Source organism: Chroicocephalus ridibundus, chromosome 3 (assembly GCF_963924245.1).
Source record: "Chroicocephalus ridibundus chromosome 3, bChrRid1.1, whole genome shotgun sequence".
Taxonomy (NCBI): Eukaryota; Metazoa; Chordata; class Aves; order Charadriiformes; family Laridae; genus Chroicocephalus; species Chroicocephalus ridibundus.
This window is the reverse complement of record NC_086286.1, coordinates 64,481,125-64,623,881: the sequence shown is the minus strand read 5'-3', so window position 1 is coordinate 64,623,881 and position 142,757 is coordinate 64,481,125. Positions and strand designations below refer to the sequence as shown.

Genomic DNA, 142,757 nt, shown 5'->3' with positions numbered 1-142,757 from the left:
TAAACACAAGGGAAGTGAGATTCATTTGTGCTATTCGTCTGACAGAGAACAAATAATATTTGCTTCAAAATGTGACATCAAAATGCCTTGAGAAGCAAATATTATTTATATACATGTAATACAATTACATAGCATAACTATGAGCCAAACAAGAAGATGGTTATACTTAATTTTCTTAACTATGTTTTTAAATCTAAGCTTCTCCAACACATCAGAGATGCTTGGACAAAATTTCCTCGAGGAAAAATTTAAAAGGGTAAGACTTATCCCAGAAGTTTGGGATTCATAATTACAATTAACTATGCAGATTAAAAATTCATGAAAATTCATAAAACTTAGGTGTTAGATGAAGGAGAAAACTGGCATATCATTTGTTATCAAACCATATGGTCTGTTTAAAAGCATAAATTAATGTGATGTTCTCATAGTACTTCCCTGGTAGATATTTGTCTACTATTTGAAATCAGCATACAGGTTGACGTTCTACACCATGACAGAAATTCCTGCTAGGCTATTAGGTCAGTAGGTGAGGCCATTAGCAGTGCTCTATGGGAAGCTCCGTTGGGAGTCTGATCGTTGTTCTGTGTTGCAATTTCAAACAGCAGGAAATCAAATTATTTAGGATCAAAAGACTCATGGCTGCAGTGCCAGTGAAATTATTAATAAAGTTTGATCAGTTACGAATTTGAACCTCATTTGGATTTCAGAGCTGGCATTGTATCTTGGAACCAGAAAAGAATTCTTAAAAAGCTGGTTATATGTAAATTCGACCCTAAAAATACACTTCGCCATTTGCAGGAACCAATAAAGTGCTCCTATACTTGACTTCAAAATATAGTATAAATTCAGTGTAGTTGTGAAGATTATCAGATTGAAATGATCCAATGTGCACCTTAAACACAGTTTTTCAGCTAAGAACCTGGGATGTGGGCTAGCAAAATTACAGGTTTATCCCTGAAAATGCTTGTAAACAGGATTTTTGCATTAAATGATTATTACCTGTCATTAATCCAGTGATAAAGAAAGTGTTCTTATGGTTTTTAGCAAACTGTGAACTTCTGTGAACGATGCTTGCACAGCCAGCAGGAGGTTTTGATGTTTCACTAAAAAAAAAAATAATTTAATGTAATGACTTTTGCCATGACAAGATTTCATATATTAAGTAAATGCATTCTGACAAATGTCAATCCACAGTTCCATTTCAATAAGATTTCCTTTGGGAAAAGATTTGATGTACTTCTGTCATGAGTCATTATAAATGCTTGAGCTTTAGGAAGGAAATTTATATGAAACTAATAAATAAAGATATTACACCTAGAGCTGTATTTGATGTGGATGTGAACAGTAATTCTGTGTTAGTGTAACTGTCATCTCTGCTACCATTATTTGACATCTTTATGCAAAGCCAGTATTTTTGGTTTTCTGAAAAAGTCCCCAAAATGTCAGTACGTGTACGTATAAGTGTAGAGGGAAAAGGAGAAGGGAAGCTGATTTTTTTTTTTTCATGACGCATACCAGAGGACAGAAGGACTGGATGATTCAGCTGTTACCACACTGTCTGGAGATCAGGAGATGTACTGCTGTTTCCTTGCTACAAGAGATTTTTTGATACCAGGAATCTGAGAAAGAAATTAGTCTTCATGTTCCTCTCTCTCAAATATTCAGCTGTTGTAGCAAGAAGCACCATAAAACACATTGAATACAATCAGCTATTTCAGCTGATTCAGATATATATATCAGCTCTATATATTATATATATTTCTTTTTCACTTTGTAAACTGTCTCCAAACACTTTAATGTTCACAGATTACATAGTATGCATAGTACACGTAACACAGGAATGTCCAAAGACATTACTGCACATCCTCTTTACTTCACATCCTCTTGTGCAGGAAAGCATCACCCCAGCTCAAAATAAGCCCCCTGCTAATTCTGACTTTGTGCATATTTAGGGAGGTTTTGAGTTCAGTCTTACAGTTTTCAAGTAACTACTCTCAGACACGTGGTTAGGGTCACCTCATAGTTCTTTTTACAGTGTGTGCTGTATCACTAACGTTACGGGCCCCCTCTTTTAGCCTGTACTTGATACAGCATCTTTCTGTCATTCCATACAGAAGTTTACTCTTGGCTTAGGTGTAGGGCAAGTAATTTTGGTGATTTACATCAAGATTTTAAGTAGTCCTTCTCTTTTGTGTTCAACTGCAGTAAAGATTTACATGCTTAATTTAGGAAGAAGCGTAGTGGATAACAAGAAGGGTGTGATGCCCTGAGGCCATTTCTGAAATAAGTCCCCTCTCCTGGACAGACACAGGGGAGTAACGATATAAGTGAATCATTCCATTTACCTCAGTGGAAGTGCTCATTCAAGTGCCAAGACTGTCAGCAGTCACAGCGTTTGTATTTGTAGTCTCTCTTGTTCTGAGGCTGGTCTGTCGTGTTTGCTATTACGTTAAAAGAAATGCTTATGTTTTGTTAGGTTACTTTTTCAACTCACTGAGAGAGAGAAAAAAGAGAAAGTGGGGGGTTTTGTTGTTCTCTTTTGGTTGTGGTTTGGGCTTTTTTGGTCATTATAGGAAAAGTAAAGCTAACAGCCCATACAATTAACATTTTAAAAGATGACTTTACAGGAAAATTCTTGGAACGTTTTCCAGAGCATCACTATGCTTTTCATTTTGGTAAAATAATTTTCTCCCTTGAAACAACTGCTGACTTAAGACAGAAAGAGTGGCCAAGTAAGACTAATGATTGGACCAAAAGTGATGGAGATGCTTTGGATATGGAGTTCGTAAGAGAATAGAGTGCTATTTTCCTGGTTGATTGGCTTGCCTCCAACAATATAGTTGTTGTTCTGACTATCTCTTAACAACTGAATATTGCTTACTCACCTCAGATTTCTATAACAGCATTGACTTGCTCTGGTTTTTAATTTCTTACTGCAGCCAAAGACCATGTCTTGTTCTAGGAAAAAGGTATCTTACTTTTTCTGTGGTGTTACAAAGTCCGCAGGGATAAGGAATGCAGTAGATCCTCTACCACTTGAAATCTTTAAATCATGCGAAGACGTATTTTTAAAGACCTGTTTTAGCCTGGGCTGAAGTGGCTTTACAACTTCATGTTGAGTCGTAACCCTACTGTGGGTTGCATCATACGGCACACCCATGTGGAGCAGTGACTCACAGCAGGTCAATGGTACAGATACGTGATGGGGCTGGGCTAAGGCAAGACACATACGCACACTCCTGGTTGAATCACAGCACTGTAGTTTCCGTCCAGCTTTGGAGACGGGAAGGAGAATCTCGGGCATTTGCACAGGTATAAGTTGCTGAAGTTAAAGCAAAGGGGCTGGACACAGGCACATGTGGCAGGAACTCATGTCTCTACTAAATCAACAAGTCAAACAAAAATGTGTTGAAAGAACAAAGTAAGACCCAGACTATGTAAGAAGACAGATAAGATGATCTCTTCTATCAGTGAAATATGCAAATCACGGTGTCAGTTCCCCAGTTTTTAGCTGGTGAGGGTATCAACAGAAAACTGCATATATGCACGTGTGGTGCATGTGTCTGCCTATCCACAAGCACATATAATGCAACAAAAATTCAAGAAAACAGTATTGTGCAAAACAAGAACAGCATGGGTTATCAAGAAATACTGGTAAAGTGAGAATATTTAGTTAATATATGCTGGAAAACAGAAAAAGATGGCCATTACTGAGCAAATGACCTTTTAACCTTCTCCTACATTTTTCAGGCTTGGTCTATGCTTCTATGCATCTGTCTCAGGAGAAACATGTTACAACAGATACGTTTACAACATGTTTACTGTAAATGTTAAATACTTTTACAAAACTAATTTCTCATGAGGTAAGAAGACAGGCTCCATTCGGAATCAATAAACAGCTTGAAACGTAGGAGGAGATGATGGTCAACTTTCATGAGGGAGAGAGGTTACTAGTATGCTCTGAGTACCATCTCCGTTTGGACTTGTGTTGTTCAAAGCTGTCATTGATGACATGGGAAAAGACGTGACAAAGTTTGTGTGATCCTGTTTCAAATCACCCAGTAAAACAGCTGATGGTGCTGAAAAATGCAAAGTAATGTTCTGGGGGAAAATAATCCTAATTATCTATAACAACAATTAATTACTACCACTTTGGAAACACTTTTTGAAACCAGTGTGGATAGTGCTCAATGCTCTTCAAAAAGGCAAGTAAAATGTTGAGAATTATTAGAGTGAGAACAAAACAGAAAACATCACAATGTCATTTTATGTACTATATCCATATGCTGAATAATGCTAACAGTTCTACTCATTCAATCCCAAAACAGAACGTGGAATTATTTGAAAAATTATAAAGAACAACAAGAAGGATCAGCAACATGGAAAGGCATTCATTTTACATGAGATTACATAAAACTAGGGCTCTTCAGCTTGAAAATAAGATGAGCTATAGGCATGAACATGATGGAGAAGGGAGAAGATGGAAAATTACTTGCTCCAATGAGTGCCAGGAGACAGGAGAGAAGCCAGGGGATCAACTGATAGTTTTCATTGATTATACTGTTTTCCAAATGCCTGCGGTTCGTCACTGCTAGAGGCAAAATGTTGGGTTAAAGTGATTGCTTGATCAGATCCAGTACGTCTACTGTGGTGTTTTCAAGCTATGTTTTTTAAACCTTGCGTAATTCCTGTGTTTGTCTGCCTTCATGTAAAACTGTGCATCGGGTGAAACAGTAACAGTACAGTGAGATGCCAAGGAAGGTCAACTTACAATAGTCTGTTTTAAGGCAGAATCTCATGACTTTTGGGGAGCACTCTTAGTAAATGCAGAAAAGAGAATATGAATTGTGAGTCTGGTGATGATCATAACGAGTGATATGAAATATGTATGAGCAATATTTCCATGTCTGTCCTCTGTGCTTGTAAAAGACTGCTTTGCACTTCTTTTTTTTTTTTTTTTTTAAAGTATCATTCTGTGGAAGCAGAATGACTGAAACTCACCATCTCCATAATTTTCACATTTCCTGCTCTCTGCTGCTGCACCTGTAAGGATATAATCGGTCACTTAGTCCCGATGCTGCCCAGCTCATTTTCGTACTTTGGCAGCATCACTGTTCCCTTAATTGTCATGGTAACAGATGGGTTTGAGTACTGATTTACCTAGAATTACTTTATATTACATGACAGGGAAGGCCCATGAAAGAAACAGTAATGAAAGCATACCACATTTCGATAATCTCCCCATGTGTTCCTAGGGACCAACACTTGAGTATGTGACACTTTCGTTTCAAAAGACAGAATTTTAAAAAAATAAATTGTACTTCCTCCAAAAAAAAGGGGCTAAAAGAAAATGATAAGGAATTACAAATTTATGTTCATCTTTCTCAGATGTATAGTTCATCTACTTATAAATTAGGGGCTATGATTCAAAACAGACTTAGAACAGAAATTCTAACATAGATTTCATAATAATACCTTTGGTCTGAACTATTACTTGATCAAACATAAATTATCCATAATAACAATCACATTATGCAGAGCAAAGGCCTACATTATTTGTGCAAATGTAATGGTGTTCTGATGATTAAGAAATCTAGAGATTGTGAGTTATGCAAATGAAGGCATATTATTAACAAAAAAAAAAACAGAAAAAAAAGCACTGTTATTCTATACTGCTAAATAACTGGAATATTTGCCATATTTGCTACCATACTAATTAGATTCTCTTTTAAAAAGTTTATCTCAAATTTTCCTTAAAAGTCTATCCTTTTTGCTGTAGTATTTAGCATTGTGCTGGCCAACAAAATGACGATCTTAGGAAAAGCAGTATGCCTTAATACGAGCACATATGCCATCACGTGCACAGAGCATCAATACTCTTCACATACTACATTTTTCTGAGAATTCTCCACTGTCTCTTGATTCAGTTTAAACAGATTCAAATTTCATTAATTTCATTATCGATTTAGGAATGTAGCCCTTTCAATCTTAACTTGTTTTCCTAACTATCAGGGTTTGCTTTTTTCAAAAGAGCACCTCTTACTGATGTTCAATGCAGCCAATCTGTTCGGGAAAATGTTTTGCTACGCTATCACCTGCTGAATACATAGCTCCTTGAGCAGAAGGCAGCATGGGGTTTTTTTGACTAACCAAAGATTCTGTTACTGATAAACAGTGATTATTCTAAGGAAAAGTTAATCTTTTAATAAAAACACCAACATCAGAAAAATCCCTCGGAAAAGGAAAGGGCTTGAACTCTAGTTCTACGTCCCTGCAGTGATAAAAATGTGATCTTCTTGGCATCATTTCCACTGTGCAAATCGATTTATCTAGCTGCAGGTTCTGCCAAACGAGCCCTAGCAGAGCTTGCTGTAGTGGTTTCAGGTGCCGCTAGCTATTTATTCATCCTTACACCAGGGATGGGAGGCTGTAGTAAGGGACCAGACCTAACTGGCGCAGCTCACAGTCTGAGAAAGTATCTCGGTCTCACCTTCAGAAGCTAACAGATGAGAATGTGAATGGCGAGGGCTGGAAATAGCTTCTCATACCAGCTCTGTTTCAGGGGCAGTCATGCCTGACAAGGAGGTGGGAGAGACAGCCGGGAACGGCAATGCCTTGAGCTCTGCTGGTGAGAATTTTCCGGAGATGTTTGGTGTGAGTCTTGTCCCTGACGAGCGGGTTGGCGGCAGACTCATTGCTCTGTAGGAGTTAATGCAGCTCTTGGGTTTAGTGCCTGTGTCCTTGAGAGAAGACGTAAACATTTCAGTGAGGTGAAGAGGAAGTAAGAGAGACAAGAGCAGTAACGAATACCGAGATACAAGACGGAAGAAATTAAATTGCCTACTCTCCATGGTGCAGAGTGCAAGGACGTGGCGCTGAATGAAAAATTAGATAAACCACGACGTGAATTTATTGAAGGTAAATAACACAGCTCGTTCGCTTTCTCTAGAAAGAGAACCGTCTTTCTAGGAGAAAACAAATGTGAGGGGCATCAGAAAAGAACGTGGCACAGTTGTAGAGAGGTGGGGATCGGTCTCCCAAGTAACAGGCGATAGGACAAGAGGAAATGGCCTCAAGTTGTGCCAGGGGAGGTTTAGACTGGATATTAGGAAAAAGTTCTTCACCGAACGGGTTATCAAGCACTGGAACAGGTTGCCCAGGGAAGTGGTTCAATCGCCATCCCTGGAGGTATTTAAAAGGTGGGTAGATGTGGTTTAGTGGTGTTTTTTGTCAGGTTAATGGTTGGACTCAATGATCTGAAAGGTCCCTTCCAGCCTAACAATTCTATGATTCTGTAGTGTCCCTCGGGGGAAGCGGGTGGAAATGAAGGGTACGAGGCATGGTACAGTGACAGAAAGCGACTGAAGCAACACAGCATATTACGTTGAGAGCAGACCCACTGGAAAGGAGGCCGTTCGGGAAGGGCTGGCCTTGGCAGGCGTTTTACCGAACACACTCACGGAGAAAACGAGGTGAAAGCTGTAGATGGCACCAAGCCAGGAGTCACTGATGTGGAAAGGAGCGAGGCCCTCCCCAGGGAGGGGGGAGAACGGCACAGCCCTTCAACTGGGAATGCAGGGCCAGCGCTCGGCCTGCGAGGGGCCGAGGGAGGGCCGGGCTCGGTGCCCGAGGCGGGGTGCCCGCCGGCCCTGGCACACCACGGGGAGAGGACCCCCGGCGGGGCAGCGCCGCTCCCGCCGCGGAAGCAACGGCAGAACCCAAAATGGCCGCAGCGGGGCGGCGGGGAGCGCCGGGGCCGAGCCGGGGCGGGGCAAGGTCCCGGCGGAGGGCGGGTAACCGCCGCCCGCCCCTCGCCTGGCCCCTGTGCTGCCTCAGGCGGCTCCCGCCGGCGGCGGCCCCTCGCGGCGAGAGCGGCGGCGGCAGCGGGTGAGTGGCGGCGGCGGGGAGCGGGCCGGGGGGAGCCGGGCTTTCCTCCGCTCCGGGGAGAGAGAGGCGCTGCCCGGGCAGCGGGCGGCGGCTGCCTGTCGGCCGGGCCCGTTTCCCGGCGCGCAGGCGGCGGGGGGAGCCTCGGCCCCGCCGGGCCCCGGCAGAGCCCGGGGAGGCGTTGCGGGGGGAGCTCGGTGTGAGGAGGACCGCGCTCTGCCTCCGACGGCGGCTCCGCCGGGGAGCCATCTATCGCGGGGGGACTGCGGGATCCGCAGCGGCAGGGGTCGGTGCGGTTGGTTTGGAAGATGTGACGGTGCTCAGCAGCCGTGAGGTGGATTTCCAGCAGATAAAGTTTCGTTTTCCTGCCGCGTACTGAAAAATTACGCCGGCTTCCAGCAGTGTGTTGGCATCAGAAATAGCTGGCGTGTCGAGTATATGACAATATAAAGTAAATATTTAAGTACGCTTAAAATACCTGGAATCCCTTCTTCCTCAGTCCTTACACAGCCGTGGTTCTCTGATCTCAAAAGTGTTGCATAATAATGAATTATTTTTCAAAAACTTCTAAATGTTGCTGCTTAAATTGGCAGTGCATGTGTACGAGGGAAAATAATTTTAAATTAACGTGAATTTAAAGTAAAAAAGCCTTCAAACTTAAAAGAGCATCTTTAAAGAGAAGCTAATAATGCTATTGTAATGAGCAATATTAAAATTGGCAGCTTGACAAATTAATAATGATAGCATAAGCTTTTCGGTAGATGGGTCATCTTTTCCTCTGTGACTTGTAACAATATATTTAGCGCTCAGTTAAACAAAATCTAAAAGTTTGTAGCAAGCATCCGAGGCAATTAACGCTCCGCGGCCCTGCTGCCATGCCCTTTTTAGGCAGCTTTTTCGAGCTGGGACCGCCTCACCACATCCTCTTGTGGGTATTACACACATATATGTTAGCCCGTTAACATCCGCTCTTTGAGCCTGGATTGATGCCACGCGTTAGGGGTGAAACTCTGGTTTGGATGGGCTTTGCCTGAAGCCCATGCTTGATACTAAGCTTGCTCACTATTGCGTGTCAAAAAGACAGATTTTTGCAAGTGAATTCGGGATCTGAAAATGAGACTCTGTTACCAAGGGTTTTTTTGCCTCTTTTTTTGCCTCTTCCCTCATGAGGGGTCAGGAGGTAGAACTATGTCACTCTTACCTATGTGAACTGAGGAAAAAAAAAAAAATGAGGGGAAGATTTTCCCTTAGGAAGAGTTCATGATGCATTCAGATACTGTTTTTTTGAACTCTACTTACTTACCAGGTCTGTGCAGAAATCCTGGTTTCTTGAGCGATAGAGAGGGTCTCGGTGCTCACTGAGTGCTCAGCCCCAGGAGCTCTCTCTACAGCTTCTGCTCCAGGCTGCGTCGTTAGCACCTGCGGAAGCTGTATTTGTTGTGTTGCTTTGCTTTGTCTGTGAGGCCCAGTTTCTTGTGACTACTTGGATGCCAGTTTTTGCCTAAGGAGTTCCTCATCTAAAGGTTTCATTGTGTCGATGCTGTTTTGCCTGGCATAGATCCCAAAACTCCCTTCAGGTGCCTGCAGTTGTTAACCTGGATGCTCTGTAGCGCGATATTTTTTTGTGTGATTGTGGTGCTGCCATTTCCAAAGTTGCGTATGGCTAAAGTGTTGCAAGGCATTGCTGTGCATTGGTGAAAATTGCTGTGTTTCACAGCAAAGAGGTTCACAGGGTAAGTTTGTCAGTGTAGTAGTTCTTTGGGGTCACTACGAATGGAAATAAATGTTGGCCTTCTTGGGGTGCTTGCATACTTCATCTCTGGTTCAGTTCCGCTGTCAGTAGCAGGCGTGTGGTAGCTGCTGTCCTTTCAGGCACCGTGTGCCCAGACCTGCTGTAACCAGCTGCATGTCTGTAGTATCTTGCCAGGATAAGCGGAAAGCTGTGGTGTGGCTTAAAAAGCCAAATTACCATATATCCCGGAGAGGAATTCAAAGGAATATGTTCCATTTTTATTGAGGGCATTGATAAAAAGTTGCAAAACCCCTAAAGACCTGTGATGTTACCAGGATGCTCTGATTCTGTGGCAGTCTGAGCTCATTCTTTAAAACAAACAAACCCCCCTGCCCTGCCCTTCACACATTTTTCATATTTTGAGATTACATTCTAAACACAAATATAAGGAGATACTTAGGTTGTAGTTTCTGTTCACTTACTCTCAAATGTGAAGGTGTGGAGGCTCTTTATCCGTTCAGGACTGAAATTTTAGATTATCCTGTAGCCGTGTGTCTCCAGGCTACTGGGATTTGCCAAGTGCTGTGACATTCCTGGTGAACTGTGAACAGCCCAGGACAGTGCAAAGGATTTACGGGTCTCCTAATAACTTTGTCAAAATTTATTTTACTTTTTAGACCACAATGAACGTGGAACATGAAATTAGCCTCTTAGTTGAGGAGATTCGGCGCTTGGGAACCAAAAGTAAGTATTGTAATATCTCCTACCATACAGATGTAGTCATGTTATACATACATGTATGTGTATGACATACATGTCATAGATACAGTCATGTTATATGAACCTATGAACGTGGCAAATTTAATTAAAGAGGCTCAGGTAACCTGAAAACTTGCATATAGCCTTAATGTTGGACTGTATGCTACTCCCTGCATCCCATCCTTTAAAGTAGTTCTGTTACGAAGTTAAAGCCTCTGCAGCACAGAGGATGTAGGCCTGAAATCCTGCTCCCATTAAAATCAACTGCAAAATTACCTTTTTCTTTAGACTTTCAATGCTTCCTACAGCCATCAAAGAAGAAAGTTTCATCTGTTCCTTCCACTTCCTTCCTTGGTAACTTCTGAACTTCAGAATTCATATACTTCAATTCTATTCATCATAGTATTATTTGGAAGGAATTGATCTGTATGCCTAAAACTAGCCCAGGAGTTACAGGTGTAGTTCCAACCTTCCTTGAACTTGCTTAGAAGGTAGCCTTTTCTCTGAAGATTGTTAAAACTCCTCTTTCTTTACAAATATTTATGCAATTTGTGGATGTGCTACCTGCTCGTATATTTTGGTTCCAATGCAATTTAGTTCAGTTCAGTTGATTTTTCAAAGCCTAAGCCGAATGCCTTTGTCTTGCATTTGTATGACTACATCTGCCTTTTAGGAATAACCTAGATAACCTTAACATGTATCTTAAAATTCTTGCTTTGTGTGAGAAATGAATTCACATTCCACCTTTTGCAATGTGAACTTTAAATATTAATAAGTAAAAGAAAAAAAAATAATTTTTAACATTTTAATGATTTAAAACTAATTTCCTCCTTATGCTTTGAAGAGGTTCAGTAGCCTATGCTGGTCATAGGTTTCACAAAGTCATCAGTAAAAATAAACATAGCAGATATTTGGTCCTTGATATGAGTCTCTGGAAAAAAGGGAAAGTCATACCAGGCAGGAATTTTGCCTGGTGTTTATCATAGGCATTCGTAATACGTTCCCCAGTAAGTTGGGACACACCATGGGGTTTACTTTCAGTGGTCTCGCTGCTTGTTACTTTGTTTCCCATTGATCTCCTAACTGAAAGAAAATCTGCATGTGTTTCCATGTTATATCTTTGATTTAGATGCTGATGGCCAAGTGAGCGTGAAATTTGGTGTGCTCTTTGCTGACGAAAAGTGTGCCAACCTCTTTGAAGCCCTAGTGGGAACTCTTAAGGCTGCAAAACGACGGAAAATTGTCACTTATCAAGGGGAGCTACTTTTACAAGGTGTTCATGACAACGTTGATATCATGCTGCTGCAGGACTGATGGCAGTGTTTCAGCTATGCATTAATAGAATTGTTTGAGACAGTGACTTGCAACATCCTCTGAATAAGGCTGATCATTCTAAGGTGTCTTGGTGTATTTTCTATATCTTTATAGTCAAAAGGAAACTGTCCTATTTTGGAAAACATTCCCTTTTGTAATTCTTCATGAAATGGTACTGTATGTGAGTAAGGTGAAAGATGCCAGATCTTTTTTTTTTTTTTTTTAAAAAAATCTCAGGTAATGCTCTCAAATGCCTGGTGGTTATTTTCAACATATGAAGAAGGGGACCGGTAATTTAACGTTTACAAATCAAAGTGTGCCATGAAAGTATAAAATAAAAGCACATACTCAAATTTATATAATTCTTATTTCTGTTGTTTCTCTTTTTATTTGCAATCTGAAATGAAAGTAAACTGAATTCCTGTAAAGAACATAGTTAAGTAACTGTACAGACAGCATGACAATGAGGTGGAAATAATTTTGCAGCATGATTCAGCTGACGAACGACTGTTCTTTGGAGTGACCAGATTGCGCACAAAAAGCCACGAATGGTAGATGTACCTCATTCATCTCTGGCAGTGTAATACTCTTTCATTTTTCGGTCTTCTAGATTTTTGAAGGAAGTGGGCAAGGAGCTACTTGAATGCTTTCATGCAGAGTTAACTAGAACATGGTATAGTAGCTTCAGGTTGTGATTATTTTCCTCACAGAAATCATACTTTCTCTACATCACTCCAGGCAGAATGTGGGGGGGAAAAAAAGCCCTTTTGATTGTTTTCTAGCTTGCTGCTAATTCTTCTTAGCGGATGAAAATGCTTCCTCCAGTAGGGAGAAAGAGTTGCTGCATGAGGAAAGTGGGAGTGGGTAAGCAAACTGCTTACTGCTCTGTGCCTCCACTCTGCAGCTGCAGCTCTTGAAGTTGCAGGATGGGTGAATTTCCCTGCACTGAGCAGCCTTTTACAAGTGCAAAATGCTTGAAAAGTGTCTCCTTATTTCCCGATACAGGAAATGCATGCATGGTTATGGAATCTCCACAAAGCTGTGTAATTCCAGCTGCTGCCCCTTTCATCTTTGTTTGCTCTACTTCGCGCAACAGGAAAACAGCTTAAATCCTGTGTGCAAACAGATCCGGGCTGCCTCTGCCTGTGCTGGCCCCAGAATCTGGAGAGCAGGGAAGTGATACGCAGAGAAACTTGAGCTGTCTGGGTCCAAGCCAGCAAGAGCGGAGAAGCAGGGTAGGGGCTCGGCAGAGCTTACTGGCTCCGGTGCACTGTCGCTCCAGTGCTGCTGTTCTGCTTCCAGCCCTGAGCTGACAAGTGCCTGCACCCCTGTGCTCCACAGGTGGAGAGGAGAGGGACTGAGACCCAGGCCTTCTGCGTTAGGGGTGAGACCAGACAGCTCTGCGTTACCAGATAACCACAGTTGTTTTTAACTCTGCCTCTATTTTGGTGAAAGCCTGAGTCATTGTCTGGGTTCACAGGACAGCCTGAGTATGCTGACGGATACCGAGCGCTTTGTGATTGTCTGAGATGCTGATTTTGGTACGGGAGGGCACCAGCCTGCCCCAGCTAGGGTATAGTTCTCTGTGCCTGTTCATGACAGCCCTTTAAGGACTGAAGGGGCCTCAATTTTGTAAATCTAGTCAAAAAACAAAAACAAACCCAAAAAACCACCAGTAAATTTAAGGCTCAGTGCTGAGTTGGAGCAGAGACACGACTGCGAAGAGACCTTTAAGTCTCTCTCATTTTGGATTTATCCTCTTAACCATGCTAATAAATGTATGCAGAGCTTCTGGGAACACCATGTAGAAGGAGACAGAGAAACTTGGCACTAAAACAAATCCGTAACAACCAGAGGCGAGTGTGACTCTGTACTGCCCAGAGGAGTTGAGATTCGTTTTCCCTGTTGTTTCTGGAAGCAGAAGAGGAACAACATGAACAAGGATGTATATCTAAGAACCTGCCCTTAGTGCAATGCTTAATGTGTCTGTTGGCCCCAGAGTTGTGTAGGCTTCTTCACTTCAGGTTATATGCAAGCACTGTTGGCTTAATTTCAAATTTATTTTTTTTTCAAAGAAAATTGAATACTAACATTGCTTCACACGCCTGGGACCACGCCTCTGTGAAGGAAATAATTTCTACAACCAAGGCCTGGACAGAAGGCGTAGTTCCTGGAGCACTTGACACGATAATAGAAAAGCCAACTATGGGGAAGGCATTTTACCTATTTTTGGAAACCGTAGGACAATCAGAACTCCCATGTGATGTGTTCATGAACTCGCCAGCCATGGGTCTGAAGGAAGTTTGTAGGTCAGCCAGGAGCACCAGTGATTCCAGAATAGCAAGTCATTCTCCTGACTGCTGGGAAGTAGGAAGATACAGAGGTCCTTGACAACAGCATAAAAGAGTTGTCAGTAGGGCGGTTATCTGCCTATGGTAATGCTGGGAAATTAGTGAAAGAGCAGCTTAGCTAATTCAGTCTCCATCTACGTAAGAGCATGGTGGAACCTCGAAGAGAGGTTAGATGGGCTCCAGGCAAATCTAGCTGGTACAATTTAAGATGTCACCACTGTATGTCTTCAGCAGGAGTAACTTCAGGTGCAGTAACTGATGGAGTGGAGCGTACATACTCACTTCACCTCAGCTGTTTCTATGCAAAATCCAGTGACTGGAGAGAAACATGCTTTTCAAAGCGGTCTTGACTAAGCGGTGAATGCACTGAGGTGCAGGTTTGAGTAACCTCTGGCGAGGAGTGATAATGTCTTAAACTTCACAGCTATTTCTCTTATGAGCGTAGGTTTTTGCTGGGAACGTGAGCAAAGGAAGGGTTGAAACGTATGTGATATTATCTTTTCCATGCCCCTCTCATGTTGGAATGATTTTTGAAAGCACATGTTGTGTTTTGCTTATTTCTTATCTCCCCTCCAAAGCTTTGCTGGAGGTGTTCTTTCCGCTTCAAGAGATTTCTCTCAGTGACAGCAATGTCACTTTTGCCATTCATATCTGTGTAAAGTTGGTTATCTTTACTTGGTTTCTTCCTCACAAAAAAAAAACCACTTTAAGGAAAAAACAAGAGTAAGAGGAGCAGGAAGTTCTTACATGCTGAAAATGGATTATGTTGCTACTGATACTTAGCAGTTTTATTTAAAAATAGGTGGATGTTTCAGAAATAGGCTGAGATTGTCTTCTACTCCAGCAGCACAAAGTGACTATTAAGCGTGTTTAGACAGTTGCAGAGCCTTTGCTAAGACGACACAGCGTGAACCAGTGAATGCCACAGGACTGGCCTTGTGGCTCCATATCAAAACACTAACCATTAACAATATCTTGGTGTCACCTCTGCCTCCTATAAAAGAACAGTCCTAAAGGATTGGTGTACACCCTGCAGCATAATGCATGTTCAGTGTTGCCTGGAATTCCTCTGTCTGGTGGAAATCTGACATTGCCTGGAATTCCTCTGTATGATGGGAATCGTGGTTTCAAGGACTTTAAAAAAAGGAAAAAAACCAAACATGCATTTCTTTTGGAAGCTGGCAAAGTCAATAATTTTGCAAAACTCATGTTCTTGTTCACGTCCTTCTCAAGCGAATATGGGGTGTTTGCTCTGTAATGGATCTTTTTTTTTCTGATATGTAAGAAAGCGATTCAGTTCAAAGTCAGCCACAAAGGGTAGGACTAGATATGAACAAAGCAATTTGAAGGAAAATGAACACCTAGACCAAAAAATATGTTTCAGTGTTCTGACAGCTATTTGGAGCAGATGATTTGTCTGGGTTGAAGAATATGAGTTTGATGACCCAGTGACATATTTAAGCCTGAATACCTGTCAGGACGAAAGTCAGTATGACACGCTTTGTTTTACAGCCCAAAAGATGATGATATATGCCAAAGTACCCTGGTTTGGTTTTTTTTTTCTGCTTCCCTACAGACCAGTCAATTTTTACTTTGAAAACTGTCCATTAAGCTTATGATAAAGACCCAAACTGCCCCCTTCGGTGCATTTGTTACGTACCAGAGAAAAAGACAAGGACAAAAGAACCGCTTAGTGCTCTCCAAAACATGCAGACAGGATTCAAGTCAAGACTTAATGTTACAGGTGACACTAAAAATATACAGTCTGCCTTTGCTCAAAGTTCCAGCACCCATAACAACTTAGATCTAAGGATTTGATTTTCAAGGCAAGATGTCTTTAGCATTTTGATCTGAAATGGCATTCTCAAAGAAAATCTGTAGCAGGTTGAAGAGTTGCTCCAGTGCAATGATTTCAAGAAATCTGCATGGTCAATATTTCTAGGTACTCCTTTTTTAAAAAAAAAAAAAGTTGAATGGGTTTGTTAAGGATAAGTTTGTTACAGATAAGGATTGACAACATTTCTAGAAAGCCAGTCTATTTAAGACCTAGTTACATAAACTGCTTAATGTGAAATGGTTCTAATAAAGTTTTCCTGAGGGTGGCAGTTCAGTTTAGTTCTGCCACTCTGAGTAGAGCTTTAGCCACAGACGCACTGTAGATGCATATTTAAGCAGCTGAAGCAAGTCTCCTGGCAGGTATTTTGAATAACGCAGCAGAAGAAGCATTATCTTGTGGTGTAGCCTAGATGTCATCGCAAATTATGCTTATCTCCGCCAGAGCACCTGAGTGGCTCGGGGAGGTTAAATACCAGGCTGGTACCTGGGGAGGGAGTAGTGCGATCTACAAACACGCTCCAGAGTCTTGTCAGATCAGATCCAGATCAAACTTCCTGTCGGAGAAATGCTTGGAGTCAGACCTGGGCATCTCCGAGTACAGCATTTTCACAAATATAGCAGCATTTTGTCCATGACTTTGCTCCTTTTTGGAGGTCATTCCAGCACAACCATTGCAAGCTGAGTGACACTAAGAGTCTTACTGCCACCTTGCCACCCTTAAAGCTGTTTTCCAGGGAGGACAATATGTACCATGTATTTGTATATGCATATTATGTGTATGTATTTGTACAACGTGTACTCAAAACCTGACTATTTTTTCCCAGTGGGGAAACACTCAGTAAATTATAATTATGTTTGAATGGGAATATAGTGAGCTGCATTTTCTGGTCTTCGCTAAGTCTGCTAAATGCCACAGGAGATCACGTTAGAATAGCTGCGAGTTTGTATCTTGCAGAATTAGGTCTTTTGTCAAGCTTTGGTTGTAGAAGACATATTTTATTGACAGGTCTTTATTAGTCTGGAGGCCTTGGTCTCCCTCTGTAGCTAATGGTCTAAAAAGCTTCCTTTATAAAGTTTTATTTTGGAGCACAGTATTATTTTCCTGGAAATCTGCTTTCAGTTTTCTTAGGGGAAAAAAAAAGGCATAAAGACAACAGCAGTTGAAGACACTCACCACCATTCAGCAGGAGTTCAACGCTATGAGGCAGCTGACACAGAAGTCAAGATCCAAAGATGGAAATGATTGCATTACAGGTACCTTCGGTGGCATTCGAGTACCTAAATTCAAGTATGTGATTCATAACATCTGCAAGGTACTTGAGTAGCTCCAAGTCCACAGGCATCTAAGGGTTGACTGGAAAACTTTGCTGGGAATGTAAAATTGTGTGAGCGTCCATGTACCCACCTTGTCTACGCTGAACACCAAAGTCTCTGTCCCAGCCTTATGTCCACAGGGGATCAGCACACACTGACGCCTGAACTCCCCCAGGATCCGTGCTGGGAAGCATGGACACTGAGTAGTCCTCAGCCCTATACAAAAATGTCTGTAATTTTCTTCTTAGAGTCTGCTAAGAGGCTTTTGGTTATCTTGGCTGGATTCTGGCTGGAAGGGGGGTGAGAGCACCTGCAGTGGGTGAGGGCAGGTTGCTGCTGGGCCCTGTGTCCTCACCCCCTGCGTGGCACCTGGTGCGCTGGAAAACAGGTCAGCAGATGAAAAGAAATCACTGTGTAAAAAACCTGTGCCTCGGGCTCCTCGGGATGCTGGTCTCGGCTTTGGTGTTAGCAACACCGATGCTGAAGGGTTTGCTCAGGGCCGGGAGCGGGATTCCCTAACCCGGGTCTGTGTCCTGTAAAACGAGGCACGGTCTGTCTGCTTACATTTCTATTGTATTTTACACTCAAGCAAGCCCAGCCAGGTGGCCCAAGAGCGGGGAACTGCCGTGGTGGGACTTCTCAGAATTGTTTTCTTCTCTATAAACACGTTTGGCAGTTGATAGAATCATAGGATATCTCAAGTGGGAAGGCACCCGTAACTTCGTAGCACCAGCTTGGTTCCCTCTCAAATACCTTGCGCAGTGAGAAAAAGAGCTCCCAATCATGCTTGGGACCCCACTCAGAGATGTGCGCCCTAGAAAGGGTCTTGACAGCTTTGTTGATGTTACGCATCGTTTGATGTGTACGCATCGTTTGATGACGATCACATCTCTTAAAAAGCATAACAACATGCAGCCCAGAAAACGAAGGGTTAAAAAAAATAGCAATGCCCCGATCCCACTGTCATCATTAAGCTTAGGCCTGTACCCAACAAGCTTCCCTTAACGTTTTTAAAGCAGCCGAAGGGCTTTGCGCTGGGATGTCGAAGCCAGACCTCGCCCCGGTCGGTCTGCGGCCCCGGCGCTGGCAGGATGCGGCTGTGGGTGGCAGCCGGGGGGGGCGCGGGGGGAAACACGCCTGGGGCTTCTGCGGAAGGGAAAAACGAAAGGCACGCACTTCGACAGAAGCAAGAGGAAGTCAACAGTACAAACAGTCTGAAGTAAATGATACTGTGAATTTTTGGGTGGTTTTTTGTTTTGTTTTGGTTTTTTTTTTTGCGATCCAGACTGCTAGTGATCATACAAACGCATAGTTTAAATTGCTGTGTTGATGATCTCCATTTTAAAACAAAAAAGAAACGTCACCCAAACTGTCGAGAAAAATCCCGACTTGAGCCGTACCTTGCAAGCTGCGTGTGTTGCTGTCAAGCCTTATGACTTTGAGAAACAAAACTAATCATCTTTGCATTATTAGTTATAGATGATGGCAATAATCCTGGCCAGTTAATGATGCCTTGAGGGTAAAATGCAGACAGTTGGCGTTTTATCTATTTATAATCATTTTTAAAATGGCAGTGCCATCCCTTCACTCCCACTCTCCCTCTCCCACACACACTCGACGTTTTATGAGTCAGGCTGCAAAAATATCGAGAGGCTGGTCTAAAGAGGAGGTTTTGGAAAGTTCTTTGGCAAAGAATGCTCGAGGTGCTTTTTCTTTGCCTCCCTCTTTTTCTGGCTGTGAATGGATCATATTTCCAAGCCACTGTCTACAGGTTTTTATTAAATCTAAAATCTGAGGGTATTCTATGGTGAAGGTGACACCACAAAAGAGATAATTTTTTTTGCATCAAATTTCTAAGAATGTTACCGCGTTTCACAGGACCTTTATTTTTGCAAATGTTTAGGAGTCGACGGGGCTGTTCACACATGATCAATCCACGTGTACGGCCACGGCTACAAAAGCAAGGGGGCAATCAGTGTAAAAATCACAGGTCTCATCACTGCAGTCAGTATTCATGGTCGTTCCCGTCCCCAACACCGGTAGCCCAGGCTGAGATGCCTGGGTGAGCCTGAGGTCCCACGGTTGCAGGATGGGGCTCCACTCCGGGACCATTGCTGTGTCCCATCTGGGAAACTCCTGCCCAGCTCCTCCTTGCTCACTGGTCTGCAGTGGGAGAGGTGGGCATGCTGCCTCCCTCACCTCCCACAGCTCTGAGATGTGGCTTTCGGGGTGACTGTCCAAAAGGGTGTCTATCTCTGCCGTCGTTGGAGAAAGCGAAGAGTGAGTTTGTGTCTCTGTAACAACAGCAGTCCATTTTACAGCTGTCTATTTTTTTGTTTTAGCTTGTATCTCTAGGGTAAACATTTAAATTAAACAGAATTACATCCCTCCTTGCTCTATTCCACCCCCTAAAGCCCAAGCAGCATAACTCTACCTGTTGTATTGCAAAATATGTCCATCTTTCTGTAACAGGTAGACAAAATAACCCTTTGAGAGGTCTTAGCCCATAAATCCTAGAAAAGGCTCTTGTAAAGGCATCTGATCACAGAGTCCATCCCTGTGACTTTCTAGGTAGCATCAGGGCTTTTTGGTGGAAGCTCTCCAGAGTGAGTATTGTTCCTTTGAATTTGTCCATGCGTGCTATACACCACTAACTTAGTCCTGACTGGAACATCTGCTTTACTGATGTTATGGCACAAATGATAGTATTGATAAACTTACATTTAGTAGCTTTCCAAATATTTTTTTCTTGTCTGAGTTTGTTTCCCACAAATACAGCAAAAAAAACTTTTAAAAAAAATCCATTTAAGATGTTGTTTTGCACCAGGGGTAGTGGTGAGATGAGAGAGAGAGAGAGAGATGGTGCAGGGCTCTTTCTGGATCTCAGTAGGAAAGGCCCAACAACAAATAGATTAATAAAAAAGCCATTTAAATAAGATAGAATAAAGAGGGGAACATAGTGAGTAATTCTAAGGTCCCTTCAGACACTAGGCACCCTGTATTTGCACAGCATCAGACAGGACCCAGATGGATTTCCCCATGGTAGATCCCCCCAAGGAGAGGTTCTTCCTTTTTGGTCCTTCGAGCTATTAAATAATTTCCTTACAAGAAAACAACACTATTCCTAAAGGTCGTTTGCAGGAGAACTTCTCACTGCACTTTCAGATAAAGGCAGGGCCAAGTGGGTGGCACAATCCCTGGTACCAAGCGGGAGCCGCCTGCAGGCCCCTCTGCTCTAACGAGATGGAGTTTGTCCGGTGGCCACAGGATGTGTTAACCCAACGCAGGCTGATGGCCACGCTGGACCTGCAGGCACAGCCTCCGACTCCTCGATGCAGAGCGGTCTCCTGGTCAGGGTGGCTACACAGATGCTTTCAAGTCTTTAGCTGATTCCTTCCAACAAGCTGCTGAGCTACTCCTTGGCTCACCTCTGAAATGAAGTCATTTAACATACCGGTGGTAATGGGAAGAAAAATTGGGGAAGTACTTTCTGCTGTTGTTTTCGAGTAGAGTAACTGATCTTTCCGAAAACTTGGGTGTTTCTTGTGTTGAAGTGGAGCTTAAAAACTGTCCCAGGGGGAGTTTTGCCAAATGCAAATTTTCTATTATGGAAGAACTATATCATATCACATTGAGTCAAGATATTAGTAGGTACCTAATCCTACTGAGTGTCGTGTCCTGTTTCTGTGCCTTCCTATTCTTCCAAAGACTTGGTCTTTTCTGCATTTTCACGGCTGCCAGACACTGTAATGTTGGCCCATGAGCTGCACGCTTCTTTTCCGCCCTGCCGCGTCTAAACTGTAGCTTCACTGTCCGTGAAGCAGACTGAGGGAACTGTGGTTACGGTCAGGGAGGAAGCCTGTAGCAGCAGCACGGGCATGACTTCAGTTTTATTTTGTAATATTCACTTGCTTTATTCCAAAAGACATGCTCTCTCTTGCAGCCTCCTGCCTTTGCTCTTTGCAGAAGTTTCATTTCCTACACAGTGGAGCAAATGAAGCAAGGAGCCTCATTACTTCCCGATCTTGCTTCTTTTTCTTATCGCTGTTCTCACCACATGACAAGATCTCTGTGAAAAAAAAAAAAAAAAAAAAAAAAAAGACAACCATTTAATTAAAGGTTATCTCTTATTACACTTACACAAGGAACTGAATTAAGGCTGCATGGAAGGTGTTATTTCTACTTCTAGAGTGTTTAACCTCAGTCTAAAGCATATTATGTAAGTGCTGTATGTAAGAGCATATATACACATCGATAAGCATATCTCCATATCGATAAGCATATATACTTACAAGTCCTCCACGAGGAAGACGGATAAGCAGAGTCTCACTATGGATCCATGTGTGAGTTGTTCCTGGTAGGAGACTCCGTCCTCCCCCTTCCGAAGGGCTCGGTCTCGGTTATTTTGGCAGGATCTTGCGGGTGCAAATGCAGCTGGCAGAAGGAGCGCAGCAACCTGAAAAACGCTGTTTGTCATCGAAGCTTGAATGGAGCTCCATGGAAGGCAGGCAGAGTGCTTGTCACCACTCCCCTTCAGACTTGCTTGCTACGAGGAAGAGGTAGCAACTGAGCTCCTCCAAAAAAGGTCAGATGTCTTTGGCAATAGCAAATATTAATCAAGCTAAATACGTAACTCCTCACAACCTGCACATACAAATCCAGCTTGCTCTCTCATACCATCCTCACTGCTGAAGTAAGTCATGGCAAAAGGCAGGGAAACTTCTTCAGAAGAAGAATGATTTCGGTATGCTTAGAAATTTCGTAAACCTGGAAATGTGTTTCATTCTTTTCTCTGTGGATATATGACTTTTAGAAAGAAGTGTAATGTTTAAATGCATCCCATCTGATCTGGTGTCACTAATTGTATCTTATTGAGCATCACCAATTGACAGCTGTTTGTTCCTAAATCCTTCTTAGAGCTTTCCTTTCTTAAGATTTCCTATTAGCGCAGTACTAGGTCTCAGACAGTGCAAGTCCAGCATAAATAATACATAAACTGGATACAAACTGTGTTTTCCCTGCAGTCCTCAAGACTGCCTGTGAGCAAGGTTAGAGGACAAGATGGTGAAGACGATAAAGTTTTCCTACTCTCCAGCTGACATTGCTTGTAGGAATAAAGCTGCTGCTCTTCCATTCTTTTTCCACTTCCATTTTATGTAACTTGCACAATTTCGTGAGTGCCCTTCATCTTGCCATCTTTTTCTGCCTTGCAATCTCGTGGAAGCAAGAACGTTTTCTCTCCGCCTTCTTTCTCCTCGCAGAACAAAGCATTCGTTCGCCGTGGCTTTGCACCTCACAAAGATGGCAAAATGATGTACAATTATTACTAGATCAGAAAAGGCGGTTTATGCTCAGTTTGAACAACAGGTGATTACGCCAAGTGCAAACTGCTGTACAATTAGGCCCAGTGTTTCTAAATATATGCAGAGCTAGAAAGGGTAAGTTTTACTGGAAGTTTTCCAGCAGAAAGTATTTGATCTTGCAGCTCGTACTTTGATGTTTGTTGAATATGTCTCAATCAGAGCTGTAGGATTGGGCTCAGCACACTCAAAGCAGTTTTAATCCTTCAAGATCACGTCTTTTTTCCATTTCCAAACCCGATGGTTTCAAATCATCACATTCCACCGCAGCTGAAGTGATTTATATGTCTTACCAGTGCTGCAAACTGCAGTCTTCTAACCTGGAACTCTCCCCTCAAGGTATTAATGTTCCCCAATGATTTCAAATCACTTCGCACACTGTAAAAAGGGCTATGTGATTAACATCCTTAAAAAATCCTTATGTTTGGCAAAGACTTACATTCAAATCCTAGGCATGTAGAAAGCCAGGCTGATAAAAACCACAAGATGTATTATTTTGTACATTCGAATGTGGAAGGCATTTCCCTAGCTTTTTGCTCTATCATTTGGCTAGACGTGTCAGAGTCTGTAAAACTACTCTCTGCATCTTAACTTCAGCAAGTTCTAGTAAAAAGGCCAAGAAAACTGGTGGGATTTTTTTTTGGCATAAAATACAAACTCTGCCGCTATTATATTATGCTTACCTACACTGTGTACTGTCTCTGTTTCTCACTACCTTTTTTCTCTCCTTTTTCTTCTCCATGGGCTGTACAGAATTGCCTGTTCAGCACGGGGTATTGTTTATATAGCCCGGGGGGTGGGTCAGAGACCATACAATGCAGATCCAAAGCTGCATTCAGGGATTAGAGTAAATCCGCTGGATTTCTCCCTCCTCCTCCCTTTCTATGATCTGGTAAAATGGGGGGGCATAGAGTAAGAGCATGTGAGGTTGGATCAGTGGGTGTTGGTGTGTCGGTTGGAAGCAGATGGACCTTCCAGATTTGTTGCCAATGGATACGGAGGTATTTGCACAGGTTGGGTAAGAATTTCCAGTGTGGAAATTCTCCTGTTTTCCCTTTTTTTTTTTTCTTTTTTTTTTCTTTTTTTTTTTTTTCAATGCAGAACAGAGTGTCCTTTTACCTTCTAGAAAGAAAAGGGCAGGTCTTATCGCCTTCCCTAACCAGCTGCAAGCACCAAATCTGTCCCTTCTACCCTTGCACATGTAAACACCACCTTCACTCCTGCTGGGTCTGTTTGGAGACGGACTTCTCCAGCCAGGTTCAAATCCTTCCCTCTCCCTCATACTCCTTTTACTCTACCACATTTTTGTTTTCACACACAGACAGAGTCCCTGCTGGTGTATGTAACCTCAGAACTATGGTGAGCTCTAATTGATGCTGCTGGGCCAGCGACTTCAGCCTCTGAACCCTTCTTTCCTTTTCTCCCAGCATCTTAAGACAATGCCCTCCTTCAGGCTATTCTCTTGAATTTGGATCATCAGAGTTTTGCCACTGGGCTGGTAATGTTCACAGAGACCTTCTCCTTGATATTAGCCCTCCCGAATGCAAGTGCCCAAATCTGCGTGTTTGCCTTCTCCCATCAAACTGGGGCTAAATTCTGCTCTCAGCACATCGCTGCCGCATCACTGCAGTCAGTCGTCTTTAAGGCTGTAACAGAAGGACAATATCAGCTACGTACAATCCTTGCGGTTCAAAGAGCAAAGCTTTTTGATAAAAGGATCCCTTCTTGAGTACATGGCTAGGGGATTTCGGCAGCAGCCCTGAGAGCGAACAAGCCGAACCACGTAGTTCTTTTGTAGCACAGAAAATCACTGATGTGCTAGTGGGGTAAATCAACTGTCAGCTCCCCCTGAGAACTAAATTTGCCCAAGCATCTTGTTTTCTCTGCTAAGTTTGATGTTGGGGTTTTAAAAATTATTTATTTCTTTATTACAGTTTCTTTCTTTGTTCTGCTGTGAGAGGAAAAGGGCTGGAAGCGGAACAATACCCGTGTGCTTAATTCAAGACAGGCGGTCTCGTGGGCCTATGAGCGGTGAGTCTATAGGATGAACTGAGTTATAGCAACAGGAGCAAGAAGTTTGCATTGAGAAAGACCGAGTCAGCTATGGGACCTGTGAAGCATCTGCTGTGACGCCTCCGAGTTTGAGGAAAGTCCAGGCTATTTGGTTTATTTTTCCTGAGAAGCTTTTAATCTGCACCTGTGTTTGTATGTGCACATAGGAAATGTTGAAAATTAAATTGAAATGAAACAATAGCTGGTCTTCAAAGCTTGCCGCTGTTATTTTTTGTGCCCGCTATTTTGCTACTATAGAAGCAACCAGAAGCCCCTAGGCCTATCATATGGGGCTCCTCTAGACCCCAATTCCCCTCAACAAACAAAGAACAGGTTATAAGAAGCCAAAAATTAGAAAGTACAACATGATCCTGGCAAAGAGCAGTGTCCTGCTGCCCCAGAGGACATCCCGACAGGTTGGCTGCTACCTTCCCCTGCTCCAGAGGATCTGGCTCGAGTCTGACTCCACGGAAGATCAGTTTTGTTGCCCGAGCGAAGCAGGATGAAAGCTAGCACGCTGGAGAGTTTGGAGACCTGTTTCCTGGTCCTGGCACTGGCCCCAGCTCTTTCTGTGACAGCTTGGTGACTCGTTTTTCCTGTATGTAAGATGAGGGTAGTACTATTGACTTACTTGGCAAGGTGAAATGATGATTAATGGGTCTTTGTTTTTACAGTCTGATGTACAGTGTGTGATTAGTTGCAATGTGTGCTCACATCCCCCCAGGCAGGCCGTCTTCGGGCTGCTCTCGGCGGCGTGAGCGTGAACCCCAGCAGAAGCAGCCGCTCTCAACTCTTCCTGAACCAGGGAGGGAGGTGCCTGGACTTTCCCCTCCTCAGTCCCACACAAAGGTGGTTGTTTGTCTTTTACCTGAAGGCTTAGTACAGATGTGGGTGTTTTGAAGTCACCTTGTTAACCATTGCCCAGATTCTGGGCCAGCCCTGTGCACGGGTGATGAAGATCCAGTGGACGCGAACTGGCAGCTGTAGGTGGCAAATTGCATTACAAGTTGTCCAGGAATATCATGCTTGTCCTTCAGTGAGGGCAATGCCTCCCATGAAGACAAATTTCAATCTAATTGTAAAAATATTCTTTGAAAATAATGAAACATAATACAAAAAGATTGCGATGACAACAATATAAATCAGCACAGCAGTTAATGAGAAAACCCTACAGGCCATTCATGCGTACACTCCCATTAACTGGTCTTCACTCTGTAACTTCATTTTTTTTCCTGTTTCACTGCAAAGGATTTACAAGTCTGGACATTAAATCTATTTGACATTTGTAACAGAGTAGTGAACAACACTGCAATCTAAATCTAAACTCAATACCTGACAGAAGTACTTTTGCTCATTAAAGATGAGGGAACTTATTAAAAAAAGCTCAGGTCTTCCAAGAAACCTCAGCTACTCTCAGTGTTTCCAAAGACTGAACATCACCTTCACTCTCTCCGCTCTTTTAATCATGTGCCTGGGGCTATCCTCCATAAAAACAGTATGGATTTGCTAGAATTGATAGAGCTCAGGGCATCCATACAAGTTCCAATGCCAGCTTCTCTTTTTTGTAGTGCTGAGGTCTATACTACAGAAAAGAGTGAAAGGAGCCTTAATGATCTACCCCAGAGCCTACAGCATCACCTGGAGTGCTGTGTCCAGCGCTGGAGCCCTCAGCACAGGAAAGAATAAGGACCTGTTGGAGGAGGTCCGGAGGACGGCCACAAAAATGATGAGAGGGCTGGAGCACCTCTGCTGTGAGAACAGGCTGAGAGAGTTGGGGTTGTTCAGCCTGGAGAAGAGAGGGCTCCGGGGAGACCTCATTGTGGCCTTTCAGTACTTAAAAGGGGACCTACAGGAAAGATGGGGAGGGACTTTTTAGCAGGGCCTGTTGTGGTAGGGCAATGGGTAATGGCTTTAAACTAAAAGAGGGAAGATTTAGACTAGGTATCAGTAAGAAATTCTTTACTTTGAGGGTGATGAAAACCTGGAACAGGTTTCCCACAGAGGTAGTAGATGCCCCATCCCTGAAAACATTCAAGATCAGTTTGGATGGGGCTCTGAGGAACTTGATCTAGTTGAAAATGTCCCGGCTCATTGCAGGGGAGGTTGGACTAGATGACCTTTAAAGGTCCCTTCCAACCCAAACTATTCTGTGATTCTATGATTCTATAAATTAGGTAATGAAAAAGACCTCTCCATTTTTCCTCCTTCCTGACTGGTAGCAGATTTTTTGCTGCTGGAAATTATGTATATACTACAATTTCATTATTACCATTTATACTGAGTTCATGCATGTTTCCTGGTGTGAGAGTGCGTGATACATGATCCACTTTTCCTTTGGGAGTTGAAAAAAAGACTTCTACTTACAGCAAGAGAGACCTTTCAGCCTGTGACAGGAATGGCAAGGAGGCTGAGTCTGGTAACGATGGCTGTGCCAAGTGGAGATGTTGCTTGCATGTGTGTACATTGTGTTATTTATTGTGTTATTATGTTATTTATCACCTTTACCCATCCCCATCCTACTCGCATCATCCTGACTATTTCTTGTGGCAGAAGTGTACTGAATTATTACCTACTGGAATTTGATCCTGAAAGATCTCCAATATCTCAGATGTTCCAAACAGCAGCCAGACCCAGGGTAACAACTGCCCTCGCATTAATGGTATTTTTCTGTGGAGAAGAAAGTACATTGGGGGTTCTCTTTTCTTCTTCTTTTTGAGCTTTCAGATTGCACTGAGAGCTTTTTTTCATCTTTCCTCTGAAATTATCAGAGGCAGACTCTCCAAATTCGATGCTGTGCCCAGCAGCGGCCGTCCTGAGAGACCTTAAGGTGCAACATCTGCTGCCTGGACAAGCAGCCCAGGAGGACCTGCGAACCCAAGAGGGGTTACGGTGTAAGTGCAGGGAAGATGGTGCTGGGAAAATCTCCTGGGATCTTGCTGAGCCGAGTGCTGCTGTCTGGACATGCCAGACCCCCTTCTGAGAAGCTGTCTCCAGCTTGCTGGTTTCTACCCTGCACAAGGAAGCAAGATTTTGTACATTATTTGTAAACAAGTGGAGCTGTGTCACCCACCTCTCTCATCATTAGTTTCTCTTTCTAACAGAAAATGACTACAGAACGTTGAATTTTGGCTAAGCATTAGGGTTAAAATACCAAAAGAAGAGGAACAGTAATTTAAACACACAAGGCATGTCTGGTTCTCTTCAGGCATCCTGCAAGACTAACTTTCTTTTCCTCCTTACTCCCCACCTGAGCCACCCATTGTCTATAATGCAGGATTCACTTGGGAATGTAATTTCTTCTGGAAGCCATCCTTCCTTGGTATTTCTGATTATGTTTTTTCCCTTGGAATTTCCCATTTGTGGGAAATATAAATAATTTCTGAGTTTGACATGATCTGGGCCAAGACTGAATTTAAAAAAAAAGAAAAGTAATTGTCCATGAACTGGGAATACGGCCTTTTCAGACAGCTTTATCTAACTAGAATACTCCTGAATTAATGCATGCATTTTTGTATAATTTCAGGATAGCATTCTGAAGCTCTTGGAAGTTGCTTTGTAAATGCATACTGCTGGTGATTCTTCAGTGTAAGGCTTGACTTCGTCCATGGATTTCAAGGCATTTTACAAAGGACAGCCATATCATGGTGCTTATTCTAATGAATGGGACATTTTAAACTAAAGAGAAAGGATGATTTGCTCAACATCACTCTGTACGCATGTGGAATGGCTGGGAAGAGAAGGCAGATATCCTGGAAGGAAAGTCAATATTCACAAAAACCAGCCAGCAGTTCCCATCTCTGTATCTCAGCATGAACTACCAGTTTAATTGGCTATATGTACATGATTTTGAGTCACTAATACAGGGTATATTGGAATTGAAGCTATTTCTGAGTGACCTCTCTCAAAGTTTCATTTATTTGGAGGTTTTATTACTGTATTTACAGCATCCCATTTGTCTTGTTTTGTTGGCCTCTAGAAGAACAGAATGTGCTATTCTGCAGGTCAGCAGATAAAACTGGAAAAATATGAAATAACTAAGCCACCTTTGGCATCTACCGACTCACGTTAGATTAGTAGAGAGAAAGGTCAAAGTACTGGCAAATTCCTGCTCTCAGCTGGAGGGAAGTGAGCAGAAATCTCAGAAGTACATTCTTCAGTGGGGAATTTTGACTGATAATATAATAGACTGAGCTGGGAGAAGAAAGAGGGGAAGAAAAAGCTCCATTGATGCAAGTTAAATGTAACTGCCATAGCTATAAGACAGTCAGTTTTGCCTCCATTTAATATTGATGAAAAAGCATTTGGAAGTAAAGCAATTAGTTGAAAAATTAATTTAAAAACAATTAGTTGGAAGAGATCTGTGAATGACATCATCGAGGCTAAGAAAAGACTTTCTGAATTTAATTTCTCTTTTTTTTTTCATTGTTTTCATACAGCTGCAAATTATATCTCCCCCTCTGTTACAAAACATCTTGTTCAAAGCAACTCTTAAAAACCTCACAGATAATGTTTTGGTGAACAGCAGAACTTGAAACCAGAACCAGAATTTCCCTGAAAGCACAGATAGTCTTATTTGCTTTTTAAATGGGAAACTATGAATTTCATGCTCCTGAAAGCAAATGACTAGGGCTTGGATCCTCACTCTGGGCTTCAAAGGCCTCATGACATCTATAAGCAAATTTTCTGTTCTTTCCTGGGCCACCAATTGATTATGAACTCCTTAACAGCAGCACCCTCTCCTCTCCTCTCCTCTCCTCTCCTCTCCTCTCCTCTCCTCTCCTCTCCTCTCCTCTCCTCTCCTCTCCTCTCCTCTCCTCTCCTCTCCTCTCCTCTCCTCTCCTCTCCTCTCCTCTCCTCTCCTCTCCTCTCCTCTCCTCTCCTCTCCTCTCCTCTCCTCTCCTCTCCTCTCCTCTCCTCTCCTCTCCTCTCCTCTCCTCTCCTCTCCTCTCCTCTCCTCTCCTCTCCTCTCCTCTCCTCTCCTCTCCTCTCCTCTCCTCTCCTCTCCTCTCCTCTCCTCTCCTCTCCTCTCCCCTCCTCTCCTCTCCCCTCCCCTCCCCTCCCCTCCCCTCCCCTCCCCTCCTCTCCTCTCCTCTCCTCTCCTCTCCTCTCCTCTCCTCTCCTCTCCTCTCCTCTCCTCTCCTCTCCTCTCCTCTCCTCTCCTCTCCTCTCCTCTCCTCTCCTCTCCTCTCCTCCTTTTGGGGTCCAAAAGGCCAGGAGCAGCATTGTCCTAGGACCCCTAAGCTGCCTGGTGCAGACCGACTCCTGCGGTCACAAGCAGACCCCAGCAGGGAGCCTGTTCGCTCCCTCCTGGCTCCGGGGTCTTTGTAGGGCTGAGGTGTACTGCAGGCACCCACCCAATTTCTTATCAGGCTCTGGACTCATGACTGCTGTCACTGGCGGCTTATGTCACGATTTGACCCACGTGCTGGAACACAGAATTTGGTGGACGCCGATAGCAGGGTAGCGATTCCCTACCTTGGTGTTATCCGTACCTCAAAAGCTCACGCAGACCTATAAGCTATTCCATGACAGATTTAAAGCCTGGAATATGCTTTCCCATAAAATATACTTACCCCTCACTATACTTGCGCACGCTTTCAGAATGATCAGTCTGGATGAGCTCTTAAAATAAAATTGAACTCGCAGCAGCAGCAGCAGCAGCAGCCGTAAGAGGGTTGTCATCAGCAGGACCCAGGCTCGGGGCATGCTGAGGGGAACAGCTGGTGCAGAGACATGAATAGCCAGCCATTGTCCTTGCACCTGGCCGGTACCGGCTCCCGCAGCCGGAGATGATAAACAGGGCGACCGCCGAGACGACTGTGGTGTATTTTTCTGGAGAGGCATAAATTAAATGATAATTGTGGCAGAAGTGTGCGATGTGTAAGAATTATGTATAAAAGGAGATGTGATGAACATGATCTTACCCCCAGCCACGAATGAAGGCTTTTTAGCTCTCTTGTCTCAGGGACAGAAAGACATATGGGGGGGTATCCTTTCATAAAATAGAAAAACGAGGAATAGCCAGATCAGGGAATGCAAATGAGCCTCCCGGCACACTGGATGAGGCTCTAATCCTCATTATTCTTTGTGGACGCAGTGGTGATTTTGATTGTTGCTTTTGTTAGCTAAACGCAACCGAGACATGACTCGTACGCGAGGCCCATCTGTTTGTAAGAGGGAGGATGGTGGGAGAAACGCGAGCGCTGAGCTCAGCCCGCCCTGCTGCTTACAGCGGAGGCCAGGCGCGATTACCACAAACACCGGCGATGTCTTCAGACCTGGAATACAGAATAACTGACCCTTATCACCACGCAGGGCTGTATCTTGTGACTGGGAAGGAACAGGTAAGCTGTGGCCGCAACCGCCCTGGTCCCAGTACTGGGAAATAAGTTCTGGGGTGGTGGGAACGGGTTTCAGCACAAGCTGAAAGTCATGCTCATGCTTTGCTGGAGTCAGGGCCTTCACCTTTGGTTGTCAGCGCTCAAACTCACTTGAGCATGAAGGACCGCACACACCACCACGTTCCTTAATTTCACCTACGGCCCTGCAGTGCTTTGCAGTTTCCCTACCACTGACGTCTAGAGGAATCTTTCCATTCAAATGAGTAATAGCAATTAGTAATAGCAGAACCCATCTCCTGAGACCTCATTATAAATCCCCAAACCCAGGTGTTTACACACAGTTAGCGATAGCGGGAGACCAATCCCCTGCCCGCCGCTCCCCTCAATGCAGGAGACAGATCCCAGGGATGGCAAACGCTTCCCCACTGGATGTTTGGAAACTCCATCCATTTTTTCAAAAGTAAACACCACGAAAGTGATAGGAAGGCTTCTCCATCCCTTCTCCTTCAACAACTGTTGCTATACCACCTTCCTACAGACGCCGAGAAAACTTGCTCATGTGTCGCTTGGGGCCTTCGTAAAAAAGCAGCATCCATTATTCAAAGAATGAGTAACAGCTCACAGATTACATGTTGTGCTTCCTTTTTTTTTTTTTTTTTGTTGAGAAATGCCTGGAAGAAATGCTAGCAACTTCTTTGCAGTAAACACTCATGGAGAAGTGGAAAAATTTCCTGATTGTGGATAATTTTGTGCTTTGCAACTTCCCACAAAACGGATATTTTCACAGATGCATGATATTCCCTTGGAAAACCTGTGCACTGCCTGTCATCTCAGCAATAACTGTGTGAAATTGATGTCATTTCCCTTAACTTCATCACCTACCCACTTCTGAATAGCAGCAGTGAAGGTAACAAATGCCACCGATTTTCCCTCAGGAGCTGCAAAAGCTTCGAATGTGCTGCTCTGGAACCGAAGCTCCCAGGACTTGAAAAATATTCGGGGCTTTGCAAGAGCCTGCATTCAGAGTTGCCACAAATCATTTCTGAGCTGAGGCGCTCACATTTTCTGATTAAATGATTTTTCCCTGGCAAACTTCACTGACCAACTGTGACGAGAACAGCCTGCTTGCCATTATTCCACGTTAAAGGCAGAGAAACATGGCTCGTGAAACCTAGATTTTATTGGCTTAAGAATTGGAAGGACTCGTCTAATGCTACTTTGGAAAAATTTATAAGTGGCTTGTAGGACCGAAACTACTTGGAGAGAGTGGGCTGAAGGACCAAGGTCACTTCATCTCTTGTTTTCTGAGTTTCAGCCAAAGGCATTGAGGGGAGGGGAGCAGCAGCGCGGATGTTCCCAGGCACTCAGCTCGGGGCTTTAGTAACAGGAGGCGAAAAACCACTGCGGCACCGGTGGAAACCACAGATGGGGACCGCAGAGGGAGAGGACGAGGGACTCACCTCTCTTCTGAGATGGTATTTTTGAAAGATGACTAGCTGGAGGCCAGAGGTGAGTTTTTAGTCATCTTAAGTAGCTGGGTGAGCAGCAACCTGTTATCTGGAGAGGTGACAGTGATAACTAGCAATAAAATAAACCGAAGTAGTCTATTTTGTCTCCCACAAAGGATGTTTTATTTTTATTTCTTGATTATGGGTAGTTCTATTTGATCAGCGTGAAATTGGAGTTGAATGAACATTTTAAAGTTGTGCAGGAGAACTGCAGAGGTCTGAGTTTTCACTGTTTTAATCTAACTCTTTCTTTTTCACGCTATGCTTCCCTAAAGGTACCTAAATAGAAAGTTTATAATACAGGATATTTGTATTAAAAGTTTCAGACAGGAAGGTCCCAAAATGATTCACCACCCATTGGTGGTGCCCATTAGCTCTTTCTCATGCTTTTTGACAGCCATGGAGTGGAACATGGCTCGCCCGCTTTCTCTGTCAGCAATTTAAGTAAAATGGCACTATTTTATCTACTCCCACGTCTTGTCAATTGTGTCTCTTTTCAGAGTATGACCCTGATTTCAAGTGCCTGGTCTGTATCCATTGAGAAAGTCTTGTTTGCTCCTACACCATCATACTGATTAGATGCAGTCATTTATTTCTGTTATTGATGCTTTCAGCTCATTTTTTAACCTCAAAGGAGATTACACCAAGAGTGAAATACTGGCCAATACCCGTAAAACCAAAATACATTGCTTAGGGGAATTTCTCTTCGCTGTAGCAAACAGCCTTGGTACATTTTCTCAAAGTCTCTTGATCCTTCCTATGTGCATCTCTTTTGAAGTATACAAATGTGATGCTGTTCATGCTACTACAGCTGGGTCTTGAGGTGCCTTTTATGTTCTAAATCAAAATTCAGTGAGATTGTGAGTTTCTGTGACTCAGTGAGTTTATGAACATCTGCAAATCAAGTAAGCTACGAACAGCTTTCTGGGACCGTTGCTAGCCCTTTGTATAGGGAAAGATAAAATATCAAAAAGTACGAACAAATAAGAGTAAAAGGCTGTGGAAGGTGGCTTGTTTTGCTAACGTCTTCCTTTTTTATTTATTAAATGAGGAGATCATATCTATTCTGGTAAAGGAACTCCTGAGAAGGTATGATAAATGGAAAAGACCCAGGTGTGAACAGAAATCCAGTTAAGTTTTTCAAAGTTTGTGTGAATAATGCAACTACTTACCTGGCGTTTAAAATAACTCATTTCAGAGTGAAATGGTCACAACTGCTCTGTGCATAATGTCTAGGAAGAAAAAGAGGTGCTTATTTTTGAGTTATGAAAAACAAAGTTTCTGTAAAGCATTGGACTGTGGGGAGAGAAATTGCAGTACCGGTTGGCACTCGTCAGAAGGACGCATCTCCAGGACAAGCCCTGGCTGACAACGTGGACCTGAGCAGAGCCACCACGTCTCCATGGGATGGGGAACGGGAGGAGCCTTTGTGGAGAGGCTGGTGGAGATCCCTCACGTGGAGGGATCCTCATGACTCCACAAACAGCCACAGGTCTAAATAGGAAAGTGCACGTACCAGGGGACTGTGGCAGTCTCGTTCCTCTGCCAGATCAGGCAAGGGAAATTAGGCAGCATACATGATAGCATCAAGACAGAGGAGATGAGTTTCCCTGTCTAAAACTAGTATGTACCTTGAGCCTTCTCCTGCCCGACATGCCTGCTTCTACTCACTGCTCTGCTGAAAACTTGTCCTAGGTCGCAAACCTGGCTCATGGCTGGCTCAGAGCCGTGGGAATCCCTGAATCACCTAGACAAAGGCTGCTGTCTGTGCTACTCCCTTTCTGATGCCATAGGGGGTTTTTTGGTGCTGACCACAAACACACCCTCATCATACCACTTCAGAGAGGACATTATTACCTGGGACCCCCCTTTTGGTCCTCCTGCTGCTACTCACAACCCTTCTGCTCTTTGTTAACTGGCATGGGTCTTTGTTTCAGTAAGTTTTGCCACAAATCTGTCCTCAGAGACATTAACAAGAGGCCTTCCCTTTGGCTATGCATTTAGTAATGGTGCTTTGTACCCATAGACGTCGTGGCACTACGTCACTAAGTAGATCTGAGTAAGAAAAGCCCCAGAGGCAGACATCTCCAGCAGGTACTTGCCACACTTGGGGAAGAAATTTCCACCCCCAGAACACTATGGCAGATCTCCCTGACTCCTGAAACTGCCAAGAATTACTTGATCGCTGCATGTATTTCTACAATTTCACCCCAAGAAGGTCTCACCTACCCATTGCACAACCCTCGCAGAGCGTAAAGGCTGACTGGACATCACCAAGGTTTGACCTTGCAAACCAGGAAGCTCAAATTTTGCAAAACCGATGTTTGAGGCGTTACACTGTTGTACCCAGGCACGGCACTTTAGTTACTCCTCCAGCTCCTCTGATGCAAGGTAAGTAGCTGCTTTCTTGGTTCAAACTGGACCGTTGAGTCCAACACTCCACACCTACTCTGGACAAGAGGATCAGGCCCCTATTTCACATCCCTGGGCTTTTCACTGTTTCATAGGAACATGAAGACTTCAGAAGGTTTCCCTGGAGGTCTGACCCCCTGTTACTGCAGACAAGTATGTTTAAGAGCCTGTGAACATGATAATGCAAAGGATTCTTTTTTTTTTGTCTCAGAAACCTAAAGAACTAGGGGTGAAATCTGCTGTTGCCAAAACAAATGGAAATTCTGCAACTGAGATGGCCAGTATCAGGATTTGCCCAAACTTGTGGCCTCAGAAATTGGCCACACTTTCTCTGTTCCTCTGGTTTCTCATCAGAAATGCAATTTAGATGCTTCAAAGCTTTGAACTGAAGTAGGCAGGACATTTGCCAACAGGAATGCAAGAAACTGAAAAGCACATCATTTCAGAAGCTTTCCACCAACACAAGAAACTGCTTTAGTATCTCTCTAAAATGTTGATGTCTGCAGGCAAAGAAACGAGGCCATGTGGCTCAAAACTTCTTGTGATAGCTGCTTCAAAGAGTATTTGAAAATGCAGTGGCTCATTTTCTTAGAAAACTAAGGCATTGCCTACAAGTTCAAGATGATCCAGGACGTACATCCACTTTCTAAGAGAAAGAAATTTGGAAACTGTTCCAGGCAAACAGTTTGGCCAGCCTCTGTAGATAAATTGTAACTTACAAAATGTAGCACCTTCCCATCAGACAGACCTCACTCATTACAGGTTTTGGCCTGCCCACTTTGACTCGACCTCTAGAGCCCAGGCAGCTCATGTTAACTCTTGTCCTCCCAGGCTGGATCAGTCACAGACCACTAACCATAACTGCTCTGTGAAGGTGCATTCTTGCACGCCTCTGAACTCCTTCCGTAAGGAAATGATGGAAACCTAATCTGTGGGATCTGTGTCAGAAGGAAAAAAAATTAATTTATGTGCAAGGAAAAGCTTGCCAGGCTCAGAATAACTGCTCAGCCTGGGAGTTGGAGTGCCATTCTTAGGACAGGTTTTATTTTTTACTCTCAAGTTGGATAAACTGGCAGGCACCAACGTGAGCACACCGGCAGGTGACACTTCGAAGCGAGGAGCTGCTGCTGGTCGGAAAGGCAAAGGCATGTCGCCAGGGCCGCTGTTTTGCAACTGACTGGCAGCATCTCGCCTCCCTGGGTGTGGGAATCCCGTGAATATTTGTTACCAATTTTCTGCTGTGCCTCCCACCGAGCCCGGACTCCTGCAGCCCCTGAAGCTGCTGCCCTTCCGCATCGCCTCTGTCAAGGCGCGGCGGCTTCCAGCTCTGCTCCAGGGGTGGGCAGCCGTTTGAGGGTCTTCATCTCACCTGCATCCTAAAGGTTCACCCCCGCTGCCCCTCGCCCACGGAGCTACCCCCGCCAGCATCTACATGAGATGAAAAATCTCAAGTCAGGGCTGTAACGTCGTAGGACTTTTTGCTCCTTAACCCGCCCCACTCCCAAACACGAGACTGCATTATGTTGATATTCCGCCCCCCCCAACCCCCCGGCTTTATTCCTGCACCTTCAGGTGACATTTTCCAGATGTTCCCGGCTGTTTGGACATTCACACCGCCTGGGGATGCCGAGGCGGGAGCCCAGCCCGGACGGCAGGGGCCGGGGCTCCGGCGAGAAGCGCCCACCGAGACCCCCGGCACCCTCCGGGCAGGGCCCCGAGCTGCTGCCGCCCCCCAACCCCCGCTCTCCTACCCCCGGGGCCGCGGTAGGGCCCACGGCGGCAGCTTCCCGGCGCGGCCGCCCGCCCCGCCCCGACTGCGGGGAGTGGGGGGGCGCCTCCGGCTCCGGTTCCCGCTCCGGTTCCCGGCGGCGAGGCGCTCCCTGAACCCCCCGCCCAGGGATGCGCCACCGCCCTCCCGCCCCAGTGCCACCGGCGGCGGCCCCCCGCCCCGTGCCGGCGGGAGCGGGGCTCCCCCCCTCCCGATAAGCCCCTCCCGCTCCCCCCCCGCCTGGCTCAGCCCCAGCCCCGGCCCCCCCCACAAGGCGCTCCGCTTCCCGCTGCCGCCCGCGCCTGCTCCGGGAGGAAGCGGGGCGGCGGCGGCCGCCCGAGCGGGACACGCCTTTCGCCCTCCCCGGCCCGGCCCCCCCCCGCCCGGGCCCCGCCGCCCACCGCGGGCGCGGCGCAGCGCAGCGCGGCCGCCGCGGCCCCGCCATGAGCCGGAGGTAGCGGCGGCGGCGCCTTCCGCAGCCGCCGCCGCCCGCCCGCCCTCCCGCCCCGCCGCGGCGGCGGCGGCCGGGCCCGCGATGCCGAACCAGAAGGGCGGCAAGGGCAAGAAGAACAAGCGCGCCAACAGCAGCGGCGACGAGCAGGAGAACGGGGCGGCGGCGGGCGGCGGAGCCGCGGCGGCGGCGGGCGGAGGCGCCGGGGCTGGCGGCGGATCCGGAGCGGCGGCGGGCGGCGGCGGCGGCGGCGGGGCGGGCGGCGGAGCGGGCGGCGCGGCGGCGGCGGGCGGCGCGGCCCCCGGGGACGTCAAGAGCGGTGAGCGGCGGGGCCGGGCCCCGCGGCCTCCCGCCGTGGCGCAGGCGGCGGCCCGGGGGGGCGTGTGGGCGGCGCGGGGGGGGCCCGGCGGGAGGGGATGTGCGGGCGGGAGCCCGGGGGCGGCGGCGGGGCCGGGGGAGGAGCCGGGCGGGCCCCGGCCGAAGGGGGGGTGCAGGGGGGCGAACCCCGCGGGGCGCCGCCCGGGGCCCTGCGGGGCCGCTGCCGCCGGCGGCATCTCCCCGTAACGCGCGGCGGGGCCGGGCGATGCTCGACGGGGTGTCCCCGCCCGGTGACCCGCCGGAGGGCGGGGGGCTCAGCGGCGGCGGTGCTGACAGCGGCTGCCGGGGCGGGGGCGGGGGGGTCCGCCCGGGAGCGGGGCAGGAGCGCATCCCCGGCGGCGGGCGGGAGGTGCGTTTGCCCGGCGGCTCCGGCCGCATCCCGGCTCGTTCGGTGCCGCGTTGAAAAACCCCGACTTTTATTTCAGCACGATTAAAAATGGAGTCCTACTTTTCGGTCCGTTTTATTTGTCGTTTTACAGCAGTTGGGTTTGTCAGGGGAACGCGCTCCCTTCTCATCGACCATTTTATGCCGCCTTTGGTTGGTGGGTTGGTTTTTTTTGGTTCCCAGCAGTTCTTGGTAAGGTGTCTCCTTGCAGAAACTTGCGCGGTTCTCCGCGTTCGGAGATAGTCTTGCTGCAAAATGTTATTTCATGCTAAAACTAAAGGTGGGCTAGGATTTTATTACACTTTTTGCTAAGCCAAAAATCCCCACGTCTTAGGTCTGCTGCCAGATCTACAAACTGCGGCGCAGACTCTTTACTCCTGACTTTTTTCCCCTCCCAAGTTGGACTGCAGCTTTTTACTCTCCGTGCTTTGGAAAAAGTGGGAGGGTGGCTACAACTGCTTTTATGCTTGGTGGCAGTAGTTTTGCCTGGAGGCTGTTAGCCAAAGGTAGTTCCAAGAATCTTACTCCGGTTTTCAAGATGTCCGATTCCCGTGAATTATTTAATGGAAACTTTTCCTTAGAAATATTAGCTATTAATTGCGAATCACTTCAGCTCACAAGGTTCTTGCCAGCCTGCTTTTATAAGAGTATTACTTACTCCAGAGAATCATGGAGAATGCTTAGAATTTCCTTTTTGGCTTTGGGGTTGGTTCATTGCCTTTTTGTGACTGTTCTAAGTGAGTGCGGAAGGGGGGGAAAAAAAAAGAAAGAGTAGCAGGAGTTAGAGAATTTCTAGAGCATTTTTATCATGACTTCAGTCCGGTGATGTAATACGTGCAACATCCACTTTGCAGGTGGTGTCTCACACATGGCACTCTTGGCTTTTACTTAGTTTTTAAGGCGGGGAGAAACAGTGTTTCCAAATATTTTTTTTCTCAAGCAGAAGTGAAAGCAGAGGTGCCTTCCCGGTGTGGCTGTTTTGCATGGGGATAACGAAGCCTTGTTCCTTGTGCAGGTGCCATGGAAGGTGATGCTGGTGAGCACCGGCGGCGGTGCGGCTTGCTCGCTGGGCAGGTTGTCACTCTTCTTGAGCTGTAAGAGTGTGTGTCCCAGGTGCCGTATGTATGTGTCCTTCCCCTCTGCTGGCCAGCTTCCTCAGGAGCTGAGGCTGCCTTCCCGAGAGCTAACCTGAGATGCTCCTTTATTCTCTTTCTCTCCCTGCTTCTGTGTGATTTCAGTGGTCAGAAACATCCTCACCTCTTCTGTCAAATCCCCTTCCCCTCCCTTATCTCCCCCCCCACACCCCCAAAAGAGGTACAACATTGGCTTCGGCATTTGCTGTAGGTGCCTGGTCAGCACACCTGATCTTTGCCGTGACAGGATCATTGTGTCTCGTCACATCTTTCATTTCAGATCATCATAAAAGCTGGAGGGGCAGATGTGGTTGCTAGCTTTATTTTACATTGACTACAGCCCATCAGGTAATCCTGAGCCGGAAGTGTCATAAATTGTATTCTCACTGATAAGTCCAAAGCTCTCAACGGTTTTGGTTCAGGAGATGAAAGGAGAAACTGCTCCTGTCATGCTGCAGAGCTGGGAATCCGGCTCTCATGTGCAAGGAAAAGATTAGATGATGATAATGGATTCCCCCAAGTATCATCAAAACCGGTGAATCTGAAATGATTCTACGTAGTATGGCCAGGGCCTTGGAGGCAAGTATCCCATTACTGGACTCAAGACGTTTGTAAGAGGCCCTGCACTTACGGTTACTTGATCACTAAGCAGTTTATAGAGGATGCGGCCCGCTGCAGTGGGTTGTGAGGTTAATAGGGTTCTGCTGTACACAGGCAACTCTCGATTATTCATGGGAGATTATCTGGGTTGCGGATTAAGCATGCTGGGCGCAGGGAAGGTCTTCGTTGCGCTGCTTTTGGACCGCGCGGCTGCATGCTGTGACTCGTGCTGCCCAGGCTCGCCGGTCCTACGGGTCCCTCGTCCCTGGGCTCGCTCTTCTCTCCTGCCTCGTCACCGTATGTTGTTCTAGAGTAATTCACATGTGTCTGGTATTACCGCCTTCCTACTCTTATCTTTCCCCTGGAAAAGTGGTAGATGATCATAATAACATAACCTGTTTTCTTTCATTAATGTGACAAGGCAGAAGTATGCAGAGATGAAAGCAGCAGATGGAATAACTGCAAAATTAAGATTGTCTGTGCAAACCTTGGCTTTGCATCGTGTTGTTGGTATGACAGTCTAATTACACAGTCCCATCCGGACCCCACTTCACTTGGGGAAGGGGTAGCGGTTCCGATATTTTTTTTGAAGTCTTCACAGTTCATTTTGTGGTCCATGTATTGTTTCTGCCCCCCATCCACATGCCATAATAAAACAGAATTTTTAATTTCCTCTGGGCTTCTCTGTGCAGCTCTGACTAGCGATGCTGTGTCATACGGACCTGCCGTTATAGCACCCCTTCACAGGGGGAAGATGTTGTTGCCTTTTACATTTTGACAAATTTAGCTTCAGTCCCTGCACAATTTTCCCTTAAAGTGTCAGTCAATTTTCGGCATGATGTTTGAGAAATGTAGGCTGGTTTTTTTTCCCCCGCCCCAAGAGGGCATCCGCTTATACTTTTTTTTTTTTTGGTGGTGTTTTAATTTTTGCATGCAGAGCTCAAGCTGCGATGGAAGGGTTCTAGGCTCCCACGTGGGAGTCGGGAAGGTGGAGACCGTAACCACTGAGCAGATGTGATGGCTTTTCTCCGTCTTGCACTGTAACTTTTCGGCAGGTATTGGGATGGTGCCCACAAGGAGGATTCATGTTCTGTAGATGGGCCTTCCTTTCCTACCTCTTCCATCAGACGAAGCAGGAATTCTGTATGTGATAGGTTAATCGTTCTTGACTAAAACACATCCATTTTCTGCATTGAATGAGGCACACGTCATGGGTGGGGGGGATGGACTAATTTAACACTATTGCAGGGCACAGGGAAATGGAAGTGTCGCAGAAAGCCTCATTTCTTCGATTGCCTGTCTTCAGAGCGGTTGAATGATATTCCTCATCAATTCTTAGTTTTCTAGCTAATTTTCTGGGTTATTTTTCTTAACCAAAGTGGGAAATCTGAGCCTGTCATCATGTAAAATTATACCAGCAGCTCCATGGGATTGTGCACTTACCCTGCTGACTCCAGCCTTGTGGATTACCTGCGTTCCCAATGGCAATAGTTGGTTACCTTCATCTGCAGGCATAAACGAGTGTGAGGGGGCAAGACATTTTGTGGATGCTTTGGCCTGAGCAGCAGAAGAGGAAAATCCATAGGGTTTACTTCAGATCTGAGGGCTCTGAGTGGCACATTCCTTCTCTGCTTCTGCCTCGCTGAGCCTCAGTGCTTTTACACCGTCAGCTCCAGCTGTTTTATCCCATTATCCTATAAACATCTTGCTCTGTTCTCCACATACTGTTGTTTCTGACCCTACATTTCTTTCTTCCATCCATTTTCTTTGCCTTGTTTCCATTCTTGGTCTCATTGTCTGGTAGACCTGAGTCCTCTTCCTGCTCTTGATGGTCACTATCTTAGCATCTTGCTGCTTCATCCCCTTGTCCTTGTGACTCTGGTCTCTCCAATGTTGGTGCTAGGAGAAGATGAGAAAAAAGGAGAAGCTGGTTCTCCTTATCTGTGCTTTTCCCCTTTAACATGGGGTTCATTGTAATCAGGTAAATTAAACTCAGAAAATATGGCATGGCTGTCTCTAAATCACTGTCTTACGGTGTATTGGCCACCTGTTTTAAGCCCATACTTTTTCCCCTCCAGCATAGGTGAGCCCCTAAACTGTGAAAGTGGGAGAGCTGGTGAGTTGGTGGGTTGTCAGGTGGAGTAGCCAGAGGTCAGATTTGTACAGGATCCCTGGGCATGAGATCCTTCAGGGGGAAAAAAAAGGCAGTGGGGAAGCTGGTGGAGGTGGTTGCAGTAGGTCTCACTGGAGCATGGTTTCCCAGGGGTGGAGTTCCTGCCGTGTTGTGCCGCTGAGGGGTTGTGCAAGCAGTGCCCGCCGCGCTCGCCGGAATCCGAACTTGTCTGTAGTCACCTGGGTTTAAAACGGCCAGCTGTGCTTCTGCTCGCTCTTCACCTGGGTTTCACAAATTTGCGAGACTGATTTACTTACAAATAAAAATGCTAATCTAGGACAAGTGTATGAAGAAGAAAATCAGTCAGTGCGACAGTGACTAATGTATTGAAAGCTGTGACTGGCCAACAGTTAAGATTTACCCCCCTCCCCCAAAAAAATTTATATCCTGGAGGTGGGGTAGTGAAAGAGGGCCAGAAAATTTGTCAGTGCAATATTTAATTTAAAAATGTATTTTTAGAGCATGAATTGCTGTAGTATTTGAGCATGGATTAATATTTGCTGTCAAATGTTCCCTGCTGCATATAACATCCAGTTCCAGTTTGGCACTCTAGTGATGTTCAGTATTGGCACCTTCTTATTACTTAGCTTGAGGGAGTCCCATTGATATCAGTGAGACCACCTGGAAAATTAAGTTTCTATTCTGTTGCAGTGACTACAAAATTTAATACCTATTAATTTTCTAAAGGTAAACCATTTTGCTTCATAATTCCATTGAGTTCTTCTAACTGCAGAAATCAACTGGATGCAAATTACACTATCTCTATCAATGCAAATCGGGTTCGAAAGGACTTTCATGTTAGTCTTAGGATTTTTAAAACTATGCAATTACATGTTCTTGTAGCAAATGCAGTTCATGTTCCGCAAATCTTTGCGAACGGAATCGTGTCTATGGTATTACTGAATAAAATAAATACTGTCCTTTCATGCAAGCAAGTACACACCCATTTAATTTTTTTTCAACAGTTATTTGCTATCAGAATGGTTATCGGTGCCCTGACGGCATTCTGTGTTCATGTGATTAGTCATTCGCTCAAGTGTAGCGCTTGCATGAGTAAGGGTTAGGCTTGATGTTTGTTAGCTTTCATATGAGGAACTACAGTTTTTGAACTCGTTGCTTTGCTTTGCCTGTACTCGTCTCGTATCTTCCTCCCAGTGATCTAACAAGTAGTGACAAAACGATTTCTAGTCCTTGGAGACGTTTGTAAGTTTTCTTCAGCCTCGCTTACAGCCTTGCATATTGAGACATCCTTTGATATTAAAGTACCGTGGTGACTGGCAGACGTCCGTCCTTCTCTGCTTTTCTTCCCGCAGCCTCTGCGAGGGGAAAAAAATAGAGGTAAACCTTGCATCCAGCTGAGGGCAAAATACTCCAGCTAATCATCAAGGTGTCTAAATTACAACAGCATTAGTAGGGCATGGGCTTTCTTTAAACAGTTTTGATAGAAATTCAAATAATTTCAAAGGGGCCTCTTGAAGCAGTAATCTAGTCACTGGAGAGGGTAATTCTGTTTTGAAAGCTTGTGGGATTTTGAGTGGAGCACTGGCATTTCCCGGTAGACTTCAGTGACATTTATCTTGAGAGCATTCACTTTAACCTTTATCTCTTTCTCTCTATCTCTCCTGCAATGGTAGAGTCTATCAGTCCTCCGTCCAGGGCTTGAGAGGGATATTGCTGTTGTTCCTCTCTTGGATGCCTGCTGGGAGAGGAGGTGGCTTCAGTCAGAGCCTGGCTTTGGAGTGTGCCTGGCACTCCCCGTCTCCCCTTCTGTGCTACTGATACCCATTTTGGGAGCAGGGTACAGTCGAGGTCTCTGTGTGTTGCACAGATGCCAAGGGTGGCACACGGGCAGGGCTGGGAGCCAGCACAGCATCGTCAGGGAGATGTCTATTGCAACCCACAACTCCACACGCAGGAGCTGCTGTCTTGCAGAGATGCTGGGCGCTGCAGCCAGGGTGACCGCGTCTCCCGTTTCCCACTGAGATTCTACCAGCTTCTTTAGCCTCCAGCGTGGGAAATAAAAATACTGTCTGTCATATCGAAACTTGGGAAGGATAGACCAATGACAGAAACATCCCTAGACTTGACACTCAAAGAAGTGCTGATACCACTTGACGCAACCTTTTCTGCTTTTTCTCTTCCCTTCTTGTGCTTTTGGGCTGGGTCTGGTGGCTAGCTGGCTCTGAATCTGGGCAAGTCCAGCCTGGGGTGTTTACGTCTGTGCTTGGTGTTAGGGCATCTACTGCTTGCCACAGTTATCTCTTTATTCCCAGCATGAGTTGGAATCTGCCCCGAAAACCCCTGCTAAGGCAGATGGGTGCATTAGAGTCTCCTTTAGTTATTAGGATGTCTGTTTCTTGAAGCACCAGGGCTAGTTTTCTATAACATTTCAAGGTATTAAAAGCTATTGGAAGGCTACAGTGAGAGAATTTAATGGTGGAAACGCTTTTCTCTGAGGATGATTCATGCACGGACAAAGCAACAGACAATGTTCAGAACACGTTAATGCCCACCAGTCTGGAGACAGTCACTAATCTCTGCCTTCACCATGACAGAGGTCACCAGAAGAATCCACCCTACTCTGAGGAGTGACAGGAGTCTTCCTGGCCCGGGCATGCTTGCTTGTGGCACGGAGGACCAATCGTCGACGTGTGACACCCGGTTAAGACAACTCAGAATTCACAGGGGAGTATCAGGAGTGCATTGGCATTAGTTGTCCTGATGCTGATACAAGTAGAAGCTCAGGCCTATTCTCTTTGGTATGGTGAACTGGTGATATTTTCAGTCGGATTGAGGGTATTAACAGCACAAGCCGGGGCAAGATTTCTCCTATGCAGAGAGGGTCTGTGCATCCTAAGCAAAAGCCAGAGCTGGTGATTGAGTTGTTCTCTGTGTTTGGGTGACAGCTACTAAATGGAAAGAAGCTGGCTAAGTTTATTAGATGATAACTGAACAGGTTATGGTGACTTCTACAAGACTGTGTGCATTCTCATGATGGGTTTCGGTGGTGTAGGCAGTTGGTCCATCCTGGAGCGCACACGGCTGTGTAAGCAAGCCACAAAGCTGTTGTGCACGTGTAAGTGCCTGTCCTCCTTAGTTTGTACAGTTTTGCTCTTGGCTTTCTGACTTACTTTGGTGAGGTGATGGCTGAGCTGGGAGTGGGTGGTTGAATATGGGCCACAGGTAACTGACTTTGTATCATGTGCTAATTGCTGATTTTGTGAACAAGCACTGTCTCTGACTGTGCTGTAAGTTAGAAGGTGTTAACATGGCAGGTATGAGTTAAGCCTTCATGATTTCTGTGGCATCTTCCTGCTGCTGTGTAGTTGCTAGGCCTTTCTTGCTTTTGTGGGGTATTTTTTGTGAACAGACACCCTTGGAGGCCAAATGTGAAGTCAGCGTAAGTGAAGTGCATGGAGACAGTTCTAGCATCTACTGAGCCCTCCAGGAGTACCAACATCTGAGTTAGCAGGTGAAGTATAGTTTAGTAGCTACAAATTACCTGAAATCTTCTCTAGGGGAAGATGATCACTTCATGTGACTACTCACATAATAGAGCTGGTGACATCTTGCACATGGGGTAAGCGTGCCAAGGAGAGCCAGGCTGCTTACAGCTTTGTTTGCAAGTCCCTTCTGGGCGTAAACACTGACTGCAGCTACTTGGTTCCTGGGGGTGGGATTGAGCTCCAGATGGGCATGTTAAGTGTCAATATGTAGGTGCTTGCGTGTGGAAAGCTACCAGCCAGACTTCCCTTGCGGTGGGGGTTGTCTGGAGTCAGTGCCTCTCCGTGGGTGATTGAGGTGGGTCTGTGCTGGGTGTCACGCCAGCCTGAGCTCTGTCTATTGATCACTGAAGACGGACTGCCAGTGTTGGCTTCTCTTTCCAAGAATATAAGAGGGAGTCTTCGTGACACAGAAGAAAGCCTGTGTTTTAGGCGGCTTTCCAGGTGCTGCTGTCTTGTTTTTTCCCCTCCCTCCTGGAGAATGACTGGAAACTTTGATCTTGATCAGGCTGTAAAGATTGCTTAAGAAGTTTTGGAAAGACATCAGTCACCATCAGTGAGTGTTATCAATCTAAGCCATAAGACGAGCTGTTTTGAAAGGCTTCTCTTACTGTTTGTCGGCTGTTATTTTTTGTAGTTGCTGCACTGAAGATCCAAGCCTGCCTTTTGGATCCACTTGTGAAACATTTTTCCCATTGCATTCTTCCTGCTGCATTCAGGCTCTTAGGAAGGTGTCTGATCATTTCTGCATTGCCGTATTATTTGTACTGTTTAACCAGTTAACCGTATGGCAATACCATTTTATCACATCTTGGTAATCCTTTGAATATTAGATTGTATTGCAAGGTTCACTAAAGCAAACACATTGGACAATTAATACAAGTTTTCTGTTCAGTCAGTTTTGTTGTTGTGGTGGTGGTTTATTTTCTACAGCTGCATTACAGTATTAGGACAATAATATTGTATGGCTCCAATTAAAATAAAGCTATGCTGATGGCAGAGGAAATTCAGAAGATTCATGCAGATGGTTGGTAGGGAGTAGCCTTCCACAGAAATGACTCAGCTCTGGTTCAAGCTGGCAGAGTGAACAATTCCTAGCTCTGTAGGGTTCTGAAGAGAACACTGTTCATGGGAAAGCGGTGGTAGAGGTTAAAGTGTTTGATTTGCAGAGTATGTGTCCCACATGTACCCTTCTGGCCTAGGTAGTGTGCTGGCAAGTGAAGTGTCCTTGGCGTAGACGATGAGATGCTAGAGTAACAGTAGACCAAAAGCAAACCATAGTAAGTGTCTTGCAGCCCAGCCAGTGCCAAGACCTTACCTTTTTTTTTTTTTTTTTTAGATAATTTCTTTTTCCAGATCCTTTGCAAGCTACTGTCACCTGACAGTTGTTTCGAGATGACAGTAGGGCTGCCTCTCCCACCAGCCGCCGCGCTTCTCCCTCCTCTGCCCCCAGCCTCACGTGTTTAACACCTCCCTTGAGCTTTACCAGCCATCGCCAGTCTCTGCCCTGAGCTAAAACCTGCGCTGACGAGTACAGGAAATAATTATCTGTTTCTGTCCACTGACTGAAAAACTGTAGTGCTTAACACAATGGATAATGTGGGAACGTGGCGGGGGAAGAGTGAATTTTGCTTTAGGCGTCCACATTGATGACTTGGAAACAAATGAGAGCAGTCACGAAACTGAAGCCATGGAGTCACTGCAATTGGCTTGCTGGGTGCATCTTTGGTTTTATGATGGGTGTGTAAACAGAAGTAAACAACATTCTCCTCCATTTACTTCACCAGAGGGAAGTTCCGCAGGCAGCCGTTGTTCTACCGCTTTCATTTGGGTCATAAAATGGGAAGGGTGGTCTTCATATATCCTCTTTATTTTTTAATAAAAAGTAGAAACCAGTTAATGTGGTGTTTTGGTTTTTTTGTTGTTGTTGAAGGAGATTTATCTCAACTGTCTTGTTTTTATTACTGGCTTTTATAAACCTGAACTGAGAAACTGAGAAAAAGCCAAACACCCAAACCAGCTTCTTTGCAGTTTCTGTCATGTTCTTATTTTTGAAAGAAAAGTTAATTTTATGGTAGTTCTGTCAAACATAAAACATAACCTTGTTTAAACAATAAGCTATCTTTGCTCAAATGTACAGTTGTTTGGAATATTGTGTGTTATTTCTGTTTTTGAGGACATTTATGTGCTGCCTCTTGCAACTAATTTCAGAATTACTGCTCAAAATCACTACAGTGGAATATGAGAAAACATTTATTTTTTTATGTGGAAACATAGCTTGTTGAAAGAAGCAGCGTGCAATTGTAGTTGCAACTTGGCAGCCTGTCTTGTTACAGCCGTGCACTTGTGTCTAAATGTCAAAGCCGTTCTGCTACACAGAACTGCATGCTGTCTTGTTTTGTTCTCTTAGGCTGTGAAAACCATCTTGAAACTGAGAGGTAAAATAGAGATACTTTTATGGTCATTTAGGCATTCTTTCAGAAGGGCCTGCTGGGAGAATGGATGCTGCTCTGATACCTGGTAATCTTTCATAGAATCATAGAACGGTTCGGGCTGGAAGGGACCTTGAAGATCATCCCGTTCCAACCCCCCTGCCATGGGCAGGGACACCTCCCACTAGACCAGGCTGCTCAAAGCCCCATCCGGCCTGGCCTTGAACACCTCCAGGGACGGGGCATCCACAGCTTCTCTGGGCAACCTGTGCCAGAGTCTCACCACCCTTACAATAAAGAATTTCTTCCTGATATCTAATCTAAATCTACCCTCCTTTAGTTTAAAACCATTACCCCTCGTCCTATCACTACACTCCCTGATAAAGAGTCCCTCCCCATCTCTCCTGTAGCCCCCTTTAGGTACTGGAAGGATGCTACGAGGTCTCCTCGGAGCCTTCTCTTCTCCAGGCTGAACAACCCCAACTCTCCCAGCCTGCCTTCGTAAGAGAGGTGCTCCAGCCCTCTGATCGTCTTTGTGGCCCTCCTCTGGACTCGCTCCAGCAGGTCCACGTTCTTCTTATATTGGGGGCCCCAGAGCTGGATGCAGTACTCCAGGTTGAGTCTCCTGAGAGCAGGGTACAGTTCGTTTTTTCTGAAGCTCAATGTCATAATTTTGGAAACCAGAAATGTGTTGAGCTATTAGCTACTTGGAAGCAAATTATATTTAGGTGACAAAACAACTTGGGGCTGCAAGTGTGGATGGGCAGTTTGGCCATTTGAATTTCTATTTACTTCCCTTTATTGTCTCTTTTGACAGTAATTGTTGTACTGTTATCATAAAACATTTAGACAATGATTCCAGCTCTGGCTTTTTGAAGAATAATCTCACAATGCATTTCTAATTAATGGGAAATAGAAGGGCTTGATAACAAGAATTTTTAAAGTTTTGTAATTCTGTAGTAAGTGCTTTGCCTCCTTTATAAAATGATGATTAAATAACCCAGAGCACTTTCAAGGGTGTGAATTGATGGGAAGAGCTCTTCACATTTGCTAATGTGGCTCCCATACTAAGTGATGTGAATGTTGTCTCGCTCCTAAGGCATATCTGTTGCTGTGAACTGGGAGAGTTGCACAAAAAATTGCTTTGTTTTCTGTTTCTCATTTATTCTTTATGTAGGAACATGTGGCGTGATTATGTTTGGCAGGAGACATGAATCTGCAAGGGATGTTCAGTCCTGCACAGTCTGTTTTGTACAGATAGACCTGCTGGAATTTGAAATATTAGGCAGAACCAAATGTTGGCTTGACATTTCTATACGCTTTTCGCGTAGTGGAGTCTTCTGCTTTCTTAAATACCGGGATACTACATAAGTGGTAGAACTTTCTACTGAGATGCCTTTCATTTGCCATGGTGGGCTCTTCAGTTTCTATTGTGGAAATACTGCAGTGGTTGTATCAAGGCCTTCTCCAGAACAGCAGACTCTGTAATAACAAACCTGTATCAGTGAAAGCAGGTGCTTTGACCGGCATGGCATTAACCTTGCATGGCAACATGGCAGAGAGACCTGTTGGTTTTCTAGAGTCTTTCCTATGCTACTACAGTGACAGCAGTGAAGTGTCAGGTGAGTCCCCGGGAGAGGTGAGTAGGGACCATCTTCTCCCCTTGGCAATGACGTTTTCCAAAGACATCTCAGTGCCGCTGAGCGTATTAAAACAATTCAGTAGAGTCTTTTGCGTGGGGGAAGGCTCTTGTTCACTCCGTTGCTTTCTTCCAGCTGCTCTAGACCTGCTTTTGCTCTGGTGGTTGTGTGACCAGCCAATTCACACTGAGTAGATAAAAGATCAGATAAGGGAACATCTGAAAACTGTAGTCATCTAGTCAACTTAAATGTTGAAAAAGACATGGCTGTCCAAAACTTGAAACTTTTTTGCTCATAGTTATGCTGTGTGGGAGGTTCTTCAGGTAATCTGGCATCTGTAATTTCTCAAGGAGAAGCTGGAGAAGATCTCATTCCACAGTCCTTCCATTGACCAACGAGGGAAAAGGGGAAAAATCTGTTGAAAGTCACCTTTACAATAACCTCTAGACACCCAGCACATGATGATAATCAAATAATGGTGGACACGTTCTGTGGAATACACAGGCTGTGGTGAATTTTTTCTTTATTCAGCCACTTATTTTATTAATTTCATTTTCTGCCCACATAATGAAGAAGCTGTAAACTTCTCAGGGGGCTAGAGATCACATGCTTTTGCATCCAAACCCAAAAACGTGTTCAAAGGCTAATCAAGGGAACACGTTTCTTTTATAGTCAGTTAACTATGCCAGTATGGGTGAACAAGTGTAAAGTCTTTATTCTAAAGCGGAGATCTCTAGACTTGCCTGTATAGTAACTTTCTCGGCTGTCAGCTATAATTATACCTGTGACTGATAGAACATTTACACTCTGAAACACAGGGGGAGCATAAGTGGATTTTTGGCATGTTCCTTTCTTCCTGCCTCCTGGCAGTGGTGGAAAGGAATATGTACCAAAATAGATGAATACAGGAAATGCATACGTGAGAAGTGTTCATATTGGTAACTCTGGTATCTTGCTGCACATCTGACTTCTGATGATATGCCTTTGGCGGTTTCAGCGTAACTAGCTTCTCCGACATAAATTGCATAAGGATGCTATAATTGCGAACTATACTTTCAGACCCTAAATATGATGAAAGGATGACTGACGATGAAGAAAAACTTTGCAGAGATGCTTGGTGTGGCATAGCGTGCCTTGAATCCAAGCCTGGGAGAATGGGTGGGAGAACTCTCTGAACCGGTAAAGTGACAGATTTTGTTTCAGAGCAGATAAGTGGTCATTCACTTTTGCTCTTGGCCAGTGACATTATACTCAATAGCACACAGTAAAAAACGTGGAGAAAAATTATTCATTGGTAACCAATAAAATTCATGCTTCTCAAAGGCATCTCAAAACCTGCATGTTCTTAGTGGGCTTTTCAGAGACCTGAGACAGCTAGTAAGAATATAGGTGTCAGATGGATAAAAGGAAATTCCAAAGATTGCCTAGGGAAAGCCTCTCTTCTCTCTGTTCTCTCCAATTTGGTAATTTGTTTTTAATGACTGAAGAAATTAAATATGCTTTTTTTGCTTTAAGAGAATGTTTTTGGGAATGTGCTTTGCTTGCAGTTTATAGGCCAGTTCCTGAAGGAAAGGTGTTGCAGAAAATTCTCCTTGTAACTGTGCTGCTTCTGGCATTAGAAACGGAGGCTGAGAAATGAGGTGGAGGATGTGGCATCTTCCAGGGAATTGCTTGGGAAAATTTTCTCGTGCTCTTTGTGCCCATTTTCTCGTGCTCTGGGTAAATAGCTCTTAAGAGCTACCATTATCTTGAATTTATTGAAGGTAACCTTGAAGACTTTGTTTGTTTGCTTGTTTATAGCCTCTTAAGAAAAACTTGTTGGGAAGGGGCAAAACCACTAGCGTGGCAGAGATCTGTTGTCGTAAAGCACCTGGTTTGTGTGTTGCTGCTGTAGGACAGGTGAGGATGTGTGTCTATTACCGAGAGTCTGAGTAAAAGCAGACGTAGCAGTGTAAAACCTATTATCCCGCTGCAAATTACACCGTATTATTTGTGCTAGCAGTGACAAGAACGAAATTAAAAGCAGTGCAACCGAGTGGCGGTTTTCCCCCTGCTTATCAGATAGAAATTTGAAGCCCCAAGGAAAAAAAGAAAAACCTGGATCACGGCAGCCTCTCTCCACAAGGCTGGGTCTACCTGTTCTGCACGTCCTGGAGCTCTGGCTGAGACTGGGGAACTGCAGGGAGCCGTTTGCTCTGTGTCGCCTGGCGGGGAGACAGCACTTGACCATGGAAGAGGCTTGCTTGTATTTGAATGCGGCAATACAGAGGTTAAAAGGCAGCCTGCCAGCCCTGTTGGAGCAGCGATTTTTGGTGAAGTGGAGGAAGTAGGAAGTCAGAAATACAGAGGAGAAATATTTGTAATACTTGAGTAGGCATCTCAAAACTTCATAATTAGAAACTCTTAAGATCCAATAGAAGCTCCAACTGAAAATTTCCTGTCCTCTCTGTGCCTCCCAGCTGCAACTGAGCAGCCAGAAATGGGAGTTGTGTGTAGTCCGTGGTACTTTGGTGAGGGAGGGGAAAACGTCAATGCAGAACATTTTTGTGTAGAAGCTGACATTGTTGCAGGGAAAGAATTGAAATAAACTGTTCTTTACTCAAGGGTATAGCAAAGGCTGCTACTTGGCTGATAAAAGACACGTGGCATTTGGCTTTCTTAACCTGTCTGTGGTGCCGAATTGAGCTGTCCTGGAGGTCAGTGATGGTGGTTGATGGTGGTGTGGTCTACGTTTGCCTGAGCAATGTAACGAAGACAGTCTTTTCTGTACTAGAAGCATAAGCTGTTTGTCTTGCTTTTCAAAGTCCTCTGCTCCTCCTTCTCTCCCTAGCTGTTGTCTCTTGCTCAGTCCCAAAGAAAAGATCAATTCCTGCCTCTCCCTGTGATTGCAGAGCCAGGCTGTATTGCCAGCTTGTTTTTCAAACAAACATCTCTGTGTGTTCTCCCCATGTTGCCTCTCAGGCTTCAAAGCAACCCCACAGAAACATCCACAAAGCTTTCTCCTTACTTTTTAAGGCCTTGCAACGGTATCCGCAAACCCTTGAGGAGGGCTAATGCTTCTGAGGTGCTTTGGCTTTGAATATTAAACAAACGGCAATGTCATTTTGTTTCTTTATTCCCCCGTTTCCATATCTCCTTTCACGTACTTAACTTTTTTTTGGCAAAGGCTGCTTTTTGCCCTGACCCAGAGCTAGTGCTTGTGGGCCCTTTGATAGCACCGATCATGAGTAAGAGCTCACATGCGTATTTGGCACAGTGTTTAAAGAATTATTGCAATAAGCGGCCCATTAAGTTATTGATGTATCTGTTTTATCTTCCACAGAAGCCCCTTGTGCTACTCCACTGATCTGTAGCTTTGGAAGGCCAGTGGACCTGGAGAAGGATGACTACCAGAAGGTTATATGCAACAACGAGCATTGTCCGTACAGCACTTGGATGCACCTTCAGTGCTTCTACGAGTGGGAAAGCAGCATTCTCGTCCAGTTCAATTGCATTGGCAGAGCCAGGAGCTGGAACGAAAAGCAGTGTCGCCAAAACATGTGGACAAAGAAGGGATATGACCTGGCTTTTCGCTTTTGCTCTTGTCGGTGTGGGCAGGGTCATTTAAAGAAGGACACTGACTGGTACCAGGTGAAGCGAATGCAGGATGATAAGAAGAAGAAATCAGTGTTGGAGAAGAGCACGGGAAGATCCATGGCAGAGTCGGCAGAGGAGGCCAAAAAGGGCAGGCCGGCCAACAAGCCGCAGAAAGGCTTGAGTAATGACCTCCAGCGAAGGCACTCGATGGACAGGCAGAACTCCCAGGAGAAGGGCGTCATGGGTGGCAGCTACAGCGTTCGTTCGCCTTGTGTCTCTCCCGGCCAGTCCCCACCCACCGGGTACTCTATTCTTGCCCCCACGCATTTCAGTGGCCCTCGTTCCTCGCGATACTTAGGAGAGTTTCTGAAGAACGCCATTCACCTGGAGCCCCATAAGAAGAACATGGCCGGTGGGGGCATGTTCAGGAACGCGCATTTTGATTACGGGGCAGCCAGCTTGCAAGCACATAGATCAGGACACTTCGATGCCCCTGTGCAGTTTTTGCGAAGGCTCGATCTATCCGAGCTGCTTACTCACATCCCCAGGCATAAATTGAATACTTTCCATGTGCGGATGGAAGACGATGCCCAGGTGGGCCAAGGGGAGGACCTTCGGAAGTTCATCCTTGCTGCTCTTAGTGCCAGCCACAGGAACGTTGTAAACTGTGCGCTATGCCACAGGGCGCTGCCAGTGTTTGAACAGTTTCCGCTGGTGGACGGGACCCTGTTCCTTAGCCCATCGAGACACGATGAGATTGAATATGATGTTCCCTGTCACCTTCAAGGTACAGGTTGTCTGTCAGTCATGCTAGGTTTCATTAAATGATGGAACTGCCTTCTGTGCCCTTTCCCCTCCCCCCTCCCCATTATAGATTTTCATCCCAATTCTGCGTTTTTAAGCAGTACTGCAAAGCTTGAAGTCACATCCAAATTAATCACATGGATCAAATTGAAACACTTAGAAGGAATTACAAAATGCAAGCGTCGTGTAGAAAGATCCATGCCTTGTGTTTGGGCTTACAACTAAGAGATTTCTCATCGGGTTTCTAGGTACACCATGGGAAGGTTTTCCAGCCAATCGGTTTTGCAGCGTGAGCATGCTGATTTATCTGTTGTGAGCTTTACTCCCAAGTAACACATCAACCTTTTAAACAACCTTTTAAATTTAAGCATGCTGTGCTGCAGCATAGGTGAAAGTTATGTTTGTACCTGCAGTGAGGTGAGGTGTCTCTCATCTGCTTTCAGAGTAGAGAATATCAGTTTTGTTTTACAGCAAACTATTTTTATGTGGAAAGGACTATAGTCTGGCCTGTGTTAACACCAGCCCGGAGAGGTTGGACGTAGTAAAAGTAAGCTCTTCATATGGTGGGTTGAAGCAGCAATGGTGCAGTGAGGGTTTTAGATTTATTTCCAAACTCCCGCCGGTTTGGACTGCATCCTGATCATGTCCCAGCTCCGAGCTGAGTTGAGACCAAGGCACGTATTACATTTCTCCTAGAGAAACAAGTGGATGTGTCCTGAGATGAGTTTCAGCTCTTCCCAAAAGCTGTGCCCCAAACTAAACGATCAGGGTGGTACATGGCAAAACATGCCTGTCCTGCAGCCTGCTGGCAGCCAGCATGGCCAAAACAAGTCAGAGAAAGTATTCGTAGTTTGGTGTTCAAAAACATAGACTTATACGTTGAAAAGTGTGCTGGGAAGGCACTAACGAGAGGTATTTTAACATTTAAGTTTCTCTCCTTTGTATAAAATTCTTTATATCCCATGCATGGTCATAGTACGTGTTATGTAACATTCCTTTGCTCAACAAACTGTATTTATTTTTTTTTCTTTCCTTAAATCACTGTGCACTAAGTCACTAAGCTGTATTCGTGCTAACATTATCGTTTCTGTCTTGCCTAATGTACTTTAAGGAGAAAAAGCGGTAGGCAAATACGCAAGCTAAGAAAGCTCCAGGATAAACAGAACATAAGTCTGTGAGATAACAACGCTTGTTTGCTTTGGTGGAGGCACGCACAATGTGCTTGTGGTTTTACCAGTACTAATAGCTGGTTTAGTAATAGTGAAACTCATCGCTTCTTAACGTTTGCCACTAAGAGTGAAACTCTGCGAAATTTTTTTTTTTTTTAATTAATTGCTCCTTACCCATTGTATGATACATCTGAAAAACTTGCTCGGACGAGATGCTGTGAATAACTAATTGCTAATATTTTTACCTCCTTTTCCTGGGTAAAATGGTTTCTTATCAGAAGTGCTCTTTGAAATGAAATTAAGCTTGGCAAGGCGCTGTTCCAGGGTGTTATTTTCTCTTCAGTACAGAAAATCAGTTCTTTTATTTCAGGCATGTTTAAGATACCAGGTACCTCATTTCCTATATAAGAAGGATCCTGAAAATTAAGCGGTGGGGGAATGCAGTATTTTAATGTGCGGGAACAGTGCAGAACTTCACATGGGGAAAATTGTTTTGTCTTCCTGCACAACACAAAACTTCTGTGCGTGCAATTACTTGAACGTCTCCAATCTCGAGTTTGCGCTTTAGTCTCATCACATCACATTTTCTAGAGCCGAACACGCCAATGTGAAATAACTCAATTTTTTACTGGCTCATACTAGCAAGTTTATTTTGTATATATATTTTAAGAAGAGTCTGTTTGGTTTTTTTCTTCTCATTTTTCTAAAATAGTTGGCTTAAAAACCAAAATAAGTTAAAACCCAGACCACTAATTTTGAAAGCGTCTGGTATGGACTAATCATAATTTGTTAATATTTTATTCTCTTTTATCTAGAAGAGGTACGAGATATGTGTGTTCATTAAATTACAGGTTGTGATGTGTTCAGTACTTTGTTGCTAAAGAGCACAAATTGCAATCCGAAATAAACACGTATCATACGCAGTCCTGTTTTGTAGTTGATCTGTAGCTGCATTACTTCTTAGCTTTGTCTTATATAGCAGTGCAAAATACAGTATATTACAGAGTTAGTACTCTCTGTCAGCCCACTTCCAATAGCCAACTATTAAACTACAGATCGATTAAATCACTACAAATCGGACATAATCTAGATGCCAGATGTTTGTAATTTGTGTAGGGCTTTTTGTTTTGTGTGAAATTGGCATCCTGGATTTTGCATTGGTGAGTTTTGTCACATTTGTGTACAGAAAATATTTCGTTTTCAAGTCTGAGCCGCTTGATTTTTATGGAAGTCAATGTAACTCAGGTTTTGAAAGTCATTGTGCATATGGAGCCTAAGGTCACAATAGAGCTCAATAGATTTGTAGTCCTGAACGGCGCGTTAAAGTCGGTGTATGTGTAATGTATAATGTTTTTAAATATACTTTCTGTTAATGAACGGTCAGGAAAAAGTACATAAAAGAAAATTGCTCTTCTGGCTGTTGTTTTTTTCCATGAGGATTATTAGGTCCTTAGTTCCTTCTTTGCTGGAAGATTTTGGCAAGTTGTTAAATGGATCTGTACCCAGCTTGTTAATAAGCTTCAACACTTCTCCACTTCTTCTGTCAGGTGGGGATGAAGCTAGGGCACAATCCTGGTTTTGGAAACGCTGCAGCTGATCATATGGCTTAACCTGGCATCTGTTCATGGAGCTTCCGCAACTCCTTTTATAAAATGTTTTGCTAAGGTCTACCAGCAAATGGAGGATGGGAGGGTGGGCAGGGTGGTGACTAATTCCTGAGTTTTGCATCCATGGAAAGTAGCTTCGGTCAAGCCCTGTGTATTTCCCATAGAGAAACATTTTTTAGTTTATCATTTACCCTTCTTTAAAAAAAAAAGTTTTTAATAAGGTGTGATTTGTATCACTAAAGGGCAGATAACACATTGCAGGAAATGTCTGTTGCAATCTTCTGTTCTAGTCTCCTTAAGAAGTGTCTTTCCTGTCCACAGGAAGGCTTATGCACCTCTATGCTGTTTGTGTAGACTGCTTAGAAGGGGTTCACAAAATTATCTGCATTAAGTGCAAGTCCCGATGGGATGGAAGCTGGCATCAGCTGGGAACTATGTATACCTACGATATTCTGGCAGCATCTCCCTGTTGTCAGGTTAGTACCGTACGTAAATAAGACTCATAAGGTGAAATTTCAACTGGTGATAAATAAAGCCAAGGTTTGTGTATCTCTTCTCCCTTCCCTTCTTCCATCCTTCTTTTCCAGCCTGTACCTGTGAGTGCAACACGAGAAAGCTGACTGAGTCCCTGTCCTTTTGTTCTAACTCATGAGACACGACAGCCTGTAGCTAGACAGAAGCCAGTGCTGTGGTCAGTGGTTAATCCTTAAGTTTTCAAATAAAGCCCCTTTAAGTGCATCCACAATTAAATCTGATGCTTGGGATGATCCCTAGCATGTATCTTTGGCATCAGGTATAATTCCAGTAGTATTTTAATAATAATTGCCCAGTTTTAGCAGACATTATATGTATTCAAGGTTCTTTTAGTTGCTTGAATCGTGTTTTGTCATAAGATAATTGTGTATCAGCCAAGGGAACGGAAAGGTCTGAAGAGGTTTTGTGCTTGGAGATTACCCAGCTCTCCGTCATCTTTGCTGCGACTGACGCTGGTGATGGTACTCCAACACAGCCTGAAGCAGCTTCGTTTTCATTAAATGCTCACCTAATCCATACCTTGGGTGCGAAAGATCCAAGGCCTGGGGTTACTCCAGAGCAGACACGTGCCTGAGGCAGCAGAATCGCCAGCATCCAAGAGAGTATTCCGTGTGATGGGCAGAGCACTTTTGTTGTGCAGGTAGGGGTAGACAGCCATGGAAGAAGCATTGGTCTGGGAATGGCTCAGTGGTCCACTAGGGATGCTCCGGAGTGGGCTGTTGCCTTGGGACAGGCAGGTGGTGGTAGTGGGTTAGGACAGGAGCCCCGCAGAGATGCGCTTGTTCAAAGCATGGTCGCTTCATGTTAATGTGCGTGCTTAAGAGCAATCTAAAATACAGCTTTGTCGGTATGCGAAATGCCATTTCATTTTAAATTTAACATGCTTACCAAAATTTTTTGCTCAAAAGACAAGTGGCATTGCTGCTACTGCTTAAAATGACATTGGTAACAATTATAACTAAAGACACAGATAGTACCTCCAAATTTAGTGCCTCTTGAGATTGTAATTGTTTTTTTTTAAAATAGGGATTTTTAAAGAAAAAATACTGATTCACACTTGCTAGTTTTGTAAAAGCCAGCAAATTTAAATCTGAATTGCTTCTGTTGAATGTACAAGACAAGAATTAAGGTCTCACTATACAAGAGCCTTAATTATATGATTAATGGACAGTGTGACAGTACATGGTAAGTAATAGAACTATGAAATCATTAGCTGCAGTGACTGTGATTGCCAGATAATGCGCATTATTGTTTCACCGTGATTGTTACAGATGATTCTGTGCATACAGAGGAATGACATTTAAATATGGTATATAATTTAACTCTGAATTGCCTTGCTAATTTCTATTTTGAATAATTTCATACCTTATTTCAAAATATTTAATGATACATGACAAATGTGCACGTAGGATGATGAATTGCAGCCACTGTCAGGTTACTAGCAGGTAGCTGATATGCTGGGCAGTAGCAAGGGGGAAAACAACACCTCGGTTAAGAAAATAACACAAATCCGTGCCCTAGTAGATTGTATTTCTTAGAATTTCTGCTTTTCAAGCAGAGCAGATGGCTGTGGAGCTCACGGTTCGTTTCTTTTTGAGTCTTATCTCAACAGTAATAGTACTTTAATAATTTCTTCCTCTCCTCATCCCAGGAAATTTTCCTTAAGTCAAGATCACCATAGAAAATAATTTTTTGGGTTTTTTTCAGTGAAGAGCTGAAGCTTTCATTAGTGTATTGGGCTGCCAGGTTAACCTATGGTACAGCTCAGGCCCTCGCTGCTCATTTGCCACCTTTACTCTGAAACTCCTTTACAGTCCCAAATCCCTTCTGCTTCTCTTGAGCATTTCAAATGGCCTGCTGAGCTTTCACGCCGCCTGTTGCTTTCTTTACATCAAATGGGCTGAGTTTCTCAGCTAGGTTTCTTCTGAAAACTTACTTTTTTTTGTTGCTGTGGAACAGTAACAGTCTGTCCTCACCCTTGACTTTTGATTATTTCTCATATCCACCCCGTTAATGTTGGTCCTGTCTTGGTTAGATTTTGTAGAATGGATTGTGTGCTTGAAGTGATGTTTGGTTTGTATAACCTGATGCGGATTATAAATGTTTAAATAGATACCTAAGATGATACAATACCATGCCGTGCTGATAAAGTAGATCGAGTTATACATTTGTTAAACCAAAAGACTAAAATGCTGATCTATTTCATAGACAGATCACGTTCAAACATCGATTTGCACGGCATAAATGTAAAATTTTTCTCTTCACTTCAGGGATTCGTTTATGATTTTTTGAGACAGCACCTCTTGTGCTAGGGATTGAGAAATTGGTTCGGAGATTAATCAGCACAAAACAATCGTGTGTGTACGTACACTTTGAAATTCCCTGCCTCCCGTCAGCCAGAGTGGGAGGTAGCTGACTCTCCAGAAATTGGGGGTGGTATTTAATGTGAAAAACGTTGTGTCTGCCTGCGAGTTCCCGGTCCGGCTGAGGAATGCCCTTACCGGTAGATCCCATGGCTGCCGGTTTCCTGACGTGCCCCCTCTCCTGCCGGCGAGGGGAGGGCAGGGCAGGGGGCTGCGTGCGATGCTCTCTTTTTCGCAGGTGAGGTGCGGAGGTGAATCTTGTTATTTCAAAAGGGGTTTTTTGTTTGTTTCTTTGTTTTTTACAGGCTCGACTGAACTGTAAGCACTGTGGGAAGCCAGTAATAGATGTACGGATTGGCATGCAGTATTTCTCTGAATACAGCAACGTCCAGCAGTGTCCTCACTGTGGAAACCTAGACTACCACTTCGTGAAGCCATTTTCTTCATTTAAAGTTTTGGAGGCTTATTGACGAAAGCTTTGCTTTAGTAATAGCTATTTTATGGGTATTTCAACTTTATTACATATCTTTTTATAGGATTCATTCTGTGATGAAATTTAATTTCTTTTCTAACTGAAAGAGCAGCTTCTTTGTCTGTGTACATATTAATATGTGTATATATATATGTTGTTAAAACCAGAATCCTCCTGACAAGATCTCTGTGAAGGTTGGAGGCAAGCCAATTTAATGGCCTTTGAATATATCCCGAGTGTGGGGTAAAGTTCAGCTAAAAATGATTTGGTTTTATTTTTTTGTATAATTGTAATACAGTTCACAGGAAGGGCATGGGGAGACAGAGAAATACGTCCGGTTGGAAAGTGGGTGGTTGTGTAGGGTTGTTGTCCCTCCAGCTCGGTGGGAATGGGAAATCCTTGGAAAGAAACCATCCCGTTACTGTTGAATTCATTTAGCCTTTTGCATCGGTTCCCGGAGGCGCAGGAGCTGGCCCCGCGCTGCCAGTTGCCTCAGTGGGCTTGCTTCCAGATTTCCCGAGATGGGGTAAGCTAAGGTATTGTGACAAGTGAATGTAATTGTATGCCAGAAAATGCAATCTTGAAACAAATTATTAATTTTTTTTTTTGGCATAGCGTCTTCCTGCCGTGTGCGTTTGACGTGCGTTGCCCTTACGGACGGACCGTACGGCAATAGCGCTGCTTCCACCGGGGCTGCCGTGTGCCCAGCCAGGTCATCATACCAAAAGAAGCCGGAGATCTTAAAATGCTTTATTTAAAGGTGTTTCTTCACAGACGTTTTAGGGAAGGAACAGGCTGAGCAGAATGGGGTTGTGTTTGTATGCGTCTGCTGGGGCTGAGGCTTTGCTGCCTGCTGCGGGCTGGTGAGACTGGTGAGACTGGTGAGACTGGTGTGGAAGGAGGACCATGAAATGGGATCTGGGCTGTCAGACCTGTAAGAGCTGAGAGGTACTGAGTACAAAGCATAGCATCGCTTTTTAAAACAATTAATTGCTGCACCTTTGTCTTTCAAAATTGCATTAAGTCCCAGGATCTAAAAACTCGGAGGCTTTTTAAGACAGCAGACTAAGCGCATTTACTTTCTCTATGCCTCTGTGCTGTGCATAATAGACTGTGCGTTAGGCAGTGAATTTCTATGAGAGGGCTTGGCCCTGTAGACTCTGCCTTTGTTGTTTCTTGGTTCCCATTTCTCCCTTCCTTAAATAAAATTTTAAAAATAGGCTGTTAATCTCTTGCTTGGTTTCTCAAGCCAGTTGAGATTTAGGGGAGGTTGTTTTTTTTTGCCTTTCTCCATAGTGTATTTATGGAGTGTTTGTCCACTCGAGAGGTGTGGGTTATGTTTCTGTTTACGAGGTGGGATTATTTTTTGTTTCTTCTGAAGTTTTGTTGTTTTCCCAAATTAGAATCTTTTTAAAGAGCGTATCTGTTGAAATCATGATATTGAAAATGGCCTTGATACTCTGCCACCCTGGGAAAGAAAACAAAAAAGTCAGGAGCCAAAAAGGCTTTTCATATGCTGGACTGAGAATTACTGTTTCTGCTAAGAAATTAATGTGCACATAAACCCGAAACTGAATAGCCATGTTTCTTTGTGCATAAAAATGCCAAGTTCACAGTTTTATTTCCTGGCTGTCCTCACTGCAGAGTTAGCTCCTTTTAGCATTAGCCACTCTTCAAGTAATCCTCGAGCTGCACAGAGGGCTTGTGTTGGCACAGATGACTTACTGAGCGGTGATGTCCTTCGAAGCCAGTCAGCTCACGTTAATGGTTTTCACATCCGGACTGTCTATCTCGTACAGTTACACTGGTGATCCGCTGCTGGTCCGAAGGCTGTGGTACCCTTCATCACTGGCATTCCCCTCCTTCTGTCCTCCCTCCTGTGCTTAGTTTCGACTCTGGAGCACATCCGTGGAGTTTTGTGCAGTTGTTTCCTGTTTGTGACAGTTTTGGAAAAACCTGTTCCCTTTTTAGAGAGAATTATGGGAAGGAGCTTGGGAGAGTTCTAATGTTGTCCTGGCTTGGCTACCATAAACCAGGTTACACCGTGCCCAGTTGCAGTGGGACCAGCACTGTAACCATAGGAGCAGGAGCTGGCCCAGGCACGCCTGGGCTGGAAGAAAGTGTCTAACAGATAAAACCTGGCTAGCTGTGCAGCGTACACTTCCCTTGTGGAGAACAATCATATTATAACGTGAATTAACTCCTCGGGGAGGATGAGCCCTTTAGCTTTCATGGTGCATTGAGCAACCTGATGGAGTTAGGGTGGCTAACAAGGTTTGGGGTTGCATTGCCTGGCAAAACCAGACCAGATAGACAACAGCTAGACTGTTCCAACAGCCTGAAACCACACAGCAAAGACAAAGCTCCTGTAATGAGAAAAATTAAAGGATACGTCTGTAACTGTAGTGTTTGGTCTTGAGTGCTAGTCAGTCATGCCATGAATCTAGGCTGTTGATTCCCACATAGGCTACATGGTGTTGCCTACCCACTTTTTCATGCGCTTGGCAAGGGGAGGTGTCACTGTACAATGCACATGGTTGGGGAGATGTGGAATCTGGAGTCCTTCTAAATACTTGTTCATTTGCTTTCCTTAGGGTAGGTTAATTTATAGTTCTGTTCTTTGAGCACTTAGATGCCTCTCCAGACATGTATGTGTGTCAATCGAGAATAAGCAGACATGGAAAAAGGGAATTTGGCCAGCCTTAAAAACACAAGTGTATGAAAGGTTGTACAGTATATTCAAGTCAAAACCAAGAACGCAGCAGAGAAAATGGGAAGGGGAAAGCATATTTAAAGTCTTAGCAGTGACAAGGGGTTACACACAAATCTATCCAAGAAAACAATTTAGTTCTCCATCAGCTTTTTCTTTTAATTCTGGTGTTATGTGAGTCTTATCTACTGCTTGAGGAAATGCCTATTTTCTTGCAAAACACATCTCTCAACTGGAGGCTAGCAGCACATGCAGCACAGTAAAAATGATCCTCGATGGAAACCAGCTGAGCTACAGAAAGATTCCTCTGAACTTTCACTCCAAAGTAAATTGCCCCTAATTTGTAGAGAATGCTTTCTCTGCTTCTTGCCGGTACTGAAAACTGGTCTTGGGTTACTGCAAAATGTGGTATTTTTTGTAATATGCATCAGGTTCCAGTCAAGCAGTCAGGCCCACCCTTTGGCCATGAGAGTTTCAGCTGGGCTTTGCCTGAGTAGAAAGGCAGAAGTAACTTCTTTGGGACCTAATGTCTACTGAAGAGGTTAAACTAGACTGCAGTTGGTTTGCTGTCTGTCTTGACGAGCACTGGATGTAGTCTCGAGCTTCTAAATGTGTCAAAAGGGAAATAATTTCCCTAGCTAGGGAGCTGCTTGCTTTGCTTGTTTGCCTGAAGTTTACTCTCCATTACCTTTCATTTTTCTGATGCTGTGTGTTCTTTTTAATCTGGCCTGTGGTCAGATTAAATTGTGCCTGAAATATGTTTTGTAAACGAGAATACAGTCCTCTGAATTTGGAGGTTCGTTCTACTCTTCTTAAGTGCACGATACTCCTTGTGATAGTAATAGGAGTTGCATGTGCAGATGCTTTTCTTTCCAGTAGTTAACTCTGTTTTCCATAGGAGAGGCTTGCGTTTAGATAGACTTCATATTTTGGATGTGTAAAAATGAATTCATCCATCAGTAGGATGTTTAAAAGGACATTTTGATAACCGTAACTAACACAATGGGCATCTTTTACATGCTGATGTGCAATTTGACATCTACCAAGGTGAACAGCCTGAAATTCTTGTTCTGTCTAATGCTGCGGAGTCATTAAAACTACAGTGTTCTATAGCCAGCCCATAGACTATCCTATAGTCTATTTGCATTAACATCTCTAGTAGTGAGCAGTGTATTCACAATGAATTTAGTTGGGAAAATAGGGAATATTCCTACAAGGGAGGCATCTAACCCAATTTCTTTCTTTTTTCTTTTTTTTTTTTTTTCCCCCCACGTACTCTTCATTTTGCTGTACCAGGTAACCGAGGACAAACATGATGTTGTAAGGCCACTGCTGCGAAAAATCCTTCAAAAATATATTTGTCCCTAAAGGTTTCTTGTTGAGACATTCTTGGATTGCACTTTTGCAGATGGAAGAATATGTACATAGCAAATGAATGTTGATGAAATTAAAATAATTGGTTATGATATCATTTGCGTGTGTTGTTAGAGAATATTTTGTTGTGACTTCTCTGTATTAAAAAGTAATAAATACCAGACAGCTAACAGTGTGGGTTCTTCTTTCCCCCTCTTGCCTGCTTTCTTCCACCTGCTCTTTATAGAGAGACTTACTCTAGCTGCCTTAAATATTAAAGGGCACAGTGAAAACAAGTTTTCAGTGTGCATTAAACCAAAGCTTTGATGTAGTCATTTTGAAGACTGCTATACTAGAAGGTGGGGTGGGGTGGGACGTGTCCCCTTGCAAAACAGGAGTCCTGTTCACTTCGTTGACATTGGAAATGCTCCTCTTTGCAGCGTAGCGTGTCCTGCGGGAGCCATTTCGGGAACACCCCAGTGCTGTGCCGCCTGTTGCTGGTGGGGATGAATAGAGGATGGAGTGCTGAAGGCTTCGCTTCTGGTTGAGTCTGCTAATGGAAATATGCCCTCTGCTGCCTGAGAAATATCAGAAGGGCTTCTGTAGGGGAGGACGCAGCACGGCAGCACGAGGCAAAAGGGTTTCCCATGTCACCACTGAACACTTCATCTCTGAAACCCCGTTGCGGGGCGGGAGCCTCAAACCCTTGCTTCCTGCGTAAGGTTTTTGGTGGTCTGACTAATCTAATGATGTGTTTTAGCAGACCTTGCTCCATATGCTTACAGCATGATTTCTCTCAGCCTTTGCGTATTACCACGGAGAAGTTCAGGAAGGATGTAAATGATCAAGACAACCTGGACTTAGAAAAGGTAAAGCAAATACTGCTGTGGGGGAAGGAGGGCACGGCTCAAGAGAGATGAGGTGTGATTTGGAGATCGGAAACACTCTCTAAAGAGCCAGCTGTAGCTGTTCAGGTTTAATTTTGGAAGCAGTACTGTGGCTGGCTTGAATAACCTTGAAGCTGAAAAACTGTTGTGTTAATTGTGAAAAGCACTCTGGATAGCTGCCTCTTAAAATATGAAGATCTGTTTATGAGGTGGAAATGTAAATAAGCTGCCGTCAAGTAATTGCAAGGGAATGCAGTGATTCCATATTGATATCTTGCTGAAGGGATTGTAGGTCATGGTTTAAGCCTTAAGCCTATGGGGGAAAACTGAATGAGAACCAATATTCTGGGGAGACTGTTCCCCTGGCTTAATTACTGCGGTCTTGACCACTTTTAGGGGAGGCATGCGGCACTGAGCACTAAACTGCAGAACTTCGGGTTTGATCTGCTGTGGTGATTACTGTGTCGCTAAAACAAACTGAATAGCACTGTAAGAATGTGGAGGAAAGAAAAAGCCACTGAAAAAAAGCTTTTCAAGCTGTTACATGATGTAGTATGTAGTTAAAAAGGGGTGGCACAGGCAAGTTGGGTTAGAAGCATGCCTGGACTCATGTTCCTGCTGGAGGCATCGCTGATTGTATCAGAGGAGGGGGATGAACTCTTCAGGCTGCAGATGTGTGTGGGTGTGTGTACCTAAAAATACACGTCCAGGTTTCACACAGCTATATTCGTATTTGTTTTCTATTCTGACAGTATTCTGTGAAACAACTTCTGTTCATTCTGATGCTAGTAAAACCTGGCCATATAAAACAAAACCTGCTTTCCCGTTAAGGCTGCAGCTGCTGTGCTTTGTCATTGACTCGGTACATTAGTATATTTTGGCCTTAAATACGTGTATTAGTCACTGGGTTTCCTGCATGTTCTCTTTTCATTCAGTGAGGTCCAACCAACGTCAATGGGATGTGCAGAGAAACTCCAGCGGGTGGTGTAGCTCCTTAACCCACAGACCGCCTGATGCGACGCTCACACGAGCAAAGCTTGCAGGGCCGAACCAGCCGTGGTGGCATTCGGGAGTAGCTCTCAAGCCACGTTCCAAGAAAAAACTTGCTCCTTCCTCCCATGAAGGAAAAGGTTTGCCTTTTCTAACGGACCTGCCTGGAGTGCTGTATATACAAGAGTTTACATCTGGCTCCATTATATAATGTAACCCCGAAGCTACTCCCTTTTGTTAAACACGCACGGTGCTTGTTTTCTTGTGAGAAAAACACATGTGCAGATCACATCCACCTTACCGCTTCTGTGTCCCATTTTCCTGGCTACATACTCATTCAATGAGCACTTGAAGAAAAGAAAAAAAAACAACAAAAAAACCCCAAACAAACAAAAAAAACCCGCTCTGGCAGGATCTTTTCAAAATAAAAATCTCCCTGGTTATCCAGGTAGAGTTACAGAATAACAAATCAATGCTGCTTTTGTGTGATGCCTGCATGACTCTTACTAATACAAGAGTCATGACTGTGGAATGGAGTCTTTGGAGACAGAAGGTGATCTGGCCATAATATCATGGAGACTTAAATAGTAACATAAATTGCCAATTGGCAAATACTTCCACCTTTTTTTTTTTTTTTTTTTAGTGCCTGAGCTTTTAGATGTGTTTGGCTCCAACCTAGCTAATACCTTGTCTGGAATGTCATTAATAGTAGGCTCAGTTTAATTGGCTGGGACTTGTTCTAAGAAACATCCCTGCTAGCCAACTACTTGTATAATGTTTGCAAACCTCCCAATCCCCACATGAAAAACTGATCCTTTTGTATTCATATGTTTAGGAAGCATCATTCTATTGGCACGAGACACAAACACTAGTTGAGGGTACTCGGTGGCTCTGAATGGAGCTCTTCCTTTCTTGCGTCTTCGATAAGAGCTGAAGGGCAGACAGCACCTCTGAGACCTGAGACAAGAGGAAGATCAAGAAACTGAATCAGAATCAAGTATCAACATTTTAATAACGAGGGAGTATTTTCTTTAAAGCTTTGTTTAAATGATTGCTATGGTTACAAGCTCTGTAACCAGGATACTCCAGTTACACAAATAGTAATTGAGTTTAGCCTGCTTTTTAATCTCAGTTTTCTGCCAAAGAATATATTGAACTGCGTGGGAGTCTTTCCTCGCCATCGGGCAGCTTTTCCATTTGGTGCCATCAGGGCTCGATTGTCTGGCTGGGCCGAAGGCAGAGAGGGAGCAGGCTCCAGACCTTGGCGTACAGCCGGGGAGGACCTGGGAACCCAATGGTCGGTACCAAAACACTTGCTGAAGCTGTAATTCACTGCCGAAGGCGGTGCGGCAGCCAGCTTGGTTGGAGTGCAAGTGGAGTGCAGAGTAAAGGGGCGTCTCCTGTCAAAGGTTTCACTGCAGTTTTTCCTGATGTTTACTTTATAAACAGTCCTCACTTAAAAACTGGCAGGGCTTGTACCTTGTTGAATTTCCCTGCCCATGGCAGGGGGGTTGGAACTAGATGATCTTTAAGGTCCCTTCCAACCCAAACCGTTCTATGATTCTATGAATTTAACTTCCCGTGGCTCTGGCTGGAAGAGTCCCTGTTCCGCTTCTTCACCTCTTCCCCCCTGCCCGTGCTGGGGCTGAAGGGATGGATGCCCACCACCATCCTGGTGCTCATCAGGGATGCTCATCATGGATGACGGACCTGGCACCTTCCAGGCCCACCGAGCTGGCTCTGCACCTCAGTGCTGGCAGGTACAAGATGCAACGCGAAGAGGCTGAAGCCAGCCCTGGAGAGGGCCAGCATGGGTGGGACTGCGCTGAATTATTTTGCCTCTGTGTTCTGCCTCCCTCATCTGTAATACGCTTGTGACATGCTTCTGAGGACTATTCATCTCAAAGGTTTGGGTGGAAAAGGAAGGAAAAAAGGAATGACCCCTAGCTCCCCCTGCTGCTGTATGGGCAATGGCATAATGCCTGTTGTCCAGGGGAACACAAAGCACCGCGAGCTTGCTCAAGTTCCCTGCACCACGCAGATGTCTCGTCCGGGTCCTTGCCTCATTACTCATGTGCTGGAAGAAGATCGGTGGGGACACACTGTCAGTGCCTTGATGTGGCTGCTTAGTGTCTGGCATCGTGCCCATGGAGGTGGAGCAGCTATGCAGCAGGTGGAGCGGGATCACCCAGCCAGCTTTCTGCTCTTTGGGAAGATCCTAATAGAAGTAGATTTCAGGAGCTGCGTGTCTGTGGCTGGAACAAATGAGAAAAGAGCTGGGAAGCCAAGCTAGGATTTTGGCGATGTAGCTGTGTCCTCTGTCTCCTGAAGTCCGTGGAAATGGTGGTGTGCCTGTTTATGCCAGAAGAGGAGTTGTACTAGTGCTTCAGATAGTTGCTGGACATCAGAAATTCAGAGTACAGGTATTGCTGAGAACAAGTGCTGTATAAATTGGTCTAGTCATGTGTTTGGTGGATCTCTCATTAACAAGGAATTCTTAATAAGAATTATAATATTCTAATTAATGAGGAATTACCCTCTAAGTCCCTTTCACAGAAAGAAAAGAATCAGAAATCTGACTCGTACATTTGGCTGGAGGCTGAAGGCATGAAAGAGGTGATGGGAGAATTAACATGTCACTTCCCCTCCGGAGAGCGTACAGCAGCGCACGGGTGGAGGGAGGAATGTCCTGACACAACAGACCGGGGGAAAGGCAGAATTAGCATTCCGGTGAAGACGGGGAGAGCTTCAATCAAGGTGTTTGGTGACTAGTTTAGTTCACTTGCAATATAAAATTTGGCTTGGGAGAAACTGTTGTCAAGCACAAAGGGCTTCCTTCGGTCTCTCTTTCTTGCCGTTACTGCTAGAGCTGGTAGGAGTTATGACCCGTAGCACGGGGCACAGCCCGAGGCAGGAACTCCTTGAGAGGGGAGCCCGTGGGTCGCACTCAGCTTTTGCCGAGGACGGTGCCTGCCTGCTGGCACTCTCCTCCGCGGGGACGGCAGTGCTGTCGCCGCCTCACCGGAGGTTTGTTATTTGTGTGATTTTGGCATGCTCCGTGTCTGACCTTCTCTGATGAAAATGTGCTGGCAAGGGAGGAGCGCCGGGGAGGCCAGCCCCGTTCCGCTCCTGGGCTGAGGGCACGGCTGCCCTCTTGTCCCTTCACCCCTCAGCTGCCACCTGTGTGCAAATGCACACCTGCACCTAAGGCAGCTGGGCTTCCCAGGCCAGATTGTTATTGAATCCCCTGCCCTCAGCTGCTGATTAGTGGAAACGTAGTTTTGTGAGCCAAGGCAGAGAGAGTGGGCCAAGTTTTAAAGTGGGTGTGTATAATCTTCAGAAAAAAATACCGTATAACTGTGAACTCTTATCTTCTTCTGATTGCTTTGACAGAGGTCAGGGCACGATAAAAGTGCATGTGAGAACTTGCACTTGTTTGACTGCACCAATTCGAAAATGGACAGGCATGAACAAGACCCAGAAATGTCTGTATTGCACTTTGGAAAACCTGTAGTGTGGTGGCGAGGACCACAAAATAAGCCTGACTTTCCTTCATAGTACCATCGCTGCCTCCGACTGCTGTAGGCACAGTGGAAGATATTTCAGACAGGCTTTTGAGTCCTGGAGTCAATAGTGTGAGGGCACAAACCATGTGAATTTCAGCATGGAGTCTTAACCTTGCCCCTGGCTTTTGGGACGAAGTAGTAGACACCTCACAAGACTGAGCAGTTAAGTAGTTAATCATCAGCTGTGACTGTGGCTCTTAGCTAAGTTGTTTCAGGAGAAGTTTTTAAAACAAAATTACATGTCCAACAGACTTCAAAATGGTTGTCACAAATTTATTGTTGGGACTTTGCTGGCTGGAGTAACCCTGGGAGATGCCCTGGAGGGTACGTTTCTGTTCAATATGTTTATCAATGATCTGAATGCAGGAGTTGAATGCACTGTGGGCAAGTTTGCTGACGATACCAAAGTGGGAGGTGCTGTTGACCCTCTCACGGTGTGAGAGAGGCCTTGCAGAGGGATCTAGATAGATTGCTGCACTGGGCAATGATTAATGGGATGAAATTTAACAAGTCCAAATGCCGCATCCTGCACCTAGGATGGAGTTATGCCGGGCACAAGTATAAATTGGGAGCGGAGTGGCTGGAGAGCAGCCCTGCAGAAAGGGATCTGGGGGTGCTGGTCAACAGCAGGCTCAAGAGGAGCCAGCAGTGTGTCCTGGCAGCCAAGAGGGCAAACCGCATCCTGGGGTGCAGCAAACACAGCATCACGAGCGGGTCAAAAGAGGGGATTATCCCACTGCACTCAGCGTTGGTGTGGTCTCACCTTGAGTACTGTGTGCAGCTCTGGGACCCACAGTTTCAGAAGGATGTGAAGGTCCTTGAATGCGTCCAGAAGAGGACAACAAAGCTGGTGGGAGGGATGGAAGGAATGTCTTATGAGGAGCGGCTGAGGACTTGGGGCTTGTGTAGTTTGGAGGAAAGGAGGCCGAGGCGTGACCTCATTGCTCTCTACAGCTTCCCGAGGAGGGGAAGTGGAGTGGCGGGTGCTGAGCTCTTCTCCCTGGGATTCAGTGATAAAACGTATGGGAATGGTGCAAAGCTGCATCAGGGGAGGATCAGACTGGACATAAGAACATTAGGAAGCATTTCTTTACTGAGAGGGTGGTCAAACACTGAAACAGGCTACCCAGGGAGGTGGTCCATGCCCCAAGCCTGTCAGTGTTTAACAGGCATTTGGACAATGCCTTAATAACATGCTTTAACTTTTCATCAGCCCTGCAGTGGTCAGGCAGTTGGACTGGATGAGCATTGTAGGTCCTTTCAGGCTGAAATAGTTCTGTTCTATTCTATTCTATTCTATTCTATTCTATTCTATTCTATTCTATTCTATTCTATTCTAGAGCAGCTTCTCAGTATTAGGCTGGTATGACAAGACAAAACATCTTTACAAGACTGACTTAAGCTTCTTAACGTTTAAGGATTAGGAAAGACTTTTGCTTGGTTTGTTTTCTGTGGTTGAATGTAACACGGATAGGAGTGCTTTAAGCAAGTTCTTGTGGTGCAGCATTTTTCTTCTTATTAATCCTTGTAACATTTTGCCTGGCAAGTAGGAACAGTACATGCGGAAAGTTCATACAGCTGTGTAAATGTTATTGTTAACAGTTAGTACTCTGCTGAGGACTAGGAAAGATTTGCCAAAGCGTCAGGACAACTTCATCAAGTGTAGGAACCTGAGCTTATGGGAGGGAGGGCCCGAGTAGCAGATGCTGCGTCACACATCCCATTGGAGCTGCAGCTGCAGGGGGGTGAGGATTTTGCATTCCCAGTGGACCTGGATGAACCCACCTGTTTGCCAATGGTTGCTCCTCTACCCAGCTGGCATGGCTGCCTTAGTAGTCATCCCCCAAGCAAAGCCCGGTCAAAACGATCTGGTTTGCTTGAGCATTTCCCTAACTAAATCTAAAGCTGCCTGATTTTTCACCAGGCTGGGTTGGGAAATGATCACACGAGCTGGCAAGCTGGCAAAATCAGTGAGGGGTTAAGCTGTGGTGGAGTTCTTGGTGAGGTACTGGGAAGACTGGGGGATGAATGGGGAGTGGTGGCTGCTTTGCTTGGGTAGCAGCAGTTCGAGCAGGCAGGGAAATCCCTGCTGCAGTTAAGCATGTTCTTGGGTTCTCTTGTCACGAAATAAGGGTGTCCCGTGTCATGTCACCAGAAGAGCTGGGTTTGTTCAGCCTGGAGAAGGCTCAAGGGGAATGAATTGTTGTCTTCAACTAATGATGAGAGGCTATGGAGAAGACAGTGGTGCACAGTGGCAAGGTGAGAGGCCAAGGGCATGGGCTGCACCAAGGAAGATTAGATAGAAGGAAAAAAATTTCAGTGTGAAGGTAATCAAACAGGAGAACAAGTACGCAGAGACGTGCAGTCTCTATCCTTGGAAATATTCAAAACTGACAGGAACTGAGCAACCTGATGTAACTTCAAAATTGGTCTTGCTTCCCTTAGGAAGGGTAAGTGACCTCTAGAGGACCCTACCAACATAAAATATTTTATGATTATAATTTTTATGGTGTTTTTAATTAGATGAAAGCAATTACTCTTACTGAGAAGTACATTTGCTTGCACTCAAAATGACTCACCACCACGTTCACTAACCAAATTTTACACGCAGGAAGATGAGACAGAAAGATCATTCATTTGTCTGAGACACAGGGACCCAAGAGCAGGGATTGTAATGCAAAAATGGCAGAGGTTTCAGGTGCACAACCTCGTGTCCGCATTGTATATCTCCCCCTGCTATCCCCCTGCCAGTGCCAATGGGACTTTCCAGGCTGCAGCAACGATCCCAGCTCCTCCCTGTGGTACAAGGACACCAAGTGGAGCAGCGATGTTGCAGTGGGTCCCTGAAGCTGTGGTGTTACAAAGCTCACACCATTAAAATGCCTTACTACAGCTCTGCAGGTCTGTGTGCTTCATGGCTGTAACAGAATGTGCTAAATCATATGATACGTTACATTAGTATATAATTAATGGTGTATGTTAATTCACGGTAACTGTGGATGAAGCTGTGTTCCATCCAGAATCTCTATTGGTATGTGTATAATTGGTATGTAACGATTATAGAATCATTCTATGATTCTGTAATAGAGACATAGAAACAGGTAATAGCAAACATAATAAACTGAAGATGTGGAAGGCCTGAGTGGGGTTAATGGCAGCCGCTGTTCTGCACGCACACGGGTAAATGTGATCTGTTATAGAAGGAGAAGTTCAGTCTCCTTTCTGGGAGCCAGCTGAACATGTCATGCTGTTGTGTACCATGCTTGTAAATTGCAGTTATTTTAATCTGTATTTTAGTGTTGTGAGTGTATTTAATGACGCAGAAAATGATAGGTGAAGAGGAGTGGGTTGACTGAGGCAGGTGCAGAGAACTGCTGCTGAGTAAGACATCTCTCGTGGTGGCAGGTCCATCTCTTCCTGATGCCATGTCAAGCTGACATTTCTGTTGTCAAGACTTTTCTGAACAGACTTTCTATCTGTACAGAAGAATAACACCAGTCAAAAGTGTGGTTTTGTGCAATGGTCTCACAGTCTAGCAATGGTCTAGAAGCACAAACTTAAAACTAAAACTGCCTCCAGTTGATATAATTCAGATGTGACCCGGAATTTCAGGAGGTAACACTGCATTACCAACTCACAAAAAAAGGCTGCTTCTAATGAAAATGACATGGACCACACTGTTTTTTTTTCCTTTCTTTGAAACAAACGGCTCATTTTCTTTACATTACATTTAGCCTCCAGTGTAACAGAAAGATGAGTCTTTTGTGTTCTGGGATGCTGTGGTCTATAGACATTGATTTAATAACATTTTGTAGTACAATAAGCAAAGAAAGAAAGAAACTCAGTACATTTGTATTGCTGAGGGTATTTGCCAATTAGGGTCTACCAGAATGAGTGGGAGCAGAGAAATGATCCTTGAAATTTGAGCAATCGCCTTGCTGCTGGCACATGACCTATTCTCGTGTGTGAGAACTCAGGGTGTCCGTATGGAAGCGTGGGAGCTTTCATCTTCTTTGTGAGCAGAAGACGCACAGTTCCAAACGCTGGAGCTGGTCATTATTGTTGTGTGTTTGGTATTGTGTCTTCCCCCTCTTTTGTGTAGCAGGTCAGACTGAGATTTTAAATACAACATTTCAAATTCTGTTGCAGTCCAGGAGGCGTCTGCTAAAATAGTCAATGGAAAGGCTACCATTAAGTCTGAGCACAGCATTGTGCTCCAGAGTTAGCATCCAAATACGAGCTCTACTCTGCCCTGGTGAGGCCGCACCTGGAGTGCTGTGTCCAGTTCTGGGCTCCCCGGTTCAAGAAGGACAGGGAACTGCTGGAGAGGGTGCAGCAAAGGGCTACCAAGGTGATGAGGGGACTGGAACACCTCTCTTATGAAGAAAGGCTGAAGGATTTGGGTCTTTTTAGTCTGGAAAAAACACAACTGAGGGGGAATCTTATCAACGCTTATAAATACTTAAAGGGTGGGTGTCAGGAGGATGGGGCCAGGATCTTTTCAGCGGTGCCCAGTGACAGGACAAGAGGTAATGGGCACAAACTTGAACATAGGAAATTCCGTCTCAACATGAGGAGAAACTTCTTTCCTTTGAGGGTGGCAGAGCACTGGAACAGGCTGCCCAGAGAGGTGGTGGAGTCTCCAACTCTGGAGACATTCAAAACCCGCCTGGGTACGTTCCTGTGCAACCTGCTCTGGGTGACCCTGCTCTGGCAGGGGGGTTGGACTACATGATCTCCAGAGGTCCCTTCCAACTCCTACTGTTCTGTGATTAAGTTCAATTAGCAGTTATTGTGACCAGAATTCAGGTCATAGTTTCATGAGGCACTGTCACACACACCAAAAAAAAAAAAAAGAAATTCAAAAAACAACTGGATCACTGCAATCATCTGAGTTAAAATTAGCTCTTCTTGGTGGTGGGGAGGTATTTTTAACCTGAATCATTTGAGTGACCCAGTTGAAGTGCACGCACGCAGCAGCACGCTGGCAAGGGCAGTGGGCGCAGCGCGTGGGTGGGAGCGATGCCTTGAACGGGGGGGACAGGGGAAGAAGCTGTAAGTCATGTTACTGCTGGAGACGGCGTTTTATTTTTAATTCTGTGGAAACTGGTGGAAAAACCTGGGAAGAGATAGCTGAGTAACACGATGACGGGCACAACCTGACTCTCCCCTTGGGACTTGCTTAAGGTTTTTTCTGTGTACGATTGCTGCAACACTGGAGGTGTTCAGCTTGAGACTGTGTTTTTCAGAAACTGAACGAGCTGGCATTTTGTAGGCTGAAGCTTGCTGGTGTTAGCCGTAGGGCACCGGAACCACCTAAACTGAGAAAACAGAAATTCCAGAAAACTGATGAATCACAGCAAATACCAATTTTTAAAAAGCTATTGCTTTTGTTGTTGTTGTTGTTTTTAGTAATACCCTCCAATGGGATGGTCTGAAAAGGTGACTTTAATGTTGCTGACACCTGGCAAATCATAGACTGCTGAAGCTAGGAGGGACCTTGGAAGGTTCCCTGTTTGGGTGAGGTCTGGCGTGGTCCATGTGCCCGAGTGGCACAAGCCAGCTCTCCCAGCCCTGTTATCATTTTGGTAAGGTGCCCAGCCTGGGCCCAGCGAGGCCCAGCTCGCCTTGCTGAGCTGGCACATGGTGATGGGACCTCAGAGGCCTCTCCAGTCCCTTGGTGCCTAGACCATAACCCTTTCTTTAAGGGGTCCACAGTGTCGTGTAGCACACCTTTTCCCTCTGGGCTGCAAAGGCAGATGCTGCCACAGCCTGCCATTCGAGGTAGCTTTTGTGGACTAGAAAACTGCTCAGCTTTGCAAACTGGAAGAGATGTGAAATAAGAGTGATCTGCCAGAGGAGCTCTTCATGGCCTGAGTGTTACTGATGGGGGCAGGGGGGCATATGGATGCTCAAAAACTTCTCAGCTTCTGCACTGAGTGCAGAACTAGCCCCCCAACCCAGTAGTAAGCCAATTTTGGAAGCCACACCAGCAAAACATTTTTTTTTTTTTCCTTTTGCAAGGATGGTTTCCTGCCAGGTTAAACCCCAAACCAGCCTACCGCTGGGTCAGAGATGTGCCAGCACCCAAATAGGAGTAGGCTGTGATACCCAGCGGAAGCGGGGGAAGGAGGACTCCTTCAGTAGCAGCTACTCTTTAAAAGCATTAAAAATTACCCCAATGCCCACACCAGTCGTCCATCTGGTCCTATATTCTGTTTCTGGCTGTGGCAATAGGATGATCACACTTTAGGTAGTGCTGCAATTAAGTAGTAAGTGAGCAGGGTTTTCGGTACACCTGGGCCGACCTTGTAGCTTGCTGCTGCCAGAAAGACTATTCCCACTTTATCCAGCACTCGACCAGGCTGGAAAATTATCCTTTTTTCCTTGGTTGGATTACTTTTCTGTTGGGCTAGTGAATTAGATCTGTTCATCAGAGAGCCTGACAAGCACCAGAGCCGGCACAGAGGAGGGTTTGCAGAGCCATAAGCTGGTGAGAGGAGCAGGACCTCCCCCGTTGGGGAGACGGAGAGCTGTTGCAGCAGCTCAAACGGTATTGTCAGCCCTGACCTAGATCTCCTGTGAAATGAAACCTGAATCTAATCATATTTTGTTCTATTTTTAACAAGGACTATCCAGCAAGCTGCAGCAAGCAGACTAGATTTAGACCCGTTATTGGGTGGGAGAAGTGCGAGAAAGAGCGAAGAGCTGCAGGAAGTGGGTGAAGTGGTTGAAGAAATGGTGCTCTGCCTTTCATCCTTTCTGAGGAGATGATGTGAGCTGGAGCACTGCAGCCCTTGGTGTTTGGATGAGCTGCAGAGCAGAGGCTGTAGCCACTTGTGGTCAATAGAGATTGCTTTTTTGGCACTTTTCCTAAAAGTAGCTTCATTAAATGCCATGCGTTGGCCAAATTCTAATTGAGTAAATCCATTCTGTCTCTCTCAGGGCCCCTGAAGTGTCGGCTGGGTAGTGTTGGCTTCATAGGAACAGAGGGCTTGCTAATGGCCCAGTAATTCAGCCCCTTGGATGGGATTCGCATTGGACGTCAATGTGTGGAGCTCGGTTGGCTCCAAAGGAGCTACTCTGATTTACACCTGCAAAGAGCTGGAGCTTTATTTTCTGCTGATGGCAGTGGCAGAATTATCAGGGTAAGGTACAAAAAAAACCCAATTAGGGAATAAACTGGTCATTGAAAAGGTTTCTTTCTATTACCAGGCGGTTAGTGTTTGGATTCTGCTCTGAAGGTTTATACCTAGTGAAAGCCTCTGCCCTAACTCTCTGTATTTCTGCAGTGTCCTGCTGTTGTGTTCCAACCCAGAGAGGTGGCCCTCAGCCCAAAGTGAAGTCACAAGTCATTCCTTAACATTTATAGCTTGAAGAGCATTTTGGGATCATCTAAAGGCCCTCTCTGTGTTGTATTTTTATAATCAGTGTATAAAATGATTCATGCAAATAAGAGGGTTTCCTGAACATCCTTTTTTCTCCCTTTTTTCTTTTTTTTTTTCCCCCCGGAAAAAAAAAGGAATATTCTACTAATACAGAACTTATTTTCTTCATCAGTGAACGTGAGATATTTTCTTCATCTCTTCTTTGTCTCAGGGCTCGTAGCCACAAGGGGCAACATCTTAGCCCAACTTTAGAATCCCTTTTTGTGCTGAGCATGGAGCGTTTTGCGAAGGCTGCCTTTCCCTCAGGCTGAATTGCCAGTATGTCATCTGCACCTCAAAGCTGAAGCCTACTAACTCTGTCAGAGACAGACTTGCACTCAAGCCTCTCCCTTTTTTTCTTTTAAGCGTAAAAATATTTTCAATGGGATAAACAAAGTAACAAAGTAACCTCGAATCAGACGTGCGTGAAGGAAAAAAAAAAAAAAAGCCGGGATCCAAATACAGGGAAGTGCAAAGCTTTTCCCGGTCTTCCAGTCAGGGCTGCAAGCAGCTGTGACAGGGAGGGAGGGTGATGTGGTTGTTCCCTCCTTGTGAGACATCCTTATGGGACACAGAGCACATGCCTCATTAGGCAGCATGAATGGGTGTGTACGCATGCCTTCGTCGCATCCTCAGGATAAATCCAGGACTGCCCTAGCCTGGATGCGTAACTTCAGTTGCTCTGTCTGGGCATGCCTATGTTATGGGGCTACCTTGAGCAGGGGCAAAGAGGAAAGAGCATTCCCTTTAGACCCTTGTCCATACACACGTGATGTAGAGATTGTAAAATACACCATTCTGGGCTTCTTTATGAACGATTACCTCTTTTGGCTCTTCATGTGCCCTTTCTTTCAGACCATCTCCACATATAAGGAGTGTGGAAGCTACTTTGCTGATGTAGAAAATTGCTCCCAAACGGCAAATGCCCTGGCATCTTTCTTTTGCCACCCCCCTCCCAAGGTCAGGACTGAACTGGAGAACCTCTGCTGCTCCACTCTGTGCCTGTGGAGGAGGAGCTGGCCCATGGTTTGTTCAGCTGTCGGTGGCCCATGAGCAATTACTGCTTGACTTGTTGTGTTGGGTCAAGCGCAATGAGCGGCCGGGGCTGCAGGGTGACCCGAGGTGTCAGTCATGTGAAGCTGTGAGCCAGTGGGGACTGTGGATGTTGACATTTCTGGATTTCCCTGGGGTTTGAGCGCTGGCCCAGCACCGTCCTGCTGCAGCCACAACCATCATCTTTCCCTGCCTCTTTGAAAGGGATGTGATAAGTCTTTTCTAAGTAGAAAAACCAGCATTGCACAGTAGTGAGCCATGATAGTGCAAAAAATTCAGGGGAAGGGGAGCCTGCCAGCGCAGCAAACACTGTTTCTCCGTGTCTGCCCTTCCCTGTCCTCCCAAATCCCTCATCCAGCTGGCACAGGCTGACTGGAGAGCAGGGTTATGTCCATTCCTTACGGTTGCCCCTTGGTTCAGAAAAGGTCATGGGTGAGCATTAGTATGAATGGCAATGCAGGGGTAGTGTGTGGGACCAGGAGAGGAACAAGTCCTGCTGCCGTTTCCTAACAAAGTAAAAAAAAAAAGTCTAAATTCAATACTGATGAGCGCCATGGTGTTCGTTGCAAAGAGAGACAGGCAGTGTGAATACAGAGAGGGCTGCGTATGTGGTTGGTGATTGCAATCTGACTGACAAAGGGAATTTAAAGATGACATTAATAGTGAAGCCTAGAATAAAAGTTTCACTGTATTTTACCATACGTCCCTGTTCTGGGTCACTTGCATTATTGCTGCAGTTCTGTCATCTGGGTTGTCTATTCCCATGCCTGCGCCTACTTCTGTTCAGTTTTGTGGGAAAAGTTAAGCTGAAACAGATCAGCTGTTTCTTACTAATCCCTCATCAACAAGATTTATCATTACTGTGGTCTGCCGCAGGGATCAGCAATTAGGTGAGAGGGTCATGTTAGCATCATGGATGTGATTTTAGCTGTCATCATGAAAACCCCCTCACATTTGGATAAACTCTGTGTTATTGAAAAATGTCGTGTTTTACACGTTCAGCAGGGGATCTGTTAAGTTTTTGAGGTGACAAAGGTCAGACATGCAGAAAGGGAAAAAATTTTTGTTATTTCATTGCAACTTTTGCGAATAAAGGCTGTTGCTGGTTCTGAAGCAGCGCAGCAATGGATGGTTTTAGTAAGGAGGATATAGCTGCCAACACCACCATTCCTCACCTCCAAATCTGTGCCTGGTGGTATGGGAATAACTGTGTGAAATAAAAGCAAGACTGGGGGAGGCAACCACAGCACACACCAGGATTGATGAGACTGGCAGTATCAGTAGGAGGAGGACGATAAGGATGAACAGCAGGGAAGACCCATGCCTCACTGCGACTTACTGCCTCCAAATGATCACAGAAGTGTGCTGCGTTTCTGTGTCTCGAGTGCGGAGGTACCTGAGGGACGTGCAGCAGAGCTGATGTGCAGACTGCAATCCCAAAGGCTTTTCACGGCAACTCTCGTGCAGTGCCAGCTTTTGTATTGGGTACCAGTACAAAAAGAGAGCAAGAGGAGGCCAGCAATTAATGTTGAAGAAGAATGAGAGAAAGTAGGTTAACACACAGAAATCTGTGATGGTGATGGTGGTTTAAACTGCCAGTCTGATGCAATGGATGATGAATGGGTACATGGTTAAATTTTATAGATTTTCTGCCTCTGCTGAGGGTACCTCAACTGCCCACAGCTCTACAGGCCATGAGTTTTTACACATCAACCATCCCCACAGTGTGACTGCAAATGCTTCATCCAGCCTGGGATCAGCCAGAATTTTCCCTACAATTTTTTCTCCCATCTCCGGCAAACATGTGAGACCAAATCCTGGAACTAAAAGCCAGGAGGGTCGCTCTCTTGTGCTTTCAGTGTTGTATGTATACACTGAGAACGAGGAGGAAACTGCTGGATTAAAATGCTGTTGGTAGATGGTATGGAAGAAGAGAAGCAACAGGTATGTGGGTAGAAGCTCACAAAGAGTAATAGGAATTGCAAGTATGTGAATGCAGTTTTAGATGCAAGAATTAAAAGGGCGAAAATGAGGAAGGCGGAATAGAGTGGGAGTGATTTTCCCAGAAGGTTGTGTAATTATTCATGAGGGATGATGCTGTAAGAATCAATCATGACTATGTAGGAAGTTTTTATCTGTAGGTTCCTTGTCTCTCTGCTTGCTGAAGTTGGAAGGTATGAGGCAACAATTATATAACTAAAGATGTGACCGTAATGATTATGCAAAATGGAACCAAGTTAAAGTTGCAAGGCCATGTTGATCATCATTATTATTATGTAATTGAATATTTGAATGTATAAATTAAAGGCATTCTAAGGGCCTACTTGAAGAAAAAGAAGTTGGTTTCATGCAGGTAATTACTAAAATGGCAACAGAATCAAACAAGACCAAGAAAGGAAAAAAACCCCACATTAACAGGTATATAAATTGCATTAATTTTAAGTCACCCTAACAACAAACAAAACTTGTACTTGTAATGGAAACTAGGTTTCTACAGACTCAAGTCAATGGAAACTAAAAAAAGTAAATCAGGTGAGTATAACTTTCTATCTTAGGGTAAGGATTTGTTATAGGTTAACATTGATTTAGGCTGCCCAGGGAAGTGGTTGAGTCACCATCCCTGGAGGTATTCAAAAGACGTGTAGATGTGGTGCTGAGGGACATGGTTCAGTGGTAACTTGGCAGTGCTGGGTTAACGGTTGGACTTGGTGATCTTAAAGGTCTTTTCCAACCAAAATGATTCTGTGATTCTATGATTTTCACAGGCACAGAAGGGGCTTGGTTTTTTGAGATGATGGCCACTCACTTAGGCCTTTGAATCTGAATGTTTGATGGGATTCATTTTGCCTAATTTACACACCTAGTAATATACATATAAATTTAAGCTAGATGTCTTAGGCTGGCTCTAGAATCAGTGAAGAGAAATGGCATCTTCAGAGAGAAAGTAATTTCTTCCATCTTGGATGACTGTCTTATCATGAGATGACTTGTCCTCAAAAATTGCCTATTGTTCTCCAGTGCTTATAAAAGGAGCTTAAGGTAACTAAGACTTGAATGATCTACTTTCAGGTGATTAAAGATATGGAATAAATCCCGTCAGTCTTGGTATCTAACGTAAGGCATCCACATTTGAAAACTGTAGCCATAATAGCTAGTTGTAAGGCCGTATCAAACCAAACTTTTGCAAATCAGGCTCTATATACTCCAACAGTTAGCTCTCAAAAAGGCTGGACGAAGCAGTGCAGACACAGACATATGCAACCAGGGTGCGGACCACATTGGCAGCAAGCAGAGTCAAACCCCGCTTTTGGAGGATGATGTGCCAGAAGGACTCTGTGACCACAGTCTCCCATGGTCTGCCAAAGGTGGCACCTTTTCTCTTGGTTCACCTGTATTTCAACTTCATCTTGAATGAGTCACTTTGTCTTCAGGGGCTTCTTGGGATTTGTCTATAAACAGGGGTTGGTTTTATTGTAACATTTCCCTTTCCAGCCTCTGGACATCTTGTTTAATTGCCCTTTTCAAATTCTTAAGCTATCTAGCTCAGACTCCAAAACGCCTAGACTGAATTCGAAGGAAGGGGATGAGAAACAGGAAATATGCCAACAGGTTTTTTTCAACCTCCGTCCAAAAGCCTTCTTGCTCTCCTTGCTTGAGATCGTACAGCTGTCGGTGTAGGTACCCTCCCTTGCCCCCTTCGTTCTTTACCTTTGTTCTTGGTGCCAGAATCAACCAGTTTCTGACAAGGTGGCTACGTTATCAAGCAGTGATGTGTTGTCAGGCAGACGGGAAGAGCCGGTTAGACAAGAGAGGGGATGAGAATGTAGCCTGTCCCCGAAGGTATTTGTGAGAGGGATTCCTGCTTTCCTGGTACCTGTTTGCTTCTGGGCTATTTACTTGTGCTGTACTCCAATGAACAGGGTGACAGGTAAGTGGGCTCGCCCTTCTCCTGGGAGCATCAGCACATGCAGCAGGGCCAGGAGGAAGCTGTGGTGAAGAGGTTCATGTGGCTGTGACTGGGAGAGATGGGACAGTCTGGAAGCATGATCTCACGGGTATCTTCTGGAATACATCCTAGTACCTTCTAGCGTAGCTCCACTCTGCTTTTTGTTCCTGGCCTAGAAGCCAACATCTGCAACCAGCTTCTGAACTTGTGACCTCATTTGTGAGCTGGAAACAGCCGTGAGTCCCTCTGTTGGGCTCATGATCCCAAACAGTATCACAAACTAGCAGGTTTCTGTTGGATGCGGAAAGAGGGTTGTGACCACTGCCTTGGGAATTGCCATCAGTTTGGAAATTGCTATTGTTTTCAGTCATTTCATGAGGAATCTAGAAAAGATCTTCTTCCCTCCCTTCTAGTTCTGTTGAAAGAAAAACCCCTTTTAGAGCCCTAAGCAGAAAAGATCAATTCAAGTTAAGGCTTGTGGGTGTTCAGGCCAAGTAGTGGGCAGTAGTTTACTTATACAAAAATTCATCTTTTGTTATTGCACCTCTTCTTGGATATGGCTGACCACATCAATGGTTTTGCTATTTTACATTACAATTATAGATTCCTTTCACCTCATTTATTAAAATCACTACATGTCCCAGTAGGCCATCTTTTATGCAACGTCATAACAAATAGATACAATTAATTATGACTCTTTAAACAAGTGTATGTGAATTGCAATGATTTTTGAAACATGAAACTTCAATATTTTAAAATTATTTTGCTGAATGAGATGACTCATTGTGCCTGGGAAAAAAGATCCTGTAATTTAGTTGTATTTTTCTGTCATTAAGAAAATATTATGCTTCAAGCAGATGAAGGACAGCAAAATTTGCAGACCCGTTATTACTGGATAGTGGTAGCAAAAAGAAGTGCATTACATTTGCCTACAGATATGTGAGTATGTTTTGGCACCCACTTTTTGTTTCTTTAAAAAAAAAAAAAAGGTATCGATTTAGAGGACAAAGTAGAGCTGTGGTTTGTAGAAGACAAGACTGGACACACCAGTGTCTTCAGTCCACTGCTTCCATGTCTGTGTACCCCATTTGCTCTGCGGACTGACCTTGGACAGACCGCTCCGCTGGGTCATCCACACATTCTGCAGCTTTTGGTGCACTTTTTGTGGGTACTGGCATGTTCCCAAGGGGAGTGGGCATGTTTTGTGGGGGTGTTGGCACGTTTTCAGGGGTTGCTGGCATGCTTTCGATGGGTTCTGGCGCATTCCCAGTGGGCACTGGCACACTCTCAGGAGGTATTGGCGCACTTTCTGTGGGTGTTGGCACCCTTTCTGGGAGCGCGGGCAGGCTTTCGGTGGGCTTTGGCACGCTCTCGGTGGGCGTTGCTGTATTTCCAGTGGGCACTGGCGGGCTCCCAGTGGGTGCTGGCACGTGTTCAGTGGGCGTTGGTGTGCTCCTGCCGGGCTGCTCACAGCGATTCCCGGCCTCTGAGCGTGGGGTGAGAGGAGAAGGGAGCTCTGGCACCCAGACGGCGTTGCATGTTTGAGCGTCACAGGTCTCTGGGTTGCTGCTGTTGCTTGGGAGGGACTCCTCTGCCTTGTGGGACACCCTGAAAGCTTCAGCCAGCTCCTTCAGCATGCTCTTGTCAGTGGCACACAGCGCAATGCTCGCCTGCTCAGAGGAGGAAGGGCTCGTATCAGCGTCGTCTTCTTCTTCTAAGATGCCATTTCCATTCACCTCTTCAGAGAACTGTGCTTGCTTTATTTTTTTGTACAATTCATTCCTCTCTTCCTGCAGAGCCCGGCAAAGGTTCTCTAACCTCTGGATTTTCAGCGCGAAGCACTCATATTCCTTGGACCTCAAGGCTTTCTGTGGTCAAAGACATCAGAGAAAGGTGCAGACTGAGTTTGGGTGCATGCAATTCATTGGTGGAACGGGCAATTAGGAAACAATTTGAGATCTAGGCAGCCCTCACTGGACTCTGCCAGGTAGCTGGCTTTCACCAACTGCTGTGCAATAACCATGGTCTTTTGTACTGAAGCTTCAAGAGGAAATTCACACCTGTTACTAGTGTATATTAGCATTCTACATACAGATTCAGATCAATTTCACTCAAAAATATTTGCAGGGATACCTGGTGATATAGAGATGGAAAAACATAGTGAATGTCCATACAGATAAGCATCCAAAAACCTACCTGGACTTCATGGGTGTGAATTTGGGGGAAAACTAGCTGTATTATATTTTTTATTTATTTTGCTTCTAGGTTCTGTGAGAGCAGCCTGAATTGGAACATTTTCTTGCTTCTACACCCAGTGAGGAAACCAGAGATGCAGAAGCCAGTAGAAATAGCAGTAGCACAGAGCTACAAAGCTAACCAAAAAGACCTGGTCTAAGTTCAGTGTAAGTTTAGGGAGATACTTCAGGTAGCCTCTTATCTTATTTGACCGAGTTCCAACATGCTTATGAATTTCCCCTGCAATGCCCCCGTGACGGCATGTTTAAAACTGTGGTGAGCCACAGTACTTGCTTTTGGCTCTTAGAGTTTGCTTACACAGGAAGTCAACAAAAGGCATGAATTTAAAGTTCATTAGCTAGAGCACATTAATTCCCTGGGTAGATGCTCTTATGCAGAAAGAAAGTAACATGAAGTGAACTAATGCCAATTTTCTCCTATGCAAGAGCATTAACAATCACACATTTTTAGAGCACTTAAAATTCACAGTTACATAATTCAGTTTCTCGTGGACGTAATGAATGTCTCTGCACAATCTAAAAGCTCTAGCAGTTGGGATTTTTGTCTTTTTTTTTTTTTTTTTTTAAGACACCTAATTATCAATGTAGCTTGAAAAAAAAAGACCCTTAGTTTCAAGAACAAATTTTTTATTGGCTTTTGGTGGTTTCAGGTCATGTCATCTCCTAGTTAAAGCATTATGTGGGGGAAGAGGTGCATCCTGAGAAGAAAAAGACCACTCACCTCTTCAATCATGTCCAGTAACGCTCTGTTGCAGTTCTCAAACCTGGATTTCCAGGTAGCAGTATCCTTTTCCAACTTCTTCATTTTCTTTGTCATCTATAGAAGGAAGAGGAAAAGCTGAATCACAACAGGAATTCCATGCTGCAGATTAAATTAGGGCAGCCCTTTTATTATGTCTTTGGCTGTACTCATAATGCTGCTACCAGCAGCTGTAGTGGCCCTGCTAAGTAATAATTTATGTTAAAAGATGCATTTGGTTTTAAGTAGCTGCCATGTAACTTTCAGCCTCCAGTCTGTAGTCCTAAAGTAGGACCAGTTGATTATGTGTGTAAAAATATAGATAACTTCCAGAGTACAAACTATCACAAAAGCAAAAGGCCATGAAAGATGTCATTATTCTGTTTGTCTCTTTACGAAGACCGCAGTGTTGCGTTGTTGGGAGGTTAAAGAGGGGCTTTTATCTTCTGAGTCAGCACTGCCAAGGAAGTTCCCTCTCGATTAGTCCCCTCTATGCTACCACCAACACACGCTGCTAGCTATACAGCACTGTCTTTCCCTTTGGTTTCCTGCAGGCTGAACTCTGTGAAGATCACTAGAGGTTGCCTGGATCAGAGCACCAGGATTTTGGGCCCTGGTGGCAGCGTGGAACACTGTTTATTATGAAAGCGGGTGTGTTTATTTTTTTGATTCCCATTCATTACAGGAAACAAGTACGCCAGCTGCAAGGGGACAGTCACTTTGGCTTAGTGGTGGGCAGGTGTTGGTGGGCTTCAGCTCTTTCCACACACTCCAGTAGGAAGACACGTAGCCTGTGTCAACCTTTGTGTACCAGTGTCAGTCATCCAGGAGGGTCGTGGGCACTCCTGGAGACACGGGTTGATAAAAGCAGCTCGAGACTCCCCCTTTGGTGTCTCTGAGGGGTCTGTACCCAACCAACACATTAGGTTTTATGTAAAATGTTTGTTCTTCAAGGCAATTTCAGTTTTAGCTGAAAGGGAGAGTGAAATGTTCAGCTTGCAGTGCTGAAGTCTAAGCTACAGTCACTGTGGCCAAGTGTGCCCCAGATCTTATTTGGATGTTGATGAGATTGTTCTCCAAAATGTGCAGAAATGTCCCCATCCCAGATAAAATCATTGCAGTGAGAAATATCAAAATCTAAAAGGGGAGTCTCAAGCACGGAGTTCAGGTATGAGCTGCTACTCACTTTCTCCATCTCCTGTTTGAACGTGGCAAACACTTCATTGCTTTTGGTCAATGTTTTCTGAAATTCTTCAAACCTTTCAGAGTAGAGCGTGATCTGCATTAACAGGGAAAAAAATAATCACAGTAATTTCAGTCTCCAGGATGGTGAACTTCTACTTTGGTAGAAGATAATAAAATTGTGTTTGGACATGGAAATTAGCTTCTGTTTGGAGACCATGAAGCACAAACATCAGAGAACTGAAAATCTCTGCATCTTTTTAAGGTTGCAAACTATTATGATTCCTCTGTTGCAGAAAGGTAAACTGAGGAAGAATAGAAAGACCCAGGCCAGTGATTTTAAAAAGACCTGGGAATTATGGGTGCCGTATTCTCCTGAATGTCGCAGCTATGGTGTCTCTATGGGGTGCCCAGAAGCAGAAGAATTCCCTAGAAGTGGAGACTTCTAAAAACATTTCCCTAGGTAACTCCATGGGGACTTCAAGAGGACAGCATTAAAGCCCACAAACATTTCCAGTCCCTGCCTTTCCTCGCAAGCCTGTATACTTCTTTTCTGTATACATTGTGGCTGACACCTACAGGGAAGGACTGCTAGGATGACCTACAGAATGGAAAATGATGATGTGAACCCTGGGCCATGTCCATGGGCAGGGACTAACCTGAGCTGGCCTGACCACTGATGCTGTTCAGGACCAGGCAGTGGGATTATGCCAAGGGTGGAGCCAGAACTCTGCCTGAGCTCTAAGCAATGCTTCGCAATGCAGACCTCTCCAAACTCCAACTTCAACCTGAGGGCATAAGCTCTGGCAGGCTTTAGCGGAGGAGCTCGATACAGCCTGGCTGCCCAGCTGATTACCTGCCTTCTTGATTACCCAACAAGTCAGGCTGGGGGCTGGGAGCTGGGTGCTGCCCCGGCTACGCTGCTTCTGATGTCCAAACGAGTTTGGGGAGAGGCATCCCCACATCACACTGCAGCCACAGTTTCCTCTCTTCCATCTTTCCAGTCCCCACTCGGTGGCTCAGGCAGGAGCTGCACCAGGCAGCACTTCATGTGCTTCCCTGGACCCCACTGCAGAAGAAGAGCATCGCTGCTCCTTTCCTATGTTATCTGGCACTCGGGGTAGCCCCATCACTGAGCAAAGGCCACCCTTTGCTTCACACCACCCTGATCTCCTGCACTGGATTCCTTCAAGCTGCATCCCTGCATTGTGGCTTCAGTGAGCTGAGAGGGCACCTTGTCAGCTCTGTTTTGTAGCCTGTGTGTGGACTGCAGCCGCGGGCAAGGCCAGTAAAGGCAGAGAAAATAATCCCCTGCCAGCCTCTTCTGCCAGCTTCACTTCACTTCACGGTGCTGAGCAGAAGAAAGATTTGTTGCTATGTGCCAGCTTTTAAGGCAATTAGGGCTCCATATTTTGCTACCACTTTATACATGGTAGCCACATGAAAGTTCATCTGTGGCTGTATTTTGTCAGTAAGACATATTTTCATACCTAAAACCTGTGGATGTTTTCGAAAAAATTGTTCTGTAAGAATATCTTAGTTTCTGCTTTTTCTGTCTTCTTTTCTTTTTTTTTTTTTTTTTTTTTCCTTCTGAGTGGCAAAGCACTTCCAAAGCTCCAAAATCATGCAGGATGCTATACAGATAAAGCACCATTATCTGCTCTTTGGAAAAGAAGACCAACTCCAACTCAGCCACTTCCTTCTGGTGCCAGAGCACCCCCAGCAGCGTTTAGGTGATCGAACACTTCATCTGCCCAGCCTGGCAGCCCTGGTTTGAAAAAGAGCTATTGGCATAACACGCAGTGGCAGAGGCAGGGTGGGCGCAGGGCAACGGGAGGTTCAAGAGCAGCCTGCAGTATCCAGGCGTCTGGCTGGAGGCTGGCTGCCTTCTCCGCCCCGGTGGGGAGCTGAGGGAACGGTTAGCTAGGAGTTTTGATTTTGTGTGATGCCAGCCGACATGCACCCTCCCCTGAGAGTACTGTTCAGTTACTGAGGAAAAGAAGATGCAGAAAATGTTGCTGGTGGTGGGGTGGGTTTAATACAGTTATATTATGATTCATGTTCATTCTGGTTAGTTGTTATGATGACCCCTGGAAGATGCTGTGGCCATAATTGCAGTGTGGTGTGGATACGGCCGAGCTCAGTTTAAACGCGGTAGGCGGTGTCTCGGTGGCCGTGAATATGGCTGCACTGGCTGCAGCCCTTCCCTGCCCAGCTGGGTGAAGGCAGGGGAAATTAATCCGTGCAGAGCTCTGTGGTGCCAATATCGGAGCTAGCTGACGTGAAGCTTGAATGTGTGTATTTATACAAGGCTGTAGCCAGAGCTGTGACCTACGCACAAACAGAAACCCAGAGGGATCTCTTGTAGCAGCCTGAGTGTCACAGCGTAAGTGGGACACTGGCACCAAGTGAGACATTTGGAATAGACGTCATGGCTGTAAGGAGAAATGCCTGAACATCTCAAAGCCAGGTGAGGGAACAGGGGTGGGAGCCAGCAAAATGGGGCTCCTAGCCCAGAGCCGTTGTCTTAAAAAAACTCGCCTCAGTTCTCTGTCTCTGCTTTTCCCCTTCAACTTTTGCCTATTTTTTTAATTGGATTAAAAATCTTTCAGGTTTGAACAGGGCAAGCTCTGCTCTCAGCTGGGGCCCTAGGCGGTACCATAGCACCAAGAATAGCTTCTGCAATTTAAATTTGAATAATAAATGAATGTTTTCATAGTGGCTGGGAACAGGCTGTGAGAGCTGTCTCTCAGCAGCACCATGCACTCGTGCTCCTTGGTTTGGGAGGTGAGGACCCCCTCGCTGCTGCCCACCACCCGTCCAGCTCCCCCGGTGGCAGGGGCAGGGAGAGCGGAGGCAGCGCTGATGCCAGGTGAGAACTTGTAAGTGCAAGGCTTCGGGAAGTGGGGGCATCTCCCCATCGCCATGCTGGGAGGGTGCTGCAGCGAGGACACCTCTTTGGCCCTGTTATGTTCTTCTCGGATGCCGTAGCCCAGTGGTTGCACTACACCGGCTACCAAAAATTAAAGGCCTCGGCTGACTTTTATCTTCTCACTTTGTTTCAAAGCAGGAAGCTAAAAAAGTCCGCCTAAGCGACATGCCTGGGGAGGGCGTGCAGCGTCCTCGGAAGCACCACCGTGGTTTGGGTGTATTCCCTCAGCTGGTGCCAGATTCCTGTCACCATTCGGAGGGACAGATTTGGCCATCTCAGGCGCACTGTGCCACCCAGAGACAGGCAGGCTGGCACGAACCTGATGTCCCCTGATTTCTTCCAGCTCAAGGAAGCGCTGGGTGTTCATCACCTCCTCTAAAATAGAGTGGTATCTCACTCGCTGTAGCAGGCAGTGAGGGCTATACTATGGCTTCTCCTAATCTCATATGAGATTATGAGATCTCATATCAAATTATGAGAATGTCTTCTCATGATTTCCATGCAGCTGTTCCTCTGTTAATATCTATTTGTTGTTTTGTGCTGTTTGCATCAAGGCGCTCTTTATGCTCTTCTGCGCTTGGACAACACCTTGTACAATGGCATCTGGTCCATGGGGGGGGCCCTTCAGTGCTACCATACTACTACTACTACTACCAATGACAATAATAATGGTATTATTCCCTGTAATTCCAAATGGAGGCTGCTGTGTAAGGGACAGAGCTCTCACACTTGAGCAGAACGCCTAACTGCGTGTTTCATTTCAGCGAGTGAATCATTTAATTTTCATCGACGCAAGTCTGCAAGGGCCACATATATTATCAATGCCTTTGCAGGCTTGCTTGACTGAATTTTTCTAAAAACAATTTTACCATTTCAAATGGGTGCTTAATATATTCTAGCTTTTATCAATACCTTCCGTTTCATTAAACTGTCTACAGAGGTCTGCCTGCGTACAAAGTCTTTCTGGTTTAACATAAAAGTTTAATTAAAACCACTCTGAGAAAATTGGGAGCAGGTTTGCAGTCAGGACAGACTCAGCTGGAGGCCTTTGAGGTTTGATTGCAAAACCTGTCAAACTGGTGTCAGCAACAGTTTATGTGATATACTTAGCCTTTGAAAAAACATGTAAAGGACCAAACCCCTCTTAGCACGTTTCCAGGTTATCAGTTTAATGCGAGCCTTTCTTGACTGCTCAACAGGTAGGAATCAGACCATCTGTGAGGGCAGAGCTGGAACAACTTACCAGCAACATTAGCTGTGAGCAAGGGCTGGGAGAGGACTTCTTGATAGGTGAGAAGATGGGCAGCTGCAGAGGGGCTGAAGGACTGACACCCCCTGCCAAAGCTCTGCTGGGGGGGAGCTTTCTTACAGACAGGTCAAAGAAGATAAATCTAAATGACTGTTTCTATAAGTCTAGGAAAATCTACTGATGCTCTTTCTTTTTGATGTGAAAGTCCAGCATGTCATCTAGTGTTCTCACTGGTATCCAAGGTCAATTATTGCATTACTCTCATAGAATCATAGAACCATAGGGTTGGAAGGGACCTCTGGAGATCATCTAGTCCAACCCCCCTGCCAGAGCAGGGTCACCTAGAGCAGGTTGCACAGGAACGCGTCCAGGCGGGTTTTGAATGTCTCCAGAGTTGGAGACTCCACCACCTTTCTGGGCAGCCTGTTCCAGGCCTCTGCCACCCTCAAAAGAAAGAAGTCCCTCCTCATGTTCAGATTGAACTTCCTATGCTCAAGTTTGTGCATGTTACCTCTTGTCCTGTCCCCAGGCACCACTGAAAAGAGCCTGGCCCCATCCTCCTGACACCCACCCTTTAAGTATTTGTAAGTGCTGATAAGGTCCCCCCTCAGTCGTCTTTTTTCCAGACTGAAGAGACCCAAATCCCTCGGTCTTTCTTCATAAGGGAGGTGTTCCAATCCCCTAATCATCTCGGTAGCCCTTTGCTGTACCCTCTCCAGCAGTTCCCTGTCCTTCTTGAACCAGGGAGCCCAGAACTGGACACAGTACTCCAGGTGCGGCCTCACCAAGGCAGAGTAGAGGGGGAGGATGACCTCCCTCGACCTGCTGGCCACACTCTTCTTGATGCACCCCAGGATGCCATTGGCCTTCTTGGACACAAGGGCACATTGCTGGCTCATGGTCATCCTGTTGTCCACCAGGACTCCCAGGTCTCTTTCAGCTGAGCTGCTCTCCAGCAGGTCAACCCCCAACCTGTACTGGTGCATGGGGTTGTTCCTCCCCAGGTGCAGCACCCTACACTTGCCCTTGTTGAATTTCATAAGGTTCCTCTCTGCCCAAATCTCAAAGTGTAATATGTACTGCCTGCTTCTTGTTTTTACTGCCATTCACTCCAGACTGACTCTTAGTGTAATTTTGGCAAGTGATTTTATTTTATTGAATGTTTCAAATCCCAACCAAACACTGAAATCCTACAGGCCCCTTTGTATAACCCCTTAGCAGAAATTCTGCTAATGTTAATGAAAACGCTGCCTTCACACCCCAATCCAGAAAGGGACATGAGCACATCAGTTCCAGTCTGCTAAACGTGTTTCATGATATGTATGTATTCTAGTGCTTTGCTGGAATAGAAACTGGCCTGAAGGGTAGTTACAGTGAATAATCAAGTCAAGGCACACACATTGTTGTGTGGCTGAGTACTGTGAACACTCATAAATCATAGTACCACAGAGTGTTTTGGGTCAGAAGGGACCTTAAAGATCATCTAGTCCAACCCCTCGCCATGGGCAGGGACATCTTTCACTAGACCAGGCTGCTCAAAACCCCATCCAGCCTGACCTTGAACACTTTCAATGGTGGAGCATTTACAACTTCTCTTGGCAACTGGTTCCAGTGTCTCAACACTCTGTCAGTAAAGAATTTCTGCCTTATATCTAATCTAAATCTACCCTATTTTAGTTTAAAACTGTTACCCCTTGTCCTATAACTACAGGCCCTGGAAAAAAAAGTCTGTCTCCATCTTTCCCTTTAAGTACTGAAAGGCAACACACAAGAAGGTCTCCCCAGAGCATTTTCATTTCCAGGCTAATCAACCTACATGCCACAGTATAGGCATTACCTTGCAGTTTAGTTTGGATACTTTCTCTGGAACATGCCTCATGGGTTAGAAACTAGGAAACAAAAGCACACCATGCAATCACCATCACCTGTGCCTGCAGGACAGTCTCTTGCTCCTTTAACATTTTGGCCTGGAGCTTCCATTCTGCAGCTTGGTTCAGGAGCTGTGTTTTGGGCAACAGAGAGAAAATTGTTAGGTCCGTAGTGTATCAGTTGGAAATCCTTATCCTCCAGCTACTTATGCTTGTGCCACTGCTACCTTGATAAGGAGTGATCTAACTTTTACATTAATGTAGTTAGAGCAGTTAGGCAAGACAGAGTATTTACGGCTATCGAGAGACGTGGGACAGGGCATTTGGTTTGCAAATACATATCTGAACAGGAGTTCAGAACCTACCTGGAATTAAGTGTGCAGCACAGTGGGCTCTAAAAAGTGTGGTATTTAACCATATCTTCACTAGATTTCTAGCGAGTGGTTATGATACTTTCTGGCACCTTCATTTCAGCTCGGCTCCGGCCTAATTCCTGCTCTCCAGTGAATGGCAAACTCCCTTTTGCATTAATGATCAGGACTTAGCATACGGGCATGGTCACAGTCAGGCACGCCTCAAAAAATCTGCAAACTTTCAGAGAAGGAACGCATAGTAAATGTCATACATTTACTGGTGTCTATTGTCTTTGGGCTCCATCTGCGTTGACATGCCATCAGCGGAAAATCCCAGCTCAGGGTGATAAATGCCTCACTTAGATCAAGGAGGCAGCCCAGGAAGAGCTTGACTGCAGTTTCATCCCTGGCTGCTCCTGGGGAGATGTGATTCCCTACTTCAAGGTATTCAGCAAAATGACATTCTGACGCGCAGGCTGCAGATGGGAGGGTTTGGTTCAGGCTGGATGAATGGTAGGAATGAGGTGTACAGACATTTTTTCAGGCTGCAGTTCTGAGTCAGCACTTCCAAAGTGCGGAGTAATATTCTAGCAATTGGTTTAATCTGAAGGCAGAAAACATTTACTGAAGTGTTACAAAAATGTGCCTATGGCCTACCAAGCACCTATAAAGCATTTTACTGGTTAGGCCAAATACATTTTAGAAAAAGAACACTAATGATAACTTGAGAAATTACATATAAACAAGTCAGTTTACCTCAGGACTTTCTTCTGTTGGATTGAATTGTACTGTTTAAAATAGGACAGTTGAGCTCTGAAAATATATTGAAAATAAAAGTACTGTGTAAATCAATAGATCCTACTCTTATATGGGAAGTAAAAGGTGAGTAGAACCACATGCTGAAAATGTATTTGATCCCTAGTAAAAACTTTTATTCTAACCGTTTTGTTGGAAATAATACGTGTAAACTGCTTGAATACCACCTGGCAAAAGACCTGAAGATGTACCCTACAAATGCTGACTGTGCAGCATAGTGAATTTCCTCCCTGTGTCTAACTTTTTATGGCACAACGACTATCTGAATTAGACTTTTTGTCCATATATATATATATTATCTCTAGAAAAATTTTTCGTCCATCAAATTTGGCCTTTTGTTTTGGACCCACTGAAATTTACCATCTACAATTTCCTAGATGACAATGTTTTACAGCTCAAGTATGCATTGTATGAAGAAATACCATGTTCTCTTTGTTTTTTACCTGCCTCTTAATATTTATTTTGAGAATTTAATTTGATGTTTGGTTCAATAGATGCACTTGTTTTCTTGGGAGAGGTATGTTTTATACACACAGAATTTTAATTTTTTTTTTAAGTTTGGATGAAATCTGGATTTTTTAAGTTTCATGTTTCTTTGATATCTACTTGTTTGGGTTTGGGGGTTGGTTTTTTTTTTGGAATTATAGGGTGTCTGGTTTGAATGATTTAACAGAAAGCGCTTTGAGAACCTTCAGAGCTACCCAGTCGCTAGGCCAGTCATTAGTTCCAAGAACTGGGCTTTTATCTGTATTGCTTAAATCTCAGCTAGAGTTACCTTTGTACCCAGCGTGCCTGGGATAAAGAAAGGGTCCCACCTCCCGTGCCATGTCTTCTGCCACAGCACAAGAGATGGACAGAGAAGGCAAAGAAGAGTTGCTTCTTTTGCTTGTTAATGAAATACTTCTTCTCTCCTACTGACCCACATAGCTTCTGCAGCCAGTAAAAATCCAAGAGTTAATAAACTCTTCTGTAGTGGAAGCAAGCCACAGAGAGGCTTGCTCAAATTAGCAAGGGGTTTTATGCAGCCTGAGGTCATCTGCAGACACCGAGCTGGGAGAAAACGATTCAGAAGAACTGATACATTTATTAATAGGCTATGAAGTGGTAACAAGAAGGCTGAAGTATAAAGAAATGAATAAATATTGCATGTGGTGTTTACAAAGCAGAACTTCAGTGAAGTGTGGTGATGTTATACTGTATTATTGGAGCTGAGATAGCTGCTGGAGGCCCAGACAGTCACATTATGCTCAGGACTGAAAAAGCCAGTCCCCAAGAACATACATTCCCATTTAATGCCATGGATCTAGGGACTGGCTTAATGAAAATTAAGCTTCCCTTTTTGCTGCCAGACTCTGCAAATTCCAATTATGTAGAAATCTGATCAATACCTTCCAGTCATATACTTGAAAGCCACAGAGGCTTTAAACTGCAATTAATTGCACATCAAAGTTTGTATTACAAGTGCTAAAAATATGTGGTATAGGGAAGAAGTTCAGGTAGCGCTGACCAGCTTTACTGATGATAGTAAAATTGCATCCTTAGGTAAAGTTGACCCTTTGAGAAGGCCACACAGTATGAACTGCTGCTCCTTATGTAGGGAATCACATTCTTAGTTGCACATGTAGAGTGAATTGCGCAAGCAATGTGATGACCTTTCTATGGAGATGTGATGTACAGAGGCTGCAGGAAGGGACATCTCTCCCTGTCTGAGGTATAGAATTTTTTACAGGGGCAAAGATTCCTACATGGAAGAACTGCATAAGAAGACATCAAAGTGAGCCTTCAAAGAGTAATCAAATAGATAAAAGAATACAAAAACAATTAATTTAAAGACATTTTCAAAATCTTGCATGAAAATCATGCACAGGAGTGTAAAAAATGGTACGGAGGAATTGGCATATAGTTCTGAAAGCCTTTCCCTCAAATGACAGGATGCTGAAATGCAGTAAGGCTCTGACTCTGCCCATTACTGAGCTGGAGAGAGATACAACGAAAGGAGAGGACGCCATCCAAACCACCTTGATTTCATACGTGCTGATATATACATTACTCCCACAGACACTAGCACGACAGCTGGGTGGGTGGGACTAAGCGCTCAGCAGTAGGATTGAGGTGGGAGACGAGTGTAGGCCAGCTCTCTGGGTGCTGGGCTACCTGTGATGAATCATGACACGCTAATTGTGCCTTGACTCATTGCATGGCTTTTATCTGGTCACTTAAGTTCTTCAGCTAAATCTACCTTGCTCTGAGGTGATGTTAGCAACACATCACCGGCCTACCTCAATGGTAGGGTTTTTTAAGCATTAGCTTGGACGGTGTGAGAAATATTCTTTGTACACGGTGCATATCATTATACACCCACTTCTTAAAGGCTTTGTGGCTTGTTTTCAAACCTGTTGTTTCATAGGTGCTAGTCATACGTACAGCAAAGCCACAAAGAAAATCTCCCACTCCCAAATGTAGACAGTGATGCCTTTCACTGCTTTAAAAGAAATGAAAATAACAAAACTGCGTGTATCAGCTCTGGATAAAATACACGAAGAAGGTTTGTTTAGAAACAGGGCCAATCACAGGCAACAGGCAGCCCCGAAACTTATGTTCTGGGAGGCACAGCAAGAAAAGTCATTGATATAAGGCTGTATATGTCTGTTTTCCACAGAGCCAATGCCCTATCTTTTACATCTTTTTCTCTTTTTTTTCAGTACCTGAAATCTGGTACTTGGTAGCAAAACTCACAGTGACTACAGTAAAATAAAGCCCAAATTTGCTTTGTCATTGTAAAGGGATTTCTTGGAAGTGTTTCCTGGGGTTTGAATCTGCCAAGAATGAACTGTCATGAATGAAATTTTGTGTTTTAGATTTACATGGGCCTCACAGTGAAAGGCAATAACTCATCTGGACCACAAATTGTCACGCAGTGACATGCAGATGTGCACACAGAGAAGCCCCAGATCCCCTTTCCCTTCAGTCCTTGGCTGGGAGTAAAGCAGAGCAGGAGCGGGTGTCCCAGCCACCAGATTGGTGCAGAGAAAAAGGATAAATGCTCTTCTGGGCAATTCTTGGTAAGAGGTGGTTGCTGTGTTCCCCTTGTGCTCTATCCACAGGGCTTAGAGCCCCACATTGTCACCCATATTTTATGATACTTTGACTGTGCTTGTGCTAATGTATCTGTTTCCAGATATGGGGAGGGGATAAATATTCTCTCTTTAGAGCTCTCTCACGCTGCTCCTGAGTTGGCTGGGGGGCTGGTGAAAACTAAAGCTTTCTTCCAGATGATGAGAGCCTGTCGCTCCCCTTGAGCAGTCTCAGAGCTGCTGCCACCGCTGCGAAGAGGGACTAGTTGTCAGTGCTGAACTCCAATCCTTTGTAGACGTTAGGATTGCTGTGAAGCTACCAGGCAGACTGAGAAATTTAATTTTGGTCTGATTGAGTTGCAAAATGTGTGAGACCAGGGAGGAATGCCCTCCTCCATCCACAGCTGTGTGGTTTTGGGGGGAATTCCTCCTGCTCTTTGCTGTCCCCCTGCTAGAGGTGTCCCCTCCGCCAGGTTGGGAGGAATGCAGAGGAGGCTGCTGATGGGCCCCAGACCCTTCCTGCCTGAAAGAGGCTCTGGCAGACCAATGTGGGGAGGGGAACCTCTGCAAAAGAGAAGGGGAAGCTCCGTCACAGCAAGCAGCTCCTGTGGCCTCCTCCGCTGGCAAAACCGCACTCACAAGAGGCCGTCTGGGGAGGCTCTGAGCCTGGGGGAACACCGGCCTTCTTTGATCCTATGTTCTTGTTTTCTCTGATTGTTTGAGTGTCCTCATTTATCATGTGAGGGGATGGAGTATCAAATATCAGAGCGTTTGAAAACTGTTGGCATCACCTGCCCCAATGTCATGATGAATCAACAGTGTAGTATCGCTGAGTTAGCTAGAGTGGTCTGTGCTCGAACCTACTGCTCTGCAATTTGCCCTAAAAACTGTAAATGCCAATGAAAGCAGCCTTTCAGGGGCTGTTCCTTTACCTTGAGCATTGACAGTAGCAATAAAAACGTCTCTGCTACCATACCCCAGCTGAGACCTGAAGAACCAATATATTAGTGAAATAGCATGCAGGGCTCATTTTGGCCTAAAGTTAGATAAAAGACAGAGAGATTAGAAGGATAGGTACGTATTCCTTTTCTTTCTGATGTCGCTCCTCGGCTTCCTTCATCATCTCCTGAGACTGCTCCAACTTGGCATCCACCAGTTTCTGCTGAAGTTCTCTGTGCTTAAATATTTTATCAAGGTGCTGTAAGAGAATAAATTCTGCTGAATGCACATGTTTAATTGTGTACACAAGACCTTCATGCTCATGCATGTACAGCTATCTCCTGGAACCCTCGCAAAGCAAAAGTATTGCAAAACAGGAAGACTCCCAACGTATTGTAATTACTGAAAAACTACAGTGCTGAGAAGAACAAACTGTGCCAGAATTTGCATGGGTAGGGAAACCTGTTTCTGTTATCTATTTGAATTTATTATAGAAAAAAAATTCAAAAAAGCGCCTTAGCATCTTTGCCAATTCTATGGTCTACATATGAAGTCATCAGTATAATCCAATATAACTGCAGATCAAATAATTTCTCATCAATAATAAATATGCAGGTGACACACTTTTTTTGGAGCTGTTAAGTGTCCGGCAGATCTAAGCCACCGTGTGGATGAATGTGTAAAGACACGCTGCGCCTGCAGTACTTGGGAGAATGTGCACAGCTCTCTGCAAAGAACAAGCCCCCTACATCCCTTTGGCTCTGGCCGCACAGGCACAACGTGGGTTTGGAGAGCCTGGGTGAAAGCATGTGAGTGGGGACGTGGAGGAGATCAGACCAGATGAAGCAGAGGCCTCCTCCGGCCTGTAAATCATCTGGCTCCACGGTGACCTTCAGGAGGCAGATGTTGCTGATGGCCCTCTTCACACTTGCTTCATTTAGATACAATTCACAGGAGCAAATATTCTGAACACATGCCTCTGCTTTACATTTTCTTCTCATAGAAACCACAAGACAGGAATGTACATTTCCTTCGTTCAGCATAAGACTTCGTACAGGATGCGACAGATTTGGAAATGCAAGTATTGTATCGGGCATTCCAGATTGTAAGGACAGATTACTTATGTTTTATTCAGTATGATAATGTTGTCTGGTTGCACTGACGCTCACAATAAACGTATTTAGAAACAATATAAAGACCCATTGTGATATTTGTTAGCATTTGTCATAAAATGAAAAAAAGAAAAAAAAGGAGTTTGGGATTTTACTGGAGGGGTCTTTTTGTGTCAAAATTTTCTGACCAACTCTAATGTTTACATAAAGAATAATTTCCCATCTGTCTATTATCTGCTAGACCTTATGGTGAGCACTGTCCCTGCAAAGAAGAATCTATTCCAATGCAAAGGGCCTCCTTTGTCTGTCTTCTTCATTTTCTGCTTCTGCGGAAGGGTCAAAGCATTTACCTCAGAGCAACCTGTGTCTGGAGGGAGCAAAAGTAGACTTGGCATCACCAGCGGAGCAGCTGCCCAAAGGGATGGGAGCTGGGAAGTGCTTGGTGGGGACTTGGGTGTGGGGGGGAGCAGGAAAGGGGGGCTCCCTGGAGATTTGGGGCAGCTGTGAGAGGAGCGGGGGAGCAGATTCACAGGCAGCTGGCACATCTGGCTGCTCCGGTGCCTGGGTCCCTCTCCCCGGAGCGGCTGGCACAACTCCTTGCCCGCAGAGTTTGCCAGGCGGAGTCTATGCTGCATGCGTAGTCCCGCTCAGAGGGCAAAGTGTGGCGGGGGCTACCCTCGTTACCCCCACCGGACACCCCAAACAGCAGCTGGCAGGGACGACAGGCTGTCAATGCTCTCTGCTTTCCCCCGGGGCAGCCGGGGAGCTGCTCTCACCTCTTCCCGCAGCTCGTACTGGTCGATGATGCTCTTCAGCTTCTCTGCCAGCTCTGTGTTCTCCTGGCAGAGCTTCATGTTCCTCTCGCCTTGCTGCTCGATCTGAGCCTGGATTTCACTCAGCGTGCCCTGGAAATGATTAGCTATTTCTTTCCTCTTCTCCTCTTCCTCCCGTGCCCGCTGAATTGTTTCCTCCTGTTGTTAAATGGGAGAGAACGGTGTCGTGTAAGAAAGATGCATAATAAGCGGTTCCAGAAAGATACTGTTTCAGAGTAGCATAAGGCTTCCCTTTGAAGGATTATACATGTTTGCATTCCTCTTTGGAGATTTTCTTGCTTTCATCTGCTCCAGCATTAGGCATGATTCTAAATTTACAGAGCAAATTACACCGTGGCCTTGAAAAAATTAGGGAAGTAAGAATTTGCATTTATAAAGATGGATGTAGAGCAGAGTTTCAGATCAAAGCAAGCCTGGAAAAGGGGACATACATGCACGTCTTGTTTCATGATGCTGCAGCGCAGCTTTTGCTTTGGAAGAAGAATTTAGTGGAACTAGTCAAAAGCTCTTTTATTGAAATTCTTTTTGATCTAATTAAAAAATCACCCTTTAAAATGCCTTCTTTTAACTAGGAATCCTCATACCAAATTTATGGTCTTTGGGATTTTCGTTTTCAAAAGAAATCTATCACTTTCTGCAGAATCCCTCCCAGTTCCTCAATTTTCCTCTCTAACTTTTTAACTAACGTCAACATTTGCGCTAATTTATTAGGTAGTGGAATCAAGGAGAGCTTGTGGTCTGTTTCTTACAAAATCAAAGCAGGGAATCAGAATTTTGCCTGGAGAAAGATCGATGGATTTTATATTTTTTTTTACCAATTATTGAAATTCTGGTTTGAATTTGTTTATATAAAGGACAATGCAGAAAGAATCTGGATTCATTGCTTTGGAACCAGAAATATGGACTATTTTTATTCCCTACTCATTTGTTTCCAGGGCAGTCTGCCCTTCTGAGGAATGTAATCCTGATGCACAGAGGCTAGGACCATATCTGCTGTAGTTACAAATCATGCCAGAACCACGTTAAGACCCACTCCACAGCATGCAAATGGCATACGTTAATAAGGTTTCAACTAGCATAGTAATTTACATAAAAATCTCTGATAACACTGCATATGGATATTTTCTATAAATATACTTGAATAAAGGCCTAGCTGACTCTAATGAGGTATAATTTATATCATGAAAGTGACATAAAAGGTGTTGATTCAGGCCCTGCTCTTAAAGTAAGATGAATACCAAATGACCCAATTTCTACTTAGCATGCACACCACAAGCCTGATTTTGGACAACTGCTGTTCAAGATAGGGGATGTTTGTCCTTTTGCTGACCGGGGAGCGATTGAGATGACACCACCTCGGATGACGGGAGGAAAGTCTTGCAACTATTACTGCTAATAGTACCGTAGTGCACAGAAATCACCATGTAGCCCTGCTGTGCTCTCAGTTTACACAAGAACTTGTGTGTGTGTGTGTGTGTACTCACAAACAGAGTAAAACAAAGTGTGAGGCCAGAAGGATGCTCCCTTTTAAGAGGAAGAAAGAATTACAGATGGAGCTGGGGAAATGGCTTTGGGGGGTCCTGGTTCAGTACCTGGGTTGGAAATTGGACACACAAAACATTTGCAGCAAGATGTAAAAGAAGCTCTCTAATTATTATTTTTTTTTAAATTGGTGAGAATGATTTTGAGTTAGCCTGAAACATTCTGCTTGACCAGACATTGAGCTGTGTTCTGTTTGTCACTTTTTGTTTAACTCTCTTTTTAGGACAATTTTGAAACAGAAACGCTGTTCCAAAGTACAGTTTAAAATGCTAGTCAGAAAGTTTTTTAAATCAACTGTTTTAGTACTCACAAAATGAAACATTTCATTTTCTTTTGAAAGGGGATGTTTACAAACAATGTCATAGAAACAGAGAATCACAGAATAGTTTAGGTTGGAGGGGACCTTAAAGATCATCTAGTTCCAACCCCCTTCCATGGGCAGGGACACCTCCCACTAGACTGGGTTGTGCAAAGTCGTCCTTTTTATTTTTGTTTGAAACTTTGACAAATTTAAATTGAATGCCTAGATAGTTTTGGTCAAGTCAGAACTCCATTTTATCTCTAATACACTGTTTAAAAAACTACTCATGCCTCTCTGTTCTCCATTGTACACATGCAGCACTGTGCAGGGAGAAGAGACACTTAAGAAGTCAAAGACAGAGTGAGAAATTGAACTTGCATGTTTGGACTCCTATTTCTATAGCCTCCAAACATCCTTCCTCAAAAATACTTTATTGTTTAGGTGGACCAAATGGTGTTATAACATGTCACTGCTGTGATTTAAAGCTCTCTGGAGTAATAAATCCAGCTGTATATAAAACAAAAAAAATTGGTGGACTGTGTAAGTCACACCGCACAGCTCTGTTACAAGGTGAAATGAGACATCCTGAGAGTAGCAATCATGCAAATGTAAAAAAAAAAAAAAAAGGTGCATGTGTTACTCAGAGGATCTTATTGATCTTATTTCCTCCTCATCCTCTCTTCTGAGGTAGAATAATTTTACAGAGCACAGAGACAATACAAAGATTCATGGTTAAAGACACTGAGCCAGGAAGCATTTAGTTGCAGGGCATAGTATTTCTCTTGACCTCTTCTGCTTTGGAGAAAAAGATATGTGAGGAGGATATTTGCCTGGAGTGTGTCCCAGAGAGCTCCTCAGCATCCCTCATAAAACGGCAGTGATTTGCTAAACCCTTGAGACCCCAGTTACCGATTAAGGGTGGGCGCAGGTGAGAGGAGCAGAAAGGTGGCTGCATGGTTACGACACTGTGCAGAGACCTGCAGGCATTGCCTCGTCCCTGGGCCAAGGAACAAAACCCTCTGTGCCTCTGGGCTCTGCCATGCTGTGGAGCTGGCTGCCACGCTGCCAGGGCCCAGCTGATGGCAGGCTTGTGCCTGGTCCCTAAGGGGGTTTCAGTCTCAGAGACTTCTAGGTGCTACTAATAATACCATGGGAATAGTGATGGGTCTTTGGACGTGTCTGCTTTAAAGCTTTACCAGCTGTAAAAGCCTACAGCTGAGGCAGCATCAGCACTGGAGCCAGGGAGGGAGCTGGATGCCCATGGTGCCACCAGCAGAGCCTTGCGTCCCTGCCAGCTCTGCTCCAGGGCTGTGGGGCAGGCTCCCCTTCACCCACCTCGCCTGGGCAGGCACAGTCTGGCAACCACAAATCATCAGCATCATCCGGATTTTATTATCACAAGGCTACAGCCCCAACTCTGCTTATACTTGTGCCCGTAACCTGAGAAAAAGCACTTTTTTTTCCAATAGGTTCCTTAGCCTTTCCCATTTCAAGACCCCATAGCTTAAAGTAAGATCCTTAAGTTTTCCCGCAAACTGGATGCTTGAGGACTGACTTCTGTTTTGTGTTAACTGCTGTTGCAGCTGAAGTTGCTGACTGGAGCACAGAGCTCCCGGCTTGCTTGGTTACAGGGAACGGAGCAGAGGGTGGCTGGGGCATCATCATGGTGAATTCATAACATTCAAACCACACTTGGCCTTGTCAGCCACTTCGCTCTGTGCTTATTCTTTAATAGGTTGAAAGTAAGTGTTCAGTTTTAGTGAGAAAAAAAAAGCATTGTAAATTCTTTTTAGATTTCCATTGTTGGGAGACTAAAGTTCACCCATAAACTGTTGTTCCCTTTACCCTGCCCTTTCTTAATCATTGTGCTCCATATCCACCTTATCAAAGATATATCCTTGTGTCCTGTTGCAATACTGCTGTCACTCTCATGTTTTACCACTAAAAATGTAAGAATGCGCTGAATAAAACCTTGTAAAATTAAGACATGGATATTCTGGAGTTTGGGATTTATTACTGGAATGTGAGACAATTTGCCAGGGCAGGATTGTCTCTCTGCTCCTGGTGCCTCTCTGGGGCTACTCAAGAAGACTGTTGGTCTGCTGAAGTCATATCAGCTGAGCTGATATGAGCGGGGACTCCTCATTTTCAATGAACCGTTCTCTTCGTTCCTGGGAACCATGGTCTGAGACAGTTTAGAGCCAAGCCCATAACCAAAGCTGTTGCCTTTGGTGACATTTGTATGAAAGTCATTGCTTAATGCCTGGTAGCAGGAAGGACAAGGGACCTGAGATGGTCACGTCACTACAAGATGCTAAGTAGCCACCAAATGGTCAGATAATTGGCAGAACACAAACACTGTGCAGAGAAATGAGTTGCTGTTGATCTTAGCAGAGCTGGTCTCTGTTGCAATGGGAACGCATCCCGCTATTTCACGAACATTTATTCTGCTTGTCTTGGAGGGAGAATTAAGCATCTGTTTTCTGCTGTGAAGTATAACTGCAAGGAAATAATCTGAATAGCTGGACTGTAAATTAGTCAGATTTTGAGGCCAGTATCCAATACTAACCAGAAATTTTTCTTCCCTGATCTGCCCTGTGGATTTTCAGCGCATCTCTGCATTGCATATTCATCACCACTTGGCTGCACCGACCTCCAGTTAATGGGAATTCCACACACCAGATGAGTGAAGACGGCATTTACATGACGTGATGTGCATATAATGTACCACAGGGCAAGTCACAGGAGGTTCGTGATCTGGACAGGCCAGGTTTCTCCTTTGCTGTTGAAATGACACAATCTCCTAGAGTTTTTATTCTCCACACTTTGGAACATAATCAGAAGTGCTAATCCCAAGTGCTAAAACATTACGGATCAGCTTCTCTGTCCTGCCAAAACCAAAATAAAAATTACTTAAGCAGGAGATTTTAAAAGTAACATTTGATGGATTCTCCTGCTTTGGGCCCTCTCAGTATAGTCATAAGTGGAAGAAAATTGCACTCATTTAAATAAACAGAAGATGAGATTCTGGAGATTCACAGATCTCCAGGAGGTAAAGCTTAAAGGCAAATATTCCAAGAATAACCAGATCAAGGTATTGAATGCCTTTATTTATTCATTTAATCCTCATTCATTCTGCAAGTGTATTTTTTCTTATTGTCTTATTTAACTTTGGTTTTTTTTACACTGAAAGCACAGGAACCAGAGGAAAGCTAGTATTCTGGGTTTCTTAAAAGGTCTCCAAATTCTTAGAAAAAAGTGGCCAAAATTTGAACACTTCTTCCTACTACAAGATCAGCTCAGGTACCTTTCCTGACTCACCTGGCACAGATACAGGATAAAAATCAGAATTAAGTCTGAAATTGATAGGTTTATTTAAGGAACCTAGTCCCAAAGTAAAACAGTCCAGCAGGTGGAGAGGCGTTGGAAACAGACTTTCCTAAATGTAAAGATTAAATGCGTAATGAAGTATTTATATGCAAAGAGAAAGGAAAAATCATGCTCTCTGGTAGTGAGATTAATAAGCATATGGTAGCTGGGAAATCGTGTGAGGCATTCAACAAAACCTGTTCCAAAAATGTTTTCCAAACGTAATTAGTTTTTCTCTATACCCCAGTTTCCACTGATTTGTTACGCCAATACGATTTGTTTTAGAAATCTCAGTTAAGTCTTTGCAAAGCACTGTACACTGTACTCTTAAATCACTTTAAAATTGGCTTGTATTTGTGTTGAAAGATTTTGCCCAAAGACGGTCTGGTAAATCAGTGTGGATCAATATCGAGGTACATAGCTCGGGTCTGGTACAAATGACAGGTACGTTCAATTGGTGCTACCAGTTTTGTGCTGCTATAAATGAGCGCACAGAGGTTTGCTTGTAGTTTTCCTAACTATCTGTTAAACTGCTTTTGTCCTTCTACTAGTGCACCGTTCGAGCGCACATGTGGCCGTTCCCTCTCCCAGCTATATTCTTTCCTACGTACAATGAAAGTCAGAGCTAGAGCCTGGAGGCCCACTCCTGAGCTGGTGGAAATGAATGAAAATCCATTACAGTTAATAGAGGTTATATCAGGTGAAATTCTTGATGCCGAGAATTCATACCTGTAATTCTATACATAACTATATCCCCATAAAGAAGGTTTTTGAACAGATCAAAGCAGAGGCTTTTTGTATAATAACACCACCATCACTAACATGTATTCAGAAAAAAAGGAAGATTGCAACAGAAATATACTTCTTGAACATAAATTTTTTCAAGAAGCATAATCATACTATAAATTTCACATTTAAATGGTGCAATGGACCAAGCAATAGGCAGACACTGCATATGGATCCCAGCCTTTTGACACTCCTGAAAATTTCCTTTTTGAACCAATTCTCATAATCCAAACAACTTCCAAAAACAGTGTTGGCATTTTTCCTGTCCTGAGGTTTGGCGTCTTGAGGCAAATGTCCTCACAGATCACTTGAAAATGTCCAAGTGATCAAATTACACAAAAACACCTGCCAGCCTTCTGCAAGTCCCCTGGAGCAACGCTGCTCTTCCTATTATCCTGTCCACGCACGTGCGTTCGCATCTGCAGTCTCAGGGACCTGGTCTGTTAGCACCACCGGTTTTCTCTGCGCTGAGCTCCCTGGTAACGCAAGGAGGGCTTATAGCTAATGCAGGCAAACTCAACATCCAAGAGTGCTTGGATATTTCCAAGGGAGGAATAATTATATATTGCACGTGCAGACGCAAATGTCTCTTTGATTTGGTACTATAGCAAGATGGGAAGGCATCAACATCTTCTTCCCCCGCTACTGCTGGGTACCTTGATAAGGCCACCACTCACCTTGAGGTTTTTGTTGTGCCTCTGGAGCTCCCGGCAGAGGCTCTCGAGCTTGCTGCGGGCGAGGATGGCTCGGCTGTGCTCACTCTGCAGCTGGTCCTTCTCCTTGGTGATCTGGGCCTGCCTCTTCTGCAGGTACTTGAGCTTTTTCTGCTCCGCACGGTGTTCTTCGTGCTGGGCAGGGAACAGGGATTAAAATGAAACAAAGAAGGACAGGAAGAGAAGAGAGTTAGCTCTTTTGGTTTGGGGGAAGTCTTCACACTTTCTTAACCTCTTAGGAAATGTTTGGTATTTATCAGCGCTAATGGGAGAGGTGTGAGCGACCTGGAGGCGGTCCTAAGCCTGCTTGTTGCAACAGTCTCAAGTGTGCTGTAGTGTGGGTGGGTGAACATAATTTTTAATACTCTTGTCACACGACTTCAGACCTTCCTTCTTTGGTTTGAATTTCTTTGAAAGGCAGCTGTGAGGTTTTTATTTTGTTTCAATGTTAGGAACTGGAGCAGTTGGTAGCACTTTACACAGTGAGATTTCTCCAGATCGTGAGATAACGCAGTAGTTGCTCATTCTGTTTTGCAGCTTCCTGAAAAAGAAGCAGCTTCCTAGATACCTAGGAACCTGCTGGAAAAAACTACAGCAAAAGAAGCACTGTAGACCAGGGATGTCATCTGTGTGGGGGCTTTGCTGCTGATGGAGAAGAATGCTCTTCAGGGAAGAGTTCCCCAAAACGATGCGTGGGCACCTCCTCTTGCCGGGCTCCTCTTGCTTGTGGGACCATCCATCAGTTGTGTTTCTGGAGGTCCCATCATCAAATGGGGGTGGGTGGCAGGGTATCAAACCTCTTTTGGGCTCTTCAGCTCCATGTAATTACTGATGGACAGTAATAATGGACAGTCCCTGACGTTCACTTGGGAACCTGCTGTTCCTGTGGGCGCATGGCTCCTGCCTTCCCTAGAGGGCTGGCTGGGAGGAGGGTGCATTTGGAGAGGGGATGAAGGACAGCTGCAGAATTGCTAATAGCAGTCCCCGCACAGACTGGCCTTTTCTTCTGACATGTGCCTATTACTGGCTGCTTTGAAAAAAATTCCTGCACTGCAAATTAACACTGCAACAGACACGTCAAAGAAGCATTTCACCTCTGAAGCTTTTCAAGATTTCATCTCCCATTCCAACAGGCAGCAGCCCTCCTCGCTGTATCACAGGCGTGCATATATTGTGAAATATTTCTGAAGTCCAGATGTTTTCTGGTTGAAAAACAGCAGCACATGAGCTGCAATATGCAAACCTTAAAAATAATAGCTGCTATTAGGATTAGATTATCTAATAATATGGTACCACTAGTCTTAATCATTAACCCCAGTATGACTGGGAAAGTTTGTGAGTGCAGGGGAACGATGTGCTGCTCAAACAAGACAGTCAACAGGCATCATATTTTACACTTTCTCTGCCCGAGGCTCTGTTTTCTGCAGATGTTGTGTAATTTATGCTTACAGTACAGAGCTCTGTGCATTATCAATCAAGTCACAGCTAGGCATACCACAAAACAATGCAATCACCAGCTTGGAGTGTATTTACAGTTTGTGCCCAACTTTCAGCATGTGTATTGCGTGTTTTTACCCCAGCAGATCAGAATAGGGCCTTTTGCATCTAATCAAGCTGCACTAGCTGAAATAATTTTTCTAGTATTTTAGAGAAAAAATAGCCTTTCTGTAATTAAGGCTGAGATTTATTTTCCTTTATAAGCTTGATTTTGGCCCCTTCCCTTTTAAAAACACAAAAAAGGTTCTTTTTGCTTCACGTTTTCCATGCGCAGCCTGTGCTGAGTAGATAATGATTTATCCAAATTTTAGATGATTCACTCAATCTGTGCTTGAGAAGGGGGGCTTAGAATAAAATAGGTCTTAATTGTGATATGAGAAGTCTTCCAAGCTATTTGGTCTTTTTTTAACATAAAAAAGACTTGCACTAGAAACTTATATTTCAAAGTTCTCAAGAATGTCTAGGACAAGGTGTTACCTTTTCACTGAAGAAGAGAATTCACCGGTAAATAAGAATGACAAAAGGGCTGCCAATGATAAATTTTTAAGAATAATTAATAGAATATTAGCTGAAATCAACTAAAAATAGAAGAAATTATGGTTTTGGAAGGCTGTCCTAGAGACATAAACTCTCAATTTAGGAAAAAAAGTTTTATCTTGACCACACTGCAGACAATGGCAATACTCATATTTGTTTACTAGTGTATAGCTCTTACACCCAGCACTTGTGAGACTCTCAGGACCTCTGAAAATAAACTGATCACAAGCAATTCTGCAACGGCTGTTTGTAGGCAAAAGCTGAAGCAAAGCACAGTCTGCTTTACTAACCCAAACCGCTCCGCCTATGCCAGTATTAGCGAATAAAATGTTCTTTGATGGCAAGCAGCGTGGCGTGGCTTGTGCCCAAATGGCTACACTGCCTTGCTTCCCCATCCCCGCAGGCATGGCTTCCTTCACACCAGCCCATGCTCTTCCCTGACGCCTTCCATTTTCTGGTGTACCCGTCGCTATGGGCTGTGCCAGGGCATGTGCTAACAGTTCAATAGCATATAGCAGGGCGGCTGCGGGGAAGCGCTGGTGCTGCGTAGGGTCCCCGAGTACAGGCAGCCTCTTAAGCCGCAGGCAGCCGCAGCTCTAAGTAATGGATCTGAAGCCATTGCCAGCCCCCAACGGGGTGCGTGGCTGCACCTTCCCCTGAGCTGTGCTGCAACAGGTCCTTGTGTCACCGCACGGTTCACCAGACCAGGGAGCCGATCTGGCTGGGAAACAACTCAGCAAAAGCAAACAGTGACCTGAAGCGTGTGATGGGGATGGATGAGAGGGAGCAGAGAGAGTGGTAACTGCTACAGCCGGCATCTGACAAGTTATTAATCACACTACACCCCTCAGCCGTGCTGAGTGAGCAGTGTAAGGCTTTCTCCAACAAGCTTTCGGTTGTATTTATTTAATGATTTATTTTAGTGACATTGCACAGGGCGTCAAAAATGAGTGCTCAGTATTTTGGTTTTAGCACCTTTCTCCCGCATGGGTTGCTGGAAATATGGCCCCTGTTCTATGCAGTGATATTTGAATGCAGTGGAGCATACATTATAGAGGAAGAAGAAGATCTGTTGCAGTTAAGCTGTGGGCATGAAGTCCCTTTAAGTGTGAGCTAAACCATAAACAGCCTGAGCCCAATTTATGAAATCAGAGAGTTTTACATGAAAAAAAGGAAAGCTGAACTTCACATTATGATGAGACATGGACACATCTGTGCGTAAAACCAATTACAAAGTCAATGTTCTGCTTGGCACATTTTTCAGTGCTCCACAAACTGTAAAATGCGGCAGCCTTTTTGTTTGTAAGATTTCCCCAGCTTATGGCCATACAGCCCTTTAACTACTTAGAAGAAAATACTTGATCTAAAAATAACCCATCAAAATTGTGGAAAGAACAGAGTCAGGTAGCTGGCATTGTTACAGGGGTAACATTATGGTGCCAGGGGCTTTGACTCTTCATTTCACTATGTTGTGGTTTCTCTCGCAATTAGCCTCAGTTCTCTATTTTCTGATTTTCTGCTTCCTAACATTTTATAATAAGCCCTGTATTATTTTCATTTTGATTAAATCACTGATATATAATTTAAAGCAACACTCACATACAGAGGTACGCAAAACTCTGGGCAGAAGGCAACGGCAGGATCCTAGACACTAGTCTCCAGTGTGGGTCAGATTGGTAGATTTGCCTTGAAGTACAAATATTCTGCTTCATCAGCTTTTTAACCCAAAGCCCAGCTTGTTTTCCTCACTTTTTGGTTCGTTTCTCCTTCTAACCCATAATTGATTATTTAACCCTGACAATTATTTTGGGATTCGCTTAACAGGAAGGACACTACTGCTACATGAGGTTTGAGCGTGCTGCATGGCATATGTTTTTTATACCTTCCTGTACAGACAGTTTGCGCAGAAGAGAACCAATGTTCTACTAACCAGCTCAGCATACTTCTTAAATAACAGGTCCATCTTCTCCTCTGGAGTATTCAGCTTGTTCAAGCTTTGCATCAGCAAGGTGGCTTCCTTCCCTTCAAAAGACAGAAGCAGAGATTTGATGGTGGAGGTAGTTATAGAATCTTAGAATCATAGAATCTTCATGGTTGGAAAGGACCTTTAAGATCATCGAGTCCAACCAAACAACATACAATCTCAGTAGTTTGTAGCTGGTGTTATAAAATTGGTTGTTTGATGCATGGATCCTTAAAACCCAGGAAGAAATGAGGCTTTTTGGATGGACAAGAATAATTTTTCTATGAATTTCCAGGTTTTTCTTCTCCCCATAAGAGAAAACGTGCTTGAATTTTCTTCCATTTCAGACCTCAGCAATGTGCTGTCTTCTAGCAAAAGCATTGGCTGTGAAACACTTTTGTCCTGCATAATCTAATTTTTATTTAATGTTTTTACAGCATGACTGGATCACATATATAGTACATTTGACTGAAATAGGAGAGAAAGGGCCTGGACCTCAAAGGCTCGGAAGCCAGAGCTCTTTGCAGGCGAAAAATTATCAAAGCTGGTGTACTCAGCTCCTGTGCTGCTCAACCCATACAAGACAAAGGGAAGATTAAGTTAGGTATGGAGACTATGATGTGGAGGCAAACAATCAGAGAGCAGCGGGTACTGCCAGCCAAGTCTGGGCTACAAGATTGTGGTGTAAATCAGTTCCCTGACTTGGTGAAGGGAGTATGGATCCCAGAGACAATGCATTCACAGTCTAGTAACTATCTGGGCGTGCATAGCTAATTCACTGTGTAGCCGTTTATGTATTGCTTCTCTTCTGATACCTCTTGGCATTTATTTCAGCCCTGAGTATGAGCTGGAGCTTGAACAACACTTGTTCATCGAATACAAAATGTCCCTGGCAACCCCGGAGATAAGGATGGCTGTGGTGCCAGGGACTTGGCTGTTCTTTTCCAAATGTTCCTCTTTCCCAAGGCTGTGAGAGCAAATTTGCTTTCTGCTTTAGGCCGGACTTTTTCTGCTTCAAGTCTAGTGCAATCCAGGAGTAATGCCTGCAGAGAAAACCCACTATTTCATATTAAGTGAATTCTCTCTACAGCACCAGTATAAATGTGTTGAAGAGAGACAAAATAAAATCCTGGAGTGAAAATTGTTGCAACTGCAACTGAAGAACTGTGCTTTGGTAGTGTTTTCACTGATCTTGGAGAGGTACCAATAACCGCACCAAAGCCAAGGCAATGGAAATCGAGGAACTTTCTTTCTCCTGGACATTCAAGGAATTTGGGGAAAAAAAAAAAATCCCTGTTCTGTCCTATGCTCAGTCCATTGTCTGTGAGCATGTCCTGCAGTGATTTTTCTATAGGCTTAGTCTGCGGTTGGGTTGGGGTTCTCATGCAAAGCGGAGGATTGAAAATTGGCGGGAGTTAAATGTAGGAAGGTAAATAAATTATTTGTTGCTAGATTGGGACGTAACTGCATTGCTCTCTAGTGGCTGCCCAGCAGAAAGGACATACTTTACAAAAACTCGCTCAGACTTCATTCTAGCTCATCTAACAGAGCCCTGCTGTGTGGCCAAGGTGCTCTCTAAGCACTGGGCTTAGATAGAATAAGCGTATTGCCTTATTTCATATAGTCCGTGATGAGTCTGGAGGTCTACTAGATGAAAAATAACCTGGGCATGACAGTGAATTTGCTCTGCAGATTCCCACTCCACATAGTAGCACCGTTATGACTGCTGAGAAGTCATATCTGAGGAAGCAGGGAAAGAAAATATTTACTGAGGCACAAACAAGAGGCCAGGTTTTCCTTTGGCTAAGCAGCAGCTTTCTGCAGTGTGTCGTCAGACTCACAGCTTTGGCTTTGGGTGGCCCAACAGTACATCAGAATTGTGTGATATAAACCTAAGCTTTTGTCTTTTTAAAAGGACTAATACCTGATAGAGCCTACTTGTATCTGTCAGGTAATTGCTGAAAATAGTTGTCGGATAGGTAAAAGTTTTAACAGCCACTGTAACTTTTAGTGATAACTAGATGTCCCTATCATCCACGGCAGAGGCTAAACATGGGAGGAGAGGGCAAGGACCAGGGAGGCTTTACTTCTGTTTGCAGAAGGGCTGCATAAGTACATAAGTACTTGCCTAGTCCTTTCAGGATTTTCTTCTCCAGCTTTTGTTCCTTGCTGCTGCTGGGCTCCTTTGCTCTGGAAGCATCCCCAGGAGCCAGCTTCTCTTTCTCACCCTCCTCATTTGCATCTTCATACTCCACATCCTCCACGCTGCCTGGCTCTCCCTTCTCCGGCCTGTCGGTTCCTGTAGCAGCGCTTTCCTTCTCCATCAGGCTGGTGGCAGACCCATAGGTTTTAATAATGTCCTCCAGCTGCCGGCTCAGCTCCTCAGAGATGTCGCACACGGCTACTTCGGGCGGGGGGCTCGACTGCTCCGCAGGGGCTGGAGCGGGGGGCTGCGAGGCAAGGGCAGGATTGTCCCTGCTCTGCCCCTGGACGTCCTGCCCGGGCGAGGTGGGAGACTGGTCATTCTCCATGTTTGGTGCAGTACCTGACAGCAAACAAATGGAGGGTTAATTTAAAAGCACACAAAATTAGTCTTCTAACTGTTCCCCCAGCTCAGCCAGCACGTGGGTAATTTTGTATGCAATTTGGGACGGCAGCTCATCCGTTGGCTCTGGCTTGATAAATATGTCATACTTAAACGAACAACCAAGGTGATTTACCTGCAGGGAGAAAAGCAAATTATATACTTTCCAAGAGGAAAAGCCTGCACAAACCTAATACTTAAAACCTCTTGTTCGTGTTGCCAGCAATAACAGGCAAAATGACACCTGAGTCATTTATACCGCTTCCCTCCCTGAACGTACTATTTGTAAGCTGGAGAGGGACTTTTCACAAGGGCATGTAGTGATAGGATGAGGGGTAATGGCTTCAAACTGGAAGAGAGTAAATTTAGATTAGATATTAGGAAGAAATTCTTTACTGTGAGGGTGGTGAGACACTGGGACAGGTTGCCCAGAGAAGCTGTGTATGGCCCATGCCTGGAAGTGTTCAAGGCCAGACTGGATGGGGCTTTGAGCAGCCTGGTCTGGTGGGAGGTGTCCCTGCCCATGGCAAGGGGTTGGAACTAGATGATCTTTGAGGTCCCTTCCAGCCCGAACCGTTCTGTGATTCTATGATTCTGTTTGCTACATGTTTACTTTTCTTGATCTGTTTACCTGCAATACTGGCTACCGATATGGGCAGCTTCACTTCAAAGCTGCATCGGTTTCATTTTCTATTTCTCCCCTGTTGGCACATCTTAAGTCAATAGTCACAAGAAATGAATATTTTAAATGAAACCAGTACACCGAAAATTGCGCTGTGCTTTTGGAGGGCCCAGTTGCGGTGCTTCATCTGCAAGAGGCCTGGCTTGGTACTGTCACCATAATGGCAAAGAATAAAATAAACAGCTATAAAACACTCTTCTCTTGTACTTGCTGCATGCTGCTGACAGCTTGTTTGACAAAATACAAAATGCAGAATAAATCACAGTGGGTAAAACTGACCGGGTGTAACATGAGTTGGTAGTCCATGGTGTTTTCTGAGGCAAATTTCATCTAATTTGCTCCCAATGTGCAAAGGGAAGCTTTTGTTTTCCTATGTCTTTGAGCAGCTGCACTCAGCCAGGTGAATCCAGAGCCCCCTAATGTGTCTGTGTTCCTCCGGAGGCTGCTCCGGCTTACCCAGGACCTGGCGATGAGGGTGTCAGTGAGAGCATCCTGGGCATCTGCTCCCAGCTCCTTCAAGGTGTGGGCCAGCACAAACAGCATCATGGACTGCACGCGGATGGAAAGCTCAGCGTAGAGAAGGCTCCTTCCTTCTCAGAGTGCCAGCAGAGCTGCTGCCGCTGCTGCATTGCCCTCACGAGGTAGCGCAGAGGTATGGGCTGCCCAGCTGGGTCTCACCCTGCGACTGGCCCTCGCTTCTGCTTGACTACAGACTCTGTACTCTTTATAGGCATGAGTCCTTTTTCAAGCTGATTTTTGTTCCCCCCTTTAATGATCTGATTTACAATGGTGCTGGTGGGGAACGATGAGAGAAAGAAGATTGCTTTCTTGGTTCTTTCCCGGTGTCTGAGGTGGTTGCTTCCTTATTTTTTAAAAAACAACTTGCTTTGAAAACATGGAGCTAAGTGAGCAGCATTTTGTTCCCTTTCAGTTAGCTGTAACGTATATCTTCTATGGTGTCTAAATTTCTACAGCTTTTGAAATCATAAACTAACTTGGCCAAAGGCCGTATATGATAAGAGAGATGTAATTTACTGTAATACATGACGTGGTGTTCATTATTAAACTCTCCCCTGTCAAAGCGATGTTTGGAAGTGCAGTGATGGCCATCGCTAGGGTGACATTTTTCAAGATTTGATTGTCTAGCTATTTGACTGGGCTTACAGATAAGATAGCCAAATATTGTGGTTTATCATTTCTCAAGCAATTAATTATGGGCCTATAACTGAAAGCTCTGTGCTTGAAAACTGTTAGCTACAAAGCCATGCCCCTGCAGTCCTCCCGCAGGTACAACCTGCCAGCAGGAACGGCTTGGGAAGGCGGCTGGACCTGGTCCCACAGACCCTGTCAGACAGATGATCCCATTTTTTCCTTCCTGTTTATGGCATGGTCATTATAACGATGCAAAGTGATTGTAAAATTATGTCTGTCTGATTTGATTTCATATTGAGTTTAATTTATATCGAAAGATTAGACCCTACACGCGCAATTTAGGTAAATAATTCCAGATAGCAGGAATGTTAGACTACAGTTTGTGATCTTGTTTTAACGGAGTTAATTGACTGCCAATTAATTCAAGGTCAGCAAGATTATTGTAAATGCTAAGCTAGAAGCTCCACAAAATATGTGGTTTTTTCTGACATGTTCAGACTACTGTTTACAGAGGTATTCATTAATTTGATCTAATTGGCAGTTGGCGATCAATCAGCTAGAAAACCTAGGATCACCAGCTCTTGTCTAGACAGAACAAAAGCCTCACAAAGTACATCCCCAATTTAAACTAGCTATTTTTGTAATACTCTCATCACAGAAGGAGAACAGGATTGCTAAATGCTCCATTTCCAAATATGAATTTCTCTTTTACCCATCTCCCTCTCTTTGTCACAAGGCACAAGTCGATGTGATCCTCGCTGCACCCTGACTCTCTCCCTTGGCTGCCTCCCAACTCCCAGCTGCGTCGCTCATGGAGCAGCACCATCCGGCTAAAGGTTTCCACCTACGTAAATTACTGAGCATGCCTGCAAACACAGTAGGCTTTAAATCAACAGCGGCAATCGATTTACGCACAGCATTTCTCAGTAATAAGGGAAACACACAGGTGAATGAAAGAGAAACTGGATGTTTAGAATCAAGGACACGAGATGTCTAAAAGCTGGCCTCACAGGAAATCTTCCCTAACATACATTCCTGGCTAGAAAGGGATTAGTAATTATCAGTCTCTGAAACCATGGCAATTCACATCTGTTGAGGTTCAGGCCACCTGGAGGTGGAACCACAGAAATACCCAGCACTGAACCTTTAACTCAAGGATGCCCACCTTAATGGATCATACTGGGGATCGTATTTACACAGACAAGTAAATATTTTAATGTTTTATTCCGTTGTCCTACAGGCTAAACCAGAGGTCTGATAACTACTTTCAGTACAAACACAAGACTTCTGCGCCTTGTTTTGTGTAACAGCTTTCCCAGCGTCACAGAGTTTATATTTAGGCAGACAGGGCAGCTTGCATCTGCTGAGAGCAGCCCACTCACAGCCTTTGATGCTGGGAGGTTTTACTGCAGTTGGCCCCGGTCCTCCTCATGCTCCAGCCTGTTTAACCTTGATGGACATCAGGAATTCTTCCTTATCAGGTCATAAGAGACTTTCATTGCCAATCATCTCAGCAAGACACAAAGTGTTTACATCATATGCTATTTTCGACACAGTAATCCTTAAAAATTAGGTGATTGAGCCCAGAAGAGAAATTCCTTGGTTCCTCAAGGAATTTTAAACTTGCCCAATTTTAGACTACCCACCCCTTGAGTTTTGTGACTCCTACTACCATTGCTGTTGCCCCCAGGCACCTGAATTTCCAACATGGCCTTATCCTGTTTCATGGCAAGGAGGAGGACTGACTGGTTTTCTGGCTGAGCCTGAGCATTGCATCTTGTTTACTCTTTTCCTCCTGCGCTGTCAAATCCTGGACTGGTTCCACAGCCCTGAGATCAGTATCTTTTGTGGCCCTGGTGATATGTATGGAAGCTTGATCCCAGACACCTGTGGTTGATGCCTACGGATAGTCACTCTGGTCCTGCTCTCCTCCAATGGGAAACACCCTGTTATGGTTTGAGAAAACCAGTAACAATTTATTGTTGTTTAGACAATTATTCTATCACCCAATGACCCTTCCCTACCTGGAAAGGGGAATCGGGGAAAGCAAGGAAACACGAGGGCTGAAATATAAATAGATTTAATAACATAAGACTAAATAATTAACAATAATACTAAAGAACCGGTATTAATCCCAAAACTAATATAAGGTATACAAGAATTATACTCAGCCAGTTCTATCAGTAGGGAGCTGTGCGCTCCCAGCTGTGGACAGTAAATGTCAGACACTGCGAGCGCTACGGCTTCAGGAGAAAGGGACGGCAGCAGGGGCCCGGCACCGGAGCAAGAAGTTCCTCTGGACCGCTGCCATCAAGGGAGAGAGAAACTACACAGCAAACTTTCTAATATATATCGAATGTGATGTTCATGGTATGAAATAATGCTGTTGGCCAGCTCGGGTCACATGCCCAGGCCTCGCTCCTCCCCATCCCTGCACCTGGCAGGGCTTGAAAACACTGAGACCTTGAATCCCACATTGCCTAGCTGGCTATAAAGTAAATATTTTCATGAATTTGGACACTAAAGTCTTCCAAAAGTGGAGTTTTCCCCAGCATTAGAGGAGAAATTAGTCCTGTGTCGCTCAAACAGGGACACACCCCCAAGAGCCAGAGGGAGCTACTGTCTCCCCACTCTAGGAGTGGCTTTATCCTCCTTCCTCTGGCAAAAGCTTGGGATAACCCAGGAGAGCAATGGAGTTCCTCGAGGCACGAATAACCTCCAGTCTCAGGTGGGAGGTGACAGTCACCAGTCGTCCCAGGCTGATGCCTTTCTGTAGGAGGACTCATGGCCCACCTGCCATCCCACAAGGAGAGGGGTGCTTGGGGCAGCAGCGCTCTGCAGTTGGCCCCAAAGGCACAGAACTGGGCTGAGCACACAGCATAGCCACAGCTGCACTCAGAGGCAACAAAAAAAAAGGTGTGCTGCTCAGCTCAGCCTGGTAATGTGCTGAGTTTGTTTGTCTCTGACAACATCCCCTAACATTTCACATTTACGGCACAATTTGCCTGTGCTGTGCTTTGAAATCAGCCGGTACCTCCAAAGCAAACGGTCGGTCGGCAAGACCCAGCGCCTGGTTTAGTAGAGCTGCAGATGCCATCCCTTCTGCTGCTGGGAAAACTGTCCCCTGCGCCGGGCACCGCGTCAGCCCACCTCTCGCACCGCAGGAGCCGACCCGGCACCAACAAAGCACAGAACAAACATCCTCTTCTCCGCTTCTCCGTCAGACTGTCTTGCACGCCGTCGCGGAGTTTTGTTTATCTTTTTTAAACTAGAGCGCTCGCTTCCCCTTCCTTCTCACGGGAAATGCTTCCTCCTTCCCTTCTTGCAGCTTGAACTTCTGGATGGTTTACAAACTGGTCTATATTTAGCTCTTGCGTCCCCATGTATCCAGCAGAAGGACACATGGCACCTGCTCTGCAGCCAGGAGTTATTTTAAGCACTTCTAAAATGGGTAATGGCATTTAGCACTTTATGCTCAACATTCATATACACACACACACAATTCTCTAAAACAAAGCGTTTTACACCAGCCAGCATGTGCTGATAAAACCTGAATTTTTACCTCGCCATGACACCAGATTGAACTACAGTAACACCTCAAGGCAGCACATATTAAATTCTGGAATGGCCCGCCCTACTGTGGCTCCAATTACCCTCCAGAAAACTACAAGTGCCTTGTTATAGCCTAGACACTGTCCTACGTATTGCTTCAGAAAGCGGTGATAAAACCAGCTTTATCAGCTACACGCTATATTTGAACAGCTTTATGATTTATGCATAGTTTTCTAGTACAAAACCAAACAAAAGTTTGGAGGCTTCGTGGCAAGTTTCCATACAAGCATGGAAAGAACCAGACTCAGAGACTTTCTGAAGTCTCATGCGGCACCTGATCTTGATCACTTACTGTTGTAGCAAACCAGCCATGGCCCCTAGTCTCACTTAAAGGCAAGCTCAACCAAAGTCATCTTAAATTTTTGTTATCACTCTTTAGAGAAGCATGTCTTACTTTCACCAACAGCCTTAGATACTTGCCTGTTTCCCTCACACATCACACGGTGCCCAGGCTTTTAAGGCTATTCCTAGAAAACGTGGGCTGACAGTCCCAAAGGGAAGTACTTAGACAAAAGCCCTTGCACCATGCCACCAAGCAGTGACAGCAAGGAAGCTGTTCATCAGACTTACCGGAGCAAAGAGAAGAGCTGAGTGGAGAAAAAAAGTCAGGCAGAAAGCTCAGGCAAGGGCACGCCAGCAGCAGGACACTGGTACTGTAGTCCTGCCACCGAGGGAAGAGGCATGGGAAGACCAAGCGAGGTGGGGAAGGACAGAATGACACAGCAGGAGCAAACACTGCGGAGACTGAATGCGCGGTTTGCAGGGGACCGGCTGTGATAGGCGAGCAGGGAGGCTGCCTGCTGGCTGGCAGCGTGAGCCAGCTATGTTGGCTATTCCCTGCTCCGACAGACATAGCGTGAGATTAGAGATTTAGGCCCTCAGAGAGAGAAAATGAAGGAAGGATTCATACACAGCTGTTATCCTTGAAAAGTAAGTTTTAATGAGTTGACATGTGCTGCGTGAAATTTGTCTATATTGACTATGGATTGGTCAAACTCGGTCTAATTTTTCTGTCTGCACCAGAAAGACCGGGATGGCTTTCCATAATGCGAGCTCGCAGCTGTGACCGCCCTTTGCAACCTGGGATTTGGACAGGATTTGTTAAAAACCAGACTGATGCTTAATCATAGACTCACTGGCTGGAAGGGACCACAGGAGGTCTTTAGTTCAACTTCTTGCTCAAAGCAAGCTCAGCTATGAGCTTAGACCAGGTCTCTCAGGGCTTTATGTTAGTCTTAAAACCCTCTGAGGATGGAGACTGCATGGCCTCCATGCTGTTTATCCATGCTGTTTAGCCAGCCTGACTGTCTTCGTGGTGAAAACCTACCTTCATACCTAGCCTGAACTTCCCTCGTTTCAGCTTGTGCCCATTGCCTCTTGTCCTCCCACCTTACATCCCTATGAAGTGCCTGTCTTTGTCTTCTTGATAATCTCCTATTAGGTACTCTGGGGCTGCAGTTAGGGAGCCCCAAAGCTGTCTCTTCTCCAGGCTGAACATCCCACTTTGCCCTCCTCTCGTCATGGGACAAGTGCTCCAGCCCCAGCCACTGTGGTGCCCCTCCAGTGAATTGACCAGCTTGTCCCATGGGGGCAGCAAGGCTAATGGAGATGGCTGGTGTAGCTGTCCCCCTGATCCCAGTAGCTCTCAAACAAATGTTCTCATTGGTAACCTGTCTAACCTACTTTCTGCAGGTTACCGTGACGGCTCACATTGGCCCAAAGTTGTTTATACAAACAAGCAGAGCACTCCCCAGGGAGCTCAGCTGCATGCTGTTTATCCAGAGACCAACATCTCCCACTTCGGTGGCCCACAAGCCACTCAGGCAGCATCTTGAGATGCCAGATGGCCTCAGGACCATCTGCTGCCCGCTCCCTAGAGAGAGATGTAGGTCAGTTTAATGCACAAATATGCAAACAACTGAGAAGTGATAGGCTGGTACTGGAGGTGGCAGACAGTGCTACAAGAAGTGGGACTTCGGCTCCAGTGAAAAATAATAAGGCTCAGAACAACATTAGGAGGGAAAAGTATGTATGGTACAATGTTTTGGAGCAAACCCTCAAATGGACCCGTTGTTGCATGGCACTAGAGGATTCAGAAATGTTTTGCACCTGATTTACAAGGGATATAAGAGAACACAGTACTGGGCAGCTCAGCATCAAGAAGTACTGGCTCAGAAATAGTCCATATTTTAGCAGCATCCCAGGCTTTCACTGGAGAGGACCAAAGGTCCTGCTATATTTGTGAAGATAGTGTCTGTGGGGTGGAGAGAACATACTTGGAGTGGTTTCTCATTAATCTTATTTTTCTACTTCAAAAAGGCAGCTAATGCTATCTCGGAATGCATGGGCATCATGGCTTAAGGAAAAATCAGTTCACTGAATCTTCGTCAGACACTGGTGGTGGCTCAGTAGTGCTCCTAAGAAAGTCACAGACTTAAAGATAATGAAAGGGAGCTTGCAAGGTGGTGGGCTGCTTCTGTGAATCTTTTGGAGGGTGTTGGAAACCAGCCGGATGTGTTTTGAGAGAAGATAAAGCTCTGGGGTTGTTCGTGACAGGGCAGAGTGAGCCAGCTGAATACCGGTGAAGATAAGAGTGCTTGCGTGGGCTCCTTGCGCTCCTCCTGTTTTGACTGGACAATTCTCCTGTTCCAGTCCCCTGTTCATTTTTCTTTTTGGAATAAAATCAGCTCCAGGGTTTCTGAGATCAAAATGCACAACTGAGCTACCAAGGAGCTAAGCAACATCTGAGTTGCAGAAAATTACACCGGCATATCCTCACTCCTTGGCAAACGCAAGGCAAGACATGTTCAGCTTCACCCTCTTTCACTGGGGTTAAAGCTATTATGCGTTAGCTCATTTTTGCAGCAGACTGACAGCAGGCACACAGACCCTTATCGCAGCTCAAATGACATGCAAAGATTCAACTAGGTGGTGGGAACCTGGTCATGTCCTTGAGACATGACAACGTACCGGTAACAGGAAATTAGTTGGGGTCATCGTTATAAAAACTAACTACAAGAAATCCAAAGCTGCATGTTCTGAATTGTTCCTGAATACGCAAGTAAAGAAAACAGTCTCTGGAACAGTCAGGGAACACAAAGGAGGGGATAAAATCAGTGTTCCTGAGTATGTGGGGAGTATGTGTGTGTAGCTCCAGAGGATTAAAAGGGGTCTGCTGGATTTTGGCCAGTGAATTGGAACAACCACCTTAAGAATGGAAAGGGAAACAGACTGATAATTTTAGAGGACAGTGTTGAAACTGCCATGCAGGCAATTTACATGCTGAGGACGACTGACCGATTGGCATTTGGACTCCGCATGCTGGGATGGTTGCATCTGGCGAGCTGAGGAGAGAGCTGGCTAAAAACTCCCTCTGTGAAACCTGCACTGCTTCTGAGGTTTCTGCTTTAGCAATGCTTTGGGTGTTTCATGTCCCTGTTTAGGGGAAAAGAAAGACGCGCTTTCTCTAATCCAAGAGAAAGAGGAGAAACGTACCTTCCTGATAGAAGTGGTAGACCACTCCTTGAGAATTTGCTGTAACAAGGCTGAAGTTATTTTTCAGCTGTGTTCCATTGTGAGCTGGATTGCATAGCCAGAACCCTACACTCTCTCTACACTCTGCTTTGAAAAATGCAGGCTCTGACCGAAGGCAATACTATGTTGGTTAAAACCACTTTTTAAAGTTTTGAGGGTTTCTTTTTCACCACAAGCAATGGCAAGCCTTAATTCTTCTTCCACCTAAATGAAAGCTTAATTTCTGCAGAAGCTCTAAAATCCCCTGATATTAGACTGATACAGACTGATTTGGCCTGGAGGCCAGTCTCTTGGCAGAAGTCTGCACTGGCCAGAAAAGAGCTGTCTGCACCCCTCTGCAAATTGCAGCTGCTTTGCCCCATGAAATCCTTCTTGCCAGCAGCACAAGAAAATCTGGAGACAACCATTCCTAGTCCCATCATACACAGGGATGTAGACTGCAGTTGACTGCCGTGGTCTGCCACTTCAGTGCAAGGTCTGTATCAGTGAGAGCATTATTTTTGGATTTTGGCACAGAAACCCCACTAAGAACCTGGAGGAGTTCTTCAGGGCTCTCCTACTGAACAGGTTTTGGTTTATTTTTGGGAAGATACAAGTCTTTCAAATTATATTGAACCAGGGCAGAACCAGTTCCTGTAATACCACTATTTCAGTTAATTATATTGGAAATAAAATCAATCCATTCTGATTAAATACATACCATAATACACATATGTGACTACATAATTATTTAATATACTTATAACACAATAATATATAGTAACAAGCAGGCATGTAAGATACATAACGAAAGTATAACGTGTATGAAGAATTTAAAAATGCCTGTAATGTAAAATGTAAAAGTACAATTCAGAAGGAGCCCTCATAAAGCTCTTGAAACACAGAAGCACAGACATGTGTGAGCAGCAGTTTAGAAGTCAGAAGCTTGCTGAGCCCGGCAGCGCTGTGGGCTGCCCGCTGTGGGCAGCTACAACTGAACCAGTGTTGGGAGAGTCCTATGAGGTCCCAATGCGAAGCTTCTCAAGATGGATCTCTGCTGGGTTTAATTTACTTCTATAGAAATGTCATAAACACCTGGACCAACGAGACATTTTGCATGGTGACCTCTTGGGAATCATTTCTCTCTTGCTTAGTTCTGTGTCAATGAAAAAAAAAAAATAAAAGGAAAAACCCCCACCATATTTGCATTTATTTGCATACACAAAGCAGGTGTTCCACACTGCATCAATTTTCTACAGATTTCCTAGCTCCAAATCAATCTCCAAAGGGTTGGGAGGTTATGATTTGCCTTCTAATAAGATTTTATGGCCTGAAGGGTTTGTCATATACCTAAGGCTTGTCCGTTTTGTTTTTTTTCTACAGCTCAAAGATCCTGGCTACCAATGGCAGTTAATAACACAGACAAATTAGCTGACACAGAAAATCCCAATAGGCAACAGGCTTAACTATTTTAAGCAAATAATTTAATTTTTAATCTACATCAGTAAGACTATAATTTCTGAATTTTAGCAAGGAAACCACTCTAAGAATCTGGAGGAATTCCCCACGGTTTGCTACTGAACAGTTTTTGATTTATTCTTGGAAAGATTCAAGTCTTTTGAAACCTTAAGAGCAAGCAAAATCAATTATCAGGGTTTCAATTTTCTCCAGGCAATTTCCACCGCTTCAGCTTGCCCAAGAGATAGACTCTCCATAAATACATTATGCTATGTTCTATTTGAAGAATTTGGTAAAGTGGAGAATAGCTTCAGTTGAAAAATCACACATAAAGGTAAAGGAATCCCTCAGGTGAGGCATGCAGTCACACCTGAATGCATCTCTGCAGTCTGGAAACAACTCTTCTCCAATATATACAGGTAATTTATTGGGAAGGAGAAGAGCAGTATTATCTGTTTCCAGTTATTCTGGTACTGCAGTGAAGTTACTGCTGATTTACACCTTTATAAGATAACATAAAATCTAGCATAAAGCTTCAAAAAGGTACTGACTCCTGAAGCAGCCTATTTCTAACATAATTTAATTTTAAAATGATGCTCCTCTAGGCAGAAATGATCTTCTGTCAACAGTCTGTGGGAACAGAGTTGGGCCAAGTCAACCGTCAACCCTGGACATTTTGTGAACCTGCCAGGAGAAACCTCTGGGCCCAGTTCAGATGTGATTATGCTGTAAATCACATATCAAGTGTAATTTGGAATTCTTTTAAAAGCCAACGGTACATTGGTCAAGGATGGGTTGTAGAGGAGAAATTATCTATGCCAGTGAGATAGTGTAAACCGACTTGCTTTTTGCCTTTCCCTCCCTCTTCTAGCCCCTTCCATTTGGCAGTGATGTTCACTTGCATCAGTTCCATTATCAGTGTGCAACACTTTTTTTTTTTTTGCTCAGATTGCATCTAGAACTGGCTTGTAAAAATTAGAAATGGAAAAGACTTATTAAAGGCTCAGTCCTGCAGCAGCTGCGCATGTGGAACTGCCATTGATTTCCCAAGCAGCACCTGCTGGTGAGCAGCACAGAGAATAAAGCAAATTAGAAATTGAAGGCCAGCTCTCTCAGCTGTACGGGCTGTACATGGGCGGTAAAGCATCTCGTAATTGGAGACAAACATCTTTCTCTGGAAAGGACAACGTCCAAATTCTGCTGACAATCATAAGTAAGCTGAGGGGGGCGGGGGGCTGAGCAACGCTGAGGTTATGACTGACCTGTCTAAGACTACGGGAGGGAAGAATAGAGACTGACACAATAGCAACGACACAGATTGAGATAACGCTTAAAAAACGCTTGGAAAGGAGGGGGAACATTTGTGGTGAAAGATAAAGACAGATAAAGACCTGTAGAAAACAAGAAACAAGTCGGGGGGGGGGACAACAGAGACAGTGATCGTGAAATAAATCCTAATGAGAATCTTATTTTATCGGATAATGACAGGGTGGCTGATGAACTGTTAGTTCAGAAGGAACCACGTGGTGATGTGCAGAGCTGGCAGCACTACTGTGTGATGTCTGAAGCTGCTGCTGATGTAAACACCAATGACCTATTTTAAGACATGTGGAAAGAGAATCACTACATGGAAAAGGCAAAAGGATCCAAAAGGTATATTGGCATTAACAGATCAGAACTGTGAAATAGTGTTAATTGTGTGGGTGGATAAGGATTTTCTAGATGTCTAAGTAGAATCATCTTATTAAACATAACACGTTTGGGGCACCAAATGAGTAAGGAAGAAAATAAACCCCAAGAGATGAAAGAATGAATAAAGAAAAGATCAGGTGAGAGTGACTTTCATATTTTACTGAGCTGAAAGCCAAATACAAGTGGTGGCACCAATGTCAATATATTTTTTAGAATATAGTAAATCTTCATTTTGTATACATAAAAAGCCTATATAAGTCATATTTATTGTGAAGCCAAATTAGTCTCTAATGGGACTTTAATGGCAGTATACATATGAATATATATTTAGTATTTAGTTTTAGATATCTTCAGGTGTGTCTCCAAAAATCTACTACTACTACTGTGAATTTGAAAAGTTTTTTTCCTCTAACAATACTCTAAAAGAGAGGATGGGTTAGATCTCAGTGCTTCTCAATAGCTGCAGAGCAGTTATGTAATTTGGAGACCCCCAAACCAGCTGGAGTACAGGGAATTGCTGAAATAGGGAAAAATCAACCATTTACACTCCCTTGGAACCAGAGAGAACAATTCTAGTTCACTCAGATACTTTGAAATCATCATCAGCCAATCTGTAACATTGTCTGTGCTCCTACAGCACTGGAAGACACCTCACTAGTTACTGTTTACCTTATTATTATATTTTTTTCCTCTAGCTATTAGTTATGTTTTATGAGCCCAAAATGTATTTTACTACAAAACATGGTTATCTGGGATTAAAATATTTAAATCAAACTTTTAGAATTCAAGATGTAGGAAGAAGCTTCTGTGGCAGTGATTTCCAGTTGTGTAGCAGCTTGCATGCAAGGACCTAATATAATCTATTAGGCAAGTTCAACATCAAGCAGCCATGAACTGCAAAAAGCACATTGTACTCATTATTTGAAAGGGTAAACTGAGACATAAAGTGTTACATGTTAATACACAATAAATAATGACTTGCCCGAGGTCACACAGATGGGAACAAGATGTGCTCAGATTCTTTCCTACTTTAATTGTGGCACTCTTGCTCTATACAGGAGGGCTGGAATTGCACGCTCAGAGTGAAGGGGAGCTCCACCTCGCAAAAATGTTCAGTGTCTTTTATGTATTTTACGCACTTCCACTTTCTGCAAAGGGTTTGCATCCGTTGTGAAATTCACAGGATCCGCCTAGACAACTTGAATAAAGATGGTCTTTATTCACTGCTTTGCAAAAAAGGAAGGCTAAGTTAGGTAAATTATAGGACTGAAGGGCCTAAATGTTAGCCAACGTAAAGTAATCTTCCCTACACAAAGGAACCTTACCTCACATGACCACAGAAAATTGAGATTCTGATTTTCATTAAATTCATAAGACATCTGAGAGCTCTCGCAGCTATTTCAGGAGATGTGACTATGACAACCCACACAGGACAATGTAAACAAAATAACCGGGCTGTCATATTGCCATTCTAATGACTAATAAATACTACCTTTTCTCAGTTTGTTTTCTTTTTTTCTCATCGTTTGGTCTCCCACCTGCCTTCCCTGTCTTATAAGAGAGCCAGTGCGTAAGCCCCCCAGGGCCCCCTTTCTGTTGCACGCTTGTGCGCTCCTGGCACAGCAGGCTCCTGCTCTCTGGTCGCACCTCCAGGCTCTTCAGTGTTAAGCTGCTGTGCCGTAATCTTTCCGCACTAGGAGATCGTCCAGCAGGGCAGGCAGGAAGGACAGTCACTATTTGTAAGATCCTGGACTGTTTTGACAACCAAAGAATGGGAAAAATAAAATCTGTCTTTAGTCCTTTTCTTCTTCACAAAAAGGAAAAAGTTGCTGCAGGGCACACGGGGCAGTAAGTCCCCCTGAAACCTCCTATGTGCCAGCCAACAAGCAACGAGGAGAAGATACAGCTCTGTTAAACCTGGCTTGCTCTGTCTTTGCTTTCCTTTTATGTCACCAACTACCGTTTGACTAGCTGGGTCCTTTGGACACTTTATCGATTTCAAAGTCCTATTCTGTCATGCTGTTCCATCTTAGACAGTCAGGTGTCAAGGATACCCACAGGTCATCAGTCTTCCAGGTAACCATCATCAAAAAAGTGGAAGAAGAGAGAAATGCAGCATTTTGGAATGATCACCCATCTCAGGCAACAAATACTGAGGAATGACGAACCCCGTAACTGCTGGCACAAGCCGGCACAAACTGGCAACTTGCCTTTCTAAAGGCAAGTATGAACCACCTCCCCCCCACTACCCCCCATAACAATGGATTTACTGGCAGCCTGAATTGGTTGGGACGTTAAATACTATATCTATCTATTCCTTCATTGTTTTAGGAGAACAACCAGAAAGAGAAAAGTGCCTATACTCCTAAGATGCGACATACATGAAAGTGAAGAACTCAGCGTGCGTGAACTTATGTTTCCTTAAAAAGTAACATGCAATTTCCTCACAATGAAAGAGGCTGGTAAAAGCCACTGACCAAAAGCAGTTTGGAGCTCTTCATTTTTGTGGGGGAGAAAAAAAATTAGGAAAATGTTAGTCAATCAGATTCAGCAGAAAATGTCTAACTCGGCTTTCCACCTACCTTGCTTTCCTTTTCAGTAGTTAAAGGCCACTTGCTACCAGAGTGATGCAAAAAAATCCACCAAAGCTAAGAAAGAAGACCTTTTCAGGTTATTTCAACTTATGCTGACGAAAAATAGCCATCAGAAAGTCCCACTAAATCATTATTAGAATGATTATAACAGTAACAATAAGCTAATATCAGAGGAAAATATGGATCAGAAAATACCCTAATCCATTCCTGGCCTAAACACCACATTAAGAATACACTCAAATACGTTGTTATATTTGAATTAAGTTAATAAGGACCTCAGATAGACTCCTGGTCATTGCAGTGATTGTGAATCCTGACTTAGTCCAATTTAAAATCATCGTAACATGAGGTGTTGGAGTTACAGAGGATGGGTTATATCTGCACCTACACTGCTGCGCTCATGCAATGCTTTAACCTGTTCAGGCAGGGATGCCAGCAACACCACTCCAGAGGCCCAAGAAGGACTTACAAGACCTGAGACTGATTTACACCCCTATGGTGTACCCTGGCCAAGCAATGTATAGTCCTCCTAAAATGAATAATGTGTTCAGAGCACTTCTAGGCCCACGGACTCTGGTGGGGCGACTTAGGGGAAACTGAAATAACAACATTAGACTTAGAATATGCAATGCAGTTTTGGCATAAAGTACTGCCTGCACTCCAAAAGGGATGCCAAGGGTATAGCTATACTGGGTAAGTCATCAGTCAAGCCTTGATTTTTGACTTGGACGCCATTGGCCAAGCAGATATCTTGGTCAGAACTAGACCCAGAGCACCATTGATCTAGATTCTGGTGATGAAGCTTACCTGGGAAAATCACAGGTGGATAATAATCTTAATTCCTGTTAATCTTCACAATGAAGCCTTTTGAAAGCTGACCATAAAATACAACAACAACAACAACAACAAAATGAATAATTTGGCTTACACACTAGGTCTTTTCTTGTTTTGCCTTATCTCCAATCAAAGCAATGAGGATACCATTCAGGGCAAAACTGTTATGTACAGAAAGAGCTAGAGAAATGTGAAGGCCAGGCAAGGAAGCAAAGTATTGTCTCTTTCTTCCTTAGGCCAAAATACTAACTGAGAGTTCAGCTTTGGAATTTAGAAGTGCTCTGCTTCACTGGTTTCTGGGGGACCAGCCTCTTTTAAACACAGCCCTTGGGGTAGTAGAGCCTGGGGGAAAAACACACAACCAAACCCAAGTCCTCTAATAGCTTTCTATGGAGAAGACTTTATTGCTTGTGATATTTACATGTAAAATAAATGATGTCAAAAAGACTCCTGGACTAGAAGGTCTGGACTAGAAGGAACCCTGTGCGTATTAACCTGTTTTTTTGATGGCATTGTGGAATTGCCGAGATGGGATTCTTGCATTAGGCTCTACTCCATAAGCATCCATCGCTATTCACTCTGACTGCATTTCATTCGGTTAAAATGTACACGATAAATCAAATTAAAAGGCTGCTCTTTTAAATACTTTAATCAATAAGAAACGCGAGGCTTCAGCTACACCTAGTGGACAAACTCTGGGTACTGCAGCCTTTCTGCAGCCACTCCGGTAGCCTGGGTTTATCTGTCCTTTTAAATTACTCTTGCTCTGTTTCAATATATAAACAGGGAATTGAAACCAGGCACCTCCAAGTACGTGTCAACAATTTAAACAGCCACTTTCAAAAATCTGTGTGATTATCTGTGCACTGCTGTCTTTCGCGTAAAGCACTTGATTAAAAAGTCAGGCAAGAGGACCCTCTCTCAAAAGGGGAGAGCTAAGAAATAGGAAAAGAAGCCACGCGACGGGACAGCAGGCTGCCCTGCAGCAGGTCCCTGTCTGCAAAGCTGGGGACAGGCTGAGACGCCCGTCAGAGGTTGCTTGTGTCCTTATAGGGCAAAGTCACACTCAAGGTGACTGGTGACAGACCAGCTGTCGCCTTCCCCTACCATCCGAGGGCACGGCTGCAATAAACCACCGCACCGGCTGACCGCACGTCCCAAAGCAAACACGCTACCACCTCCAACGCTTTCAGCGGCCTGTCTTTGCCCTGATTAAACTGAAGTGAGGACACGAGAAAGCACAGGGCCTGGCCACAGAAAGGAAATCCCACCAGATGAGGTTGAGATACTGGATTACAGGGGATTTAAAAAGAGACAAGGTGTTTTTCAGAAGCAGGACTGAGCACAAGCTTCAGGTCCATCTTTTGGCTACAGTGGTTTTCAGTGTGGTGGCTGACTGGGATGGGAATGGGACCGCTTCCTACTTGTCTTCCAGGAGCAAGGACACGGACACCATGTCCATCCTCAAGAGCAGAGCAGCCGGCACACAGGACTGCAGGCTTCATCGGCTCCGCCCGACGGCAGCTTTGTTCACTTACAGCCCGCAGAGCAAATTCAGGTTTATGTTGTAAATACTCATCTGTGAAGAAAGTTAACACCTCATGTTTTCTCAAATTCTTCACTTCTCCGGTGTACATTGTGCCCCATCAGACATGACAAGCAAAACCAAGCTGTCCCCATCACTCCAGAGACAGGCACCTGTTTATAGCTTGTGGGTTAGGGCTGGCTCTCAGACCCATCCCCTAAAACTTTCTCTGTGATGGTCACAAATAATTTTTTTTTCTGCCTACTACTTAGGAAGGCTTTATATTCATCTCCATACCTGTGTTCAAACCTTGCCCTTCATCTCCATGTCGGATCACGCGCTCGCCTTAGTGTAGCCTGCTGAGAAGCAACCCAGAAGCAACCCAAAATATAACTAGTAACCCTCGTAATCCTATAAGTGACCTAAAATGTAACTATTTATCTTCCCTATAAAGCGGATGTGTGCAGAGGCATGGTGTCATTTCCTGTGGTTGGAAATTCCCAAGGATATATTCCTGCTTTCAAATACATACTTTACTTCATATGAAGTCGATGGAGGACATATAACTGTATAAGGTTTGTAGACAGAGATAATATCAATTATTAGACCAAATAACGTAGCTGGAAGAAAGCAGAAAAGATTTTGAGTAACAAGCCTTTAAATACTTATTCCAGCAGAGAGAGAGAGTGAGATCTGAAATTCTCTGTGTAACTTCTGTTTGAACAGCAGCGGATAAGATGTTTTATAGACTTTCAGAAACTTCACCCTCTCCTGCGCAGTGCATTAGCATTAGCGAAGCTGGCTGCAGTAGGAAACTCACCGTGCAATTGCTGGAAGGCTTTTGGTCAAAACTGCACATAAGTAGGTGCACCTTCAGCATCTTCTTGGGACAAGCATCTGCTAAATATTTAGCTTTTGAGCTTAAGAAACGCTGTGTATACTCACACTAATAACTTCAGCCACGGTTTTAGGAGCTTGACAATTCAGAAAGTTTCTTTTATTTTACTTTATTGCTGAGAAAATAGGTAAAGTCTTGACAAATGAACACGTCAATAGATGGAGAAAACAAAATGGCCTGGTGAAAGAAAAAGGTGAGAAAAGTGGTCAGCATTTTATGAAGCCTGATAATCTGGAAAATCTTTTGCTTATTTTTAATATGGTAAATATGTGTCTTTCAAAATCTGTTTCAGGCTTGTGATGAAACTGCCCCTCTGTAATTTTTTAAGAGGGGGAAGGGCACAGCAGATGGAAAGGGACTGCGATACCTGATCCATCTCTATTAAAAACCTGGTGTTGCAAATTTCTTTCTAAAATGAGGCAAAGAGAGTAACAGAGAACCTACCATACCAGTGGCTCATCTGTTCAGTCATTTGATGTATCTCATTATTGTTGCATTTACTGAGACTCAACTTTATCTTGTGTGCGAGCACAATAGTGGCACCATATTGAAATGTGTAAATATATTTTCAGAAACTATGTAAAACACCTCCTCTGTACTGACAAAATGATGCACTTAGAATACATGAAACCCTGAGAAAATGCTGCTGCCTTGGGTTCCAAATTCCTTTGATTCCTCATCTTAGTTTTATTGCACATGCAGTGTTATCTGACAAATATACTTGCCTGACTATTTAAAAAATACTTTGTCTTATCATTTAAACAGCTCCTGTCAATGTTACTTAGTCCTTGTTCACACTACTATCCCTATGAGCGATGATACAGAAATAGATCAGGTTAAGGTCGGTGTGTGTAGCCCAGATCCGTAACATTGGCATTTCTTATTCCTGTCTGGGGTAACCCCGCAGAGAGTATTTTGGAGGAAATGAAGTCTTCAAAAAGGATAAATGTAGGTCCAGGGACAAGAACTGCTTTTCTGACTTCATTTCTCTCCCCTCCATGCCCATGTCCACCACAGTTTTGATGAGATTTCCAATACCAGGGAGTATTGGCCTTGGTCTGCTGCTATGGGAAGATGACGCAGAAGCTACCCCTGCCCTGAAGAAGTATTGTGGTGCGGCTCCACAGACACATGCCATAGCCTTGGGCCAAACACCAGAGATCCGCTGGGCTTCGTATCCAACTTCTCTAGCAGATCTGGAGTGTGGAAAACATCTCCCGGGGGAAAAACTTAAAAAAAAAAAAAAAAAAGGAAAGCAAAAAAAGAAACAAATGAAAGGAACTCTGCAAATCCAGATGTTGGAATTTTCCAATCCCCCTAGCAAGACAAGATAAGCAGGGGATAATCCTCGTTTATATAACTTTTTTTTTTTTTTTAAAAAAAAACATAACCTGAGACCAACAGGCATGTTTTCACAAGGTTTGTTTGCTTGCTCTCTAAACCCACGCCGAGAAATTTCGGGAGGCTCCGCACCCCCTGGGGCCACCGTGCCGTGCCGTGCCGTGCCCGGTGCTGGGCAGGGCCCTGACGGGCACCGGGCCGGCTCCTCTCGCTGCGGGACGTGCCCTTCCTCCCCCCCCCCGCCCCCCGGCACAGCCCAACGCGGTAGGGGGAAGGAGCTCCCCGACTCGGGGCGGGGGGAGGCGCGGCTGCCCGTCCGCTGCCGGTCCCTCCGCGCCCGCGGGAGGGCGGCGGCAGCGAGCGCGGCCGCCCGAAAGGGGGCGCCCTGGTGCCGCCGGTCGCGTGGCGCAGGTGGCGGCCGCGCCGGGAACCGCGCCGGGAACCGCGCCGGGAACCGCGCCGGGAACCGCGCCGGGAACCGCGCCGGGAACCGCGCTCGGGCCTCCCGCAGCGGCCCCAGCCTGCATCGGCGGAGCCCCGGCCGTGAGGGGGCAGCCGACCCCCCACCACCACCGCTACCTCCGGCCGCCCGCCCCGGCGCCCACCCGTGAATTCCTTATTCCTGGGGAGGTGGCGGGGGGGGAAAAAGGCGGAGGATTGCGTTAATCGGCATCTAATTTTCCGCCGCGCGTGTCTTGCGTGGCGGGGCGGCTTAGGGCTGATCTCTCTTCCAAATAAAGCGGCGCGTCTATTTCTGGCGGTGGCTTACAGAGGAGCAGATCTCATGTACCATGTTGGAAGTTTTTGAAAAACAGCCAAAGTCCAGAGGTCAGGTTTCCTGTGCTGAGAGCAACTTAATGGGATGCAAGACGGCAACGTCCGTCCTTCGCGAGGATCTGGCGGTGGCTGGAAAACTGGGTCACCGTGCATTTTTTCACTAATCGCTGGGTTCAAATAATAAATTACTGCGGCGCGTTTCTAAACAGTGTGGAGGCTGGAGGGGATCTACTGGAAGGCCTGTTACTGCTTCAGCCAGTGGGAGCATTGCCAAGGGGTTCACGCCAGGAAGATGAGGGTCAGGCTCCCAATATCGCTTGGTGGATGATATTATGAATACGAAGATACGTAGCTGCGCCATCCACTGGGATCTGACTCTTCATTAGAAATTAAGGGACAAGGTAGGCAATAGGATTGTTTTGCAAATTTCCCCGGGGTCTACTTTTAGGAAATTGTAAAACTCCTTGACGATGCCTTGCCCAAAGCCAGTGCTTTCAGTAGCTGCTTGTTGTTTAGAGGCAGCAGCTCTCAGGAGTTTTACAAGGAGTCATACGCAAATAGCCTCTACCAGCGTGCCCGGAAAACTGCCTATTCTTGGAAAAGCTTATATGGAAGGATTTAATGTTGACAGACTTAAGTAGTGATGTCTCAGCTGTGAAGAATCTGTTGTTTAACCAACTTTATGAAGCAAAAGTGCTTATATCATTAAAGCGAGAGTATTCCCTTTTGTTTTGGGTTAATGGTGGAGGCTTTAAACATCTATGAGATTTGGTATCCTCCCCAACTCCAGCAGAAGAGGGCAATGCATCATGTGCAGAACAGCCTGGAAATGGAAAAAGGATTTATATAGTGGCAAGTTGGGCAATGGCTGTTAAAACTACAGCTGTATTCTTCTCAACGCTCTTTTACGTTATTGGTGAGTTGATACGTTATGATTCGCTGCCATTTGATGTTAAATTTACTGTCACAAAACATTAGCAATCACTGGCTGAAACCAGAAGGTTGTTTTTTCTAAATTCTTGGGTGCTGATAGTTGCTCAAGAACAGGCTCTTACCACCTGCAGGGAGTTTTCCCAGAAGTGTACACTTCTTTCTACTTTTGATAATACTTTAATACAAGCATAATATTTTTTTTTTTACATTCACAAAAGATACTAGCTGCTTCGTGTTTGTAAGGCAAAGAAGGTCAACTATCACTTTTCTCACCATCTGGGACAATTTTAGCAATAGTAATCAGTTTAATTTCCCAGCTTGATCCAAAGCACTCCTATTTACACTCCCACTGTGTGGCGATATCCTCCCCTGTTTACGTGCCCATGTTTAAAATTTAACATCTACTATGCTGTTTTTTCTTCCTATTAAATTCAGAAGACATGGCTGAAAAAATAAGCAAAAAGTAAGCACAGTGGTATCGCTCCTGTGTCGAACCTGGGAAGCGTGGCTAAAGGGGATTACATGTATTATTAGGGTCCTGATCCCAGAGTCCTCGCTGAAGTAATAACTTGTGCGGGAGCTTTGCCAAAGGCTGAGTGGGGGCAGAGGGCTGCAACAGTTGGCACTAAAGGAGCAAGGTGTCAATTACCTTATAATAATGGGCGTTTTCCTCCCAAATGTTTAAAGTAGACCTCTATGGATTTGCCCGTGGCTTTAGTTGGTAGCAATTTCTGGGACAGAAGGGTTGGAGATGTCCCCCGGTGGAATATTTTAAGGATATATGCCCGTTCTCCTAAGTCACTGGAAATGAAGCACAATCAGATCTGGATCGATGCAGCAACCTCCCGTGTTAACCCTGTGAGGTGCGAGGGGCGGGACGACACCCACCACCCTCCCTTCCCAAGTTACAAATACTTGCATTTTACGCGCTTGGTCTTTTTACACAGCTCTTCCAGGTGAGATAACAAATATACAAAAGAACAAAGTCTACTATATAAATGAAAGCAGATTTATAAAATTACAAGTTTAATAGATAAATATAATAAATACTTTATGCATCATAACTCTGGACAACTACATTTAAAGCAAGTATGTTGGCAAGTCACAAAAAAGTTGCGCCTCGGCAACTTCATTTTTCATAAAACCACACTGACAGGCATATTACAATGTTACGTATGAGGCTTTATGCTGTAAGTATGTTCAAATCCCGCTCACCTACCGAGTTCACCATGACATATATATGGGTGTAGTGTACTTTCTATTTTGGAATGTCTTTTTGCACACCAACACGGTTGTACAGATAGATGTTCCACTTACCAGGGACAGTGGGGAAGAGTTTTGAAGAAAAAAATACTGGTAAATGACTTCTAGAAAAACTAAAGCATTTCTTAACTTTTTATTGACATTGGCAAATTAAAATATAATAAATTAACAATATTTTCTCAAAAAAATGTTTTGTACAAAAATACTGTCAAAATTTCCTGAAAAGCTTTCAACACAGTAGTATCTTTTCATGTACGGAATAAACTATATTAGCACAGTGTCAAAATGCTGAAGACAGAAACAAAATAAAAAAAAATAATCTGTGAAATGTTTGCCACTAGTCAACATTCCATCCACACCATATTATTGTCTGTACATATGGGGGAGGGGGAATGGGTAGCAGACTTTTTAAGTAACAGTATTACTTTTCCTGATCTGGAAAGGTTTGGCCCACATCTGTTAAGCTTCCAGTTTAGCGTATTAAAAAAAAAAAAAAATTATTAGTCTGCACTGCAATGCATAGTTAAAAATTAAGCAAGATGGCAGCATTTGTGCAGTAGTATCTGCCCTTCAAAGTTCATGCAACCAACTAATGCATTTTTTTCCCTGTTCGCTCAGAATTTGAATGCAGTTCAAGTCATTGGAAATCATCGTTTACAAAATCCACTAGATTAAGCAATTTGCCGAGATTAATATCTAACAGTTCAGCACTGTGGGAATTATGGGCACGTTACTGCGAGGAAATTAAGAGAGCGAGGAGGGGAGGGGGGTGGCCAACATAAAAAGGCAGAGTTTGCTAGAAATTATTACTACAGGAGGGGACGTGAATGTCAAAGCTACAAAAAAGTGGCAGCGATTTAAGGAGGGAAAAAAAAAAAGAAAAAAAAAAGAATTTATACAAGCGCATAGTTGACTCTGCTTTCCAGATTCTCACCTTTTCAAGCCCTGAAAAGTGAGACACCGTGTCTAGGGGAATGTTTTCATTCGCACCGATAGAAAGTCCTTTGTTTGTTTTAAATGAATCAGCAGCTCACCCTGCTGGGCTGCTGTTTGCAAACGAAGTCTGTCATGAAGTCAAACTCGTTCTGTCCCAACCACAGCTCGGGAAGCTCCTTGATGCGATCCAGCCCCATTTCGATGACTAAGGACATGAGGACCTCCTCGTCGATGAAGTCAGTGTCTATGACATTGGGCGGCAGCATTGCCGCGGGGACGTGGGGGACGGCGGGCGGCAAGCCGCTGCCACCGCCGCCGCCGCCGCCGCCGTGCTTGGGGTTGCAGTCCCTGAAATGCTGCTGCTGGCTACTGCCGTTCAGCTGGTGGCTACCGGGGTGCAAGTCCGGCATGTAGTGGCTGTGGGGGTAGGGGTGGTGGCTGAAGTACTGGTTGTTCAGCTTCTGGAGCTGCATGCTGGCGCTCAGCTGCCCTCCTGGGCTGGCGACGGGGGGGGCCATGAACTGGGAGCCGCTGAAGCGGGCGGGGGGCGGCATGCTGCCGGCCGGGTGCCCTCCGCTCACGCCCCCCGGCCCCATGGCGTGCCTCACCCCGCTGCTCGCGTTCATATTCCCGGTTCCGTAATGTATATGGTCGCCCATCAGGGCGCTGAAGGCGTGCTGCTGCGGCGGCTGCTGCTGCTGGTGGTGGTGATGGGGGGCGGGAAACTGCCCCATGCCCATCCGATGCGCGGGGTGGTGGTGAAGCCCGCCGGATCCGTCGGGGAATCGCCCGTGGTTCATGGCCATCATGTGGTCCGCCATCGCCCACCTGGAAAGTTAGCGTGTGAATACATTAGGAAAAATAACACCCTCGGACATCCAGCCGCCCTCTCCCGGACGGGCTGCATCTGCCTGGCCCTGGGAGAAACGACTTCGCCGGTCCCGCCGTCCTCTTTTTTCTCGGGGGTCGGGGAAAAAAAAAATTAAAAAATTAAAAAAAAAAAAAAAAATCCCCTACCGCGGCTCCTTCACCGTGGAATACAAAGGGAAAAATAAAAGGGGAGTCTGCGGTACGAAAATCCCAGTCCCCTCCGCTAATCCGGCGAGCAACACGCCTTCCCACTCCAAGTTGTGCATACCTATCAGCGGAAAGTGTTGCATACGGCAACAGCCGCCTCCTCCCCGCACCTTCAAAAGGCGCCCGAGCCCCCCGGCTTCGCCCCGGAAGGCAGCGGGTATTCCACGGCGCTCTCGCGAACTTGCGGGGAAGGAGCAAAGAACTGGGAAGTCCCACCTAGCCGCTGTCAGCAACTTTTAGAATTAAGTCCTAATTATTTTTGGGAAAAAAAAATAAAAATAAAAATGCAGCAATGCACCGATGAGGAGGTAAAGCCGGGCAGCTGAGAAATACCTTTCCTCGCGTGTTTAAACAGTCACATTTTTTTTTCCTGTTGCACACAAAAGGGACACCCGGCACCAGCTACGAGAACCACCGCACTCACCTCCCGGCTTCTTTCTTCTTTTGCTTCAAAGGTGGCGGTGGAAGCAGTCAGCAAAAGTCACCCAGCATAGAGAGGGCTTTCCCCGGCTTCTCTCCTCTCTCCTCTCCTCGGCGCTTACGTGCCCGGCGCTGCGATCGCTGCCGCAGCCCCGGAGCTGTTTTTCACTCCTCGGCGAGGCTCATCGGCACTTGCCAACAATGAGCTGTGTTTCTTACCCAGCTTTGGCCACGGCTAATATAGGATTTCAGAAGGGAGGAGCAAAACCCTTACAGGCAACCAGAAGTAAAACCTGGAGCAAGCGAGGGGAAAAAAAAAAAAAAAAAAAAAAAAAAAAAAAAGGAAAAAAAAAGAAAGAAAGACAGGAAAAAAAAAACCCCAACACCCAGCGCGCACACGCAGAGGGGCACACGCGTGCAGGGAGACACGCGGGAAGGGGCCAGGCGGCTCTGGAAGGCGCCCGAGCAGCCCGCTCCCCCCGGCTAGGCGACACGCGTGTCTGTGGGTGGCTTGCGCCGCGCTCCGCGTTTCACACACATCTCCCCCCCGCCCCCCCCGGGAACAAAGCGGGGCTGCGCGGCGGGGCGGCAGGGAGCAGCGCCCCGCGGCCCCCTCCGAGCCCACGGCCGCTCACCCGCCCACGGGGCGGCCACGGCGGAGGCCACCGCCCACGGCCACGGCTCCGACCGGCTCCGCGCTCGGGCATCTCCCGGCTCCATCCCGCCTTGTCCGCTCGTGTCGCCGCAGCGCGGCGGCCGCGGACACGCGTGGGGCTGCGCGCTCCCTCCGGCAGCGCTGCCCGGGCGGGGCGAGGTCCGCCCCTCCGGCGCGGCCGCCGTGCAGGTGCCGGCCCCGCCGGCGTGAAACCCCCCAGACCCGCGTGGGAGCCCCGGGGCCGGCCCCTCTCCCGGCGGCGAGATCCGAGAGCCACCTTTTTCCAGAGACACAGGCGCCCCATGCGGGAAGTGTGTGTGGGGTGCCGGCACCACCACCGCCCCCCCCTGCATCTCTCGTGTTTGCCCCACAGCCGCTCGGGGTCTGCGGGGCGAGTGCCCACTCACTCTTGCCCTTGGCCGTGTTGGTGGGGTTTATTAGCGTTATTTATGATTGTTTTTTCTTGGAATGGCAAAGAAAAACAGAACATGCTGTCGAGGTTTAGGCTGCGCTGGTGCGGGTGGGTACGCGCTGGTGCGGGTGGGTACGCGCTTTGCAAAGGCGATGGCCCTGGCTGGGCATGTCTCCTGTCCCCTGTCACTTCCCTGTGTCCTCGCAGCATCACCCAGTCAGGGCCACGCGTGTGCAAGCCCCCCGCAACCCCCCCGGAGACCAGCGCTCCTGCCTCTTGCTCCAGATCCACCAGCTCCTTTCCGGAGGGCGGCCGTGCCCAAGTTGTGGGGAAGCGCCAAGGGGTCGGCGGAGGCTGCCGCAGGGAAGCACGGGATGGTGGCCTATTTTCAATAGTGCCTTCACCTGGCTTTCTGCTCCCCCTCTCTGCTTTCCCCCTTCCAGTTGCCCACGGGCTCGCCGAGGGGGCAGTGGTAGGCAGGACACAAGAAATTGTGTGCTTGTCTTTTGAGGTCAAAGCGTCCATCGTGTAGGCTGAGATGGGGTTTCTGCTCCTGCAGGAGGTCCTCCCTGGGGAGGCGCAGGTGAGGGCCAATGGGATACTTAGAGATGCTGCCCATGTGGCTGCCCTTTTGGTGGGCTCAGCCCCTTTTGGGTGGGCTAGGCCCTTACCTGGCTGCAGTGAACTATGAAGGTGAAACCAAAAGGAGGGTTAGCCCCAGCTCGTCTCCCCCTGGGATGGAAGCAGAGTTGGGTTCCCGGGTGCAGCAAGGTATGGAGGATGAGAGGAGAAGCGCAATTCCCTGCCCAAAGCCACGTGGGTGGGTGGCAGTGGGTGGGCACATACAAGATGCCAGAAAAATTCCCGGTTGACATCCCAGCTGTGAGGGACAGCAGGGATAGAATCAAAGCCCTGAGAGGGCAGGAAGCTTTTCAAGTGTCAGAGTTACCTTGAGGAAGTGACCTACCCTGCAGCTCCCTTTCCGGCAGCAATTAAGTAGGGTGCCCACCATGATTTTACCTTTTGGTCTTCAAATGCAAGTGAGTAGGTGGACGTTTGGGAGTTGCCATTGAACCAAGACCTCCAGTACAGCCAGGGATGGTCAGAAAAGTGACAGTACCTTTCTGGAGATTTTTTCTTCTGGTGGCTGTGCAGGTTTTGCAGGACAAAACAATGAATAATAAGAAGATCTTGTTCCATTTGGCAAGTAGTCAGCTGTGTATCATGACAAGTGGTTTGTTTAATGTCACATATCCATGGTGATACTGGTATGCCTTTTTGCTCTCCACTGCCTTAAGTTTGCGATCCTTTTTAAAGCCAAGCACACATCATATCACCGCCCTGCAAATGCCCTTTCCTATTTTTGGCTTTCAGTTGCTGGAAGCTGCCAGCTTGCCGAAGTGAGTTATGGAGAACTGGCATGAGACTGCCAGAATTGGTGGGGAAGTCACAGCCTCCATGACACCTCACTCACACAAAACGGATCTTCAGGTATTTACAGCCCACATACAAAGAATTAGGCAGGACGGAACTTTCTTCATTGAGGGTTGCAATGGGGTCCAGATAGGGCTCAGCAGAGCGGTGCCAGACGAGCCCAGTTTGTCATTGTTTAAGGCCAGAGCAAAGTGGGAACACAATCAGTTGGTTGCTTTCCAGGAAATGGCTGGAAGACTGGTGACAGGCAGCTAGGGGAATGCGGGACAAAGCATGAGCCCATCACCACTGAGCTAGCAGGGAGCCCCGAACCTCAGCTGTTTGCCTCTCCTGATCTAAGCCACCGTTATTTAAAGAAATCTTTTCACTCGTATTCTTCAAAGTCTTCTGCATACCTGAGTTGGTTCTTCAGTCAGACAGCAAGAAAGCAGGGCACTGCATATTGGGAGAATGCCGGAGATGGCCAGGGGCGGGAATGAAAGCAGCAGGGTTCACAGAGTCACTCCTCAGTGAAGAATCTGAGTAGAGTTGAAAGCAGAATGTGACTGCTGTGCCCATCTAGGAAGAATCACTGAGAAATATCAAACATGACAACAGAAAAGATGGGAAAAGATGGATCCTCAGTTGGGTGTTAACATTTTGGATCGGAAGGTCAGGCAGGCACTGAGGGTGGGTTGCAGATGTGGCCCCGCTCACTCCTTCCAGACTGGAACGTCTGCACAGTGCGGTGAATGGAAGGAAAGGAAAATCAAAAAGGAGAATCCCAGATGGTGTTTTTCCAGGTATTTACTGGAAATGTTCAAGCTGGCTGAATACTTGTAGTTCCAGGGATATATCACTGGAACAAGATACCCAGGGATTTCAGGGAGACTTGGATCTCCTAAGTCCTTTTTTGCAACTCTGAAAATATAATCCCTAACTCTCTGTGACTTGTCTGTCCCAGATCACTGTGGAGGTGAGTTTCTATGTGTTCCCTCCCACGCTCTCACAAAGCGGCCAGGAAAACCCAGTTCAGGACATCTGCTAGGGTTATCTGATAGGAAATTTTATATTAGAATGATATCCTGGAAGAAATGCCCTTTCTGTAGAAATGATTAAGCTGTGCTATTGAGAAGACAAGCCACGATTTTCTGTCTGCTCTCGCTTTTGACGTCTTCCTCGCAGCTTCCTTCAATCCCACCCTTCCCCGGGGCACCTGGCGCTTGGGAGGGAACTGCGGCGCAGGAGGCTCCCAGCTTTTTCTTTACTAGCAGGGAGCTGGATGGCTGTTGCTGGTTTCACTGCCCACCCCAAGGAAAAACAATGAACATGACAAGTGTGTTCCAGATGGGCACCCAGGAAGTAGAGAAATCAGTTTTGGTCTCTCAACATGCCTTTTTTTTTTCTCCTAGGAATTCCCTTTGTGAGAAAAACAGTGGGTTTTTTTTTTGCCTGTGGGGTGAAAACACAGGGGTTTTGACTAGAAGGGAGTTCGATTTACTGAGAGACCTATTATTCTTACATGATTGTGGGGTTGGGGGAAGAGTGGACACAAGATTAACCATGTATCTGGGCATGAGATCCTCCGGGTATCCAGGTAGGAAGGAATTACCTTGGCAAATTCAGCTGTTTGAACAGCACCAAAGTCCAGACTATGGCAGAAAACAGGATTAACTCGGTTCACTTTCGATACCAGGCAGAAGCTTCCTAAAGCCATCACACCTCCCTTCTGATGGTCCAGACACCAGCCAGGCATTCCCCAGAGCTGAGCATCTGCCCTCCCATGTCAACAGTCTGGTCTCCTGGGAAAGGCTACTGGTCAGTGAGGTAGGCAGCCCGAGTGTGGAAGAGATGGCCCACTGGGGATTTCTCTCAGTTGGTGGCATTTGTTACAAGGGGATAACTGGAGTGATGTCAAAGCAAATCCATACTGCGCTCCTCACAGCTGGCTTGTGTGGGAGAGTCGGTGGAAATGCAGAGAGAGACAGAGTATGCGCTATCTCCATTCGTCAGCACGGGACTTATTTTTTCTTTGCCAGGTTTTACACGGTAATCCATCTCTGTGCTGATTGGAAGTGGTTACTCTGCTGAGAGTGGGGGTTACCACTGTATTTGTTAGCAACAAATCTTTATGAAAAGCAAAGAGTTACCCAGAGCAAGGAACATTTCCTGAAGCATTTGGGGGTATGTTAGAGGGTTTCATGTGCTTGCATACCTTGTTGGTATGCCAGGAACCAAAGATGTACACATCAAAGTGCTCTTCTAAATTAAGGGACACAGGCTATGCAAATTGTGGTACTCTCTCCCCACCCACCTTTTCCTGTTTGTTTAGATGGCTCAAGATAGTAACATGCTGGTATATTTTATTTCAGTAATAATGAATGTGGCTTTGCACCCTTCATCTGCATCGTCTTATTCCTGTGAGAATGTCTTCGGAAGGGTGACCAGCTCCATTGTTTTACCATTATGCCCTCTCGCGCAGTGCTTCAAGCTTGTGTGATTGCAACCGAGGTTCTTCCTTAAGGGTAATTTCACTGCAAGGTATCTTCTTTGCAAAAGTAACTCTGTAAAAATGGGAAAACTTATTAAGAACATTATTTCTTGAAGAGGCTCAAGAGGATGTAAACATACAAAAATACACACACACATAAGTGAACCATTGATCAAGTATCGTTCCGTTTGTATTCTGTCACACAGAACCCCAACGCAGACCTTTTTGCTACTCTTTAGTTTCGGGTGTCAGTGGGAACCAGAAATAACAAAAGGAAAGTGTTCAGGTGACTTTGAGAAAGTGGTATTAGCTTCTGTAGTAAACCAAATGACACCAGGTCTAAATAGAGCACAGAGAAGGAAAGCAGTCACCGGCTAGACTGTATCAACAAAATTTTGTTCCATTTGGAGACTGAGACAAGTAATAATAGTACTGTTTTGGGTCAACAAAGACTTTAAAAAAAAATTCAGGTAGAATGAAATGTTTTATTTAATTAAAAACTATTAGAAAGTAGAGTACATACTTCTAAGTATGTATTAGACCTGGATGATTACACCTAAAGTGTTCATTGCATACATTCTGTAATTAATTGAACTGGTAGTTGACAAGTAATTTGTCTGAAGCCCACCAAATAATTGAAGCTTATTATTAG

The 142,757-nt window shown here is 45.0% G+C and overlaps 4 protein-coding genes across 6 annotated transcripts; 2 read left to right on the top strand and 2 right to left on the bottom strand.

Annotated features, from left to right (window-relative positions):
• The first annotated feature begins 6,642 nt into the window (after window positions 1-6,642).
• ABRACL (ABRA C-terminal like) lies at window positions 6,643-12,051 on the top strand. Of its 2 annotated transcripts, none has more exons than XM_063331053.1 (3): window positions 6,643-6,918; window positions 10,294-10,360; window positions 11,505-12,051. In XM_063331053.1, the coding sequence occupies exons 2-3, from the start codon at window positions 10,300-10,302 to the stop codon at window positions 11,687-11,689; spliced, it is 246 nt and encodes an 81-aa protein (XP_063187123.1). In that variant the 5' UTR covers window positions 6,643-6,918; window positions 10,294-10,299; the 3' UTR covers window positions 11,690-12,051. The 2 variants fall into 2 exon arrangements, with proteins under 2 accessions (XP_063187123.1, XP_063187121.1); XM_063331051.1 differs by lacking the exon at window positions 6,643-6,918 and adding an exon at window positions 7,591-7,887 and having other exon boundaries at window positions 11,505-12,049.
• Window positions 12,052-37,148: 25,097 nt separating this feature from the next.
• HECA (hdc homolog, cell cycle regulator) lies at window positions 37,149-64,096 on the top strand. Its single transcript, XM_063329464.1, has 4 exons — window positions 37,149-37,401; window positions 52,649-53,689; window positions 56,804-56,958; window positions 59,685-64,096. Exons 1-4 carry the CDS (start codon window positions 37,167-37,169, stop codon window positions 59,847-59,849), a joined length of 1,596 nt encoding a protein of 531 aa, XP_063185534.1. The 5' UTR covers window positions 37,149-37,166; the 3' UTR covers window positions 59,850-64,096.
• A 15,997-nt stretch (window positions 64,097-80,093) lies between these two features.
• TXLNB (taxilin beta) lies at window positions 80,094-118,612 on the bottom strand. Of its 2 annotated transcripts, XM_063329463.1 has the most exons (11): window positions 118,444-118,612; window positions 111,972-112,388; window positions 109,811-109,902; window positions 105,811-105,981; window positions 99,079-99,273; window positions 97,330-97,449; window positions 92,066-92,140; window positions 85,964-86,056; window positions 84,760-84,855; window positions 82,889-83,651; window positions 80,094-82,198 (listed from the first exon to the last, which is right to left on the bottom strand). In XM_063329463.1, exons 2-11 carry the CDS (start codon window positions 112,372-112,374, stop codon window positions 82,167-82,169), a joined length of 2,040 nt encoding a protein of 679 aa, XP_063185533.1. In that variant the 5' UTR covers window positions 112,375-112,388; window positions 118,444-118,612; the 3' UTR covers window positions 80,094-82,166. The 2 variants fall into 2 exon arrangements, with proteins under 2 accessions (XP_063185533.1, XP_063185532.1); XM_063329462.1 differs by having other exon boundaries at window positions 80,094-83,651.
• Window positions 118,613-134,467: 15,855 nt separating this feature from the next.
• On the bottom strand, window positions 134,468-137,418 carry CITED2 (Cbp/p300 interacting transactivator with Glu/Asp rich carboxy-terminal domain 2). The gene is made up of 2 exons (XM_063329461.1): window positions 137,139-137,418; window positions 134,468-136,465 (listed from the first exon to the last, which is right to left on the bottom strand). Exon 2 carries the CDS (start codon window positions 136,456-136,458, stop codon window positions 135,724-135,726), a length of 735 nt encoding a protein of 244 aa, XP_063185531.1. The 5' UTR covers window positions 136,459-136,465; window positions 137,139-137,418; the 3' UTR covers window positions 134,468-135,723.
• Between the last annotated feature and the right edge of the window lie 5,339 nt (window positions 137,419-142,757).

Coding starts and splice junctions, on each gene's coding strand:
- ABRACL (XM_063331053.1), top strand. CDS start 10,300: ATGAACGTGGAACATGAAATTAGCCTCTTAGTTGAGGAGATTCGGCGC. Junction 10,361..11,504: donor TCGGCGCTTGGGAACCAAAA/GTAAGTATTGTA, acceptor TCTTTGATTTAG/ATGCTGATGGCCAAGTGAGC.
- HECA (XM_063329464.1), top strand. CDS start 37,167: ATGCCGAACCAGAAGGGCGGCAAGGGCAAGAAGAACAAGCGCGCCAAC. Junction 37,402..52,648: donor CCCCGGGGACGTCAAGAGCG/GTGAGCGGCGGG, acceptor TATCTTCCACAG/AAGCCCCTTGTGCTACTCCA. Junction 56,959..59,684: donor CAGCATCTCCCTGTTGTCAG/GTTAGTACCGTA, acceptor TGTTTTTTACAG/GCTCGACTGAACTGTAAGCA.
- TXLNB (XM_063329462.1), bottom strand. CDS start 112,374: ATGGAGAATGACCAGTCTCCCACCTCGCCCGGGCAGGACGTCCAGGGG. Junction 99,274..105,810: donor GGCACAACAAAAACCTCAAG/GTGAGTGGTGGC, acceptor ATTTAACAACAG/GAGGAAACAATTCAGCGGGC. Junction 84,856..85,963: donor TCAAACAGGAGATGGAGAAA/GTGAGTAGCAGC, acceptor TTCCTTCTATAG/ATGACAAAGAAAATGAAGAA.
- CITED2 (XM_063329461.1), bottom strand. CDS start 136,458: ATGGCGGACCACATGATGGCCATGAACCACGGGCGATTCCCCGACGGA.